This window comes from Mus musculus, chromosome 17 (genome assembly GCF_000001635.26).
Source record: "Mus musculus strain C57BL/6J chromosome 17, GRCm38.p6 C57BL/6J".
Taxonomy (NCBI): Eukaryota; Metazoa; Chordata; class Mammalia; order Rodentia; family Muridae; genus Mus; species Mus musculus.
The window spans coordinates 27,137,299-27,278,721 of record NC_000083.6 but is presented as its reverse complement, the minus strand read 5'-3'; the positions used below and the strand labels follow the sequence as shown (position 1 = coordinate 27,278,721).

Below are 141,423 nucleotides of genomic sequence, written 5' to 3'. Positions count from 1 at the left end.
GGCAGCTCCTCTTTCTGAGTGATCTTCTTTGTCTAAAATTAGCTCATCATCAGAGTCTCTATATCTATCAAATTTAGAGTTGAGAGGACCCTTTTCTGAGAAGACCCTCTCTGACAGGCGCTCTTCCTGAGATTGATCAAGCTCTGCCTGGGTACTATCTGACCCCTGCGAGATCACCCTTTCAATAGCATCTTTTACGAGCGCCCAGAGGCAAAGGGTGAAATTATCTGCCTGGGTGATTTTCAAGGCTTTTCCAGTTTTGTCCCAGGTTCTGATATCTAAAGTTTCTTCTTCCTTGAACCATGGGCAACAAGAATCTATCCTATATAAAAGATTTTCTAACAATTGTACTTCAAGCCCTACTCCTCTTGCCCGAAGCAACTCTTAAAAATTGCAGACAACCGCCTGATTCATTTCTTTTTTAAACCCTTTCCTCTCCCCTGAGGCAGCTTTTAAAAACTGCGGCCAACCGCCTGATCAGTTCCTAGTTCCGATAATTCCACTGCTGACCTAAGTGAATCCAGTGCTGGGTTAGCGCTGATTCCATACTTAGCCCGTATCCTCCCGCACCTCTAGCAACACTTTAAAAAATGAAGTTTTAAACTAGTGCTAGAATGTGTACCTGTTGCTTCGGTGTCCAATATGATCCTTTCTTTTTCTTCCTGTGGAGCTCCACACGAAACAGCGTTCCTTCAGCATCTTCCTGAACTTCTTCAGGTCCCGGTCCGGGCGCCAGATTGTTGCGAGCTGGCCAGCGGCTCACATGGACAGGGTACACCTGAGTGGCATGCAGGAGCCGAAAGAGAGGGAAACTAGGCAGATGAGAGAAAAATGGAGCTAAGTCAAGATTCCTGATCAAAGCTCAAATGTTTAATGGCAAATGCACTTATAAAGGGGGTGAGGGGAGGCCCATTCCCGCCAATTCATTCTTGGAGTCCAGCTGCAGGTGATGACGTGCAAGATAGGGTGTAGTCTCCAGAATAGCTCACGGCCTCCCAGCAGGTAGCAGTATCTTGAAGAGGAACAGCGACAGTGGCTAAACAATAGAGTGATCTAGGAAGGCTCCATCCTAGGTAATCTCCTTAGTGGCAGCAAAGTCAAGGTCTGGCTCAGTCTGCTTTAGGCTGGGGGAAAATTACACTCTTATTTTTTTTGTTCCCTATATTCGCCTAAACCCAAGCTCACCAGCAGTTCCTCTGCTCCTACTTTTAGCCAGCCAACCTACTAACAATACCACGTTATTCCCTTTGCCAGCCTCACAGCACAGGTAGATCCCCGAGTCTAGGTCGTCCAGAATCCCTCTGTTGCTAAACACCATTCTCCTGTTGTCATCCAATTATTGGACCCTACCAGGTACATCACCCAAGCTTAATATCCTCTCTCTCTCTCCTGAGCCTCAGGGGACTTAAGCTGATCATTTCTGACCACTTGAGGAAAAAAACTTCTTCACCCTACTTCTCCCTTTAACAACCCTATACTAGCAGTTAAGAAACCTAATGATACCTATCGCTTAGTTTAAGACCACAGGCATATTAATTCTGCAGTGGTACCTCTCCATCCTGTCATGGCTAACCCTTATACACTTCTTTCCACTATCCCCTTGGGGACTTCTCATTTCTCAGTCCTAGATATCAAGGATGAGTTTTTCTCTATCCCTCCAGATGCCCAGTCACAGAACATATTTGCCTTTACCTGGACAGGGGGAGGCCCATCCCCTACCAATCCATTCTTGGTGTCTGGAGTCAGCCCTTAGGCAACATGCAGGATAGAATATGTCTCCAGAATGTCTCAAGGGTCTCTCAGCAGGTAGCAGAGTCTCAGAGAAGAGCAGCGGTAGTTGACATAACAATATAGCCATCTAAATCAGAAGGCTACACCTCAGGTGATCTCATATTCAGTGGCAGCAAAGTCTGATTCAGCCTGCTTCAAGGCTGAGGGAGGCTACAATTCCTCCCTAAATATATACTAAAAATTAGCTGGACTGGGGCATAAAAATGTTTTATGCTCCATAGTCCTGCCTGGGAGTTATGGTGGCTGGCGGCTGCGCCTGGCTTGGGAAATCTCAGATTTTCCCAAACTATTCTTATCCGTCAAGGAGAATATATGCAGCTTGTTTGTGTTTGTTTTGCACAAACATGGCTCTGTGGTGTATTATTAATAAACCACAGCCTCTTGGCATATACCTCTGTCTTAGATTGATATAGTTCCAAAATCTGGTTGCCCGTCATTGACTGACCGGCCTCATAGCACACCTTATTCCCAAATCAGACCAAAACCACAATATATACTCAATATGCTTCTTCATATCAGTAAATTTCTGCCACCTGGGCTTGCTAGAGGAAGAGCTGCATGCTTGCTGAAAACAGGCTGTTGACTGACCTGCTTGAAAAAAACAAAGTTGAGACAGTTGAAAAACAACAGGATAAAAGCTTCTTTGGGGAAATCCAGGTACTCTATTCAGTTGCAAATTAGCAATGATCAAGCACAAATTTTGACCTCCCAGTGTGGGGAAGATGGCTTTGAGAATTGACAGAAAGGCCAAAAGTTATCTGAGAGTGGAGGCTGTGCTCCAAATTAACTTTTCTGGCTAAAAGATTTTTAGCCATCATCAAGGTTGGAATCATACTAGAACATTCAGGATCTGGGTCCACTTGATGAACCAGTCTTTCAGGCAGCCATTGTGCTCCATCTTCTTTTTGTGAAAAAACACAGACTGAACCTCTTCTCCAGATTAAAACAGGGTCTGGACCATTCCACACATTAGTCAATGAGTCCTACCATTTAACCATGGCATAAGAATTGGAAGTAACTGGATTCCATTGGCGATCTGCTGCAGACTGACCTTTAACATCAGTTTGCAAAAAATTTAAAATGAACAAGACAAAAGAAAGATGTGCTTTTGGTGACCTTAGGGAGTAAAACTGCCCCTGTTTTGTTTTTAAAAGCCAAATTTTCAGAGTGCAATGAGCACGTTCAACAATTCCTTGTCCCATGGGGTTATAAGGAATTCCAGTTTTATGTTTGATACCAAATTCCTTACAAAATGAAGTAAAATTGTTGCCAGTATAGGATGGCCCATTATCTATCTTAATGAGTTTAGGCAATCCCATAGCATTAAAGGTTTGTAAACAATGATCAATTACATTTCTAGAGGCCTCTCTGGTATGTAGAGAAGCAAAAAGAAATCCTGAACAAGTGTCAATACAAACATGTATATATTTTAATTTTCCAAATTCCGCATAATGAGTTACATTCATTTGCCAAATATGATTAGGTATAAGACCTCGTGGATTAACTCCTAAATGCGGCACTGGAGATAATGTAATACATTTAGGACATTGTTTTACAATCATTCTTGCCTGTTCTTTAGTGATCTTGTGTCGGAGCCTTAAGGTATGGCTAGAGAGATGAAATTTATCATGATCACGTCTAGCCAAAGCAGCAGGACCTGAAATTAAGGCCTCTCCTATCAGAGCCCTGTCAATGTAATCATTGCCTGCAGCTAATGGTCCAGGAAGACCAGAATGAGCTCGTATATGACCAATATAAAACAGATGTTTTCGGGCAAGAATGATGATCCTGCTGGCGTATTAAAGTTAAACATACCACAAGTCTCCAATAAGGGAACCGATTGTGCAACATATAAACTATCAGTAAAAATATTAAAAGCATCATTTACAGACTAAAAAACATTCAACACTGTTGTAAAGGAATAGTAAAGAAACAATCCTTCAGATCTACCACAATTTTATAATATCCTTTAGGAATGGCTACTGGAGACAGAAGCCCAGGTTGTAAAGTTCCCATAGGTTCCATGGTTTCATTAACCTTTCTTAGATATTGTAACAATCTCCATTTACCCGATTTTTTCTTGATAACAAAAATTGGAGTATTCCAAGGAGACTGAGATTCTACTAAATGTCTTGCCTCTAATTGCTCCTGTACTATCGAAGAGGCGGCTTCTATTTTCTCTTTAGGTAAAGACCACTGATCAACCCACAACGGAATATCATTAAACCATTGAATTTTATCAGCATGGGATGTAGGCAAGATAGTGGCCATTACTGAAAATACCCCAAACCTCTTTGTTGGGAGCTATTAAGACAACACAATTGTCCTGATCTCTGAATTGGACCTCTCCCCTCGAGAAGAAAAGGGGGTCAAAAGCGGACCACCAAAAAACCGCTCCGAGAACTACCACAGAATATTCCAGCCCTAAGTCAGTGCTGGATGTCCTGACTACAAGATGTACCTTGATACCACCAAGTTCCTGCTTCCCCGTGTAGTTGCCAAAAGAAAAATTTCTGCTGCCCCATCCCTCCTGCTGAGAAGTACTTCCTCTTTTTCAGCTGCCCCATTCCTCCTGCTGAGAAGTACTTCCCCCTTTTGCTTGTGCATTTAAGCCTTGAGCCTTGCTGAATACAGTGAGACCTTGATGCTAATCAGACTGCTTCCATGTGTCGTTCATTGCACTTGGTTCTTGTCTCTCCCTCCCTCCATTTGTTTCTTAAGAGAAGGTCCCCTCGAGACCCTCAAATAACTGGACCTGCTGGACGGGTCACCTCTTGTGTTAGAGTGAGGTTTAGGACCTTCAAAAGTCTTAATACATTGTCCTTTCTTTCCTAGCCCATGACCAGGCAAAAATCCTTGTCTGAGCATCTGCTTGGTCACTGCCTCATTAGGACTGCACATTATAAACCCATGTGTGACAAGAGATCTCTTCCCCATAGGGTAACAGGCAAATTTGACATAACATACGGTTGAATTTGTCCTGAATTGCCTTCCTCATCTCTCCAGGTTAGCAATTTGGAGCTTTAGGTTATTGGCATAACCAGTTCCTTGAAGGTGAGTAAGCATATCAGACAAAGGCCAAGTTGAAGGCCAATCTTGTCCTCTAATAGTTGTTACATCAGCTCCAGTATCTAATAATCCTTAAAAGCCTTTTCCTTCAATTATCAATTTAAGGTTAGGTCTCTGATTAATAATAGATTGAACCCAAACTTCCACACTTAAACATGCATTATTCCCTTGTTTCTGTGCAAGCATTGCTTGAATGGTAGTTCCTTACAAAGCAGCTGCGAAAGCCAAACCCTGATTATATGACGGCCCAATCTCTGCATAAAGATGGATATATCCCACTAAATCTGTCTGTCCTTTGTGCGGTTGTATAGCGGCGCAGCACACTGCATTAGCATTCTCATAAGCCAATTGCATAATGAAAGGACTTCCCGTGTCTGAGTCTCCAAGAATTCTACTAGCTGCTATTAATAGCCTACCCACAAAGTTCTGGTAAAGCTCATCAGGATCTTGCCGAATGCTGACTAAACTTCCACCAGGATCCCCTTTAGCTGGTAACTGTTTCCAAGCATGGCGGACAGTCATAGCAACCTGCACGTACACTTGAACAGGAAAAGCAATCTGATTAGCATTGCCTTCATATCAACCTTCTCCTAAAAGCATGTTAATATCCCAGTCTGGATTACCTGTCTGAGCATTTAAAGTGGCAGTTTTCTTACTGGCTTCTCACCATTCAGAATCCCAAAGTAAGAAATCTCCTGACAGAGTAGCCTTACATAGTCTTCCAATCTTGGGGGGGTTAAATGTGACTCATGACAGTATCCAATAATGCTTGTGTAAAAGGAGCTGTAGGGCCATATTGTGCAACAGCTGTTTTTAACTCCTTTATCACCTTGAAATCCAAAGTCTGGTGTTGTCTGACTCTTTATTTTGCTGGTCAATTATCTCAACTACAGGAAAGGCTAGCACTTCAGATGAATCTTGCCCTTCCCCGCCAGCCTGACGCACAGCTCTTTCTAGGGGAGATTGGTACATCTCAGAAGAGTTGTTCTTCCCTGTATCTGACAGCCTTTTTAGCTCCCAAGGCTCATTAGTCAATTTTTGCAACTTAATTTCAAACTCTAATTTACTTAGTTGCATGTCCATTTGAGTAGCATCTCCTATAGTGGAGGCCATAGGTGGAGCAGGAGACTTGCAAGGAGGCCAATCCTCATTAAAATATTTGGCGGCTCCTTTTTCTGAATGATCTTCCTTGTCTAAAGTTAGCTCATCATCAGAGTCTCTATATCTTTCTAATTTAGGATTGAGAGGGCCCCTTTCTGAGAAAGTCCTCTCTGACTGGTGCTCTTCCTGAGATTCTTCAAGCTCTGTCTGGGTACTATCTGACGCCGCCGCCTAGGAGATCTCCTTTTCAATAGCATCTTTTACGAGCACCCAGAGGCAAAGGGTGAAATTATCTGCCTGGGTGTTTTTCAAAGCTTCTCCAACTCTCTCCCAGGTTCTTATCTAAAGTTTTTTTCTTCTCTGAACCAAGGGCAGCAAGAATCTATCTTATCTGAAAATTTTTCTAACAATTGTTCTTCAAACCCTACACCTCTCACCTGAAGCAGCTCTTGAAGGCTGTGGACAATCGCCTGTTTAGAATTTTCTAGTCCCATTTTTCGCTGACAAACCCTAAGTGGAATCAGCACCTTGTCAGCACTGTTCCAACTTAGCCCGTATCCTATCGCACCTCCAGCAACACTTTAAAAAATGAAGTTTAAAGCCAGCGCTAACATAAATACCTGTTGCTCACTGTGCCCGATACGATCTTCTTGTTCTTCCCTTCTTGTGGAGCTCCACATAAGACAGCGATCCCTCAGTTTACCCCACCATTTTCAGGTCCGTGTTCGTGGCACCAATCTGTAACAGTAAGCCGCCCGCTGCTTACATGAACCAGGTACTCCTGAAAGGCAGGCTGGGGCTGAAAGAGACTAGCCGGCGAGAAAAGAATGAGGCCAAGACAACTTTTTCTCTGATCAAGGCCCTCGAGTTTACTAAGAGACTGTGCTTATAAAGGGGGGAAGCCCATCCCCCGCCAATCCATTCTTGGTGCCTGGAGCCAGCCTGTAGGCAACATGCAGGATAGGATGTGTTTCCAGAATGTCTCAAGGGTCTCTCAGCAGGTAGCAGAGTCTCGAGAAGAGCAGCGGTAGTTGACAATATAGCCATCTAAATAGGAAGGCTACACCCCAGGTGATCTCATATTCAGTGGCAGCAAAGTCTGAATCAGCCTGCTTCAAGGCTGAGGGAGGCTACATCATCTCCCCTACCTGACTCATCCTTTTTCCATCTATGTAACTGAAAAGGAGGGATTTGCCCTTGGAGTCTTGGGTCACCAAATGGGACCTTCTTTTGAGCCAGTGACATACTTGTCAAAGAAACTAGATCTAACCATCCAGGGATGGTCATCTTGTATTCATACCCTAGCAGCCTCAACAACACCTAACCTTTGGGTTGCCTATAACTGTCTTCTCTTCTCATAACCTGTCACAGCTCCTAACTTATAAAGGCTTACAGACTCTACCTCCCTCCAGGATTCTTTCTCTTCAGGTAGCTCTAACAGAAGACCCCATACTCACCTTCCAATTATGCCCACCTCTCAGTATTTCCAATCTTCTTCCTCAACCAAATACTAACCTCTCCCTATCTCACTCCTACACTGAAACTTTAGAGGAACTATTACCTCATCCTTCACACATACAGGAGGGCACATTGCCTGAGGCCATCTATACTTGGTATACACATGGCAGCTCCTTTTTACATGAAGGATCCAGAAGAGCCGGCTATGCCATAGTATCGGACATCAAAGTGGTGGAGGCACAGGCCCTTCCTGCCCATACTACCAATCAGCAAGCAGAACTAATAGCACTTACCGGTGCTTTTTGACTGGAACAAGGACAACATCTACACAGATTCCAAATATGCTTTTCAAATCCTCCTGTCCCAAGCCGGGCGTGGTGGTGTACACCTTTAATCCCAGCACTCGGGAGGCAGAGGCAGGCGGATTTCTGAGTTCGAGGCCAGCCTGGTCTACAGAGTGAGTTCCAGGACAACCAGGGCTATACAGAGAAACCCTGTCTAAAAAAAAAAAAAAAAAATCCTCCTGTCCCCATGCTGCTATCTGGAAGGAGCACGGGTTACTTACCACAAAAGGAGGATCACTAATGCAAACCAAAGTATGGCCATGCTAAAAGCCTCCCATCTCCCCACAGCTATTGGGATCATCCACTACAGATCTCACCAGAGGGATGACTCTATTGTCTCTGAGGGAAACAATCAAGCCAATGAGGCAGCCAGAGCTGTGGCCCTTAGGGGCCTAGACTTGTCTCATCCTCCCCAGGACATTCTTACACTACAACCTACATCTCCACCTTCACCCCTGACACCCATCAAACTCTGCCCTATCTTCACCAACTCTTTCATCCTAACAGCCAAGCATTGGCTTCTTTTGTTAAGACACACCTACAGCCTACTCCTAAAGATTTACACTCCTTAAAATCAATCTATCACTGCTTCTTGCAAAATCTGTCAGACATCCGACTCCAACTCAAAGCATGGTAGCACCCCTTTTCCTACCCATCAGGCTAGAAGTTCCCTTCCTGGAACTAACTGACAACATGACTTTACCCACATGCCCACCATCAGATGTGCCAAGTACCTCCTGGTCTTGGTGGACACCTTCTCAGGGTGGGTAGAGGCATTTCCCACAACTAAGAGTCTCTGATCTTCTCTTCTGAGAGATCATCCCCCAGTTTGGTGTCCCAGTCTCTCTCCAATCAGACAATGGTCCTGAATTTACTTCCCAAGTTTCTCAAATCCTTTCCAAGGTCCTAAACATCCCCTGGCATTTTCATATTCCCTACCACCCTCAATCTTCAGGCAGGGTAGAAAGAACTAACCATTCTTTAAAAACCACTCTTGTTAAGCTGTCACAAGACCTTTGTTGGGAGCCGCGCCCACATTCGCCGTTACAAGATGGCGCTGACAGCTGTGTTCTAAGTGGTAAACAAATAATCTGCGCATGTGCCGAGGGTGGTTCTCCACTCCATGTGCTCTGCCTTCCCCGTGACGTCAACTCGGCCGATGGGCTGCAGCCAATCAGGGAGTGACACGTCCTAGGCGAAGGATAATTCTCCTAAAAAAGGGGACGGGGTTTCCGCCATTCTCTCTCGCTGGCATCTCTCTGGCTCTGCGCGCCCTGCGCTCTCTCGCTGCCTAAAGATGTAAACAATAGAGCACGCTCTGCGCTTTGGCGCGCCGGAGCTCTGGCTCCTAAAAATATAGAAGGGGCTTTCGTTTTTGGGGCTGGGCGCTGGGCGCTTGCCCTCCTGGCTCCCAAAGATGTAAGCAATAAAGTTTTGCCGCAGAAGATTCTGGTCTGTTGTGTTCTTCCTGGCCGGGCGTGAGAACGCTATTAAGAATTGGTGCTGAAATCCGGGACGAGAAAATCCGGGACGAGAAATTCCGGGACGAGAAAAAATCCGGGAAGAAAAAACCCGGGAGGAAACTCGGGACGGGAGTTTCACCGGCGCAAGGAAGATCCCTCATTCCAGAACCAGAACTGCGGGTCGCGGTAATAAAGGTTCCCGTAAAGCAGACTGTTAAGAAGGATTCAACTGCATGAATTCAGAACTTTTCAGCTGGGGAACGGCGGTAACCCGTAAGTATAGCTTTACGAGGTAAGCCTGGCCTTGAACTTTCTAAGGAAATTCAAGACAGTCTATCAGAAGTAAAGTGGAAAATAGCTTTATAAGGTATGTTTGGCCTTGAACTTTCTCTAGTGTTAGAAGCCCTTTTGTTCCTTTTCACATGTTATCAGGTGATTAAGATAGGGCTAAGGATTCTAGATGAAATTTAGGACAATCTATCAGAAGTAAAGCGGGGAGAGAGAGTAGGAGCAAAGAGAAAATATGGTTCACAAAATAAGTATACAGGCCTTTCCAAGGGTCTTGAACCCGAGGAAAAGTTTAGGTCAGGTAAGAATACCTGGGGAGAGATTAGAAGGAAGGAGAAGGAAAAAGAAAAGAAAAAAGATCAATCAGCAGAGGTTTCTAGGAGAAGGAGCCTATACTCATCACTAGGTGAGCTCAAGGAGCCAGTTCTTAATAGTTCTGAATCAGATGAAAAGGCTATTAGGGCCTGGAAGGCGCTCTCCCGAGCAGGTGAAGCCACTGGACAATAATGACAGAGGCAGGCTCTTACAGCCTACAAGGTCTTATTGTCCACCCTGGAGTTGTAGATCAGGATTGTAAAGGGGAACTTCAGGTTCTCTGTTCTTGTCCTCAAGTTGTCTTTTCTATATCACAAGGGGACAAAATAGCTCAACTAATAATTTTGCCAAGCCTACATGGCTGTTTTTTCTTCCTCTGGTATTCCTAGAGCTGCCAGAGGGATTGGTTCTACTAGAAATGATTCTGATTACTTAATAATGCCTTTAGATTGTTGTCAAATTTTATCTACTCACGTAGGGGTAAACCCTCGTGGCGTCAGGCCATTACAGGTCTGACAAATGGATGTCACGCATATTTCCTCCTTTGAGAGAAATCAATATTTACATGTTTAGATAAGAAGAGATCACCTCCATACCTTAAATGATTTTCAAAAGCTGTTGGGAGATATTAATTGGCTCAGACCTTTTTTAAAGATTCCTTCCGCTGAGTTAAGGCCTTTGTTTGGTATTTTAGAAGGAGATCCTCATATCTCCTCCCCTAGGACTCTTACTCTAGCTGCTAACCAGGCCTTACAAAAAGTGGAAAAAGCCTTACAGAATGCACAATTACAACGTATTGAGGATTCGCAGCCTTTCAGTTTGTGTGTCTTTAAGACAGCACAATTGCCAACTGCAGTTTTGTGGCAGAATGGGCCATTGTTGTGGATCCATCCAAACGTATCCCCAGCTAAAATAATAGATTGGTATCCTGATGCAATTGCACAGCTTGCCCTTAAAGGTCTAAAAGCAGCAATCACCCACTTTGGGCGAAGTCCATATCTTTTAATTGTACCTTATACCGCTGCACAGGTTCAAACCTTGGCAGCCACATCTAATGATTGGGCAGTTTTAGTTACCTCCTTTTCAGGAAAAATAGATAACCATTATCCAAAACATCCAATCTTACAGTTTGCCCAAAATCAATCTGTTGTGTTTCCACAAATAACAGTAAGAAACCCACTTAAAAATGGGATTGTGGTATATACTGATGGATCAAAAACTGGCATAGGTGCCTATGTGGCTAATGGTAAAGTGGTATCCAAACAGTATAATGAAAATTCACCTCAAGTGGTAGAATGTTTAGTGGTCTTAGAAGTTTTAAAAACCTTTTTAGAACCCCTTAATATTGTGTCAGATTCCTGTTATGTGGTTAATGCAGTAAATCTTTTAGAAGTGGCTGGAGTGATTAAGCCTTCCAGTAGAGTTGCCAATATTTTTCAGCAGATACAATTAGTTTTGTTATCTAGAAGATCTCCTGTTTATATTACTCATGTTAGAGCCCATTCAGGCCTACCTGGCCCCATGGCTCTGGGAAACGATTTGGCAGATAAGGCCACTAAAGTGGTGGCTGCTGCCCTATCATCCCCGGTAGAGGCTGCAAGAAATTTTCATAACAATTTTCATGTGACGGCTGAAACATTACGCAGTCGTTTCTCCTTGACAAGAAAAGAAGCCCGTGACATTGTTACTCAATGTCAAAGCTGCTGTGAGTTCTTGCCAGTTCCTCATGTGGGAATTAACCCACGCGGTATTCGACCTCTACAGGTCTGGCAAATGGATGTTACACATGTTTCTTCCTTTGGAAAACTTCAATATCTCCATGTGTCCATTGACACATGTTCTGGCATCATGTTTGCTTCTCCGTTAACCGGAGAAAAAGCCTCACATGTGATTCAACATTGTCTTGAGGCATGGAGTGCTTGGGGGAAACCCAGACTCCTTAAGACTGATAATGGACCAGCTTATACGTCTCAAAAATTCCAGCAGTTCTGCCGTCAGATGGACGTGACCCACCTGACTGGACTTCCATACAACCCTCAAGGACAGGGTATTGTTGAGCGTGCGCATCGCACCCTCAAAGCCTATCTTATAAAACAGAAGAGGGGAACTTTTGAAGAGATTTTACCCCAAGCACCAAGAGTGTCTGTGTCTATGGCACTCTTTACACTCAATTTTTTAAATATTGATGCTCATGGCCATACTGCGGCTGAACGTCATTGTTCAGAGCCAGATAGGCCCAATGAGATGGTTAAATGGAAAAATGTCCTTGATAATAAATGGTATGGCCCGGATCCTATTTTGATAAGATCCAGGGGAGCGGTCTGTGTTTTCCCACAGAATGAAGACAACCCATTTTGGATACCAGAAAGACTCACCCGAAAAATCCAGACTGACCAAGGGAATACTGATGTCCCTCGTCTTGGTGATGTCCAGGGCGTCAATAATAAAGAGAGAGCAGCGTTGGGGGATAATGTCGATATTTCCACTCCCAATGACGGTGATGTATAATGCTCAAGTATTCTCCTGCTTTTTTACCACTAACTGGGAACTGGGTTTGGCCTTAATTCAGACAGCCTTGGCTCTGTCTGGACAGGTCCAGACGACTGACACCATTAACACTTTGTCAGCCTCGGTGACTACAGTCATAGATAAACAGGCCTCAGCTAATGTCAAGATACAGAGAGGTCTCATGCTGGTTAATCAACTCATAGATCTTGTCCAGATACAACTAGATGTATTATGGCAAATAGCTCAGCTGAGATGTGAACAAAAGTTTCCGGGATTGTGTGTTACTTCCATTCAGTATGAGAAATTTACTAGGGCAGCTAATTTGTCAAAAAGTCTTTTTCAGTATATGTTACAGAATTGGACGGCTGAATTTGAACAGATCCTTCGGGAATTGAGACTTCAGGTCAACTCCACGCGCTTGGACCTGTCCCTGACCAAAGGATTACCCAATTGGATCTCCTCAGCATTTTCTTTCTTTAAAAAATGGGTGGGATTAATATTATTTGGAGATACACTTTGCTGTGGATTAGTGTTGCTTCTTTGATTGGTCTGTAAGCTTAAGGCCCAAACTAGGAGAGACAAGGTGGTTATTGCCCAGGCGCTTGCAGGACTAGAACATGGAGCTTCCCCTGATATATCTATGCTTAGGCAATAGGTCGCTGGCCACTCAGCTCTTATATCCCATGAGACTAGTCTCATTGCACGGGATAGAGTGAGTGTGCTTCAGCAGCCCGAGAGAGTTGCACGGCTAAGCACTGCAGTAGAAAGGCTCTGCGGCATATATGAGCCTATTCTAGGGAGACATGTCATCTTTCAAGAAGGTTGAGTGTCCAAGTGTCCTTCTCTCCAGGCAAAACGACACGGGAGCAGGTCAGGGTTGCTCTGGGTAAAAGCCTGTGAGCCTAAGAGCTAATCCTGTACATGGCTCCTTTACCTACACACTGGGGATTTGACCTCTATCTCCACTCTCATTAATATGGGTGGCCTATTTGCTCTTATTAAAAGGAAAGGGGGAGATGTTGGGAGCCGCGCCCACATTCGCCGTTACAAGATGGCGCTGACAGCTGTGTTCTAAGTGGTAAACAAATAATCTGCGCATGTGCCGAGGGTGGTTCTCCACTCCATGTGCTCTGCCTTCCCCGTGACGTCAACTCGGCCGATGGGCTGCAGCCAATCAGGGAGTGACACGTCCTAGGCGAAGGATAATTCTCCTAAAAAAGGGGACGGGGTTTCCGCCATTCTCTCTCGCTGGCATCTCTCTGGCTCTGCGCGCCCTGCGCTCTCTCGCTGCCTAAAGATGTAAACAATAGAGCACGCTCTGCGCTTTGGCGCGCCGGAGCTCTGGCTCCTAAAAATATAGAAGGGGCTTTCGTTTTTGGGGCTGGGCGCTGGGCGCTTGCCCTCCTGGCTCCCAAAGATGTAAGCAATAAAGTTTTGCCGCAGAAGATTCTGGTCTGTTGTGTTCTTCCTGGCCGGGCGTGAGAACGCTATTAAGAGACCTTCACCTTGATTGGGTGAAACTCCTGCCTCTGGCTCTTTTCAGGCTCTGGGCTCTCCCCAGGCGACCTCTCCTCATCTCGCCCTTTGCACTCATGTATGGACATCCAGTCCTAACTCCTGGTCTTTCACCTAAGTGCTCTCCCCTCCCAGACCATTCTCTTACCCCACTACTTTCCCATCTCCGTTCTCTCCTATGGAACTTTTCTGACTACCACCTACCTCAGCCACACTCTGTCTCCTGTCCACTGCTTGTCAACATTGGAGGCCAAGTTTTTTTATCTCCTCCAGATCATCGGCCCTTACTGCTTTCTCCCAAATGGCAGGGCCCTTTTAAGGTAATGCTTGTGACCCCTACAGCTGCTAAACTCGAGGGACTCTCTCATTGGGTCCATCTGTCTCACCTTAAATCTTTCATTCCTCCACCTAAAGATGACCCTTTTTTCATACACATCGACCCTAACAAAAACCGTGCTCTGTTAAGTTCTAGAAGATGCCAAGGCCACCCATCTGGTCCCCTATCCCAGTTTAAAAGCAACCTTCAGGAAATGACTAAAACTCTTACTATCTGTACTATCTGCACTGGCTGGGTTTGTGTCAACTTGACACAGCTGGAGTTACCACAGAGAAAGGAGCTTCAGTTGAGGAAATGCCTCCATGAGATCCAGCTGTGGGGCATTTTCTCAATTAGTGATCTAGGGGGGAAGGACCCCTTGTGGGTGGTACCATCCCTGGGCTGGTAGTCTTGGGTTCTTTAAGAAAGCAAGCTGAGCAAGCAAGTGGAAGCAAGCCAGTAAGGAACATCCCTCCATGGCCTCTGCATCAGCTCCTGCTTCCTGACCTGACCCGTCCAGCAGGTCCAGTTATTCAAGGATCTCGAGGGGACCTCCTCCTAATAACCAAATGGGGGGTAGAAAGAGACGAGGGTCTTGTACGAGTAACGACACGGAAACCGTTCTGAAGTATCAAGATCCCAATGTATTGAGAAAGGTCCAAGGCTTAAATGCACAAGCAAAAGGGGAATTACAGACACTTATCAGCGGGAGGGGTGGGGCAATACAAGCAAAAGGAGAAGTACTTATGGGAGGGGGGGGCAATAGAAATTCTTTCTTTTGGCAGCTACAGGGGGAAGCAGGAACTTGGTGGTATCAGGGTGTGGTCAGGACATCGGTGATGACCTAGGGCTGGAACATCCCGTGGTTCTCAGAATCCATGTGTCGGTGGCCCGCTTTTGACCCCCTTTTCTTCTCAGGGGGAGAGGCCCAATTCAGAGATCAAGAGTTGTCTTAATAGCTCCCAACACTGACCTGCTTGAGTTCCAGTCCTGACTTCCTTAAATGATGAACAGCAATGTGGAAGTGTAAGCTGAATGAACCCTCTCCTCTCCAAGTGCTTCTTGGTCGTGATGTTTGTGCAGGAATAGAAACCCTGACTAAGACACTATCCAGAAACAGATTGATTCTTTGGCAGCTGTGGTGCTTCAAAACCAATGGGGGCTAGATGTCCTGACAGCTAAAGAAGGTGGCCCTTGTCTGTTCCTCCAAGAAGAGTGCTGTTTCTACATCAACCAATTCAGGATAGTGAAAAAATAAAATCCAGTAGCTACAGGCAGACATCAAAAACTTCAGAGACTGTGAGACCTCTAGTTCTTGGATTTTTGAAAATCCTATATGGAAGTGGATACTCCCTTTGTGACACCTTTCCTAGTCATCTTCTTGGCATCTTTATTGGCTCCTTGCCTCATTAATCTTGTCTCTACATTCCTTCATCAACAGATACAAAAAAATTCTAACCAAACTATTAATCAGCTCCTGTTACAGGATTACCAGCTGCTGCCCACAGAAGAGCCGATGTCCATAGAGGAACCTGATTCAGACGATTATCAAGCAGATCTCAATGGTGAAAGCCCCGAAACTGACAATGCCCCTAGACAGCAGGAAACAGTTTAAGAGACACAATACCCTCGTTCCCTTTTCACCATCAGCTTCTCCTTCTCTTTTTCTTTGCTTCCTTTTATAATAACAAGAAGGGGGGAGGTATGTTAGTACCAGAACATTCCAAACCCAGGCTCTAACAACGTGACTCACAACCTGCAGGCCGGTTGCCAAGCCAATGACCACCATATCCCAGAACCCACTTGGCTCACCTCCCACCCTTACTTGTGTTACATCACTTTCCATATAAATAAGAACACACCTTCTCTCTCTCTCTCTCTCTCTCTCTCTCTCTCTCTCTCTCTACTCCCCTTCTGCTCACCCTGCCACCCCTTTGTCTCTCCCTCACAATAAACCTCTTTCACGTGGCACCACCTTGGCTTAGTGTGTTGTTTGGTGTTATCCACTATCTTAATACATCAGCTATAGTCAGGTAACTGTGGAGGTGGGGTGGAGTGTAGCCAGAATGCAGGAGCTTGGGACATTGTCTCTGTGACTTATAGTCACATACCTCTCCTGGCCTGGGGGGGGGGGCTGTGGGGGCAGTACCTTCAACAGAAGACATGATTGAACACCTTCTGTCCCATGTAGGTGGAAATCACCACCCATTGGGTCCCTCGGGGTTCAAGACCTATGCTTGACCGGAGACCAGTCTGTGCTCAGCCCACCGCCCCACAACCGGTGGACAGCCTGCTGTGCTGGGGGCGGCAGAGCCCCGGAGAGGATGGCAGAGCATCTTAAGGAGAACCACACAGAGACACAGTCCAGAGGTCAGGCTCAGACCCACCCATCACTGCTCCATGGGAGGGAAGGCGAGAGGCTGACCCCAGAGCATGCAGGACCATGAGCAGCAGAGCGAGGGCTGGAACCCAGAAAAGAACACAGATCTCAGCATGCTGTGTGCTGAATCTCCAACACCTCCAGCCTGGCCTGCTCAAGACAGTGCTTTCCATCTCCACCGTGAATAGGGAAGGAAAATGGAGGCCCAGAGTCACTTGGGACAGTGAATGGGGCCCTCTTGGTACCCTGCCCAGGGGGAACCATTTCTTATATCCAGCTTTGCACCAGTCTGCGACTGGCTCTTTGTTAGTGGAAGAGCCACAGACAGCTCCTGACGCCTGAACTTTCACCCCCCCACCCTTGCTCAGGACCCCTAACCATTCCTCCAGCACCAAAAAGGCAAGCTCTGGGCTCAGGACACCTGATCAGGACAGACAAGGTCCCACTGGGCCCAGGGAGTCTGCCCCAAGGCCTCCAGTTCAGGTTTTTGCAAATTATACATCTGTTCACACCAGAACCAAAAATAGAACTCACTTGTTTTAATCACTTTTTTTCTCCTGGCTTTTGAAAGAGAATCTTACTCTATACCCCTGGCTGTCCTGGGCCTCTCTCCAGCCTCCTGCCTCAGTCTACACATGCTGGGGTTATAGATAGGTTTGAGTTATGCATCATCATGCCTGGTCCTAAACTGAAAAGGCCTTCACAAGCTGTCCTGGCCCCACCCATCCTCAGCCCCACCCATCAGGCCACCATCCTGGTAGCCACCATGGTGCTTGCTCAGCCCTGTCCGTTTGGGAAGGCATGTGGGTAAAATTATAGACTTCTGGCACTCACCTGTACAGGTTCATTAATGGGCACGTGGGGGGGGGGGGGCTAGAATCATCCTGGAATTCTCATGTGTTGTTTTGTTGATAGGCAAGGGGTTGACTGCCTGGAGAGAAAAGGGGGGCTGCCAGGGGGATCCCAGTGTCTCTGTGGACATTTCTGTAGTGTGTGTGTGTGTGTGTGTGTGTGTGTGTGTGTGTGTGTGTGTTGTATGGTTGTGCACTGCATACCTGCAATGCTTGTGAAGGCCAGAAGAGGGCATTGGATCCCCTGGAACTGGAGTTTCAGGTGGTTGTGAGCTGCCCTGTGTATGGTGATTCACATCTGTGCTACTTGGAAAGTGGAGGCAGGAGGATCAGGAGTTCAGAGTCTGCTTTGGCTATATAGCAAGTTCAAGGCCATCCAGAGCTACAAGTGACCCTGACCAAAACAAAAACAAAAAAACAAAGATATTTGATTCCTGCCCTAGTGTGGGGTTCACTGCTCCAAACACATACAAATAGGACTAAAGTGGAAACGTAAGGGTTCTTTGGAAAGTCAGTTGTATTGGACGGAATTTTGCTGGGGCAAGCACATGAAGGACTGTTTTCCTGAAGTGAACACAGGTGAAAGACCAAAGCATAATCGTGAAGAGTCACTTTTTGATGGAGCAGACACAGGAGAGAGGATGTTCTGCTAAAGCAAGCATGTGAATGGACATGTGATGAAGGATTCTTTGCTAACAACACATGTGTATTGGTTCACCTTACATTGTGTAGTTGAGCTGTGTTTGTTGGGACTCCTTAGAATCATACAAAACTTCTGGTGGTGTGCTGCAGTTTGTTGTTGCTTCTGTGGACTCAGGCTGATTGGCAGAGTGATGTCAACTGAGACAGACACACGTACTGAGACAGACTCGTGTATAAAAGGAATATAAAACAAGACTCAACAGACAGACAGTGATGGGCTGAGCTTGGCTTGATCGCAGAAATGCTTCTTGGTCTCCTCTGATCGTCACTTCACTGAGCGAGGCACAGCCAAGGACTTCTGACATTTTTCCAGGTCCCTCCTGCTGTCTCTGCTAGGTACTGCCACCGCTGCTGATTCAAGCTATCCAGACTACCGAACTGGACTGCTGGTGAATCCATGAAGTGTTTGCGAATGGATAGAGATGCTGCTGCCTGCTAACCTGGGAAATGAACTGCCGATTTCCAGACAACAGAGATGAGATTTGCTCCAAAGAACAATTTCTAAACAGGTCCACCACCCTTTCCTGTATCCTTTCTCTCTCTCTCTTTCTCTTTCTTTCTTTTTTTTGGGGGGGGGGTGGGTTTCAAGACAGGGTTTCTCTGTGCAGTCCTGGCTGTCCTGAAACTCACTCTGTAGACCAGGCTGGCCTCGAACTCAGAAACCCGCCTGCCTCTGCCTCCCAAGTATTGGGAGTAAAGGCGTGTACCACCACTGCCCGGCTTCCTGTATCCTTTCTTTTCCACTAGGTCTGGTGGATGGTGGGCTAAAAGGGAGGTTAAAGCATTTAAGAACCACCTGTGCTACACAGAGAAACCTTGTGTGTGTGTGTTTGGGGGAGGGAGGGAGTAAGCATTGACAAAAATTAAGAGTTACATGCCGGGCATAGTGTCACATGCCTTTAATCCCAGAACTTAGGAGGAAAAGGCAGGTGGATTTCTGAGTTCGAGGCCAGCCTGGTCTACAAAGTGAGTTCCAGGACAGCCAGGGCTATACAGAGAAACCCTGTCTCAGAAAAAAAAAAAAGTTAAAAGTTACACAGGACACTCCTTAGTAAAAGGATTTCCAGAGGCTTTGACAGAACAGACCCTGGTGTGAACCTGAGCACACAGCTGCTTGTGGACACGCTGTGGGGCTCACACTTTCCCTCCCATCCCCAGGGTCTTCACAGAAGACTGTGCACCCAGAGCAGATTACTCAGAATGCCCAAGCCTCGGGCAAGGGCCGACTTGTCAGGCAAGGTACACAAATCTTTTTCCTGAGGGTTGGGCTAGCCTGAGGCAGCTCCCCTGGGCTGGTATGCCTGTGGTTGATTCTACAGTTTCTGAGAAAAACTCAGTTCCTGGGGTTCCAGCCCCCAGGGAGGCCATCACAACAGGAAGCCTCATGGTCCCTGATGAGCAGGCTCCCACTCAGGGAGATGAGGGCCCAGAAGAGACAAAGACAAAGGAACCTGGGCAGGAAAGGGGAGGGGAAAGGAAGCCTTGTAAGAAAGCAGAGGGTGGGTAGGGAGAGGGGACAGACAGCCCTGGTATGAAGGATATCTAGTGAAGGAACTCTGCCAAACATGTACACCGGACTCTGAAATGCCAGGAAGAGCCGTGGTGACCCAGAGCCAAGTGGGCACAGTGGGGACGAATGTGGCTAGGTTTTGATGGGAGGTCTGAACCAAGGGCACCCCACCCCACCATGGGTCTCCATAGGTCAGCCCCGTTTAGAGCAGTGTGGGGGTGCACAAGCACACGTTCAGCTGGGGGGGGGGGGGGGGCAAGGGACACAGTTCAGAGCTAGGAGGTTTCAGTCTGATCAAAAGGTGGCAGGAAGGGACCTTGAAATGTGAAGAGAGAGAAGGAAACCCATGGGGGTTCCACAGCTCCAACCAGAGGGACTCTGTCTAAAACTGGCCAGCCCTGGAGACAGCCCTGTGACGGCTGGGTAGGCAGTTCCCCAACCCCCCTTTGCCGGTGCCAGTCAGATGTTACCAGCTAAGCAGCCTTCCGATACACACAGCTTACACAAGCTTACACAAGCCCTTACACAAGCTGTGGACCCTGGTGGGGGTGAGGGTAGGGGTGGGGATCAATGCAGGCAGAGGAGCCTTTCTTGTGATTCACAGGAGACTGGGAGACCCTGCCAAGGGTCTTGGAGTTGACACCTCTCACAGACAGCACCCATCTGTCTAAAGGTAACATAGAGGTCTGGAGTGGGTGGGCCCTTAACCCTGGGCAGTAGAGCACACAGTCTACAGGAGTTCAAGGCCAGCCTCAGCTACACTCTGAGTGTTTAGCTAAGCTATATTAAAAAAACTAGGAGAGGAGGAGGCAGGAGAAATGATCAGGATGGCCTTAATCTAACCCAGGATTTCAAACCTTCCAGCGGGGCAGACTGGGGAGGTCCTGCCCAACCTGGGGAGACGGAGGGGTGGGGTGGGGTGTGTGTGTGTGTGTGTGTGTGTGATGGTATCTCTGCCTCCCAGGCCTGAAACTTAAGGATTCTTTGGAAAGTCAGTTGTGTTGGATGGTATTCTGCTAAGACAAACACATGAAGGGATGTTTCCCTGAAGAGACACAGGAGAAAGGATGTTCTGCTAAAGCAAGCACGTGAAAGGACTCGTGATGTAAGATTTCTCCGATAATGACACACAGGTATTGGTCCATCTTACACTGCGTAGTTGAGCTGCATCTCTTGGGACTCCATAGAGAGAAATACACCAAAAAATCTTTTAGTGGTGTGCTGCAGTTTCTTGTCGATTTCTCAAACTCGGGCCTGATTGGCAGAGTGATGTCAGCTGAGACAGACCCGTGGAGGACGTATCAAAAGGACTGGATGGACAGTGATGGTGGCTGAGCTAAGCTTGCTTACAGAGCGAGCTGTGCAAGGCTTGTTGACCTCAAGTCTGCTGGTCTTCACTTTGTTGAGAGAGGCACACAACAGTCAAGAACTTCTCCTGGTGTTCCTGGCGATCCAAATCCCTCCTGCTGACTCGTGCCAATTCAGCTGAGGCCTGGCTGTTGCTGCTGGGTTGAGCCACGCTGCTGCTATCCTGACAGTGCTGGTGGATCCATGAATTGCTTGAGAGTGGATCGAGCTGCTGCCGCCTGCTGACCTGTGAACTGAACTGCCTGTTTCCAGACAGCGCAGATGAGAGTTGCTCCAAAGAATCTTTCTACACAGGTCCACTTTCCCACACACACTCCACCCCCGTAGGTGGTAGGCTAGAAGGGAGGTTAGAACATTTAAGAAACCATCATTAGGCTTTGAAAAGTAGGCTTTGAAAAGAATTAAAGTTACACGGTCCAGAGAAAACTGCCAGAACTCCCCTTCCCCCTCTGCCGCCCTGGGAGGAGGGAAGTTGGGTGCCTTGGCCCATTCTGCACAGAGGTAAACTGAGGGTACTGGAGACTAGCCCCTCAGCAGAATGCAGGCCTAATGGGCACAGATCCCTAGTCTGACCTATGTATGAGTTAAATGCAAAATGACCGCACCAGCCAGCTGTCACCCCCGCCCTCCGCCCTCTGCTCTAGCTCTTCAGCTTTGCCCAACCCCAACCACTTTTCAAGGCCTTCCTTGACTGGGACCAAGAGAGAGAACACATCCTGGGGCACTGCTCCGAGGGACTGCAGCTTCTTCCAACCAGCTCAACCCAGTAGCATGGTTGCCAGGCAGGGAGAGTGACGCCTGCCCGCGGCCCGGTCATTCTTCACGGGCTGTGGCAGCTTGTGTAGATCTGTACTGCTCCCTCCTCCGTCACGATTAGCAGACAGTGGGCGACAAGGGTCGGTCACAGGAGCAGCTGTGGCGGCTGGGGAAGTGCTCATACCCCTAGACAAAAGTAAGGTGCCTGCTTGAGGTGAGTTGGGGAGGGGGAGGGAGGATGGGGGATGTATCACATCATGACACTGTGACCTCTGAACCCACGTGTGGGTGAGCAGGGAAAGGGACCCATGCTCCAGCCCTGGGCAGGGAAGGCTCCCAGAAAGGAAAAACACCTACCATTGGCACCCAGCCTTGCGCCAGGGACCCGACACCATGTGTCCACAGATGGGCTTTTATGAGAGGTGAGCCCTCACAGAGCTGTGAAGGACAGAAAAGAGGCTATCTCTGCCGCAGACCTCCTCTGCTCCTCCAGCTATCGTCCCTCTGGGTAGCTGTTCCTTGTGTGTCCTGTGACTCGTGTGTGCAGTGGTTTGATGCGCTATTGTTCCGAGTGTGGGGTGGTCAGCCCCAGGACATGGCAGGAAGTATGGACAAGCCTAAGGCTTTAGAAGTGCTGGTCAAAGGACCCCCTACTGGCTTCCGAGGAATGGAGGGTTCTAGGAGGGGGCAAGCCTGCCTGGGTAGAGTGTCATCTAGATCCTGGGCTGGCTAGGGCTAGCAGGAGGCAGGCCTGATAGGAGGGAGCACCTAGAAAGGAGTCCCTGTACCCTGCCTCTCCAGCCCCACAGGCCTGCTCCCCAGCCCAGGTCCTCCCCAGCCCAGGGCCCTTTTCTTCTGGGGTTTCTCTATTCCCTAAGCCTGGTTGTCCACAGTGATTTGTGGCCCTGACAAGGTGAATTGTGGGTAAAGCGGCTGTCCAAATGGGGAACAAATTGGAACAGCAGCTCTAGCTGCTGCCATCCATCACAGGGAGAACGGCGGGCCGTGTCGGCAGTGCCACCAGCCTTTGCTCGCCTGCCCCAGAGGCAAAGGAAACAGCCCTCTTCCCTCCTACAATGGGGTAGCCTTGGGGTGGCTGGGGGTTGGGGAGGCACAGGAGAGGCTGAGCTTCCTCAGTCTCAGCATTTCTTGGTCTGTCTGCCCTACTGACCTCACCGCACATTCAGGCATCTCCTGAGATGTTTGTGGCATCAGCAGAAATCAGACATAAACCTAGAATGTGTTATAATTATTATTACCATCGTCTGACTTGGTATCTCAGGCTGGCCTCAAACTCTGGATCCTCCTGCCTCAGCCCCCTGAGTACTTATATTTATATATTATTATATATAATTATATATGTGATATTATATATAATTATATATGTGAGCCGTCATGCCAGATGTCTTCATTTTCTCATTCTTATGAAATACTTAGAATGAAGTTTGTCTAAGCTCATCAGCAACAGCTACTCATCTGGACTTTGTGCCCACCTCTATAACCCCAACTCCGAGGAGACAGAGACAGGAGAATTGCTCAAAGTTCAAGGGCAGCCTGGGCTAAAAAAGACAGCTCTTGTCTCAATAAAAATAAACGAATCAATAGGCTGGAGAAAAGACCCACTGGGTAGAGTGTACAAGCTGTATGAGAATTAGAACCTGAGGTGAGATCCCCAACACACACACATAAAAGAGGTCGGGTGCAACCCCAGTGCTGAGGGGAAGACAGGCTGGGCAGTGGTTGCACACACTTGTATTCACAGCACTTAGGGGGCAGAGGCAGGCGGATCTCTGAGTTTGAGGCCGGCCTGGTCTACAGAGCAAGTTTCAGGACAGCCAGGGCTACACAGAGAAACCCCTGAAACAAAGCAAAAGGATCCCTGGGTTTACTGGCCAGCGAGTCTAGCCATCGGCACTCAAAGGTCCACATACCTGTACGCACACACAATAGAGTTCAATGTTACAAATCTACAACAGCAAATGCTGGACAGCAGACAGCTAGGAACATAGAAGATTCCATTGCCAAATCAATATTGCATGTGGCTCAAACCCCAGCTCCTGAGAGTGGTTCCTCAGAGGCCACCAGCAAGCACAGTGGTAGCCCTGGTCATTCTGTCACTTGTCCTTTGTCTAAGACTGAAGCCCTGGAACTGCAGACAGAGCACTGAGTCTGGGCGTGGGGGTGGGGCGCAGCGCAGCACGTGAGTTCTGCTACCCAGTAAGCCCCAGATGTGAAGCATCAGAGAGGAAGGCAGGACAGAAAGACAGGGAAAGGAGGTGGGAGACAGCTTGGTCTGGGAAGTGTTTCTGATGCGAGCAGAGGGGCCTGCATCTGACCCCTAAACCCAGGTGAAAAGCCAACCAGCCGCAGGGCTGGACAGACACCCGGCCATTGAGAGTACTTGTGGACTGGCTTGGTCCCCAGCAGACCCCAGGTGGCTCACAGCCATAGATGTCTCCAGTTCCACGGATCTCAGTGCCCTCCTCTGTCCTCCACAGGCACCTGCACGCACACAGTGTGCATACAAACAGACAGACAGACCTACAGACCAGGTGGGGGGTAGAGGGAAGAGGAAAACATTTTCAAAGAGAAGGGAAATTATCAGAGCATGGAGAGAAAGGCCCCACAGCCAGGAGTCTTGTCTGAGCCCCTTCTGAGAATCAACAATTCCAGCACAAACATTTGCTGGGTGCCCTATGCTATCTATCTCTTTGGTGCTAACCACCTTTGAGATGTAACAGACACTGGCTGTGTGCTTCTCTGAGAAGCCCTTGCCCAGGCTCTCTCTCCCTCCCCCTCCCCCTCCCCCTCTCCCTCCCCCTCCCCCTCTCCTTCCCCCTCCCCCTCCCCCAGTTTTTTTGTTTGTTTGTTTTTTCAAGACAGGGTTTCTCTGTATAGCCTTGATTGTCCTGGAACTCACTTTGTAGGCCAGGCTGGCCTCAAACTCAGAGACCTGCCTGCCTCTGCCTCCCAAGTGCTGGGATGAAAAGTGTGTGCCACCACCACCTGGCTCTAAGTACCTCTCTTTACTCTCATACTTAAATATGTCTTTAATAAACTCCAAATCTGCGTCACACTGGCTTATCCTGAAATCCTTTTCTGGAGTAATCTGAAGAGTCTGCTTTGGACTGCCATTGTAGTTCAGCAGGTGAAAGCTTGTTGCCAAACCTGGGAACCTAAGTTCAAGCCCAGGCAACCACGTGGAAGGAGAGAACTGAGCCCTGCACGCCATCCTCTGACTTCCACATACACAGTAAATAAGAGTAAAGGGTCTTAAAGATTAAGAAAACTCTTCGGGCTGGGGGCAGCAACATGGGTTCTCAGTTCCGGCTACAGTCGACCTCGGTGTGTGTTTGTGTGTCTCTGTGTGTGTATCTGTGTATCTGGGCTCTCCCTGCAGGCCTCTGTGATTCTCTGCAAAAGTCTCCCCTGAGCCAATCCTCTGGGGCTCTGAGCTGAAAAGATGGTTAAAATATATATAATAATAATAATAATAATAATAATAACTTCCCTCCCAAAGATGCATTCACTGCCTAAACCCAGACCCCATAAATACAACCTACTCAGATAAGGATCTTAAAAAGTCAAGTTCATACTGGATTTCACAAATCTGCCGTAAATGCTGTCAGACACCCTAATTAGAGCTCTGGCTGCCCAGAAATGCTGCTGTGAGTCTAGGCAGCAAGAGACATCACTGCAAGCCAGGAAATGCGGCTGGCTGTTAGCAGCTGAGGAGGCAAGGGGGGACAGCCCTCTAAAGTGTGTGAAGGAGTTCAGAGCCATGCTAACACCCTGATTGCACTTCTGGTCTCCTGAGTCATGAGAGGGTTTTTTTGGTGTTTGGAAACACCGAGGTGGCTATAATTTGTTATTACAGCACTGGGGAAGTAACACGGGCATGAGGGCTAACATCCGCGTCACACCGTGTGCAGAAAGTAGGGAGAAGTTGGGGGGTGCGGATGGGCAGTGCCCTGAAGACACTGGGTGCCTCTAGAGGCAGCCTCTCTACACAGGTCAGTGCTTTCCCCATCAGACCAAAGGGAACTCAGTTCCTGTCACAACTCAAAGTGTCCGACTGACAGCCTCACCTGACAGTGGTGAACATCTGTAATCCCAGCACTCAGAGAAGCTGAGGCAGGAGGATCTCCAGTTTGCAACCAAGCTGAATGCTGGCCAGCCCAGCTTTGAGGTTGATAGTTAATAGTTTGACTGTTTTGCTTTTTCATGTCAAAATCTTTTTTACTTTTCTGTTGTTGTTTGCTAATTTCATATTTATATACAATTAAATTTCCTATTATTAATCTTCTGTTTTGTTCTTGTTTTTATTTGGGGGTTGGGTTTATTTTAGGCAGGGTAGCTGGTCCTTAGGCTCCCTATGTAGCTGAGGATGTCCTTGAACTCCTGAGCCTTCTATCTCTACTTCTCAATCGCTGAGGATACAGGAGTGAGCAACCTCATCCAACGTATTAGGTGCTACAGATGAAAGCCAGGGTCTCAGGCCTGCTAAGCATGGCCTCTACCAACCGGGCCACCCCACCAGTCATGGTTAACCTTGATTGTCAACCTGACGGGATTTAGAATCATGGAAAAGGCGCATCTCTGCTCACATGTTTGAAGGTGTCCTAGAGTTTGCCTGAGGTTGGGAGACCCAACCTGACGGTGAGCTATTCTACCGGTGGGCTGTACTGGAAAAGAAACTGTATAATGGTATTTGTCTCTGTCTTCCTCCTAACAGCCATCCCTACCACAAAGGATGGACACTGTACACTGAAGCCATGGAGAAGATGAACCCCTCATGGCTTCAGCCACCTCTGTCAAGCACTTTGTCTCAGCAATAAGGAAAGTGGAGGAAACAGAGAGACAGCTCAGCGGCCAAGAGCATTTGCTGCTCTTGTAGAGGATGGACTGTGGTTCCCAGGACTTGGGTAGTTCACAGCTCCATAACTCCAGTCCCAGGGGACCCAACACCCTCTTCTGGCCTCTGTGGCCACCCACATATAAGTGAGTGACACACAGGGACATACCTAAAAAAGAAAATCCAGTGTTGTGGCGCAGGCCTTTAATCCCAGCACTCAAGAGGCAGAGGTAGGTGGATCCCTGAGTTCATGGCTAGCCTGGTCTACACAGTGAGTTCCAGGATAGTCAGGGTAATATGGAGGAGGGGATGGAGAGGCAGAGGTGGAGGAGGGGGCGGGGGAGGAGGAGAGGGAGGAGAATAAATCTTTGAAAGAAAAGAATCAGAAAAATCAGATCCCTGACCTCACAATTCAGCTTTCTGTGTCAAGAAAATAACCTGGATTTATACAGACAGTGAGAAAGGAGAGGAACAGTGAATGGGTGACAACAAGCAGTGCGCTCATAAATCATAGCACATCCATACTGGGGACACTGTCATCGTTGCAAGCCATGGTCCCACGCTCATTATAAAATAGTAAGTGAGGAGCTAGCCATTAAATAAATATGCATGCATACAATATGCATATATTTAGGAATGGGATCTCCAAGCTTTGTGCTCAGGAAGGCAAAGCCTCTGCCTCCTTTCCCAAGCAGGTAGCCCCCCCCACTCCGGTGGTAGCCACTCAGTATTATTCCCCTGTGTGCTTTTAAATATTTACTACCTATGTATGCATCCACAAGCACTGCCTAATGCTACGAGTACATTTTTACATCTTAATAAACAGGAGGCGGCTTGGTAGGACCCACGCCTTCTCAGCCAACACCGGTGTGAGCATTTAATCTATCTTGATAACTTGCGTTGTGAGTTCATTAATTTTAACTGCTGTCAAGAATTCCATTTCTGAGAGTGGCCCCCATTTTATTTCCTCTTCCTCTGGCTGGTAAAAGCTGAGATGACTGGCAGTGCTGTTGGCTCTGACATGCCAGATCCCTCGGTTTTCCTTGTGTGCACAAGTGAGGCTGACTCTGGGGATCTGAACCCCAGCACACAGCAGCCAGGGGCCCCTCCTTCCGGGATGACACTTTGGGTTCCTAAGTCAGGGTACTAGGGGAGTGTAGTCCTCTGCTTTGCTTCCCCAGCGGGGTTGACTCTCCAGGTGCTTTCCAGGCTGCTGGGAGGATGCTGTCTCCAGACAAGGATCTGTGGGCCATTCTCCCCCCTGTCCTGTGACAGTGCAGTGCCCTGCACTCTGTCAGGAGAAGCCACCACTAGATACTCAGACCCTGGACCTCACCTCTGATCTAAGCCCGGATGTTCATTGGGACTAAAGGAAGCCTCCTGCCTGGAACTCCCAGGGTGTAGTTCTTGCTCTTCACAGCAGAAGGCAGCAGAGCTGGCGGGGGGTGGGGGCTGGGGATGATGACAGCTCTGGACCCTGAGGTGAGATCGCAAGGCTAACATTGCAGACTGCAGCACATGCAAGCACCTCCAGGGACTCAGGGGAGGAGGATGGCTGACACTGTGTGGTGCAAGCCCAAGACTACAGGGCATCCTGGTTCTGACTCAGATGCAGGTCCGGGAGCTGCCCCTCTCTGATTTTTGGAATGGCAGTATACACTGATCTGTGGGAACTAGGAGGCCCCTAGCAGATTCCTGTCCCCTGGGGTCTGGCACCTCCCTGTCTCAGTGAGCGATGCGGGAGGGTTAAAATGAGAAGCCTGTTCCAGAACAGGTGGCTTATGGGAAAGCTTTGGCCAAATCAATTAATGCTAAAAACCCTTGAGCAAATACGGCCACTTTAATATTTTTTTAAATGTTCTGATTTGGATGGCAAAAGAAATTAAATTAAGAAATGAGACTCCAGGTCAGAGCCCGGCTGCTCTCACTGGTTTTTAATCTCCCATTAAATGATATTTCTTCTGATAGCTTTAGTCAGCTTGTTCAATGTTATGACCCAGGACATGCAACCTGCTGACCCCTCACTCATACACGAGTGTAAGGCATATGAACATGGGTGTAAGGCGTGTGTACATGAGTGTAAGGACATGTGCATGAGTGTAAGGTGTGTGCATGAGTGTAAGGTGTGTGTACTCTTTTTTTGTTTTTGTTTTTGTTTTTTTGTTTTTTTCGAGACAGGGTTTCTCTGTGTAGCCCTGGCTGTCCTGGAACTCACTTTGTAGACCAGGCCGGCCTCGAACTCAGAAATCCGCCTGCCTCTGCCTCCCAAGTGCTGGGATTAAAGACGTGCACCACCACCGCCCGGCGGTGTGTGTGTGTACTCTTATCGTGAGTAAGACATCAGGTTCCTCTGTTGCCCTCCAGCTTACTGCCTTGAGACGGGTTCTCTGGTGAACCGGAAACTCATCAGATGGCCTATGCTAGCTGTGCAGTGAGCTCTCAGAATTCTCCAGTCCTCACCTCGTCAATATCAGAGTTACAAGCACAGCCATGCCTGGCTCTTTGTGAGTATCTGAATCCACACTCAGGCCCTGGTGCATACAGAACAAGTGTCTTGCCCACTGTGCCATCTCCATCCTGTCTGGTGCTCCGTTGCCCCTTGCCTGTGTCTGACACATCACCACTGTCCACTGGGACTGATTTCAGCTCCAGGCACCAGCCTCAGTTTCCCTCTCTGAGAGCCAGGGGATAAGGGAGCCTCTTCTGCTGAGGTCTGGCATCATCTGTGAGCCTTGGGGAGTAGGGGGGACCAAGACTCTGCTTGCTGGTTCTTGGAGACTTGAATTAGTGGGACATTGGCTGGGGCTGAGACATGGCTTCAAGGCATCCATTTGCAGCATGGCTGGCAGCTGGTTACTCAGCAGGCTCTCTGGGCACAAGTGCCGGATCCCATCCCTGCCACCGACAGCTTCTGTGGACACACCACTGCTTGCTGGTGGTCCTCTAATTCATCCCTGGGGAGATGAGAGCCCTCGGCCTGTGGATCCTGAACAATCCCTGCATCCTTTCTGCTTCAGGAAACAAACCTGAGAGCCACAAAAGGATGGGTTCCAAAGGAAGGCTGCCACCGTACTCCTAGCTTCACACCCATGTCGCCCAGCTCTGCCTGGCTGCTGCCTCTCCTTCCCAGGTGAGTCCCAACATCCCCACCTGGCAGATACCTGAAAGAACAGCTTCTGCTTAAAGCCTTGCTACCTGCGATCTGGTTTGGACCCAGGGCTGCCCCCAGCATGTCCACCTCACATTCATTTGTACACCTTGGGTGTCCAAGCCTGCTGCAGAAAGACAAAGAGAAGGAGCTGTGTCCTGGAGCTAAACTGAGAATTATTTTTGGAGACTGGGGACCAAGGTTTACCTTTAGTGGCCCACAGACATGGGCGGCAGCCACAGCCTTCCTTCTGAAGCCTAAATCAAAGTGGTTGGAAGCTGGGCTAGCTCCCAGCAGGGATGCCAGTGGCGCAGCCTTGATGGGGAGAAAGGCATGAGGCTGTAGAGCCAGGGAACACATTTTAAAGTATTGTTGGAGGCTTGGGATGCGGCACAAAGCCTTGGGTTTCATCCCTAGCACTGTATGAACCAGGCATAATGGTACACGCCCACCATCCCAGAGCTCAGGAGGGGACGCAGGAACATTAGAAGTGCAAGAGCATCCTTTGCCCAGGATTCATAAATAGAACTGGGTATGGTGGTCCATGCCCTTAATTCCAACAGAAGTAGGCAGATCTCAGAGGTGGAGGCCAGTCAGGGCTACATAGTGATACCTTGTCTCAAACTAAGTGTTGTGAGAACTGCCAATGGGGTGGCCAAATGCAAGAAGCCTCAGAATTCAGGATGAATTGGGTACTGAGTGGGGGTGGGGCTCTGAGTTCCAAGTAGAGAATCCAGAGACCAGGCCTCACTTCCAAGGAGAGCTCAAGCCAGGTTACCTGGCACAGTATCCCTGCCCCAGCCACACTGGACATCAAAGCCTGCCCTCTCTGCTCCTAAGGGGACTTGGCAAGCTCAGGTGCCCATGTGTGCCCAGTCTGTGTGGAAGAAACAGGGAGGGGGGACACTGAACTCAGAGACTCTCCTAGCTGCAAGGGAGCATGGCAGGTATGTTGGAGGGAGATGGCCGATGCGTAGGACCTGGGAGCTGGGGACCACTGCAGCCTGTGCCCCACTGAGCTTATCACAGGCCCCAGCCTCAGACCTACCTCAAGAGACTGTGAGCATTCTAGTATGCAGGACAGCAAGCCAAACTTGGCAGCCATGCAAGATCCCAGCCAGCCCTGAACCGCCCCCATGCCTGCCTCCACTCCATCCTCGGCTCAGCCCACTTCAGGCCATGTGCTGAGTGTGATGCTTAGAACTTCCCAGCTAGGCAAGCACAAGAAACTCTCTCCTCCAGGTGCCTGACTTCTAGCTGGAAAAGCGCGTAAGTATATGTCTATCTGTGTGTGTGTGTGTGTGTGTGTGTGTGTGTGTGTGTGTGTGTGTGTGTGTGGTGTATGCGTGCATGTGTATATGTGTGTGTACATACAAGTGAGTATGTGCATGTGTATGTATGTGTAAAGGCCAGAGGACAATCGTAGGTGCCTAGCACACAAAAACCACATTAAAAATTGTTATCTTGCCGGGTGGTGGTGGCACACGCCTTTAATCCCAGCACTTGGGAAGCAGAGGCAGGCGGATTTCTGAGTTCGAGGCCAGCCTGGCCTACAGAGTGAGTTCCAGGACAGCCTGGGCTACACAGAGAAACCCTGTCTCGAGAAACCCTGTCTCGAAAAACCAAAAATAAATAAATAAATAAATAAATAAATAAATAAATAAATTGTAATCTTTGTGTGTATAAATGCTTACATGCGCGCAGATGCAGATGCCAGGGGAAGCCAGAAGAGAATGGGGAATCTCCTCTAGCCGGAGTTACAGATGATTTTGAGCGACTTGATGTCGGTGAAAGTTTACTTGATTGCTCTGCAGGAGCCACAAGCATTTTTAACCACTAAGCATCTTTTCAGCCCTCCATCATCTTTTGAAAACATGATTTTATGTGTATGAGTGTTTTGCCTGCACATGTGTATGTGCACCACATGAGTTCAAGAGCCTGCAAAGACCAGAAGAGGGTGTCAGATCCCCTGAAACTACAGTATAGATAGTTGAGTTGTGAGTTATCTTGTGAGTGCCAGGGAAACAAACCCAGTTCCTCTGAAAGAGCAGCAAGTGCTCTAGACAGCTGTGCACTCTCCACACACACACCCTTTTAAGACAAGTCCCCCACCCCCCACTCCCCTCACCCCTCACTGGCCCGGAGCTCACTAGATAGGCTAGGCTGACTGGTTAGCAAGTCTGTCTGCTCCCTGGGTTGGTTGTTTGGTTTTATGTCAGAACTGGGATTATAACACAGCCTGGATTCTCTTTCTATGAATCCTTCATGCACGTTGCATACATTTTACTACCTCCCCAGCCTGGAAATCTGTGTTGACAGAGAAAATATATACTATGAGAATAACTATCACTCTAGCTTTGGCATGATCAAGGGTAGAAAGACAAGCTAAATGCAACAGAGAAAACCACAGAACGAGGGAGGGAGTAGGGAGGAGAGCAGGCAGAAAGTCCTTCCAGGGAGATTTGACCAGGCCTGCATGAAGCCAGAAGCTTGCTATGGGCTCAGCCAGCAGTAGGCGCAAAGGCCTCTGGTCAGGAGTGACTGCGGGATGGTCCAGAGCTCAGCATGAGAGGCTGAGGGAGGGGCAGGGGACAAGGACTGGGAGGCAAGGACCTGGCCATGGTCACACAGCTAGAGTGAGGGGGAGCCGAGTGGACAGATGGGGTCTTCACAGGAGCAAATGGTCAGGCGAGGCACGGGTGCTGGCTAGGAGGCTGCTGGACTCTCACAGCGGGTGCGGGCAGTTGGGTGGGAAGGGTAGTGATGGGAGTGCGGGTATATTTAGAAGGTGGAGCTGACAAGTTCTGTTGACAGTCTGGCTTTGCAAAGCGTCTGTTGCTACATAACAAACCACCCCCAGTCGTTGGTGGCTTAAAATGACCACAGTTCTGCCCAGGAATCTGCAGGTTCAGGCAGGCTCTGCTCCACTCCACGTGACATCAGGGGTCTCTCTGGAGGTAGCCACCCTTCCAGAGCTGGCTGCCCACATGCTGCAGGCATGGGCAGATGGTGCTTAGCCTGCCTGGGATCTGCCAGCCTGGTCCCTCGTCACTGGATGTGTTCCTTGAGTATTTCATGCCACAGTAGGTGACTTCCAACAAGTATCCCAGGAAACCAGGGGCAATGGCAAGGCTTCCTTCCTGTGGCCATGTTTTGAAACTCTGGGAACATGGCCCCCACCACCTCCTTTTGATGCAGAGATTCATCAAAATGTGCTGGGCTAGGGGCAGAGCCTATGTCCCACCATTCAGCAGGAAGGCTTGCCTTGGGTGTAAGGGGCGACACTAATGGCCAACTGTAGGACTCTCACCCAGTCACGTCACCTGCAGCTGTCACCGTAGCCTCCACAGACAGCTATGCAACTTGGTCCAATCCCATCTCCCTCTCTGGGAAGGGACCTGCCTGCTCTTCTTGTCGCTAATAGCTTTGTGTTAGAAGACAGTTGTTCCTTCTGGTCCTGAGTACTTCCTTCAGAGAGGCCAAGACCTCTGTCCTGCCTGTGGCTATTCTCACTCAGAACCTCCTGAGAGGCCCTTGGACGCCTGTGCTTGGAGGGCACCGCAGAGAGGGGTCCAGGCTGTCCCCGAGACCCTGACCTGTTCTCCTGCTACTCCTGGCCTGACACCAAGCCGGAGCTCCTCAGGGTGGCCTCACTCTGGAAAGGGGTGGCTGCTAGACCAGCCCACTAATGCCTGGGTATGTTTTCCAGATTTCTTTGAGCCTACATTTATCAGGGCATAATCAAACGTCAGCAAACCCCAGAGGCATCAGCCCGGCCCCACCCTGCCACCACCACAGCACTGTTGCTATGCCAAGCAGCTCTGGGAGGGGACTCTGACATGCCTGACACAGAAGAGGGCAGGGGTGGGGTTGCAGCTGGTGGCTCTGAGCACCTAGCTCCCACCGCAGTTAGACCAGTGTCCTGCACACACTCACCCAGGGATGACAGAAGTTATCCAACCCCCACAATATTAGGAAAACACACCTCTCTGGAGAAGATTCAAGAAAAATTCAACCGGCACAAACTCTCACCAGTGTCCATGGAAGGCCCATGTGGGACAGTTCTCAGGTAGAGTGGGAGGGGGGTGGTGCAGATCAAAGTTCTGGGGCTGACTAGACCTGGGGCTGGCTAGGTAACCAGGATGGTAAGATACCTGGCTGGAGGGTCACTATGTGGGGTCATAAGCAACAGTCATGTCACATGAATGCCTATGTCACCTTTAGGAGCTGGCCTCTGGGGCCAGAGTACTCCAGCGCAGGAGCCTGTGGCCTGGGGAAAGTTCCTTTACTTCTCTAGGTCTCTGCTTGCCCATCTATAAAACAGGGAGAGGACAGGAAAGCGGAAGGGGGAGGGTACCCTTACTCTAAGAGAGTCAGGGGAGGCATTCAAAAGAGAGCCCAGATTGGGCCTGGCTCAGTGGTAGAGCACTCTTCCAGAATCCACTAGCGAGGGGCTGGAGATGTGGCTCAGCAGTAGAGAGCTTGCCTTGCACACACAAGATCCTGATACGTTCAGTCCTCAGCCACACAAAAAGGGATGGGGGAGAAGAGCCAAAAGTGTCAATAAAGGAACTAGGAAGGTGAGAGATTTTAAAGGAACCCCAACGTGGAGGTGGCCAGGACATGGAAGCTATGAGGGGAGTCAGGGCTGAGGGCCAGGAGGGGATGGGTCAGGTGGCCCCCAGGAACTACAGCACCTCTCTGTTCATCCTCAGCTCCATGTCACTAGGGAGAAATGACATTCTGGCTGTAACCCTTCTGGGATGCATCTTGCCTTTCATTTATGGAGAATAAACAAAAAAGGGACTTGGAGAAGCACCATGAACACGGGGGATTTGGGTTTTGCTTTTGTTTCTTAAGTAATTGCAACAAAAATACCACCAGTGGGAATGTCAAGGCCATCAGGGTGTGTAAGTAATGGCCTAGCTGCTTCATCAGCCTCTTTGTCTCTCCAGGGCCCTGGGACGGTCCCCTGCTATGATCCACATGAACCCCAGGCTAGAACACGGGGTTATTTTCATCCCGTTCCAAGACCACTAGACCTGTTCATTGACCTGCACTTCCTCAGCTATTCATGCTGTTAAGGCGCCCAGAGCTGGTCGGGTGAGACCTGGAGATCTCTAGAAAGAAAGCCTGTCTGGACTGCTTTGCGGGGCTGGATGCTATCTGAGTTTAAAGCTTTCCTTTTTTATGATTAGTGACACAAGTATCTCCTGGTCAGGTAAGCCTGGCAGTAGGGAGGGGACAGGGGGCTTAGAACAGTGTACATGTACCAGGAAGGGCCAAGGTTGGCACCAGGGGCCCTCTGTGTAGCTTCAGCCTATGGTGCAATGAGCAGGGACTCAAATGGGGCAGCTCACTGGTAGAGCACTTGCCTCCCATGTTCAAAGCCCTGCATTTCACCCACAGCACTGCAAACAGGAAGTCTCTGACCCTTCAATGTCTGCTGAGTTCAGGCTAGACACTGGGCATGGGATGAGGGAGATGAGTCTGCCCTCCCCCCCAGGCCTAAACGCCCTCCTTCTCCCCGTCTCTCCCTCCCTCTCATGTGGCTATAGGTATCGTCACCAAAATGCAACACAGAGACCTCTTTTTTTAAAAAAATATTTATTTTATGTATATGGGTATACTGTAGCTGTCTTCAGACACACCAGAAGAGGGCATCAGACCCCATTACAGATGGTTGTGAGCCACCATGTGGCTGCTGGAAATTTAACTCAGGACCTCTGGAAGAGCAGCCAGTGCTCTTAACCACTGAGCCATCTCTCCAGCCCCCAGACAAGGAAGCCCCTTGTCTTAGCTGGTGTTCCTCGTGCTGTGATAAAAGACTGTGGCCAAAAGCAACTTGGGGACAAAGGAATGTATTTCAGCTGACACCACCCAGGTCACAGCCCATCAGGGAATGAAATTAGGGCAGGAACTGAAGCAGACACCAGAGAGAAACAGAGGACAGCTGCTCATTAGTTTGCTCTTCCTGGCTTGCCCAGTTTGCTTTCTTAGACATCCCAAGGCCACCTGCCCAGGGCTGCCACCACCCACAGTGTGCTGGGCCCTCCCACCGTCATTAATCAAGAAAATGCCCTCAGACAATGCCAATCTGATGTAGTCATTTTCTCATTGAGGAATCCCTTCCTAGATATCGCTAGGTCTGTGTCAAGTTGACAAAAGCCAGCCAACACACACTCCAAGTCCCTTATCCGCTGTCTTCCCCTGCCCCAGCCACCTGCAGCTCACACCCCCATCCATGGCACATCACGCCTGTGATTGGTCTGGTCTCTGTCTAGAAGTGGGAAGTACTTCAGCACCCAGCATTGGGCTGGACCTTGGGAAACGCCTGCTTCTGCTTCTCAGCAGGAGCCTGCAGGGCTCAGCCTAGAGAGCTCAGACCTCACCCTACTTCTCCTCACCAGGTACTTTAGTTGGTGTTCATGTGGTGTGTGTGCGTGTGTGCCTGTGCGTGCGTGTGTGTGTGTGTGTGTGTGTGTGTGTGTGTGTGTGTGTGTGTGTGTTGCGCATTTCCCCAGCAGAACGGAAACTCCAACAGGCTGGCTGTTTATGCCAGTTCTCTTGGCCGACGTACACCCAGCATCTGGAAGCATGCCCAGCAGAGAGAAGGCGCCTAATGGACGTTTGTTACAATTCTCTCCTGAGAGTGTAGTTCTGAGGTAGATTTTTGTTCCTCGGCCTTAATGCACAAAACGGGAAGCACTTGATGGGAAGTGGTTGGTTCTGCATGGCAAGCACGGGGCATGATGGCATACACAAGACTTGGCTCAGTCTCTCAGAACATCAAAAGAAAAAAAGCTTGAATGGTAGAATGAAAGTCTTTGATAATATTTGGGGGTCTCAGTCCTTCCTCTTTGAAAATTGATGCTGTCCCCCCTAAAGAGTCTCTTTGTCCACAACGTGAACTAAGGTAGCTCCAAACACAGCTGTAGGGAAGAATGCTGTTTTATTTTAGCTGGTGAGTCTTGCTTGAAAAATCAGAGATGACACCCCTCCCCGTCAAGCTAAAGTCTCCCTATGCACCTCCGGCTGGCCCGGAACTTGCTATGTCGAACAGGTAGGCCTTAAATTCACACAGCTCTGCCGCTTCTGACTTTTAATTTTGGGATTTAAAGGCAAGCATGTGCCATCAAACCAGGCTGAGAGGCTGGCCTCAAGCTCCCTGTGTGGCCAAGAATAATGCATCTTTGATCCTTCTCTGCCCAGCACCATCACGCCTGCTCTGTGTGTTCTGGGGGAACCCAGCATGCTAGGCAAGCATTCTACCCAAAAAAGCTACAACCCCAGCCTTCCAAATCAAGTCACTGTCTTCAAGAACCCTGCCCTCTACCCCGGGCAGAGGCAGCTTCCACCTCCCCACCCCACCCCCAACCCCTCGGCCAACCGAGAGCGGCAGGAAAGAGCCCAGGAAATTAGCTGACTTGGGGGCTCTGGTCTAATACATTATGTGGGGTCTATGACAGCACTCCTACTTTGGGGAAAGCCCTGGCTGAGCCCTTGAGATGGAGCTGGGTCTGTCTGGGGACCTCAAGTGGCCTCACCCTGAGCCTTGTTTGAAGACTAAACTGGAATCAGCCTGCGGGCTGTGGCTAGGAGCCTGCCTTGGTAAGGAGTGCAGATGCTGCTGGAGGGACAGGGCCTTCTTAGAAGAATCTGGCACCAAAGCGAAGCTCCTGGCCTTGCCCAGGCTCCAGCTGGGGAGCCAGTGGGTGGGGCTTCCACTCCGCTTATCCACTTAGGTCTTGTCAGGGACTTTATACAGCGGGGGAGGGGGGATATTCTCATAGTAATTTCTAACGTTTGAAAAGAAAGCCAGCACTTCATGCATGATGTGAATGGCAATTATCTATTCAACATAACAAGCATGCATTGTGTGCCTACTGTGTGCAGAGCAAAATTTTAAATGAATCAGATAGTCTCCATTGTCTGGGCACTTAAGAACCACCGTTGGGAAGCAGGACAGATAAAACAGCCTTAATAGATGGGTGGCCGAGCTGGCTCGGAAGTGTTTACAGGTACAATGGGAACACAGGTGGCGATTAATTCCACCTGAGGAATCGGGGAAAGGCAGCCAGAGGGAAGGCGGCATTTCCCATCAGCCTTGAAGGACCCCAGCCAAAGGAACAGTGGGAACAGAGCCTGAGGAAAAGCTGTGGGTGCGGTTTTTTGAGGAACTGGACCAAAAGCCTGGGGTGCTGTGGCCTTGAGGCTAGGAGAAAGAGATGGAAGGCCCTGGAGGCAAGCCAAGAAAGGCAGGTGGTGACTCTCTGAGCAACTGTGGCTGTGCACAGAGCCCTTCAAATCTTGAAGTGGAAATAGGAGCCCCGTGAGTGCATCAGGAGGACTGCTTGGACCCCGGCCAGTAGCACAAGCCTCTCATCACAGCATCCAGAGGGCAGACGTAGGAGGACCTTGAGCTAAGGCAGTTAGGGCTGCATAGCCAAGACCCTGTTTTAAAAACCAAATGGACCAGATGTGGTAACACACCCTGTAATCCCAGCGTTTGGGGGTGGAGGCAGGAGGATCAAGTGTTCAAAGCATCTTCTACTCTATGGTGAGTTTGAGGCTGTAGGCAACCACTGACTCACAAACAGTAAATAAGGCTGTGGAGGATGTACAAGCAAATGGGACCAGGAGGAGGAAGGGACAACTTTCCTCAGGTTATGTGGTCCTGGGTTAGGGACAGTGGGAAAGAGGAGAACAAGCTTGTATAAAGCTGGGCCTGGAGGGGAGGACCTAAAAGATCTGGTCCCTCTTTGTCCACAGGCTGTATCTCTGATCCTGCCTCTTGGCTGCAGCTGATTGGTCCACATCCAGACCAGAGATCCAGCCAGGTGGAGCTGCTGGGGTTCTGTTGGAAACATGCTCTGGCAGGCCTGCGCGATGTGCAGATAGTTAAAGCTTCCCCGGCCCGGCCTCTCGGGCTAGCACAGTCTGGATGCTCAATCCAGAAGATCTGGGAGGCCCAGAAGGGAAGAAGATGTAGTGTAATCTGTTAGGAATAAGTTTGGAGTTGCAAAGAAAGAGGCCACTACTTGTAGTTAGAATTCTGGGATTTTGGTTTCTTTAGAAAACACACATACAGGAGTATTATAGGAATGCGTTTTTGTTTTAATCGCAGGTATTTGGGGTCTGGGGCTGCTTCAGACTGTCTGCAGCAGCTGACTATGATTTGCCTCAGGCTCTAGCAGAGGCGTGGTTTTGCCAACTGCAGATAGTTTCTGCGTTTGTGTGACATTTGGAATTCTGGGAACTTTTCAGAGGGTATATAGATGCTAGAACCTGGAGAAGCAGGGTAGGTGGTGTTCAGGTGTTGGGGGGGGGGCGTGTAGTCATGCTCAAAAAAGAGACAAAAGGAAAGAATTCTCTCTCTCTCTCTCCCTCTCTCTCTCTCTCTCTCCCTCCTATCCTTCTTTCTCCCCTATCTAGTGATAGGGGGTCAAACTAGGGACATAAAAGGTGGAAAAAAGAAGAACCCACAAAGTAGCATAGGCCAGCTACAACTACTGCAACTGAAGTGTCCAGGCAAGGCACAGATTACTCTTGATCAGCAAGGTCCAATTGGAAGATGGAACACAGAGACTGGAAAGGCAGTAAGTTTTATTTTCCATTTGGCTGGTCTAAAAGGAATTGGCACACAGGAAGTGGAGGGGAGGAGGTCACTGCTCTGGGTCATCCGATCCCTGGAACGCAGCAGGAGCCTACATATAAACAGAGTTTGCTGCATGAGGGGTTTAAACATTGGCATAAAACAAAGAGATTTTAATTCTTTGTCCTAAACAAAAAGCGTACAGTATCTGATAGAAAAGCCTCATCCCACGTAATCCAAGGGGCTTCGCAGAAGAGAGAGGTGAATTTGAGGCAGAAGCCAAGGTGGGGACAGAGGACCAGGCAAGCCCAGAAATGCCTTTGAACCCTCAAAGAAGGAGTCACCTCAAGCAGTCCTGCCCTCACAGAAGGGGTTCTAACTCACCTTCTTGGGGCCAGGACTCGAGGCAGGGAGTGAGCTCTAAAGACTTTTTGTTTGTTTTACACCAGCTGCAAAATTAGTTTATAAAAGAAACCAGTTTGCAAAGAATTGGAACCTGCCCCCACCCCACACACGACACCCTGCAGTCACTCACCAAGGCCGAGGCTGGGAACAGAGCGAGCCGGCTCTGGAAAGCCAGCGCATGCAAATACATGCAAATGTGAAAGGAAGTCTGTGCATAATGCAAATGACCCATGAACTGTGTGGGAGCTGTGGGGCGGCTAACCGTGCTACTTTCAACCCACTTCCCTTGGAAGTGTACCTCCCCTCCCATGCCAACCCCACAATCACAGGGGTTCTCTGTGTAGCCCTGGCTGTTCTGGAACTTGCTCTGTAGACCAGGCTGGTCTTGAACTTAGAGATCCACCTGCTTTTGCCCTCCTAGTGCTGGGATTAAAGGTGGTGGTGCCTGGCTAAAGATTTATTTATGTATTTTCTGTACCTGGGTATTATGTACATGTTTATGTGTATACGTTTGCACACCGGAAGAGGGCATTGAATCCCATGGGACCACAATTATAGAGAGTTGTGAGTCGCCATGTAGGTGCTGGGAATTGAACTCAGGAGCCCTGGAAGAACAGCCAGTGCTCTAACCACTGAGCAATCCCTCCAGCCCCCTCTTTTTTCCTTCTCGTTATCCATTCAACTGCTTTCTCCAGGACATAAGAATTTGGAAATAATCCCAACCACACATTCCCCCCACCCCCAACCCCACTATCTATCTGTATCAACCTGGCCTAGGGGCCCAGCAAACAAATTAACCCAGAGAACCGAGCAACTCACCATGAGTCACACAGACAATATGTGGCTTTGCAGGAGCCCAATTCTAGGCCTGTTTCCCCAAGGGTGGTGGCCAGGGCTGGGCAGCTTCTCGTGGTGAAATCTCCTTGCCTTCTTGGGATCACAATAGTGACTGGGAGCCTTCAAGGACTCTGGACTCTGTAGGCCTAGTGAAGATGCTCCAGCAGGGGTGAGTGAGGAGGGGGCTGAGGTAGGGATGAGTAACGTGTGGCCTCTCCGTCTCGGGCCTTGGCTGCCAGCTATCTCCCCAATCTTCCCTGACTCACCCCCAGACCGTCAGCTTGTGTCACCCAGGCTAGCCTGAAGATATAGAGACCCTGTGGCTAGGCTGGGAAATAAATGTCAACCTCCTGGGATGGAGATCCAGTGGGAGCGGCCATAACGACCGCAGCACCCAGACCTGCAGACCACCCATGTGGTGTTAGGTGGGGGTAAGCACCTTGCAGAAGTGGGACTTGGTGCCTCAAGTTAAAAGTGACCCATTCTGTTGACAGCTCCTGGCTTCAGTAGCCAGTGCCCCAGATTGGTGACAGCCCTGGGCTTCAGTAGCCAGTGTCCCAGAGTGGTAACAGCCCCTGGCTTCAGGAACCACTGCCCCATTGTGGTGACAGCCCCTGGCTTCAGGAACCACTGCCCCATTGTGGTGACAGCCCCTGGCTTCAGGAGCCACAGCTACATTGCTCCTTGGCTTTGCACTCCCCTCTCCACCACACTGGATTCTCTGTCCTCTGAGTGTCCCACGCTCCCACCTCACAGCCTTCCCCTCCTTTCCACATCCTCTGCTCTCTTCTTTCTCTCTATGCTGCTCTTCATTAAACAGCTCTTCCTCCAGGCTCCTCTGTCTACACACACCTGGTGGCCCCTTCCTCCAGGCTCCTCTGTCTACACACACCTGGTGGCGTTCTCTACCTCCCTACCTCTCCTCTGGACCTCTTGAACTGTCTAGGAGATCAGTGACTCTGGGAGAAGAAAGGGGAGACCAACTGAAGGTGTCTGTGCCTCCCCACAGGAACCAAACCGTGATGAGCTGAAGCCTAGCGCCAGCAGTGCCCGTCCTGCATTGAAGGGACCCAAGAGAGCAGCCCTCCTCTCCTCCTTGTTCCCGAAGCCTGAAGAACGCGTGTCACCTGCTAATGGGACCCGGCAGGTGGAACTAGATCACAGGTTGAAATGAAGATGTCAGACTGCAAAGCAGGGGACAGTAACCAGACCTGGCAGGTGCTCAGCCAGCCGGTCCCCTTGACACCCCCACTCTACCACCCCACCACACACGCTAAGCTCCCGTCTCCCAGGAGCCTCTGCTCACTGCTCTGTTTCCCTCTATCTGAAGCTCCTAAAGGAATTCAGAATTGTCACAGATGCACTAACTAAACACCAGGCTGGAGCCACTGATCCATCTTGCCAAACCAGGCTTATGTTTTTCAAAATAGTTCTTAATGGAGAATTTCAAAAACAGAGGAATGGGGCTGGAGAAGTGACTTCTGGGTTAAAAGCAGACCCTGTTCTTGCAGAGGGCCTAAATTCAGTTCCTAGCACTTACCGTGTGTCTCACAAATGCATGAGCATGTCCAGGGGCATCTGACGCACAAGCCCATACCCACAAGTGTATACAGAATTAAAAATTGTAGTGGCGCACACCTTTAGTCCCAGCGTCCAAGAGACAGAAGCAGGCAGATCTCTGAGTTCAAAGCCAGCCTGGTCTATAGAATGAGTTCCAAGACAGCCAGAGCTACATGGTGAGATCCTGTCTTAAGTTGCCCCCACATTTTCTTAAAAAACATCTTAAAACAAACAACAGAACAGAACAGTACAGGAACTCACAATCTAATGAACCTGAAGGTGGTCACTGCCCGACACCTACAGCGTCTGCGTGGCCCCACCCTCCTGGTTATTCTGAAGCAGATTCCAGCAATGCACCATCTCTCCTACCGATGTTTCAGTGCTGTGTTTGTCACTGTGGCTGTGACAAACACCTGACAGAAGTTGCTCAAGAGCTACAGTGGGGAAGGCACAGCTCAGGAATGTTAAGCAGTTGGTCACATCACAACCACAGTCAGTAAGGGATGAAGAGAGGGATGAAGGCCAGGGCTCACCCACTTTCTCCTTTTTTTGTATTCAGTCAGCACCTCAGCCCATGGGGTGGCCACAAACACTTTCAGGTGGGTCTTCTCTGCTCAGTTAATGATCTCTGGAAGCAGCCTTAGAGACAAACCCAGGTGATATAAATCCAGTCAGGCTGACTGTGAAGATTAAACATCCACGATGTCTCTAAAAGATAAGAGCTCGGTTTAAAATGTATTACATCCATTTATCATGTGTATAAATGCATGCTGTACACTGCGGCCCTGTGAGACGCTGTCTCTCAGCACCCTGCTCTATGCCCTACCTGCCTCCTCCTCTAGGAACCCCTACCCCGACCCTGGAGCCACCTGCCCCTGAAGGCCCCTGACCTCTGTCCTCCAAACCCGATGCCAGTTGTTTGTCCTCCTTGCAAGGTAGCAGTAGGTTCAGAGCCATCCTCTTGCTGGGCTGCCCCCAGACTGACTCCCGTCTTCTTGTAGTGGGATTTTTTTTTTGTTACTTTAAAAACCCAAAAAATGTTATGTGAATATGTTTTTGTTTTAATCCCAGGTTTGGGATATGGGACTGCTTCCGTTTGTCTGCAACCGATGACTACGATTGTCTCGTGCTCTAGGAGGGGCGTGAATCTTGCCAGCTGCAGATAGTTTAATTCTGGGGACTCTGGAGAAGGACTAAATGTCAAAGTCTTGAGAGGGGTGGGAGGTGCTCCAAAAGGAGGAGAAGGAGGAGGAAGTGGTGGCGGAGGCTGCTGCTCCCTCATGCTGCTCCTGGTTGCTGTTGTTGCGGTTTGATGGGAAGAAGTTGGAAATAGCCTAAAGATAAAGACTGGACTGGCCCAAAGGAACTCTACACCCCTAACCAGCAGGAAGTGGCCTATAGAAGTCTGTGGCCCCTTTTCCCTCTAGTCTCCTCTCTCTCCTGTCTAGTGTTGGGAGTTTGGAAGGGAGGTACAGATGTAAGAACCGAGAAAAACAGTAAAACAAATATGCCAACATACTCCGACTTGGGTTTTTTTGTTTGTTAGCTTGCTTTGGTTTGATACAGGGTCTTATAATGTTTCTTGGCTAACTTGGAACTATGTAGACAAGTCCTGACTTTGAACTCACAGAGATCCTCCTGCCTCTGAAGGCTCTCTGCCCGGAGTGTGTACCACCACACACAACTTCTAACTTGTTTTTCTAAAACCACGAGCCACTCATCTCACAAGCTCTTGTAAAGCACCACCGTATGCAGGACACAGAGCTAAGCCTGGGAGACACAGCGAGGCTGATCCAGCAGGCACGGTGACAGAGCAAGGACACAGTCCCAGGCATGCACACGTGTCCCCGTGACTCCCCAGCGCCCACGAGCTCACCAGGCCCTGCTGCTCTGTGTTCCTTCCAACTGTTGGTAGCTCCATCCTGGGGAAAGATGATTCCCATTTGGAGAAAGTGTCACAGTCATTGCATCAGGTGTGGCCGACCAGGGGAGGCAGCAGTCTGGGCACATCTCTCATCTGCCCTCCGCAGTGAGGGAAACAAAGAGGTTGTGCCTTGGTGAAGGAACACACAGGACAGCCAGCAATATAGAGAGCTTGGACCTAAGCCCATCTTTCCTGGGTCTGAGAAGCTGACAGCCAAGGGCCTCCATCCTCCTTACACATTGCACTGTGCTGGGATTGGTCCCTCCTAAGCTCCTGATGTCACCAGGAGAAGAGTGGGGAGGGACCTCCAAAGCCCCCAGGATGATGAGGTCCCCAAACTTCTTATATAACAACTGAGCTACTGAGTCAGGGTAGGCCCACCATATATGGAGCACCTCAGTATATATACTACAGCATACATACCATATACACTATATGATACACTCAGTATACATACTATATTATACACATCATATACACTATAGAGTACAGACTGGGCAGGCTGCCTCTATCCTATTCATCATCTATTCAGTGTTCAAAGTGCCCTGGCTAGGCAGCCGGTCACCCCTAGTGTGGTGGTTGGAATGAGAAAGGCCTGCGCAGGCTCAGAGACTTGAACACTCGATCTCATTAGTTGGAACTGTTTGGGAAGGATTAGGAGGTGTGGCCTTGCTGGAATGGGTGTATCACTGCAGTGGGGGAAGGGCTTTGGGGTTTCAAAAGACTCTGCCATTTCCAGTCAGCTTCCTTTCTCTTTTGCTCCTGGTTATAGATCAAGATGTGAGTTCTCAGCTGCTCCTGCCACACCTTTGTTCAGCCACCATGGCCTGTATCTTTCTGGAACCAAAACTCTGATTAAACGCTTTCTTTTATAAGTTGCTTGGTCACTGTTTTATCTCAGCAAGTACCTAAGACGCCCCATATTCATGAGAAGGGGCTACAGTCAAGCTGAACCCCAATAATTTTCAACGGTAACAACCAGAAATGGTAAAGTGCTTTTTGAGTCATGTTTGTTTGGTTTTGTGGGATGGGGTATGGGAGGGAGTAGCTCTTTGCCCTGAGGACGGGAGAACAACTTGGCAGACTTTTGTGTGCCGGCTGAACCCTGTCTGGGCTGGCACGGGCAGCTTTGGTTGGGGCACATGGTTTTTGGAGGTGCCATGGCTTCGCTGGTATGTCCCCTTTCATTCAGCAGAAGGAAGGGTGGGGAAGGAGGGCACTGTACCCTGGCCAAAGTCACTCTCAGGGAAGTCAGCGGCCTGAGCATGAGCATCTAAGTGAGGGGACCCCAGCTGAGGCTGGAGCCACGTGGCAGGGGGCTAGGGAGTAACAGAGACCCAGGACACAGAGACTCCAGCACCTCAGCCATGTTTCTTTACGTTCTACTTAGTTTTGTTTTTTACATAGAACAAATCCTAAGGAAAGCTGGCTTAACCTCCCGGAAACTGGGAATAAAGCTTAGAGGGAGGGGATTGGGGGAGAAAGCCGTTGGCCTGAAAATGCCTCCCTTGAGAGTAGGAGGGGATGGCTGGGTGGATAAGGCACCTGCAGGCAGAGCCGGGATGGTTGTCACACTGGGTACCACACAGGCAGAGCCACTGCTGTGGCTGTGGAGAACGTGTGAGAATTCCTCAGGGATCCCCTGAACCATTTTGGCAGGGAACCCAGAAAAAACAAATGGTGGGTGAGGAAGGAAGCTGGGGACACTGGTGGCACCTGGGCTACCACGGAGGAGGAAATGGATGGGACAGAGTCCAAAGCCCCTGTCAACACCTTGCTCTGTGGGTGCAGCTCAGCACTGGAACCAGGGTCTCCTGGTTGGTTGAGTGACCAGTGAGCCTGTGCTCTTGCTGGCTGCCTTCCTGTGAGTGTGAGCATGCGTGAGCACGTGCACACACACACACACACACACACACACACTGTCTTCCTTCCAGTAGGCTCAGATTGACTGTTTACTTCCCTGCCTGTCCAAGCAGTCATTGGATCCCTTTTTCCATATTAAGCAGTTGCTGTCATAGCCACTTCACACCTGCTCACATCTTTCCTCTCTGTGTCCTACAAGCAGGTTTCTGACAAGTCCATTTCCCTACAAAGAGGAGAGGAGGGGTTTGGAGGTGAGGTGATGGGAGGGTCTGTCTAAAAACAGGAGTCCAGCAATTCTGAGCTCCAAGCCCCACCTAGCCAGGGCTCAACAGAGGCCACAGCCCATGGGGGAGCTGGAGAGACCTCCTTGGGGCTCCTCAGCACCAGATGTGCCTATACATCAAACATGTAGACCCATGTGTGATGGAGCTTTTAAGACCCAGGCATTCACGAAGAGAGGCTACTCAAGAGTTCTGGGGGCCAGGAATGTAGCCAAGTTGGTAGCACGCTTACCCAGCTGGGACTTGAACCCCCAGCACCAGGTAAACTGGAGATGGTGGTACCCGTCTAGTACTTAGAAGGTGGAGGCAGGGGGATTTGAAGCCTAAAGTCAAAAATCATTCTTAGGGGCTGGAGAGATGGCTCAGTAGTTAAGAGCACTGACTGCTCTTCCAGAGGTCCTGAGTTCAATGCAACCACATGGTGGCTCACAACCATCTGTAATGAGATCTTTTCTTTCTTTCTTTCTTTTTTTCTTTCTTTCTTTCTTTCTTTCTTTCTTTCTTTCTTTCTTTTTTTTTATAAAAACTGAAGGAACAGTTCCTAATTCTTTTTTTTTTTAAGATTTATTTATTTATTATACGTAAGTACACTGTAGCTGTCTTCAGACACACCAGAAGAGGGCATCAGATCAACCATTACAGATGGTTGTGAGCCACCATGTGGTTGCTGGGATTTGAACTCAGGACCTCTGGAAGAGCAGTCAGTGCTCTTAACCACTGAGGCATCTCGCCAGCCCCCCGTAATGAGATGCAATGCCCTCTTCTGGTGTGAAGACAGCTACAGTGTACTCGCATACATAAAATTAATCTTTAAAAAAGTCATTCTTAGCATGGAGTGTGTTTGAGGATAGTTACTTTTCACTTTGCTTTGCTTCTCCTCCTCCTCCTCCTCCTCCTCCTCCTCCTCCTCCTCCTCCTCCTCCTCCTCCTCCTCTTTCCCATTTCTGGGGACGTCTGCACTGACCCCAGTCCCACATTTGGGCTGACTGTCATTGGCTATCCCAGTAGTTTTAGGCTGTTTGTTATTTTCTATCCCACCGTTTAGCTTCCCAGGCACATTGCCTGCTGGCTTCCTGTCAGTCTCGCCCATAGAGGCTGCTGACTGGAGACTGGTGGGAGGGAGAAGAAACGCCACTGTGTTCTCCTCGATGGTTTGGGGTGTCTGCAAGCAGCTGCTTATCCTAGCATTGGTTGGCTTCCATGGCTTACACACACACACACACACACACACACACACACACACACACACACACACGCATACACACGCACTTGTAGCTCCAGCCTGGAAGGCTCCTGGCATAGCCCTTGTCTTGCAGCCCAGTGTCTCAGCATTTCTGAGTCACCATCCAAGGCAAACCAGGTCCCACACCCAGTCATCTGCTCATCTCCTGTCTCTTTTCAGCAGTTCCGGGGCCTCCTAATTCCTTCAGGGAGCCACCTGGAAGAGCTCGGCTCCAGCTGAGGGAGATGGTGAGATAGCTCATCCTGTAACCTCAGGATTTGGGAGGTAGAAGCAGGAGACTCAGCACAGAGCCATCCTTGCCTACATAGCAGGTTCAAGGCCAGCCTGGACTACCTGTCTCAAAACCGAACAATAGGCTGAGTGTGGTGCCACACACCTGTAGCCCCAGCACTTGGAAGCAGAGATAGATGGGTCTCTGTGAGTTCAAAGCCAGCCTGGTCTACATTGTAATTCCAGGCCAGCCAAAGAAACTCAGTGAGACCCAGACTCAGAATTAAAACAAAACAAAAACACCCACCCTTAAGCAAACAAACCCACCCTCGGGTCCCCTCTGGCCCTGTCTGACCTTCAACATCTTGGAGGTGGTCTGCTGCTTCCTTGCACCTGGCCCCAGGCGCCTCCTGGCACCTGAATCCTTGGTCCCCACCCATCCTCATCTCCCAGCCTGCTTCTGGCCTCCCGACTGATGTCTTTACCTCCCACAATCCACTTTACAGCACCCAGAATGACCCAGTCCTGCCCCCTTCCTGGCACCCACACTCAGCTTCTCCCTGCCTAGAAGGATGCTCTCGTGTTTGAAAGGTCTGTACGTGTTCTGCTGAAGGGCCTGGGTCCTCGGGTCTGATGGTAGGAGGCTTTAGGTTTGAACAATGGACGAGCAGCTGCTTTGGATAGAAACAGCCTGGACCGAACACACCAGGGAGCCCCAGCCCTGCCCAGAGGAAGCCAAGTCTCTCTGTCTTTAGCAACTGACACTCAAACTTCAGGGAGCCGAATCACATTGTCAGGTGGGGGTGAGGGCACAGTCCCTCAAGTCTCCTGATAGGAATGGGCCCGGTGGCCGAGGCTGGCAGAGCCCTCGGGCTCATGCTGACTGCTTTGCTGCAGGGAACTCCGTACCTCCTGGGGTCTGAGCCGTGACCCACGAACTGCAGGGGGGGGGGTGAGCATGGAGGTGACCTTGTGCTAACTTGCCCTCTGGGAGCAGAAATCCTGTCCCTCCCACCCTGTCCCCTCCCCACTCCCACACCTCTCTCCACCCACAGCAGCAAAGACTCTGCGTGAGCCTGAGAGACAGGTGCTGGTGTTGGCTCTTTTCTTTTAAGAAGAAAAACAATGAAGAAGCAAAACCCAGGAAATGGAGGAGGGAGGGGGAAGAGAAACCCACGTTCTGAAAGAAGGTTACCTCAGCCAATTGCACACACACCCCACACCCAGACTTGGCCAGAAGGGCACAGAACTGAGAGACACCCTGGCCTTCTGACCCCCTCCCTTCCTGGAGTTCCCCCTCGTACTCCTAGCTTCTGGACTCCAGATCACTCGCCTCCACCCACCATTCTGTAGGAGGAGATTCCCTGGTGGCAGCCTCAGGTAGCCTCTGCAAAGCTCCAGTGTTCTCCTCAGATCTCAAGGATCGGCTTTCAGTGGCTGCCTCTCTTATCCCCCTCCCTCAGAGAGAGTTTAGCTTTCGTGGAGTCTGGACGGTCTTCCTGCCATCCTCACTGACCGTGGACCAGCTGGACGGACTCTCTCTCTCTCTCTCTCTCTCTCTCTCTCTCTCTCTCTCTCTCTCGTGTGTGTGTGTGTGTGTGTGTGTGTGTTTATGTCTGTCCTCATCTAAGGAGGCCAGAGATATTGCACCCCCTGGGACTGGAGTTACAAACATTTGTGAGCCTTCATGAGGATGGTGGAAATCAAACCCAGATCCTCTAGAAGAGCAGCCAGTGCTCAACTGCCAAGCTATCTCTTTAGCCCTTACTCTACCAGGCTAACCCTGTCCAGCCCTGCCCACCCCAGCCTATCTAACCCCATAAGGAGCTATCTTCTCACTGTGCACAGCATCTATCAGTGAGGTCCCAAGCCAGTTCCATGCAGATCTGGACCCCCTCTGCAGATGGAGACTCTCAGAGGAAGAGCCTCTTCCTTGGTCTGGCAGAGAGGGCCAGGCTGCCACCACGGGCTTTGACAAATTGGCCCAGTGTGGATCTGACATGCTCGTGGCTGAGGGAAGGAGGGCTAGGATCATCTTCTCAGGGAACCCCTCCCGTGAGAACTAAGGAGCAGGCCCACCTACAGCAGTAGTGCTGCAGCAGAGCCAGCCCACGCTCTCCCTCCATCTTCCTGATCTCTCCTTTTCCTGAGTACCCTTGAATGAGGGGCAATTATTCCAGAGACTCAGCAGGGGATGTTTTCCTGCCCTGAGGGAAAGGGGAAATATGTCCAAGTCTATTTGTTTAAATTATTCAGCCACCGGAGCACCAAAAGGCATGACAAGAGAGCCAGGGTTTGCCAGAGCTCAGCCCGTCAGCACCGCGGACAGCGCCAGTCCAGGCTAGGGCCCCAGGTGGCTGTAGGCTCAAAGCCGAGAAGAAGGAGGGGAAGAGGGGGTCTTTCTCTCTCTTCCCTTCCTTTCACTGCAGCTTGAGGGGACATTGGATGAGGAATGTCACTGCCCAGCCCAGTTGTCTGGTAATCAGCCATTCTCAGTGCCCTGCATGAAAAGGCAATTAGAGCAAGAATTAAAAAGCCATTGCATCATTTAAAATCCAATAACACGGCTGGCCTGAAATGTGTCCTCAGTCCCTCGGGAGGGTGGAGGTGGGACATGGGGAGGTACAGAGGGCAGAAGGCTGGCACACGGAGGGATGGATGACTCAGGAAGGGAAGCCAGGGTTAATCCGGAAAGATTGAGACTCCAGGCCTTCCAGCCATACAGATGATCTTTGCTGCCCAGCCACGGCTCTGTGACACACCCCACACCTGCCTTAGCAAGGTCCTCCTCTCTGACTCATCCAGCATTGATTGCTATCAATTTACTTTTCTTACACTGGGCAGAGTAAGGGGGCTGGGCAGTGTCCCCTCAGCGACGCAGACACCTCAGTGCCTAGTGCCGCACTGACTGGGGAAGGGGAAGGTGATCTAGGTGGCCTGAATTACTCAGAGCTGGTTTACTGACAGCAGAATTAATCACCCCCTCAGATAACATGGCCACATGGCCAGCCCCATCAGCCTCCCCACAACCCAGTAAGACCATCTCAGAGAAAAAAAAAAAACCAAAACCCGAAACCAAACCAAACCAAAAACCAACCTTCATAATTCTTACAAAAGACAGTCTGGCCATTTCTGCCTTTGGCTGGCCAGGTCTAGAGAATCCACAAATACTCCTTAAGGTCTAAACTCTGAATCTGTTTTTCACTCCTGAGAGAGACAGAAAATTCCTAATCTGCTGAGAGGATGTTAACCCTTTTGGCGTGGAGAAGCCTCCTGCAGAAATCTCCCTGTCACCAGCTGACTGCCTTGATGTGGCAGCAAGGGGGGAGACGCTTCTCTTTCATTTCCCATCCTCTTTAAGCAGCAGCTAAAGCAGGGGATTGCAGTTTGATGGGAGCTGTTCTTGCAACCCGTGCCTCCGGTCCCTCGGGGGGGCTTACATGTGTCTATTTAAAACAAACCTCCCTTTTCCTCTCCTTTGCACAAAGACAGCCATGGACATGTGAGGGAAGCCTTTCTTTGGGTAGAATTCAGCCCTGACAGCCCAACTTTCATGAGCCAAGGCCCCGTGTGACTAGTGCTTAAACGGACAAGCTAGGTGATGGGGGTGGATGCCTGAGAACTGGGGTGTGCTCTAAATTCCTGCGGGATTTCTGACTGCAGTTTCTGACTCAGAGTTTGTTTGCACTTTCAGGAAAAACCTTATTCTAGAAAGTGCAGAAGGGGAAAAAAATGGACACAGTTTGGGGAGAAAGATGCTGTCTGTGGGTGCTGCACAGAAGAGGACTGTCGTTATGTAAAGATGTCCCCAAAGCCACCCTGTCTGTGTCTGTCCGACGTCTAGGACCTTTTGGTGTGGGCTTCGGCCAGATGTGACACTTGGCTGTTACAGTTGCTGAATATTGTATTTTAGAGGCTCAGCCTCCACATCTCTAAAGAGGTTGGTCCCTGAGCTCTACGGGGACTTGGGGCTGTGAGTGTTACCCACCAACAAACCACCTCAGCACCAGATCTGACCAGCAGACTCCTGTGTGGGCTGATTTACCCTCCTCCACCAGTCCTTCCCCCTCCCCCATGCAGTCACCCATCCCTGATCCACAAAAGTGGAGTTTTCTCAGTGCAAGGTCCTCCCTCTGACAGCCCTTCACAACCGTCAGCTGCAGGGCTTGCACAGTCCTGCCGCTGCCATTCACAGCTGTTGGGAGTACCCCTGTCCCATGGCCATCGGCCCAGCAGATGTGGGGAAGGGAAAGACTAAGGTTGGCTGATGTGATAGGGCTGAGCAGTTTGGCCAGCCTGGCACTTGTCTGCCTGCATCAGGCTGACATCTGAGGCAACTCTGGCTCCCAGCTGTGCAGCATATAAAACCTCCGCCAAGACTTGTCTCCTCCTTAAACATGAAAGTGCAAACTTTCCCGCACCGTGGACTTCCTTAATCATTTATGAAAACGTGTCAGCTGTCGATGCATTCTTGTTCTGGTGCCTGGTGCCCTGGATTAGGGAGGCAGGGAGCTGCCTGGCCAGAGGGTTGAAGAGAAAAAGAGAGGTCAGCCCTTCCTTGTAATTAATGCATCACACTTCCAAAGACATCCGCTGTCTCTTCAAACATATCCATCATCTCTAAAAAAAAATCTAAATATGTGCACTTAAAATTCAATCTCAAAAGAGATCTGATACCCTCAACTTGACTCACGGTCAGAGCAGAAAGAACACACTCCACTCCATAGATATCCTGTCATGAGGCCTGCTCTCAAAACTCTGTCCCTAGAACCAAAGTCATCTGTCACCTCCTAAAGTTTTATAATGGCAGCATTTGCGATAAACTTCCATAAATAGAAAGGGAACCCAGAAAACAAGCTAGGGACTGAGACATTTCTAGAAGTATTTCAACCACCCAGGGACATATTGAACAGGGAGTCAGCAGGGGTGCTGTGTAAATCTGTGCTGAGGCTCAGGTGGCTCGCACCCAGAGTCAATAGTCTGCGATGCCGAACCCAAGAGGAATGCCTTTTATCCGATTGTTTAGGGTCCAGGCTTCCCGTGCGTGTTCTGTGGACTCCACGGGAAATTGGCGATGCCGAGATGTTAATGCCAGCAGCAGATGTCACACTCAAACAAGCCACTCCGCAAATTGGAAATTAGTGCAAGATGGATCCTCTCTTTGGCTGTGTCCTTCCCTCTCTCCCTCCCTCCCTCCCTCCCTCCCTGTCTCCTGCCATGGGGTTCTGGTGGTGGTGGCTGTACTCTGAATCATTTGTGAGCTCTGGAAATAACAAGAGAAGAGAAGATCTAGAGTCACACAGGTCACCATAGACAGTGTCCCCTGGGGCACAAGAGAATTCTTGCTCCACTTGACCTAGATTAGAATGTGGTTGCTCCCAACTCCAGGTGTCTACTTCCAGCTCTGCAAGGAATATTGAGGAATCTGAGTGCGCAGCTTGGCAGTCCCTTGCAGGAGGCTTGCACATTTAGTTCTCACCAGCTTTCTGAGAACCCCACCTTTAAGGACTGGTCATTTTTCATTTTTATGCCTTCAGCTCAGACGTGTCTAGAAATCCTGGGTTCTTTTAAGCTCCACTTCTCTCTAGCCATGGTCCTCTGCGTCTTTGAGGGAAACATCCAGAAAATGAGGCAGTATTTGAGCAGTCTCTTCTCCCGTCAGCTCTCAGAGGTATCTCCTGGCCTTTCCATCCTCTCCCATGTCCTGTGTCCTGGGGGCCTGGGTGACCTAAGTCCAGCCATTCACTGAGAAGGTTTTCAGATCATAGCTCTAACCCCTTGACACCTCCCTGTGTTCGGTGTCTGCCCTCCCCGATTTAGTATCATTTGCAAATTTAATTAACTTGTCTTTGCCGCCTCATTCCAGGCCCCTAATGAAGATGTTCTGGAAGTGTGTGGCAAACAATATTTCCAAGGTCACTAGGTTAAGAGCATTAAGTGGCTAATAGTTCTGCCCATTATGGGGAGAGAGAGGCCATCAAGTGCCCACATGTGATCTGAGCCGTTTCCTTGAGCTCTGTGGCTTCCTCTCGAAGGCCGGAGCCAGGTTTTCAGTCGCTCGCCCTCGCCCCGGGTATCCGTGACAGTTCCCATTTGGAAAATGTAGAGCACAGATTATCCCTTCCCTATTTTTGTCCAGTGTCTAGCAGATAAAGCAGCCACTAATTGAGCATTTGTGGGGAGAGATGAGGTACACGGCCAAGACAAAGTAACCATTATTGGGCTTGTTATCCGGCCTTTTCTCCATTTCTAATGCAGAAACCACGACAGGAAAACACAAAACCAGCCACCCCTGATGCCCCAATGCCTGTCGGCCCAGCATCCAGAGGCAGGAGGATCACTGAAAGTTTGAGGCCAGGCCTGATCTATGGAGATGCCAAGAAAGGACAGGAGGGAAGGCCACTTAGTCCAGCAGTTTGTGCCAGTCCCCCTACCCCCACCCCCTTGCTTTTTGTGGACTTCCTCCTTCTTGTATGTGCCCTCCCCTCCTCTCACACTGCAGCTGCAGTGCTAAAGTTCAGCACTCACCCTGAATCAGCTGAGATCCAGGAACACTCCCAGAACTCTTTCTCTACCCCTCACTGAGGGGAGTCCCAATCCAGCTCTCTCTCAGACAGAGACACCTCTGGACCAGACTCCTTGGAAGGGGCCTCATTGGTGGCCATAACTCTCTCCTGGGCCCCGTGGAAAGGCCTGAACCCCTGAACCACTGTCTCTGTCCTCCCGGTTTATGTTCTACCCCAGCAAGCTTGGGACTGTGGCATGCTGGGATGGCTCATCGAGACAGCTCACAGGATGGGTCTCTTGGACAGCCAAAAGAACACAGCACTCAGTCTCCAGGTATATGTGCCCCACTGCAGACAGACAGTACTCGGTACCTGTGCCCCACTGCAGTCATATGTTTACTCACCGATGCAGAGAAGCCAGAGGGCACTGTCTAAAATGTAGGCTGAGGCTGCTGCCCCAGATCTGAGTCCTGGCCTTGCTGGGTCCATAGCTGAGTGGGTTGGGGCCAGCTGCTTCATCTTGGTTTTCCCACATGTAAAACAAGGGCTGATAGCTAACGCTCTCATGCACAGTCAGCCAAGCGCAATGAGATGTCAGAGAGCAATCTGCGAGGCCCGGTTAGTGTTTGTCACTGCTGTAGATGCTGCAGACAGGCAAGCATTTTCTATGATGGTTATAAACTATCTGTGACTCTAGTCCTAGGAGAACTGACACTGTTTTCTGACCTCTGAGGGCACCAGCCATGTACACACAGTACAGGCAAAACACTCATGCACATAAAATAAAAAGGAGAAGAAGAAGAGGAAGAAGAGGAGGAGGAAGGGGAGGAGGAGGGAAAGGAGGAGGAGGAGAAGGAGGAAGAAAAAGAAGAAGAGGAAGAAGAAGGAGAAGAAGAAGGAGAAGAAGAAGAAGAAGAAGAAGAAGAAGAAGAAGAAGAAGAAGAAGAAGAAGAAGAAGAAGAAGAAGAAGACAAAAGTGGTCCATGAGGTGGCTGCCATATTACCTGATTCTGATGTGTAGTTGCTTGGCATGACTGCTTTGAATCTCACTGCCTTGGGTTCAAGAGGGGTTCCTAAAACAAGGTCTGTTCACCTTCCCAGAAGGCTCCATGTGCCCCATGGCTTCCATGAAAGGGAACTGTAGCCTTCCATCTCCAGACCTGCATTGGGCACCTGTCAGTTGCTGTGACAAACACAACCCAAAACAACTCCTAGAGAAGAAGAGTTTATTTTGCTAATGATTCCAGACGGTTGAGTCCACCATAGAGAGGTGTAGCCGACAGTGGCCACAGAGAACTGGGTTCCTGAAAGGAAAGCTGGGGCTGTGTGGGAGGGATGGACGAGAGAAATAACGAGCCAAGACAAAGTTTCTCTGATCAAGGCTCAATGTTTTAATTCTTAAGTCTGAATATAAAGAGGGGGAACCCATCTCCCACTTTGCCAGGATCTCCTCAGGAAAACAAGCTCAGCTGCTCAGCTGGTACTGGCTTCTTGCAGGAAGCTGCAGACGTGGCAGGACAATAGACTTCACATAGGTTGGAAGACTCCACCCTAAGTGGGCTAGCTGTGGCAGACAAGGTCTGATTTAGCCTGCTCAAGGCTGGGGGAAGGGCACAGCGAGGCAGGGGCATGACAGCAAGAAGCAGTACAAAGAGATCACATCTATAACCACAAGCTCAAAGCAGCATGGACTGAAAACAGAGAGAGGCTGTGAGCTCTCAGAGTGCACCCCCAAGGCTGCTCCTCCCCCAGCAAGGCCACACCTCCTCCAAGGATGCTCCTCCCCCAGCAAGGCCACACCTCCTAACCTCCCCAAACAGTGCCACCAACAGAGACCAAAGGAACGGATGTCTTAGTACACTGCAACACTTGACCCAGAGCTTGCCACCTGCTGTTTATCTATTTTCTTTCTTTCTTTTTTTTTCTTGATGATAGTGAAGATTAAACCTCTGGCCTCATGGGTCCTGGATGAGTGCTCACCACCTACCTTTATCCCCGGCTTTGGGCATAGAGTGGAGGTCTCAAGTTTGGGCTGACCTCAAACTTCCTATGTAGCTGAAGCTAACCTTGAACTCCCAAAGATCTCCTTGCCTTTCCCTTCCCAAGCATATGTCACCATGTGTGGCTGGGTTTGTTGTTGTTGTTTTTGAAACAGGGTCTTACTTACTAGGTTGACCTTGAACTCAAAATCCTCCTGCCTCAATCCCTTGGGTATTGAAATCCAGGTAGCTCTTGTAAGATGGCATGTGCTTCCGATTTCTGTGTCCATAAGTAAAGTTCCATTAAGACATAGCCACGCTCACTTAATTGCCAACCTGTGCTTCTAGCTCTGACTCTTCAGGCAACTGTAAAAGCCTGTTAGCTTTCACTTACATTCCCAGCACTTGGAAGGCTGAGGCAGGAGAATTAACTATGGGGCCAGGCATTTCCAGAACTTTCCTCAGTGCCTCTTTCAAGGGCAGAGTAAGCCCCACACAGGTACTACTCTCCAGGCCACTGAACACTCAGTGTGTCACTAGTACGGTAGATTGGCCAGGCCTGCTATCACAACACTTGGGCAGTGGAGGAATTCAAAGTTATCCTTGCCTACATGGCGCATCCAAAGCTAGCCTGGCCTACATGGCAAGACCCTGCCTCCACGTAGACAAACAAAAACTGAACAGACGCTATGAACGGCCACAGGCTTCCTAATCCGTTGACGGTCGCTATGAGCGCCACAACCAGCAGAATGTCGATCTGCAAGAGGCAAGAAGGAGTTCCTGTTCAGCCCAGCTGCCGGGTTGGTTTCAACTTCGGGAGTCTGACACCAGGCGGTTTATTTCAGGCATATTTAAGCACAGCACAAGTTGGGAACCGTTTCCTGGTGATAATTAACTCAATCCCATGTGCGCAGCAAAGCTTAAGACGTGACTGCGTCAAAACTCTCATAAAGTACAAGTAACATCTTCCATAAAGACGGCTTCTGCAGATTAGCCAGGAAAGCAGGCTCTAGGTAAACAGCGCATGCTTAGGGGCTGGGGAGCCAGTGTGGCCTAGCCCTATAGACAGCTCAGAGGTCAACAGATATTAGCCACATCCGCCCCAGCCTTCGGGTGGAAAACAGGTCATGCATCTCTCTCTTTGAAGGAACGACACTGTGTGTTTAACATCCCTGGTTCCTCTAGCGCTTGTCTGTGAGCACAGGGTCTCCATGCCGCCTACAAAACACAAAGTCTAGATCCTACAGGGTCTGCTCCCTGGACCTGTGTGTGCTCCCTAGGTCCCCAGAGGCCCCACCTCAGCCCCACCCTCCAGCCTAGTCACTTCCGGCCTTAAACCTTGAATTGTGCCTCAGTTTCCTGTTCTTTAGATTGGGGGGATGCTCAGCCTATGGAGTGGCTGCTTTACCTGGAACACACCTGCGGTGCATGTTGTAGAAATGGCACCGTCAGCAGTGGCAAGTGGGCATGACTCTGGTCACAGTCACGGTGCCACAAATTTCCTGGGCAGACAGCGGTGGGGTTGTCTCATTTAGATGACAAACCTCTAGCCCTTCCTTGGCCTCCTGGCTGCATTGGGGACCCTGTTGTTGATGGAGATGCTGCCACGTGAACCTGAACTCTTTCTCTCTCTTGAAGGGCTTCTGGGGAGACAGGCAGAGAATGAGATGGCTGAGGTGCTGGCCTGAGGAGGCTCAGCAGGGTCCTGCAAGGACAGACAGGAAAGGCGGTCAGGGAGATGGCTTTGCCATGTTTGTAATCTGTGCGTGCATATGTGCTCCTATGGGTACATAACTGGGTACACGGGTACACATGCATGTATATGGGCATGCGTGCAGAGGTCAGAGGTCAGTCTTAGGTGTGGTTTCCCAGGCGCTGTTCTTGTTTGAAACAGGGTCTCTCACAGGTCCAGAGCTTGCAGATTAGACTAGAGTAGCTGGCTAAGCTGGCTAGCAAGCCCCAGGGATCCCCTGACTCTGCCTCCCTGATGGTTGCTGGGGTTACAAATGGGTTCTACCACACCAGCTTTTTTATTTTTTAATTAATTAATTTATTTATAAGCCAGACAGTGGTGGCGCATGTCTTTAATCCCAGCACTTGGGAGGCTGAGATAGGCGGATTTCTGAGTTCGAGGCCAGCCTGGTCTACAGAGTGAGTTCCAGAACAGCCAGAGCTACACAGAGAAACCCTGACTCAAAAAACCAAACAAAAACAAAACCAAACAAAAAAAGATTTATTTATTTATTTTATGTATGTGTAGCTGCCGTCAGACACATCAGAAGAGGGCATCAGATCCCATTACAGATGGTTGTGAGCCACCATGTGGTTGCTGGGAATTGAACCCAGGACCTCTGGAAGAGCAGCCAGTGCTCTAATTGCTGAGCCATCTCTCCAGCCGCCCATGCCAGCTTTGTTATGTAGGTTCAAGTGTTCACATCTGCAAGGCCAGCACTGAGAACTTTCTTCTTTGTTTTTTTTGTTTGGTTCTAATTTTTATTTTTGAGACAAGGTCTATGTAGACTTGATTGTGTAGACTTTGAGACTATGTAGCCCTGGCTATCCTGGAGCTCACAAGGTAGACCAGGCTGGCTTCAAACTCACAGAGGTCCTCCTGCCTCTGCCTCCAACTGCTAGGATTAAAGGCGTGCACTACCACTATCACCATCACCCAGCCTCCTCCTCTTCCTCCTCCTCTTTCTTCTCTTCTTCTTCTCCTCCTCCTTCTTCTTTTTAAAAAAAGTAGTAGTCTCAAGTAGCCCAGGCCAACCTCAAATTCACACACATAGCTGAAGCTGGTGCGAGCTCCTGAACGCCCTGCCTCTAGCACCAAGTGCTGGAACGGCAGTCCTGTCTACCATACTGAACTGGTGGCACTGAGTTTTCAGTGGACAGGAGATGGGAGAGCTAGGCCTCACACACAGAAGAGACATCTGGGAAATCTCTGGGAGCCCCTGTTATCATGGCCCCACCCATAGCGGCTCCGTGCCCGGTGCTCCATCTGTGTGGACAAAGGTCAATAGGCTCTGCAGGGAAGAAGATGGACATAAGGACTCAGCAGGCCAGCGGCTAGCACAAGTCAACTAGGGAGCATCCTCCAGGCTGTGAGGGCCCCACGCAGGTGCAGGTGACTATGGCGAAGGTGGGAGCAGGGCAGTGGGCCCACACCACCACCCCCATTTCCTTCTTCCTCCAGCAGCTCCAGGAGCTAGGGGGACCGAGCTCTCCAGTGAGTTGTCCCCTCCTGCCCTTGTGCCATCTGATCACGCCTGAACTGGGCTTCAGATCTGGTTCCCCAGCTGCCTCTCAGAACCCTAGAAGGCTCGTGGTGCATAAGCAGCCAAGAGAAGCAGGGGAGATGTAAGGAGCAGTTTTGTCCAATCAGAGGCTGTTCGGGTGGTGCCTGGCAGGGAACCCAGCCGAGTTCAGCAGATACATAGCCCTGCTTACCACGGTGGCTTTGCTGTGGTCTTATGAATAATCTGGTCCCAAGGGGGACCCCACAGAGAGTTTCAGCCAGCCAGGCACTAGTACTGGAGGGGAGGGACTCACCCCTCAGAGCTGAACTGGAGTCCCCAGTGATGAAGAGGGCAGTCCGCCTGGTCACAACACTAAACCCCATACATCCTGCTCACTAAAGCACAGATAAATGTGGGTGACACGCAGGCTGCCAGTTGGATCAGGAAAATGAACAACAATTGGATTTTGCCTTTTTTTATTTAAAGTTTTTATCGATTCCTATGGAGTGGATTAAGTGTGAACAGCGGACTGAGATGGCGTCCGAGCATCTCTGTGGGGGAAACGGGACACATCAGTCTCAGCAGAGACGGACCGTGGCTCAGGGGCTCTGCCCACGAAGGTGCCCTTTGACTGCCTGGGAATTAAATGCAGTTGAAGTGGAAACTTAGGCCATCCTTGCTCCCTGATGCTCACAGTCTGAACAAAATGCAGAGAAAGTGAGGTGAGGAAGGCGAGGGGGGATGGTGAGGGCACAGAAGGCAGGCTGTGTGGTAGAGACTGGCAGCTGAAGAGACAGGCCCTGGCAGAAGGGGGCGGGGACAGGACGGGGGGGGGGGGAGGGGGACTGGGTGGGGATGGGACGGGGGCGGGGCTAAGCTGGATGTGGAGAAGCTTGCAGACCATCTTCTGTCACAGGGGATCCAGGCTAAGCACTGGACCACAGAGCCTGCCTTCCCCCTCCCCCTCCAGAAGTCCCACCCCTGTGCTCAGCAGTCCCTGAGGCAGGTGTCACCTTGACTACATCAGGTACCCTGCACCTGACCCCCCTTCTTCCTCCACAGACTGCCATGCTCTGGATGGGGGCAAACACCAGGCCTCAGAAGACCAGCATTCCAGCCCTGCTTTTTGAAGGAGCCACCAGAGGCTGTCGCCCAGCCTGGCTCTTCCACCAGCCCAGGGTCACCCAGAGCCTCTTCCTTAAGTCACCCTACATTCTCCATCCCCACCTCTCCCTGTTCACTTATGACCTGAGTCCTGAGGGACACCCCTGCCAACACATACGTCCTACCTTCCTGCCTGTCGTTCCATCACCTAAATGTGAGTGGCAGCCTGTTCACGCTCTCTCTGCCCAGGGGTTATCAGCAGCAGAAGGCACGGGCAAGAGGCAGAGAGGACTGATGGAGCTGAGGGAGCCTGGCTGAGCTGGAGCTCGCCCAGTGAGGGAGGACCCTACTCTCAGCCCTTGGGTGATGACGTTTTCAATCTGTCCTCTTCCCCATGTGAGCCAATGGACCCAGAGCTATCCCTTCCATCACCCTAAAGAAGCTAGGGCTCTCTGGGCTCTGTTGGTAATTTACGAGTTCTCTTTCTGAGCAATGAGGGCACCATCTGACCTCAGCTAACAAAGAGCCCATAAGTGGGTGAGCAGGCTGGGCAGCCCTCCGCAGATCTTTATCAGGGGCCACCACTCTGGGGCAGAGAGCTCAGAGTTCATTAGGGGATCCAGATGCTGCAGCTGGCCCAGAGAAGCCAAGCACTGGCTCAGAATAGCACAGCTAGAAGCCAGGCTTGCCCCAGCGTGGGGCAAAGCCGTCCATCACTGGGCTATAACCTTCTGTCAATGTTCCCCTCCAAGATTCCAGGATGGCGACCCGGCAAGGCTGCGGTCTTCTTGCTAGTGGTATACGCAGCTGCCATGCTTACCTCCCAGACTGAAGCCTTCATTACTATCTTCACGCACGGTGAGCTCCAGAGAATGTAGATAAGACGCAAGCGCGTGCGCCCGCCTGTCCGCACCCATGCACCCACACTCGCCCATGCCCACACATGTACGAATGCAATCCCCGAGGAATGCTGAGCTCTGTGAAGCCAGGCATCTTTGGTAAGCCCCTAGCTGCAGTTCCAGGAACAAGAGCTCCTAGACAGCCTCCATCCTTCCGTAACCTTCACCAGTATCACTCAGAGCTGTGGGCAGCTCACCCCTCACACTCCTTCAGAGGGAGATGTATATCCCAGGCTTCTCTGTGGTACCAAGGACGGCCCTGAGCCTATGCCTGTAGATCTGTCCAAGGAGCAGGCTGTCCCACGCAAGAGGATGAAAAACTAACATTTTTAAACAAAAGAAAAGTCTCAAGCGGGCTCATCCCAGCACTGAGGCAGTAGAGGTGGGGAGCTCAGGAGGTCAAGGTCAGCCTTGACTACATATCGAGTTTGACACTAAACCACATGAGATCCTGTCTCCAGAATCCCCCTGTGCCGATGCCACAGGAGATCTCTACCTCTAAGTGACCCTGGGACTAAGCATTGGGGTTCAGGGGTAGAAATCCTGGGCTGCCATGAAAGGTGGGGCCTGGATCCTTGGGGGATTAGAGGACTAGAATGCTGAGAGTCATAGCCAGGGTGAGCTATACAACCTTCCTTCCCTAGAGACTCCAAACAAAATCAGGGCCAATGGCAACTCCAGGGGGTGTGGCTATGGAGAAGCAGGACCACCATCCTGGCTCACACTTCAAGGGGAGTCTGGAGGCTGAGCAGGCATTTGGGTTCCTTGAATCCACAGAGAATGAAATGGGGGTCTCCTGCCTCATCCAGCCAGAGTTTGAGTCGCTGTCCAGAGGCCGGGCAGCTTGCTCTATCCAAGCCTGTCCCTGAATGTACCCCTCCCTATATGGGACAGGCCACGCTGAATCCAGATGACACTTTGGGACATGCTGTCTGTGCACCTTCTCCTGAGTCTGCCTAAAGCTCACCAGATGGCTCTAGGGTCTGCAGGGCAGGGCACAGGACCGTCCCAAGCATCACCAGAGATGACAACGGGCTTATCTGACTGGAGGGCTGGCATGTTGCAGGCTGGGCGGGGCTAGAGTCAAGCAGTATGACTCATAGGTGCACCAGCTCCCCTAGGCACCCTTGAAATGGGTTGCATTACCGTGGGCACCCCCCCAAACGGGCTACGTTATTGTGCACACACACCCCAAATGGGCTGTATTAATGTGCTCAGTGGTTTTCCTCGTAATTGCAGGAAGCCGAGATTTTTATGAAGAAACTGCCTATTCCTTCACCCATAACTCATCTCCCTGCCTCGACTCTAATCAATCACCTCCCAGGGACTGGGAGTTCTGGGCCACCCCATGGCGCCCTCTCAGGCTAGGCTTTCTACTACCTTCTTTATAGGCTCTCTGCTAAGAAAGACGCATCTGCACACTTAAATATGCATGAAGGACAGTCATTACTCTCTCGGTTTAAGTTAATTAACAGTAACTGTCTGGGTGCTATTTTTTCTTAAGCACCAAGAACCGATGCATGGTGGACAGCCCCCAGCCTGACTTCAAGCCCTGAGAGGCTTTGAGGGACCTGAGAGGCGTCATGCAGGAGACACTGGAAATAAAGGCTCTTTCAGAGTTAGTGCGTTTGGAGTCTTGGGAGTTTGGCCCAGGTGGTCAGAGACAGGTGAGTGTGGTTGTGGTGGCTGAAGAAGGCAGGGTTATCCGTGTGATTTACTGCTGTGGGAAAGAGAATGGTGCCAGGTCCAGAGCCAGTGAGGCTCCTGCAGGAGACCAAGGAGGCGGGACTTATGGGCTTCTGGGAACTTATTACCAAAGAAGAAACCAGACACGATGAGGGCCGTGGAAAGAGACAGCGTGGTGTGGTGAAAGTTTTGGAATTTTGATTTCTTTTAAAGACACAGAAATATTATGAGAATGTTTTACCCCTGGGTGTGGGGCTGCTTCAGACTGTCTGCAGCAGCTGACTATGATTTGCCTCATGCTCTAGCAGAGGTGTGGTTTTGCCAGCTGCAGATAGTTTCTGTGATTGTGTGACATTTGGAATTCTGGGAAGTTTTCAGAGAGGAGGGGTTGGTGATTGGTAGCCACTGAGGGAAGTTGGTTCGGGTTGTTAGGAGCCATGATCAAAGAAGGAAAAAGAGGAAAGAATTATATTCAGGGGTCTCTCTCTTTCTTTCTTTCTTTCTCCCCCTCCTCTCCCCTCTCTCCTCTCCTCCTTTCTCTCCTATCTCGGCATAGGAGGTGAAACCAGAGGGGTAAAGGGTGGGGAAATAAAGAACCCACGAAGTAGCAAAGGCTACAGTGCAGGATGTGTTTCTCCAGCCGGGCAAGGACAGCCAGAGGTGGATGTTACAGTAAACAGGGCATGACAGCATGAGCTGTCACAGGACGGAAAGACGGACCCAGCAATGAGGCAAAGTGAGGCAGGCATCTGAGAATGGCAGACAGTGACCAGAGCACTGTGTGCAGGGGAGGTTGAGAGTATCTCTCAGAGAACCCAGATGGAGAGCTGGAGACCCCTGGTGGGGCTGCCACTGAGGAGGCAGGAGATAGTATCCCCAGGAGGGAGATAGTCGAGATAACGAACAAACAAATGCTCTCTCCATCTGTCCTCAGCAGGAACAGAGTAGGGCCCGCAGAACCAGGCCTGGTCCCTTGGCACTGGGTCAGGATAGACCGGCTGCATGGTTTGGACTTTATTAAATACAAGACCCAAATGTCAGTCGTGCAAAGGTCCTGGGGCAGAGAAGAGCCTGGTGCATTCACAGATAATGAGAAAAAGGCCAGAGCTGAGAAAGGAGGGTGAGAGTGGGGTCAGTATAGACCGGCTGTATGGTTTGGACTTGGGGTTCACTCTGCTGAGGCAGGAGCCTTGGGGGATTTGATCAACGGAGGAACATGGTCTGATTTTCATTTTAAAGGGAGCTGCCCAACTGTTGTATTTGAGCATGGGCCACGGGGGTGTGGGACTGGAAGACGACAAAGATGGTAGAGAGGGGAAAGTGGAAGTTGGGGGTCAGGACCCAGAGTGGCTTGAGATGGAACCCCACAGGATTTCCTATCTGATGCAGAAACTGAGGAAAGAGATCACAGAAATGGAGGGGCAGAGGGGGTGGCACCTCAGGATTGTAGCTATAGCTGGAGTAGCCAGTGGGACTCCAGCTGAGGCAGGGCCTCTGTTTTAGGATTACTACTGCCAAAGATGAAACACCGTAACCAAGCAACGTAGGGTGGGAAGGGTTTATTTGGCTTACACTGCCACATTGCTGTTCATCATCAAAGTCAAGGCAGGAACCTGGAGGCAGGAGGCCACGGAGGGGCACTGCTTACTGCTCCTCATGGCTTGCTCAGCCTGCTTTCTTACAGAACCCAGGACCACCAGCCTAGGGATGGCGCCACCCACAGTGGGTGGGCCCTCCCCCATCAATCACTAATTAGGAAAATGCCCTACAGGCTTGCCTGCAGCCTGATTTTATGGAGACATATTTTTTTTAATTGAGGTTCTCTTCTCTCTGACAACTCTTATGTCAAGTTGACATAAAATTAGCCAGTACAGCCTCTGAACTGCAAGGTGCCATTGGCACCCAGTTAAAGAAGCCACCCAATCAGGAAAAGAGTCTTAGGAGAGGGGGGAGGCAACAGTAAGAATGTGGCTATCAGTGGAAGAAATGGATGGGGTTTGAAATCAGGTCTAGGAGAATCCCCATCGGGCCTCAGCTGTACAGTCCCACAAAGAGCCTGGGTGTGACATCAAGGAGAAGGCGGCTTGCTGAAATCACACTGGAGTCACAGTAGACAGAGGCCAGCTTCTGGGTGCCACTGCTTACTCAAGCCTGTGGGTGACATCTCAGCATGGGGCCTTCCTCCTGGGACTCTGGAAGAGGGCACTGAGAGTGAGTTCTACCCTTAGTGCCAAGGTGCACAGGGGACAGGAGGACAAGGGCACATCCTTCCCAGGATACTCAGAGACACATCACATCTCCCCAGGGGCCCATGCATGGTTGGAGGTCCTGCAGGCAGGGGTGAAGCCAGCCTTCACTTACACTGGAGCCTCCCCTCCCCCCACTTCCTCAAAGTGCAAACACTAAGTTCTCCCCTTCCTGGGATCACTTGGGACAAACCTGGTACTGGGGGAGCTTCCAGTGTTGGCAGAATCCTGTTCAGGTGGGGTAGCACTCACTCCCCATATCCCCTTCAGCCCCAGCCCCCCCCCCCCCCCCAGCAGGACTCTGGCACTGTGCAAAGTGGAGAAGGCTCCAGAATTCCTGGGGAATGGGGCAGAGCAGAGTGACTCACTATGGTAGGTCCCTCCTGCCACCTGTAGGGCGCCTGGGGGGTAGCAACCCTGCGCCTCATTCACAGGCTAACGACTTATTTCATAGCTGACTGCTCCGGCGCAAATGAGATTTCGAATGACCGCCAGGCAGCTGGAAAAGTACTAGGCCGCCCCAGAAGGGCTGCCGAGGGGGGGGTCATATCGCTGGAGCCCTTTGGTAAGCACCAGAGGGTGGTATCTCCGTGGCTTAAGCCAGGCAGACCTCCATCCACCCTGCCACTAAAATTCTAGGAGGCACCCAGTAGGGGCCGAGTTTTGTTTCTCTTTGCCCTTGAGAGTGAGATGTCTCTTCCCAGTGCAGAGGAGGCTGCTCTGCTGTACACTGGTGGCCCCAGCTCCCAGCCTGGGTCCTTTCCAGGTGCCCTTCTGACCTGCCAGAGCTGCCCCCCTCCCACATACTGTCAATCTTCCCAGATACCAGAGTCGGAGGGAGGAAAGTGCAAACACTAACCGTTTCTCCTGCTTTCTGATTGATTTCTTTTTCTTCCCTATTCAATTTTGCACATTGAAATCTTGCATCCTTTCGGCCTTGCCTGGTTCAAGGTCTGCTCCTGTTAGTTTTGCAAAGCTGGATCTTGTCTGACAAACCACTACTAATTATTTCTCCTGGTCCCTGGGAGGAGAGGAGAGAGGGGAGGAGGTGCTGGAGATGGAGCAGCACTGAGGTTAAATGACTCGCCCCAGGCTACAGAGAGCAGCGGGTGCTGCCAGAGCCTCCCACCTCTCTGCCCTCCTCCCTGGACCTGGGGTCCCAGTGAGAAGACTGGTTCCTACTCAGGCACTTGCTCCTGAAAGCCCTGTGATGGCCCTGCAGAGAGCAGGCGGGGACCTGCTCGATCCGGCAAGGCTCAGGAGCCTGTGTGCACTCCGTAGTGTGAAACAAAGTCCCTCCCTCTCAGCAAATAAAGCTTCCACTCCCATGAGATGCCTCTTTTATTTAATGGCCTAATTTCCAAAGGGCAAATGGGCTGTGGGAAAGTTCAGGGCAGGGGGAGTTAACCCTCAGTCAGAACTGTGCGCACGTTAGCAAGATGATCTCGCAGATGGGAAGCTGTGCTGTCACCCCACTCCTGGCACTGGAGGGAAACTGAGGCCCAGAGGGGTGGCAGTTTTGCCCATACATGACACAGTTATCAACACAAAGACCAAGGCTGTCATCCAGGTCCCCTGAATCCTGGTCTGCTTTCTGTCTGGGATCACGGGACCTCCTCACTCACCTGTGCTGGGTAACTTTCAAGGGACCCTTTACCATCCCTGAAGCTCTGAATGTTAATCCTGATGGAGCGCTGGCCCAGCGGCCCAGCAAAGAGCAGATGGCTGTCGTCTGAAGTGGAAACTAAGCGTTCTTTGGAAAGTCAGTTGTGTGTGATGGTGTTTTGCTGGGGCAAACACACAAAGGACTTTTTCATTAAAGTGGACACAGGTGTGGAAGGCTAAGGCAGACTCTTGAAGGAACGTTTCCCTGAAGCAGACACAGGAGATAGGATGCTCTGCTAAAGCTGGCACGTGAAAGGACACACATGTATTGGTCTGTCTTACATTGATTGCATAGTTGAGCTGCATTTGTCAGGACTCCATAGAGAAAAATCTTCTGGTGACGTGCTGCGATTTGTTGCTGCTTCCTCGGACACAGGGTGATTGAACGCAGGTGCTGAGGGGAGGCATGTGGAGAGCACGTGATGTTTGGATGGTATAAATAGGACTCCATGGAGTGACGGAGACAGAGCTTGGCTTGCTGGTACAGCTAGTTGTGCAATGCTTGTGGGTCTTGAGTCTTCGCTGATCTTCACTTCCCTGAGAGAAGCACAGCTGAGAACTGCTGCTGTTCCTGCTGACTGGAGCCGAGGCTGAGGCCTGGCTGTCTCTGCTGGGTCGTGTCACCGCTGTTGCTAAATGGACTGCTGGTGTATCCGTGAAGTATGAAATTTGTGAGTGGGCTGAGCTGCCGCTGCCTGCTGACCTATGAACTGAACTGACAATTTCCAGACAACACAGACAGGAGATGCTCCAAAAATCCTTTCTAAACAGGTCCACTTCCCCTGTATCCTTTCTTTCCCACTACCTCTGGTGGATGGCGGGCTACAAGGGAAGTTAAAGTGTTTAAGAACCACCATTAAAAACAAGGTTTGAAAAAATTACAGTTGTGTCACCTGGTGGCAAAAATCACATGGCCAGCCCACTTATGTCTGCTTCTTCTACAAACTGAATGGAAATTTTCATTCTAACGTTATACTAACAAAAGTTCATTTATTTATAAACTGGAGCTGTAGGGGCAGTTCTGATTCTAAGGTCCTGTTCCCCAATTGGTCCTTGATCTGTCAGTAAAGAAAGCCACAGGAAAGTTGCTGGGCAGATGGGATAGGCGGGACTTCCAGGTCCCTGGAGGCAAGCAGAGAGATGCAAAGAGGGAGAGACAGAGTTTCCAGGGCCATATGAGATCTCAAAACTGAGTGGCCACACAGGCCACACCTACAGGCGGTGGTCAGGGGCATCTAGCAGGAGCTAGATGGGACTTGTCACTAAAGTTTAGGGCAGGTGGGAGGTGCAGAGCCAAGAGTGATTTTAAGGCCACGTTTTCCAGGCGAAAGATAGTACCACCCAGCCATTGTGCCAAGAAGGCAAATTGAAAACAAACAACTGTGTGTTTCTGTGTCTTTTATCCCTGGATTCAAGGGAAGTTGGGCGGGGGCTGGTAGCATGGCCCAATCCCGGAGCTTAGGTGGGGTAGCAAAAAGCTCTCACCAACATAGGTTACTAGCAGTTAGCCACTGTGCCAGCCTCCATTGCTACCTCCCTTTCTGCTGGCAGAGAGAGTTTTGGAGAGTGGTTACCAGTACAAGAACCCCCTACCCTACCTCCCTTGCTAGGGACATTGAGTTCCCTGGGTGCTTCTGTGGGAACAGACCCTGCCCTGCCAGATGACTCCACACATCCCCAAAATACACACCACATGCCTCAGAGCAGTCGTGAGTGTCTGGGGACCGATGTCAAGATTTGACCTGTAGGTGAGGAAGTCTGCATCCAGACTCAACCTCCCCCATACCAGCTCCCTCTCTGATCACCATTATCTGCCACATTCTTCCAAACACTGAAGAACAGGAGGCTCTGGTGTTCTTCTATGCAAGAAACCTCATTTCCTACAGTTTCCCTCTCCCTCTGCCCTATGGTGAGACCACTTCCCTGTCCCCAGAAGGAAACTTCCATCCCCTGGGTGTTAGGAGGGGGACTGGTATCCTGTAGTGTTGTCCTAAGCTCCTGGGATCTGGAGAGCAGGCTGGCTCTGGGACCAGGACCACAATTCTCTGGGTGGCTTTGCCACATGAAGTCTTTTTAGAACTCTTATTTGTATTTTTTAAGCTGGGAATTGGTGGAGTACGGTCCCAGGGGATGCGGTGCTGTTGTCTCTGCAGAAGAGCAGGGGTTGGTTCAGAACAAGCAGGCGGCCAGTGCCTGCTGTCCCCATGCTACAGCCATCCCTTGGGAGTTCTTGGTAATCAGCCCCACTGGGGACTCAAGAGGCCACCAACACCTGTCTGCACCTTGCCCCATGTGTGTGAGGCCTGTCAGCTCTGGTTTCCCTGCCTCTCCTGGTACTCTTTTGTTGTTCACAGTCTGACTCAATAAGTGGGTTTTTGTTTGTTTGTTTGTTTTGTCTTGTTTTGTGAACAAGCTCTCCCAGTGTCTTGGCTGTGGACTTGACTGCCTGCTGTATGCTCATGGACCCTGGGAGTAATGAAAATTGGGGGAAGGGCGGGAAGGATCCAAGCTGAACGGAGATGAAGTGATCACGTTTTCAGAGAACAAGAAAAGTGAGACTCAGTCCTGGTTTTAAAAAAAAGAAAAAGAAAAAAGAAAATGAAGGCCTTTAGTGTTGAGACTGGAGAGATGGCTCATCAGTTAAAAACCTGCATTGCCCTCAAAGGACCCCAAGTTTGGTTCCCAACACCCACAATGGGCAGTTCATAACTACCTGTCACTCCAGCTCTAGGAGTATCTGAGCTGTCCTCTTCTGGCCTCTGTTAGCAACTACACACACACACTCTTAAAAAATCAGGGGCTGAGCAGTGGTGGCATACGCCTTTAATCCCAGCACTAGGGAGGCAAAGGCAGGCGGATTTCTAAGTTCAAGGCCAGCCTAGTCTACAGAGTGAGTTCCAGGACAGCCAGATGTCTTAGTCAGGGTTTCTATTCCTGCACAAACATCATGACCAAGATGCAGGTTGGGAAGGAATGGGTTTATTCAGCTTACACTTCGACATTGCTGTTCATCACTTAAGGAAGTCAGGACTGGAACTCAAGTAGGTCAGGAAGCAGGAGCTGATGCAGAGGCCATGGAAGGATGTTACTTACTGGCTTGCTTCCCCTGGCTTGCTCAGCTTGCTTTCTTATAGAACCCAAGACTACCAGCCCAGGGACGGCACCATCCACAAGGGGCCCTTCCCCACTTGATCACTAATTGAGAAAAGCCTTACAGTTGGATCGTCATGGAGGCATTTCCCTAACTGAAGCTCCTTTCTCTGTGATAACTCCAGCCTGTGTCAAGTTGACACAAAACCAGCCAGCAGACCAGGGCTCTTACACAGTGAAACCCTGTCTTGAAGAATAAAGCAAAACAAAACAAAACAAAATCTCTAGCAGGCAGGCAGAGGAGACGGCTCAGTCAGCACCCTGTGTTGCTACAGAAGAAGACGAGCAGCTCAGGCCCCAGCCCCACACACAAGCTGGGCACAGCCGTGTTCACCTGTCATCCTGTGCTGGGGAGATGGAGGCAGGAGGCTCCCTGGAGCTCAGTGGGTAGCCGGATGAGTCAGACTGGTAAGCTCCGGGTTCAGCAAGGAGAGCTATTGGGGAAGACATCTAACGTTGCCGCTGTCTTCTGCACTCATACATGCACAAACTCCACAATGTGTGAACAGGGAACCAACCAGGGGAAAGAACCAAAGAGCCCAGAGCACCCAGGGCCCTGACCTTCGGGCCTTCCTTCCCTTATAGAGATTTATAAAGCAGGATGATTTAAGGTGGCTGAGAGGAGATTAGCCCCTGGTAGGCAGGCTTGTTCTTGACACAGGACCCAGATAATAGCTGGGTGACCTGAGCCTGGCCCCACAAGATGGAGATGATGCACTGCTTTCTCCCTAACCACACTGGTGGGATTCCGTAATTACTGAGGTGCACAGATTAACCATAAGACTGAATAGTTAAAAGCAGAGCGTAATTGCCTGGTATCCGTCCTCTGTAATTTAGTATAATCTAATCATGGACAAAGCCCCAAAGAAAGCAATCTGAAAGCACGCGCTTTCCTCATGCGCAATGTGTTAGCACACTGGTGATACAGTCTGTGCCTCAGAAGAAGGCTCAGCCTCAGACACCTATGTGTGGTCCAGAGGGGGAGCTGTGCAAGGCAAGGGGCACAGCAGCCTGTAGAGCCTGTTCCGGCATTTCCCTCTCACTCCATTTACCTCCTCCCTTGACCCGCAGGCTGGGAGAGAGCTGGTGGGCGGCCCCTCTTGCACGAGGCACTGAGATGAGGTAGCAAGCAGGGTCCACTTGAAGCCACACCAGTGGAATCTGAGCCCCACTTTTGACTGCATTCTCCCCAGGACCCCCACACACCCTCTGTGTGATGCCACTATCGTGTGAATCAAAGGAAGCCTGGGTCAGCTGAGGTTCTCAACAGTGTGAGTCAAGAACACACTCGGCATGACGAGGACTGAACGTGTGTACTGTTTCCTGGCCGGGAGTGGGGGAGGGAAAAATGGAGCCATGAAAGATTTATGGCCACTGTTATTACAGGGCTCTGTTGAAACAGGAAGAGGCTAGCAAGAGAGGAGCGGCATGATGTGATGGCCTTCTGGGGACCCAGAGGGTTCCAGCAACTCATCACCTCTGCTGCTGCTGTGGATGTGGTTATAAACAGCCACAGGCTCAACATTTTGTCTTTTCTGTCTGCCTTTAATAAGTCAAAAAGACTGGCATAGCAAGGGCTATACACTTTACACACACATAGCACACACACTTATATAATACACACTTACACGTGCACTCAGTTACACACACACACCCACACACTTATACAATTACACTTACACACTCAGTTATACACATGATGAGGACGTATGTGCACACACACACACACATACACACACACGGTAATGACAAAGTAGAGCTAGCTCTCAGTTAGCGACCCTGAGCCATTTCCATTTTGTTACATACGCCTTCCATGCCAGGCAGACCCCTTAGGAAGGCTCTGACAGGACAGGGGCAGAGGTGGCTAGACAGAGGTGAGCTCCTTCAGGAGCTTCGTGGACACCGCCCAGCAAATCTACCAACAGAATAAGAGTCCTGGGGACGGAGTACCATGGAGGACCACAGTGGTCTAACCCCCAGAAAGAACAGACAGGGCCGGGAACTCAGAGAAGCAGATGCACCCCCCAAGGCTCTTTTTCAGGGGCAGAGAAGGGGACCTGAGGGGCAGATCCCCTGTAAGTGGCTGGGGCTGGAGGCTGCTGATACACAATGCCTAGGACCAAGAGGCCCAGAAGACAAAGCCAGAAGCCACCCATGAGCCACAGGGCAAGCCAAGGTAGCTAAAGGCTAACACTGAGTTCTAGGCTAGAGGGAGGTCAATACAGCTTGCTATGGATCATTTGGTCCTAGGTGTGTGAGAGGATGCCTGAATGGTGTGCCACCATTAGGGGTGGCCCCGGAACCGTCCATGATTTCTATGCCTCCTTAGATTCACTGGGATGAAACAGACCACAGGTCTGTGAGACACCACAATGCTCACTTTGAACATCCATTCAGACACTCTGAGAATGCACTCGGCCAGTACCGACGCTGACAGGCTTGTGCTTCGGATACTGAGCCATACATACAGCTGCAAGGAGTTGCTCAAATGTTACCAACTCATTTGTCATGCAAACAGTGCTTTGGAAGAAATAAAATACTATTATGTGGTATATGTGTTAGGCAATCACTATATCAAATCCGTGGCACTCCGCGAAAACACAGGCAGAGAAAAGGAAAACAACACTTGGTGAGAGAAATCACACCACATGGGAGCAGCTAAGTCAGGGAGAAGGGGAGGCAAACGACAGAAGCCCAGCGGAGCTGAGGCTGTAATTTTCCCAGCTGTGTGGCCGGCACTGAATACTCCTGGGGTTTAACAAGCGACAGAGCGATGAAACTCTGACAGAGGAGCACGGCCCAGGGTCTCAGGGAAGGCAGGGAGGGTGGCAGGTAGAGCTGCAGGGAGATCTCGAGGGCTGGGAAGCTGGAGCTGCAATATTGCCAGGAAAAGGGAGGTGATGGGTGAAGGATGTGGAAGGAACAGCAAGGGGAGAGGGTGAGGCCATGAACTGTGTTTGTTAGATGGTGGGGGGACGGGTAAGGGTAACCACATCACTGCCCCCACCCCCTCAAGGCTCCCAACTCCAACACTGCACAGATTTGTCTAAGGGAGGAGTGCGCTCCAGGCCCTGTCCTGAAGGTCTCTTCTAATCCTTATAGCAGCCCTCTAGGGAGTTATGGGAAGCTGGCTAGAAATGTTAATTGGAAATTACCACACACTAAATGGTTGCAGATTGGAGATCAAACTGCAAGACTCTGCAGATCATCCCCTAAACCGTAAGACACGGGTCTCCCGATCCCATCACCCAAGAGAATTCCAACATTTACGGGAACCTAGGGCATAGGTATTTGCCCCTAAGAGTTCAGAGTATAGGGATCCACCTATGAGGACATTTTGGGTCACCCGTGGCCACAGAGGATCAATCTGTCTCAGAGTTGCACCTTAAAAAAATATATTTATTTTATGTGCGAGTGTTTTACCCACTTGTATGTGCACCAGGTTCATACCATGCCAGCAGAGACCGGAAGAGAAAGATACCAGATCTTCTGGAATTGGAATTGTCCATGACGTGACCAGCCACTGATGTCCAAACCCTAGCTCCTCTGTAAGTGTTGTTACGCCCAGAGTCTTCTATCTCTCCAGTCCCAAGGGTGCACACTCCTGAAGTTTCAGTGTCGACCAAGTGCATGCCTGAAGCTGGCCTGAAGCAGCAGTCAAGATAAGGTCTTGGAGAGCATGCCGGGCGGTTACTCCACCACCCAAATCCGACACACAGCCTCGACGCCCATCCGGAGACTGGCAAGTGGGCCGGATCTCTATTAATGGCGGTGGTTTTCTTACACCATTGAGCTCATCCATTAAGTAAATCAACATTCCATTGAACGTTTACCACGTGCTAACGCTGCGTTAGGATAAACACTGCTAGGTCTGACAGATAAAGATAAGCTAGAGGGCGGGGGGAAGAGATGAAAGCACCTGCACACACAAGTAAAACAAAACAAAACAGTAACCAAACCAACCCTTTGACCTCACCAACATGGCGGCGCCAGGCCGACACAGACGCCTTTCATCATGGCGGACATAGCCTCCATGCGCCGCCCTTCCCAATATGGCGTCCGTGGTCGCCCTTCCCATCATGGCGCGCGGCCCCGCCCGCTCCGCCGCGGCTGCCGGCGGGAGCAGTTCCGGGTGCGGTGCGCGCCGGGGGCGGGCGAGGGGGCGGTGTCCTGGCCATGGCCGGCCTGTCGGACCTGGAGTTGCGGCGAGAGCTGCAGGCCCTGGGCTTCCAGCCAGGCCCCATCACCGACACCACGCGGAACGTCTACCGCAACAAGCTGCGCCGCCTGCGGGGCGAGGCCCGGCTGCGCGACGACGAGCGGCTGCGGGAGGACGCCGGGCCGCGGGAGGACGCCGGGCCGCGGGGCCCCGAGCGGCAGCGGGAGGAGGCCCGGCTACGCGAGGAAGCGCCGCTGCGCGCGCGGCCCGCCGCCAGCGTCCTGCGCTCGGAGCCCTGGCCGCTGTCGCCTTCCCCGCCGGCGCCTAGCGCGGCCTCCGACGCCTCGGGGCCGTACGGCAACTTCGGGGCCTCCGCCTCTCCCTGGGCCGCGAGCCGCGGCCTCTCCTACCCGCCCCACGCCGGGCCCGGGCCGCTGCGACGCCGCGCCTCGGTCCGGGGCAGCTCGGAGGATGACGAGGATACACGAACGCCGGACAGGCACGCCCCGGGCCGGGGCCGCCACTGGTGGGCCCCGCCGTCGGCCTCTGCGCGGCCGCACTCGGCGCTCCTCGGCGCCGACGCTCGCCCCGGCCTGAAGGGCTCGCGCACCGGCTCGGCGGGCGCCGGGCGGACCCGACCCGAGGTGGGCCGGTGGCTGGAGCGCTGCCTGTCTCGGCTCCTGCTCTGGGCCAGCCTGGGGCTGCTGCTCGGCTTCTTGGCCATCCTGTGGGTGAAGATGGGCAAGCCCTCGGCGCCGCAGGAGGCGGAGGACAACAGTACGTCCCGGGCCGGCGCAGGGGAGGGCCCGGGGCACGGGGTTCGCCCACCCAGACCGGCTTGTGAGCCGCGACCGACTGCAGACCCTCACTTTCTGCCTCCACTTTCTGCTCTTTTCTGTTTCCCCGTCTTTCTAGAGTCTCCCTTTCAGCCACAGCCAGGTCCTTCCAAGGGAAAGCCACACGCACACTCTTGACAGTCAGCCCACCCCTGCCCCTCTTGTCTTCCCTGCCTTCGGGGAATGCCTGCCGTGGTCTCAGCTTTGTAGCAGCAAAACTGGCACCACCGGGCCTTCATTTGTCAAAAGGAGTCTGACCCTGCCTGTGGCTCAGGTGTGGGAGAGTTGTTCTAAGCCGAAGCTGGTACCACAGGGGTGCATGTGAGGCACAGCCTCCCCCCCCCCCCCCCGCAGGCTGTGTTGGGAGAGAGCCTGTGAGTCAGGCGACTTCCTAGACGTCTTTGCCCACACTCAGTTACGTGACTCCGCACCCCTTGAGGGGTGCAAGAGAGCGAGCCTCCCGAATAGCTGAGGACTGATGTCTTTTTTTTTTTTTTTTTTTTTTTTTTTGCCTATTACTCAAAAGAAGAAACGCGGCTTTATTTTCTTTATTTTCATGAAAATCTCCCCCTCTGGTATAAGGGGTTATAGTTAGGGTCCGTCTCACATACGTTAGACAAGCATGTTTCCACTGAGCTACACTCTCGCTAGCTGGCTTTTGAAAACGACTTTGAAGCAGGGTCTCCTTAAGCTGTCTAGGTTCACCTAGAACTCACTCTAGTTCAGGATGGCTTCAAACCTATGATCTTGCCTTACCTCCCCCGAAGCTGGAAAGTATAGACCCGAATCACCAGACCCAGATTGTTTTGGGTACAAATTTAGGTATAAAATGACAGTTCGTTTTCTTTCCGAAGCGTGCTCGAGGTTAACACTGTTGCCAGCCTTGAGTCAGGGTCACATTTCCCACAATTAGGAGTAGCTGAAATACAGGGAGAGCCCAACCACTGTCTTCAGTGTTGTGAGGAATGGATGTCTGGGCGTGTGTGAGTCTGTTTGCCACACTGATGCCCAAGGGTCCGTTATCCACCCTGGGAATAGTTTCTGGGTCAGCTAGAGGCTAACAGAGGTGAGTGCCAGCAAATTGTACAGGTGCTGTAAGCGCTCAGGGGATGATGTCACATAGTGTTGGGTGCTACGCTCTGCTTAAGATAATTTAAGACAGGCTTGGGGTCCCTAGAGTTCCCTCCTGTGATAGCATTTATTTTTACTTGACATACTGTCGTTTGTAGTTCATAAAAGACTTTTCCCTATGTTGTCTTGTTTGAGCCTAACTCTCTGAGTTAAGCAACAAAGGCCATTTGGTTTTTATCTTGTTTGTGGGTTTGTTTTGTTTTGTTTTTTTTATGTGTATGGGTGACTTGCCTATGTGTGTGTCTGCACCACATGCATACAGTACCTATGGAGGCCAGAAGAGGGCAATGGAGACTCCAGAACCAGAGTGACACATGGCTGTAAGCAGCCACATGGATGCTGGGATTCAAACTCAGGCCCTCTGCAAGAGCAGCTGAGCCACCTCTCCAGCCCCTTGTTTTGTTTCTTGAGACAACATCCTCTCTGCACCCCAGGCCTGCCTCAAACGTGTGGCAGTCCTGTGTTCATCTTCTGAGTGCTGGGTTTCCAGCAGTGTGCATTCTGAGGAAGGCCCATGCAGTCCTATTTTACAGGAGCAGACACAGATGTTAAGGAGCCCAGGAATCTGTGGCTGCTGGTTCATGTACAGCTGGAAAGAGGCCCCAGCTACCAAAGTCCTTACCCAACATGGGGGAACCCGTGGGCCTTAGAGCCCACACTACACAGGGGCCCCTGAGAGCTGGCTGGTCTCCACCTTTGTGTCAGCTGAGTCCTGCTCCCCCTGGGTCCTGAGAGCTCTCTCCGCTGCCCAGGCGCACTTCTAACCTTCCTCTTTCTTTTCTCCGTCTCAGTGAAATTGTTGCCGGTCGACTGTGAGAGAAAAACAGATGAGGTAAGTTCGATCTGCCTTCTATGAGTCTTCCTGAGGACTCAGAGCTCTGCCAAGAGAGAAACTCGCCCAGATCATGAAAGGATCATGTAAGGGGATCGCTTCCAGAACGTTCCATGAACGTACCGGAATCACATCATGTTCTGTGACGATGTTTGTGTCAGATTCAGTTCTGGGAGCACAGTGGTACTTGAAATATGGAAGGGTGAGCTCCCTGGGTCCAGCCCCGGGCTCCTACCCCTATCAGTGAGAGCATCTGAGGCCCTCGATCTGCCACAGTCAGTCCAGGGAGATGGGCATGGGTGTCCGGCTGGCACTGTGGGGGGCGAGGCTGCCAGCATCTGACCCTGAGAGACTACACTCAGTCTTACCTTCTCTCTGGTGTGCATCCATCTCTTGATAATGTTCAGGTTCCTGCTCTGACACATCAGGGGCCAGTTTGAAGCACGTGGTAAGGGGAATTAGCCCTCTTAGCCAATGTGTTCAGTTTGTTTTATGAAGCCCTCACATCCCCCATAACTAATGTTTGGGGAAGGTGACTGCTCCTCAGCCTACGGATCATGTGAGCAGCGTTAACTCGCAGCTGGGCAGCCGGTTCTGAGGAAGACACGAGGCAGTAAATTTTCAGGTCATAAATCCTACCAGGAGGAGGCGTGTGCTGCCAGAGGGCATGACTTAGCGCTCTAATTATTAAGTGTGGGTGCCAGGCCTCTGCAGCCCAGGGGCTGGCCAAGAAACAGCACTCCTGCGTTGACTGTACCCCTTGTTAATGAAGGACAGCCTGCTGCAGACACCGTTTTATTTCCTTGGCTGCTGCTGTGTCCTGTTTGCGGGTGTTTTATGACACTCCCTTATTGCTCTCATCCACAAAGCAGTTTTGCTTCCCCATTGTTCTGCAGAACCAGGCTCATAATAAGTTTAATCTGCTTTCTATCATAAAACTGGGCTGATGGTTAGACAGTGTGCTCCAGAAACAGGCAGCCAAAGAGACGAACAAATGCAGAAACAAGAACTATAGAACTTTTCACGCAACCCCTCTGATGGTCTTCTGTTTGCCCTTTTAGTTAGACAAGGTTCCTAGTTCTAGTTCTGGGTCCTGCACAGTCTGTAGAGTGGTGGAGCCCACTTGAAGGAAGCGCAGGCTTGCTCCTGGCCTTCCTGTGAGCTACTCAGACAGACACCCTGCAGGTCCCTATTGCACTGTGCAGAGCTAGCAAGCTGTACCCATCAACTGCCTGGGGCCTTGGGCTCCAGACATTCTAGATTTTTAACCAATCCTGCACTGTGATAGGAGGGCAGAGGCTGGGCCTTATCCAGGCAAGATGCATTTTCTGGCTGCTCTGGGCATCCTTGGTCGTCGTGGAGGGCGGGTCCAGGAGCCCACAGGCAGGAACATACTTTCTGGTCCCAGTGAGGTTCTTGCTGAGTTTCCTTTGGGTGGCCTTACTTCACCCAAAATCCAGATAAGCATTTACATATCAGAGAAGTCTTCTTAATCGTGTCTGCAGCCCAGGGTTCCGGCACTGTTTTCTTTCTCCCTCCCACTGTGGGGGATGCAGGGACAGGCTGGGAGTGGGTGTGTTGTCTTAATCAGGCCGTCCTCCCGGCTGGTACTGGATGGCTGGCCTGCTTCCTCAGGCTGCTGTCAGCCAGTGCAAGTGGCTGATATGTGAGCTCCATCGAGTCCTGCTGCAGCTCTTCCTCAGGCAGGGCTCAGACCCGCAGTCCCTGATACTCTGTGGGCTCCTCTGACCTCTGCAAGCCCTGGTGCCGTTGCTTGCTCCTCTCTCAAGAAGTCGGGCCAGAGCCATGGTGGTCGTCTCATTGTGACTCTGCTGTGTCTGCTCCACAGCCAGTCGCTCCGCGCCCCTTGCCCTGCCAGTTGTCCTAGACAACTATGTGTGGGGCTGGGCACATGGCTTAGTCCGCACAGTGAGTGCCTGGCGATGTGCATGAGGCCCTGGGCTCTGTTTCCAGCACTGCGTAAAGCAGGCATAGAGCCACACGCCTGTGGTGGGGACAGGAGGGTCGGAATTAAAGATAATTCTTAACTGGGTCTTGGCCAGCCTTGTCTACATAAGACTGCCTTAAAAACAAAAAGGCCCCTAAAGTTTAGAGGTGTTCCTTGCTGTCCAGGCGGACGTGGCAGTTTGGCTGCAGACGCAGACAGACCCTTGACCAGTGTCTCCCCTGCCTTTCAGTTCTGCCAGGCCAAGCAGAAGGCGGCCCTGTTGGAGCTGCTGCACGAACTGTACAACTTCCTGGCCATCCAGGCAGGTGAGTGGCCACCGCGCCCCTGGCTACAGCCACCACGCAGACATGTCCCTTCAAGCCCTGTGGGCATTCAGTATGGGCCTGGATCTTGCGTCTCAAACTCTTCTCTGGGTCTACAAAAACATGGGCCTCTTGGCAGGTAGGAGATTCTGTCCCTTCATGCTTTGGGGCCTTGTGTTGGTTGGAAGGCCCAGGCCTTGGAAATCCCCTGGACCTGAGGCACTGGTCCCAGGTCCCGTCCTTGCTTGTGGGCAGCCTGAGGTAGAGGTGGTATGCTCCCCAGTAGGTCTGAGTAGCTGTCATCCCTCTACCTTCCAGAGCTGGTCCTGGCTTAAGCCATCAAGGGCCCCTGCTGGAGTCTCACTGCGGCTGACCAGGAATGTGAAGCGCCTCCTTCATCCTGTTAGAGGTGTCCTGGCCCTGGGGGTGTGTGAGGTGACTGCCAGGGTCCTGCCCACAGGCTGCTTGGAGCCTCCTAGGACTGTGCTGAGAATGATGGTTCTTTGAAAAACACAGAAATACTATAGGAATATGTTTTCATTTTTAAAAAAGATTTATGTATATGAGTACACTGTAGCTGTATAGATGGTTGTGAGCCTTCATGTGGTATTGGGAATTGAAGTTTTGTTTTGTTTTGTTTTTTTAAGATTTATTTATTTTATGTATGTACACTGTAGCTGTCTTCAGACACACCAGAAGAGGGCATTGGATCCCCATTACAGATGGTTGTGAGCCACCATGTGGTTGCTGGGAATTGAACTCAGGACCTCTGGAAGAGCAATCAGTGCTCTTAACCGCCGAGCCATTTCTCCAGCCCAGGAATTGAAGTTTTTAGGACCTCTGCTCACCCTGATCAGCCCTGCTTGCTCTGGTCAACTCTGTTCTCTCAGTCCATGCTTATTCCGTTCCAAAGATTTACTATTATACATAAGTACACTGTCGCTGTCTTCAGACTCACCAGAAGAGGGCGTCAGATCTCATTACAGGTGGTTGTGAGCCACTGTGTGGTTGCTGGGAATTGAACTCAGGACCTTCGGAAGAGCAGTCAGTGTCTTACCCGCTGAGCCACCTCTCCAGCCCTGTGTTTTCATTTGAATCCCAGGTATGGGATCTGGGGCTGCGTCACATTGTCCATAGCTGCAGACCTTGATTTGCCTCCTGCTCTGGCAGGGGCGTGGGTTTGCCAGCGGCAGATAGTTTGGAATTCTGGGTCCTTTTCAGAGGGTATATAAATGCCAGGGCCTAGAGAGAGAGAATGGGTTGTTGGTTGCTGCTGGGTGTTGCTGTTGGCTGTGGTTTGTTAAGTAGTGGCCTGCAAAGAACAAATTAGCTATCCTGAGGGCAAAGTTCAAACTCCTACTAAGCAAGAAGTCACCCCCTTCTCTATCCTTTTCTCTACTGTCTAGTGTTAGGGGTTAAAAGGTTAGAAGGAAAGGGTGGGAGAAAGAAGAGCTCACAAAGTAGCAAGGAGCAGCCATAGGGGACAGTGGGTCACACTGCACGAGGACAGTGGGGTCACATTGCAGGAGGACAGTGGGCCACACTGCAGGAGGACAGTGGGTCACACTGCAGGACGACAGTGGGTCTTACTGCAGGAGGACAGTGGGCCACACTGCAGGAGGACAGAGGGTCACACTGCAGGAGGACAGAGGGTCACGCTGCAGGAGGTACGGTGGGCCACACTGCAGGAGGACAGTGGGCCACACTGCAGGAGGACAGTGGGCCACACTGCAGGAGGACAGAGAGTCACAATGCAGGAGGACAGAGGGTCACACTGCAGGAGGACAGTGGGCCACACTGCAGGAGGACAGTGGGCCACACTGCAGGAGGACAGAGAGTCACAATGCAGGAAGACAGTGGGTCACACTGCAGGAGGACAGAGGGTCACACTGCAGGAGGACAGTGGGCCACACTGCAGGAGGACAGAGAGTCACACTGCAGGAGGACAGTGGGCCACACTGCAGGAGGACAGAGGGTCACACTGCAGGAGGACAGTGGGTCACACTGCAGGAGGTCAGTGGGGTCACACTGCAGGAGGGCAGTGGCATAGCAGTGTAGTCTAGAAAGTACTAGGCTAGGACAGACGGGCCTGGGTGTGTGCACCCAGGAAGGGTCAGGCAGGAGGGAAGGAGCCATGGTGGGAGGTATGATGCCAGGTCACAGGAGCCTGCCCAGCAGCAGGCAGCACTAGGGAGTGACAGGCTGAGTGTGAGCCAGAAGGCTGACCCAGCAGCCGAGCAGTGCTGTGTCATCGAAGCAGAGTCATCGATAAGCCTCATTGACAAAGCTCTGGGTGGGAAAGGGGACAGAGAAACCAATCAGGAGGTCATCTAGGTACCATGGCGGGCAAGGCTAGTCCAGGTATGGCGGGAGTTCAGAGAAGCTGCCCCGGCCTGAGAGAGCACTGAGCCAGGAGCAGTGTTGAGGTAGGAGGATTCGGCTGTGTCAGAGTCTCTGTCCAGTCCACGCATGGACACATGCCCGGCCAGGCTGAGCCCCACGGTGGGCTGTGCACAAGTGTCAGATACCTGCTGCATGTTTCATTCTATGCAGGAAGCCCTATGGAGGGGGCAGCAGCTGTGGTAGTCCTGAGGTCTGCGGTGGGCTTCTCAAGAGGTGGTCCTTAGCCCAGGCCTCCCAGAGCTTACAGGAGCTGCTGTGTCTGTCAGCTTACCCCACAGATGTCTCCTTGTCCCTGGGTTCCTTCTGAACATCCCTCCCAGGGATCCACTAACAATGGCCTTGGCTTGCAGGTTCCAGCATGTGTCCAGATGAGAGTGTCTGTGTGGCCGGCCTCCTGCCTTTCTTCTTCCCAGGCTGTGTATATTTACAGAGCCGTTCTGGTACCGGTCCGCAGCTCTGTCTGATCCTTTAGGGATCAGACACAAGCAGACTCTGGCATTGGGCAGCTTTTCCGTCATTTAATGCAAATCGCTGCCCTGCTTTGCAGGTCAGGTTTTAATGATCTGGAATCGATCCAAGCTTAAGTGGCTTTTGATCTTGCTGCAGAGTGAAGATGCCCCAGAAGCCGGGTGCCACTGGGCCACATGCTCCTGATTAGAGCTGATGACTTGATTCTCGCTGTATTTTTAGGTCATTTCTGAGTAATTTCTTCACCTCTTCTGTGGTTGAGTGTGTCTTTCCCCCTCCTAGGTAATTTTGAATGTGGCAACCCGGAGAAGCTGAAGAGCAAGTGCATCCCAGTCCTGGAGGCGCAGGAGTACATAGCTGTGAGTCGGCTGCAGGCTGCTCCCCTGGACTGCAGCCGCCGCCGCCGCTGCAGCTTCCTATTGATCCCCGCACCCAGGCCTTTGCTCCCCTCCCGTTTTGTTTCGGGCTTGCTTTCTGTCTTTGGTTTTCTTCCTGTTAAATTTAGTGGAGAGTTGAGCTACTGTGGAGGGGGCCATGCCCCAGAGCTGGCCCTACTAAGTATGTGCAGACACCTGGTCCTACCTGAGGCCCTCACCAGCTGAACTGCCATGGCCATGGCAGGCAGCCCCTTCATCAGGGAACCTCAAGGGTCGTAAGGGCTGCCCCCTCTGACACTTTCCCACTTCCCCAAGCAGTGGGAGGCACATCCTCTCCTGTCCACTTTGGCTCCTGGAATCCTGTAGCTTCAGGGCTGCAGGGGCCTAAGGGGGATGTAGTTCAGTTTCATTTCATAGATGAGGAAACCGAGGTCTGGAGGCCGGGGCGTGCCTGTGGCTGGCTGCTGCTCCAGCCTCTGTGCAGAGCCTCTCCCTCTCTCAGATACCTCAGCCCTGCATTGCTTTCCTGCTGGGCTTCCCTCCCACGGTCCTCTCCTAACTTCCTCAGCCCAGCTTGCCCTCCCTGCCTGTTTGCCATGCATCGTGTGCTGATGTGCATGCATGGGAGACACAGGAGAAGGCTTTCAAGACCCAGAGTGATGTCCTGGCAGCAGCCCCTGGGCAGAGCTCACCCCCCATATTCCACCCCACAGAATGTGACCAGCAGTCCCTCTTCGAGGTTTAAGGCTGCGCTGACCTGGATCCTGAGCAGCAACAAGGACGTGGGCATCTGGTGAGTATGCCATTGTCCCAGGGGGCTAGGCTGCCACTATCCCACCCTGTGCTGACGCCCTCCCTCACTGACAGCGGGGCAGGCACCGGCAGCTGCAGACTGGAGAGCAGCACTGCCTGGGTCAGGTGTTGGGGTCGGAGCCTTGCTGGCCAACCCTGCTAACTCCTGCTCATGTGCTGCTGGGACAGAGATGCCCTGGGCTCCCTCCTGGGCTGCAGCGTGTCCTATGTAGATGAAGCCCTTCGGGCCATTGGCTTCATTCAGTCTGGAAAGGACTTGGGAGGTGCTGGGATCTGATCTGACCTGGCAGGTCCCTGAGTTTCCATTGCTGGCAAGGCCTGCTAGCACAGATAGCAACCTTCTTGGGGACTGGGGTGTGCCCAGCAGCCTTGTGGAAGAGGCGGGGCCACACAGCCCTTCCTTTGCTCCTTGTCGAGTCTGTGTTCCGGTTCCAGCTCCTGATATTAACACACACTCTGGGGTTTTGTTCTCTTCTTCTCTAATCCACCCAAATTACTAATTCCATCACAGTGCATCCAGCGCGGCCCCTTGGGCAGCTCGGCCTAAAGCTCGGTAACTGGATGCATGGCACGATTAAGATCCGAAGGCTTAAAAACAGCTGCCCTGAGCGGCTCGGGGAAAGGCAGAGGAGTATGTGGATTGCTCCTCCACACGGGCTCCTTGCACACTGGAGCTGCCAGCGTGGGAGAGAAGGACACTTGCCTTTTCCTGCTGGGCAGGCAGCTGGGAGGGCAGTGAGCAAGCTCAGACAGCCTGGGTTGAAACCGGGGAGCAAGGGATGGGGCTCCACATAGCAGCAATTCCAGAGAGAGTGTGGCATCACCAGCCGCTCAGCTGGGGACACGGTGGCCAGGGCTCTGGCCTCTTGCCACCTGGCGTTTCCTGTTGCCATGGGCCTAATGGGTGCTCCCAGATCTTTACACATAAGCAGTTTGTGCCTGCTTCTCATGGACAAGACACAGCCTCCTGGGCTCTGTCTTTCAGTTCTTGCCACTCTCGCAAAACCAGGAATTCAGTAAACATTTCCATTCCTCTATGCTGGGAGGTGGGAATCCAATTTACAGCTTAATCTTCTGCATGCTGAGAGAGGCTGTCAAAGACCCAGCAGAGGGGGATGCCACTTCAGCGGCAGGGGTTCAAGCCTGCTGCCATCTTTAAAGCTTCCTTCTTTCTAAGTAGCCAGTGTGGGAAATTGCAAGCAAGAGCACAGCCAGGACAGCGGGCTGATCTGTGAGCAGTGGAGACCTCCTTCTGTGCCCTCGCTGCTGGCAGGAGTGGGGCTCACACTGCAGTGTGTTTACAGCCTGTGTCCTGTTTTAGGCTGAAAGGGGAAGACCCATCTGAGCTGGCGACTACAGTGGACAAAGTGGTCTGCCTGGAGTCCGCCCGGCCCCGGATGGGCATAGGCTGCCGCCTCAGCCGCGCCCTGCTCACCGCTGTCACCCACGTGCTCATCTTCTTCTGGTGTAAGTCCTCAGTCGGGGACACTGAAGGGGTCATCTCGTGCAGTGCACCTGGAGGCTGACTCACAAAACAGGAGATAACAGACTGGCCTCTGCCCTGAACTGTCTTTACCCTTGGGGCTTGGTGGCTGGATCTGTATTATAAGTAGATATATATGTCCTTGGGTGGGGCAGGAGCTTGTTAGAGATGCTGGGCCCTGTGGAAATCTTTGCTGCTTCCCGAGGCCCAGTCAGGGTCCCAGTACACAGACCGGCTCCACTCAGGAGGTGCTGTGGGACCTTGGCCTAATTTTACTGCAGAAAGCTGCAAACCTCTGCAGAGGTGGGTACAGGCAGGGAGGATGTGGAGTTCGGGAGGGAGGGAGAGCCTGAGATGTGTCTTAAAGGGAAAGGCTGGGGAGTGGAGACAGGAGCCTTCAAGGTAGCCTGGAACAGACTGTGGGCTGCCCTGTGCAGGGCGTCCCCCACACTGAGCTGGCCGGATCTCAGATGTGCAGACACTTGGTGTACAACACAGGCTCTGGCCCATAAGGGAGAGGATGGTGTGAGGCTAAGCTGGGCTGGGGTGGGGACCTGGACACCTAGGTGACAGCAGCCTGTCCCTGCTCAGTAGGGATGGTGTTCCTTGTGTTCCAGGCCTGGCCTTCCTGTGGGGGCTGCTGATCCTCCTGAAGTACCGCTGGCGGAAGCTGGAGGAGGAGGAGCAGGCCATGTATGAGATGGTGAAGAAGATCATAGGTGCGTGTCCCCCAGGGGAGGACCCCAGACCCACTAGGCCAGTGCTAACTGCTTCGCTCTCTCTCCAGATGTGGTTCAGGACCACTATGTGGACTGGGAACAGGACATGGAGCGCTACCCCTACGTGGGCATCCTCCACGTGCGGGACAGTCTAATCCCCCCACAGAGCCGGTGAGTCCTGCCGGGGGCGGGGCAGGGGGGGCTGAGACGTGGGAGGGCGCCCAGGCCGTAGCATCAGCAGCCCCAGAGGATCAGTTTGCCTCACCTCCTGTGAGTGACTGCCTGCCCCATGCTGCTGGCTTGGCTTTGTGGCAGAAGAGCCAAGCAGGAGGACCAGGCCATCAGCAGACCTCCACAGACTGTGCCAGTTTGAGGCCCAGTCCCCTCAGTGGTGCTAGCTGTAGACACTCTCGTTCCCAGCCAAGTCCCGTGCTACCAGGCACTGTCTCCCAAGCAAGAGAAACCCTCCCAGCAGCCTTTGAGAACAGCCTTAGGGTCCCGTGGACCAGCATCAGTTTCTCTGAGTCAGTCACTGGCAAGGAAAGGGAGGGAACTTTTGACACTTTGCAGCCATGACCCTGAAGCTATACACTGGACAGTGGGGATGGCGCCTCGGCAGGGTCCTCCCTGGTGTCAGTACAGACTGGGCTATTCTCCAGCTGAGTGTCCCCTGCCACGTGCCATGTGCCACGTCCCACAGGTTACACATTCTCCTGGTCCTCACGTGGCTCACAGACATGAGAATAGTGGCGGGCCCATGTATGGGTGAGACTGCTGTGGTAGCATTCTGTGTAGCTGCCACCAGGCCCTGTCCCCTGCACTACCCTTCTGTGTAGCCAGGGAATCAGATGAGAAGAGCATTTGCAGGTCTGGGATTTTGTCTGTTTTGTTTCATTGAAACAGAATCTTATTTTGTAGCCCAGGCAGGCCCTGAACTGACAATCCCTGTGGGGTAGCTTCCTGAGTGCTGGGGTCCCTGTCTCTGCCCTGCCCCTGGGTCATTTTCAGCTGACACCTTGTCAGGGCCGAGGCCACTAGTAGCAGTTATCCCGTGAACAAAAGTCCTGGCTGCTCTCCAGCAACATGCATTGGACAGCTGCTGGGTTCCATCTTCCCACAGGCTGCAGGCAGGGCTTTCTGCCCACAGTGGGCCGCTGTGTCTCTGAGAGGTCAGCCTGTGGGTCCTCAGGTGATCCTCAGCTCTCCATCTCCCCGGGGAAGCCATTTGCTGCACCCAGACTCCTGTCCTGTCCTGGCCCTGCTGCACGCTGTTTAGCCAGCCTCTGTGAGCCTCTTTCTCATACAGTGGGCTCACACTGCCTCGCAGAGGGCTGCCCTGAACAGCGAGGCACTCAGGCCACACCGCTCCACTCATTGTGTGCGGCGCAAGTGGAGACCCAGAGTCCACACCTTGGTGGACATGAGAGCAGGAGGAGGAAGCATAGGAAACCATGTGACACGGGGCAGTGGCTGGTCCCACAGGTGCTGAGGAGGTGGCCTTGGAGTTTGGCATGCTAGTTCCAGGCACACAAGCACTGCACAGTGCTGTTGGCCCTTTGATTTGCCTGATATCAACACATTTCCCCGTGAGAACATAGCCAGAGCTGGCTTGGCACCCTGACTGCAGCCATGTCACCTAGACCTCACATGCTGGTACAGTGGTGCAGAGCTGACCTGTAGTGGGTCTGAGCCCCCGTCTGCCAGGTAAGGGCACACTTGGGGCCTCAAAGGAGACACGAGTGAGGGAGCTGATTGAAGCCACTGGTGGGTCAGGCCCTCCTGCCGACGAGGTGCTGTTTCCTGCCTCCTGGGGACCTGGCCTGAGGCTGGCACCCCATCCTCCGAGCTCTGTGTCTGTAGCATGTTGGGTAATCAGAGCATCCAAATTCCCAGCATTGTGAGGACAGGGACAAGTGATGCCTGTGAGCAGAGACACATCTTTAGGAGTCAGCCGGAGCCAATCACTGTTTTGTGGGTCCCCTTCCCAACAAAAAAGATTTCAGGACCGTGTTGGGGGTGGCTTTCCCATCTTGGTTCATCTTCACACCCGCATGTCCTCTATGCTACAAGGGGTGCATCTGAGCTAAGCACAGTCCCCACGTGGTCCTGGGTACCCATCACCGCCAGCCCCTTAGCTCTGTACCAAGGCTTGTGGCGCACAGGAGGTGAGGAAATCCCCAGTGCCTCACTTTGCCCTATCAACATGTCCACTGCTGGCTTATCCAAGTGTGGTAGAGCTTAGGAATGCCCGCCCCTCTGTGGGAATGGAGTGGTTCAGCCTGACCCAGCTGAGCGCTACCTTCTCCTTTCAGGCGGCGCATGAAGCGAGTATGGGACCGTGCTGTGGAATTCCTGGCTTCCAATGAATCTCGGATCCAGACTGAGTCCCACCGAGTGGCCGGGGAGGACATGCTGGTGTGGAGATGGACTAAGCCTTCCTCTTTCTCTGATTCAGAGCGATAGGGCAGGGCCTGTTACCGCCAGCCTGACCCAGCCACCCAGCTGGGGCAAGGACACAGACCTTTGGTGCTCATTCACACCTGCCTTGATTGCCCTCCGGGTCTCAGGTCTGGAACATGTGGGCTTACTTAGGGTAGCCGGGAGAACAGGGGAGCCCTTCCTCTATGTCAGTATTACTGACTGACAGGGGAGAGTGGCTTGTTCTCCCTGGATAAAAAGATGGGCAGTGGTTGGAACCCTGGAGGTCCTGCACACAGCTAGACAGCACGGTGATCCTGAAGCCCCTCGCTTGGAAGGTGGGTTGGGTGGTGGGGCAAAGCTTGGTCCATGTGCCTTTTCGCTTCCAGGGAGCTTAAGGGGAGGGGAGGAACCCAGCCCACTCCTGCATGGGCCTCTGTCCAGAAGGGGACGATGTTATAGAAGGTAGGAGCAGCTGGAGGGGACCAAGCAGAGGTGGCTGGGGTCTGGAAGGCGTGGGGAGTCCAGCCACAGCTGCCTGTGCCTCAGAGCTGCTCACAGGTCAGCAGTGCCACCTGAGCCAGGGTGGAGCTCAGCCTCCTCACCTACTTACTGTGCACAGGCTTCCTGGCTGCTTAGCCACACAGGTAGGGTGCAGCATCGTGGCTGCACACTGCCCTCTGCAGGCCACATGGAGTAGTGTGGGCCATTAGCCCTCGGCTATGGAGGACCTGCTCTAAATACACCCAGTGGGGGGCCTCATTAGCTGAGAGGGAGGCTTTCGAGCAACTCTTCAGGCGGGTCTCACCTACAGCAGCAGGAGGACAGCCCCTGGAGGTGACGTGCAGCTGCCTCCAGAAGACACAAGACACCCCCTTTTGGACCTATTGCTGGTCTCTGTTTCTTAATAAAGTGTGGTCTCCATGTAGCAGTATGCTCATTTCGGTCTCCGTGTAGCAGTATGCTCATTGCCGTGTGTCTGGGTGGTCAGCAGGACCGGGACTGAGCAGGCCCCAGCCAGAAGACAATGGCTTTTGTATTGGGGGTGGAACTGTTGGAAAAATAAAATATTTATTGAGAACGGATGTGGTTTTATTTGTGGTGCTTCCTCTGTCTCCCTACAGCGGAGGGCTGGACAGGGCCAGGCTGCCCTGGCCCTGGGAGTTAGGTAAGCTGCTTACAGCCACTTGAGTTGCAGGGTAGCCATGTGGACTCAGCACTGAGCCCCTGGTCCCAAGGCTCCCAGGGCTTCTGAGGGAAGCTGCACGGAGCTGGTAAGCCCTTGAAGGAGGCAGCTTCCTGTCTCTGGGCCCAGCATTGGTGATGGGCTGTGACAGAGTTGGGGTGCTTTCAGAAAGCTGCAAAACAAGCTATAGGCATTCACCTCTTAGTCCGAAAGGCTAGTGGCCCAGAAACAAGGTAACCTAGCTATGTACTGTGGTCATAGCCAGTCCTGGCCTCCTTCCTGTCCACACTTGGCCCCATCTGTGTGGACACGGGCTTGTCAGACTCCTGCCACACACACCTGCTTGGTGAGCTGTAGCGGGGCCCAGTGCACAACTCAGGAAGAAACCAGCCTGTGTGTCCCTCTTCTGTCTCCGTGGAAAGTTTTCCCTTGGCAGGTTTTGTCTGAAGTGGGAAAACTAACCTATGGCTGTGCCTGGGAAGGAGAGCAGAAGCCAGCTCAACGGGAAGCAATTCTCGGCCTGAGAGCCAGCGCTCAGAGCAGCTCGCAGGCTACACTTTGGGAGCTCATCAGCTATGCTCAGCCGTGCCAGCGGGCTTGCTTTTTTTTTTTTTTTTTTTCCTCGAGACAGTTTCTCTGTATAGCCCTGGCTGTCCTGGAACCTGGAACTCACTCTGTAGACCAGGATGGCCTCGAACTCAGAAATCTGCCTGCCTCTGCCTCCCAAGTGCTGGGATTCCAGGTGTGCACTGCCATGCTGGGTTGTGCAGTGTGAGGGAATTGATTGGTGGGCTTTGTGCATATTGGGCCAGCACTCACCCTGGGTGGTTCTACTGCTCTGTCCAACATGATCCCAGGCTGCAGACCTGGGTGATAAGCAGCTCTCCTGGGCTCCGCATGCCGCTGAAGAAGCATCAGGAAGGCGAGGGAGACTGTTCCCCACAAATCTCAGCGTGGACACACACCCAGGAGCTCTGAGCTGCCTCCCAGAGGCTCTCTACTCACGACAAAGGTGAACACAGCCATCCGTCACTCTTTTATCAGACAACTTGGGTAGCAGCTGTTCCCCTTAATTAATGCACCACTGACTTTGAGCTTAGACAGTCCCCACGCTGAGGTACACACGCACACTCAAATCCATTATCCTTCCTCTCCCAGACAGAAGGGACAGGAGAGCAGACATGTCACCCAATTGTCCCAGAAAGTTCTCCTTGGGACATTAGGCAGTTTCTTCAACTGTGTCCCCCGAAGAGGGTCCCTCGGACACAGGAGGGACAACAGAGGCAGGCAGCTGGATGGACATGGTGCTATCTATGCGCATGTTTGCCCAGATGGGGAAAGCATGGCGCCAGCATCCGCAGGACAGCTGTGCCCTGCTGTGGCCAGCTGGAGACCCTGAGCAGCCTCTCTGGGCTGTAGCAAGGGGGCAGGGCGGGGGATCAGTCTCTCCTCTACACTCCCTGGACCCGAACAACTCCTGCCTGTGGGTCTCTGCAGTCACTACTCACTTGCTCCATGTCCCCCTGACTACCCTGCCCGTGGGCTTCTGCCCCCTCTTTCAGTCCTGTTCCCGCTCACCTTCCCTATCTGAGGTTACACCTATACCCCACGCCTCTCTTCTTTCAGGTTTACCCCTCCTTTCCCTCTGTTGTAGCATCTGGCTTGCTACCTTTTTTTAAAAATCATTTTTAATGTATTTAATTGTGTGGGCATTTGCTTGTGAATATGGGTACAGGTGGTCGTGAGCTGCACAGCCTGGGTCTGGGCACCTGAACCCAGGTCCTCGGCAGGAGCAGTCAGTGCTCCTAACCACTGAGCCATCTCTCCAGCCCCTGGCTTGCTACAAATTTCACTTAGTGTCATCTGGCCACAACTGCACCAGTCTCTGCTTCTCATGGCCATGTGTGTCTTTGATCCTCTCCCCTGAAGTGTGCCCACGTCTGCCACGCTATAAATATTCAGCCAATAAACAGGAACCTCCGTCCCAGAAGAAGAGCTGGACTCCGAACCCCTAAGGCCTTAATCCTTCAGCTTCTGCTCAGGCTGACTGGACTTTGTTTTCTGTTTTCCTTTCTAACCTGAGGGATTAAGCCCTTCTCTCTTACCTGCTGAGATCCTAGCGCTACCCATTGCCTGGCAGAGGTACTGTTCCTGCTGCCTGCCTCACTGAAGAGTTGGTCCATCCTGACATCCCAAGGAGAAAATTTCCATTGCCTGCAAGACCAGGCTGGGTCGGCCAAGGTCAGGAGTAGATGTGTCACTGCGTTTTAAGGGGAATGTGGGTAGGGCCCTCACCTCACAGCGTGCATAGAGCACTGCAAGCATGAGCAACTGTTGTACATCAGGAGAGCACTGGCCACTGAGTGCCCCCAAGCCAGGTTGTCCAGGCTGGGAAGATGAGCAATCCCAGTCTCCTGTAAGGAGAGAGGACCTGAACGTGCAGAATGACAAATGGACACTGAGAAGCAAGACCGGGAGATGCTTCGCTGTTGATGGCAGCCCAGCTTCCGGGCTGCTTCTGTCTCGTAAGGAGACAGGGGAAAGTACGGTAATTTTCTTCAATGAAAACAGGCAACAGAATTCCCTTTGCCTCGTTCTCCTGGCAATTAAGCCCTTCTCCGTAAATGAAATGATTTGGTTTTCATGGGACTAATTTAAGCACACTGGAAGGACCACTGAACTTTCTGATTGCAAATACTAGCATGTGCAAACAGAGCTGGCATTGGAGCCTGCCTGGCGAGGGAGCCCCGCCCAGGAGCCAGCAGCCTTGGAAATGGGCCTGCTCTGTTCCTCTAAGCCCCTTTGTGAGGCTGACCCTCCACCCTTTGCCAACCCCATCTCCTCACCCTGAGTGGAGGAGGCTGGGCTAGCTCCATGGGACACTCAGGGTGCTGACTACTGAAGACCTCACTCTTGGCCACCCCTACTCTTCTGTGACAGCCGAAGGCTCTTCCCTCTGCCTTGAACCTGGGCTTTGAGCTTCCCTGTGACTGCTTTGATCAGTGTGATATGGCCAGAAGGACACTGGCTGGTTCCCATCTAAGATCCCAAGAAGCCCTGTGTCTTTAGTAATTTTGCTCATGAGCCTGAACCCTATAGAAAGACATCATTGACTTTCTAGGACAGAGCTGAAGGCAGAGATCCGCCACCTGTCTCCGTGAGCCCAGGCGTCCCAGCTGACACACAGGAGTGTGCCAGTTTCTTTCAGTGTGAACAGGTGAGTCAACTCTGAAGGCTGGGCCAGAATGGAGCCACCTGGAGATGACTGAGTTCATCTTAAGTCCCTTGGGGCCTGTTTTTGTTACAACATTTCAATTTGAATTGAAGACCACTGGGGATGTAGTGCAGTTGGAGGTTGGAGAATGCCTGAGCCCTCACTAATCTGAGTCCCATCCCCAGCACCATGTGATTGGTCATGGAGCTGCAGGCCTGTAGTTACTCCATTTAGGAGGTGGAGAGAGGAGGATCAGAAGTTCAAGGTCGGGGCTGGAGAGATGGCTCAGCGGTTAAGAGCACTGACTGCTCTTCCAAAGGTCCTGAGTTCAAATCCCAGCAACCACATGGTGGTTCACAACCATCTGTAATGAGATCTGACTCCCTCTTCTGGTGTGTCTGAAGATAGCTAAAAAAAAAAAGTTCAAGATCATCCTTGACTAGCGAGTTTGAACTCAACATGGACTGTGTGAGACATTGTTTCAAGAGAAGAAAGAAAGAAAAGCGTTTATCTTGCAAGCTGTAGCTAAAAGGCTTTCCCAGCAGGAGATGTAAGAAACAGCCACTCCTTCTCCTAAGGTCCCAGTGACAAACCAAGGCAGGATTCCACTGAAATGATGGGTACTCTTGCTTGTCGACTACATCTGAAAGTAACAAACCCCCAGATGGGACACCCCTGTGAGGTAGGTTTGCTTAATTTGAAGTGGGGAAGATCCACTTCTGATCCAGATCTTTGAGGTGGGAAGACACACCTCTAACCTGGGCCACACCTCCTGCTGGCAGCCTACTTGGTTTTGCTCTTTGCCTGCTTGTTCTCACCTTGCTAGCAAGTGCATTCTTTCACTGGCCTCAGAGCCTTCTTCTTTGGCATTCCAGCGTATACTGAAGACAGGCTGAGACATCCAGCCTCGTGGACTGAGCAACTACTGGATCCTTGAGCCTTCTGTTCATAGACAGCCATTGTTGGATTCGCTGGACCACAGCCTGCAATTCATCTTAATAAATCCCCTTTATACATTCTGTTACTCTAGAAAACCTGGCTAATAGAGGAACCAATACGTTTATTTGGCTTCCCTACAGAGCATAGGTAAGGGGTTATTTACAAGGGCGTGGGTGCTCCTCCCCCGAAGACTGCACCGGGAAAACCTTCACCCAGCGGGGATAAGGGCTCCCCCATAACTGCACAGATGGAGTTTCCTCCTCTATTCTTCCTTGGTCTGCATACTCAAGCTCTTCCCTGCAGCCATGTGCGGTTAGGGGTGCCATTGTATATGACAGGTGGTAGGGAATGGGCTAGATACTCGGCCTAGGTAGGATCTCTTTACTCTTTCCACCATTCCAATGTGGGTAGGGATGGTGGTGGTGGTGGTCATGGTCAGCAAGCCTGGCTGCAGGAATCCTTTTGGGGAGAGGAACCAGCTGAACTCCCCTGTATTGGCAGTTGCTTGGCTCTGAGGACAGTCACCCTCAGAGGTAGTACATAGTCCCCATCTTGCAAGACCCCCCCCCCCCCACCTACTTCCCTTGGTGATTTCCAGTGTCCACATCAGTGTGGACAGTGAGCTTAGAAACAGGCCCTACTCAGGCCTGGCTAACCCTCTGTACACCTATTCTGTTGGGAGGATTCAGGGGACTCATCCCTCAAAGCTACCAGGTTTCCAGGGGATCAGGGGTTGGGTGGGCACATGATGCCTAGGTCACATGTGGCAACTTAGTTCAGTTCCTAGGACCTAGATCAGGCAGCTCCAGCTCCAGGGGAAACCCAACGCCCTCTGCTGGCTTCCATGAGTACTCACACTCATGTGCACAGATCCAGACAGACAGACAGACAATTAAAAATAAAATGTTGAGCTGGAGAAATGGCTTAGCATTTAAGGGCACTGACTGCACTTCGAGAGGTCCTGAGTTCAATTCCCAGCAACCACATGGTGGCTCACAGCCATCTGTAATGGGATCCGATGCCCTCTTCTGGTGTGTCTGAAGACAGCCACAATGTACTCAGATATAATTAATTAATTAATAAAATGTTTATAAAACAAAGAGACGACGAGGGTGATGACTGTCTCCTTAGGAGCTTACAGAGAACCCCAGCTTGGCTCCCAGCACTCACACTGGGTAGCTCACAATCACAGAACCTCAGCTCCCAGGGGCCTGATGTCATTTCTAGCCTCTACAGGCCGTTCTTTTTTTTTTTTTTTCCTTCTCTTTTCTTCCACAGAGCCACGGTGAGCTCGGTAGTGAGGGCTGCAGCTGGAGCTTCCCAGGTTAGTCACACCAGATATAGTCACCACCAAGCCGGGCCAGCATCCCCTGCAGAGAGGCAGCAGGTTTGCAGGCAAGGAGGCTGCCTTGCCTGTGCAGCTCTGCCAAAGCAGCCACTGTCACAGCCACATACCTACCTGGGTGTGGGTGTGGGTGTGGGTGTGGGCGTGGGCGTGGGCGTGGGCGTGGGTGTGGGTAAGCATATGCAGTCCCAGCAAAGCTAAGGCATTAAGGTGGCTGATCACTTTGGCCATAGTTTAGACAGCAAGACACAGCAGGTCACAGGCTGTAGAGGCAGCCAGCTCTGACACGGGCCTATATGTGTGCACAGTTCCTACGGGCCCAGCCTTCATGGGAACAGGCACCCTGGATCCCTGATGGGCTCTTGATGGTAACCGAATAAGAGCGATGAGCCCAGCTGGCAAGAGGGAAGTATGAGCGTGTGTGTGTGTGTGTGTGTGTGTGTGTGTATGCATAGGTATACAGGCCTATGCTGGCAAGAGGGAAGTGTGTGTGTGTGTGTGTGTGTGTGTGTGTGTGTGTGTGTGTGTATGCATAGGTATACAGGCCTATGCTGGCAAGAGGGAAGTGTGTGTGTGTGTATGCATATGTGTACAGGCCTATGCTGGCAAGAGGGAAGTATGTGTGTATGTGTGTGTGTGTGTGTGTGTGTATGCATATGTGTACAGGCCTATGCTGGCAAGAGGGAAGTGTGTGTGTGTGTGTGTGTGTGTGTGTGTGTGTGTATGCATATGTATACAGGCCTATGCTGGCAAGAGGGAAGTGTGTGTGTGTGTGTGTGTGTGTATGCATATGTATACAGGCCTATGCTGGCAAGAGGGAAGTGTGTGTGTGTGTGTGTGTGTGTATACATATGTATACAGGCCTATGCTGGCAAGCAGGAAGTGTGAGCATGTGTGTGTGTGTGTGTGTGCGTGTGTGTGTGTGTGTGTGCATGTGCGCATGCGCACATGTACATTCAGGCCTATGTGCAGGTCTATGCTTCAGGAGGGAGGAGGGCTTCCTTGGAGACAAACGCGCATCAGGTACTTTATCAAATTTGCAGATGCCACAGATCGGGTTGGGAGTGGGGGTGGCCAATGATAGAGCTGGAATCTAAAGAGGAGTTGACAGGCTGGAGAGATGGGGTACATCTAACAGGATGGAGCGTAACAGGGACAAACGTGTTTATTTCATCTTATTGATTTGCACCCAGCCTCCATAGGCAGAGAGAGGAACCTAGCAGCTCTCAGAAGGAGGGGAAAGGCCCTTTCTCGGGCGACAGCTCTCTCTTCTCATCCCTGCTGGGACACTGAGGAACCAGGGGTCCAACAGGCAAGGCAGGCAGAGGCTCAATAGGAAAATGTCATTTCCCTGGCCTGTGCCAGTCTCTGAGTGGAGGTTTGGGTCCTGGCCAAAGTTGGTACGCACAGGACTGCCTGGACCCACCTACATTGTTGGCATGGCTCTGTGCTCCCCGCCAGCCCACCCCATCTACCCTTTATAAGGCCCGAGAGGAGTGACAGCCCCTGGTCCATGGAATGGCTGCCCCCAGGCCTCCTGGAGAGGAGGAAGGCACTGGAGCATGAAGTCAAAGATGTGTGTCTACAAAGATCCAGGTCCTGGTGGGAGGGGAGACCCAACCTGCGGGGACATGAGGCCAGTGTGATGTTATAGCATGCTGTCCCCAGCACAGGTGACAGGGTCAGGGACTCTGATCTCTATCCCAGCCCCTGTGATTCTCTGGCTTCCTAACTACGTGACTTTGGGTGACTCATGTCCAGACCTCATGCTTCCTGTCTGTAGAATGGGAACATTGCTCGTGACCACCTTGCAATGGGTTTAAAAAAAAATGGAATAAGCTGGTTATGGAGGTACACACTGCACCCAGGAGGCTAAGCAGAGGACACGAGTTCAAAGCCAGCCTGGGATTCAGAGTGAGTTTCAGGCCACACCGAACTTCAAAGTGACATGGCACCCCAACTGATGACTAGGTCACACAGGCCTTATCTCCTAGGTCACTCATGAGGCTGGGACTACAGGGCAGCTGCTAGGTTGTCACTGACCAGGGCAGGCTGCGTTGTAAAGTAGTGAGCCTCCCTGTGCAGGAAGTCTGCAGGCACCACACTGCCCTATGGGAGGCCAGTGGACAGAGGACAGCCAGCAGGGGTCAGCAGGAGGGAGGAAGCTGCAGCTTGCCTCTGCCTCCAGCTCTGGGGAAGGGAGTGGCAGCTCATGCTGGCTGCTTCGGGAAGACAGAGTTCAGAATGGGCAGCCTCAGAGCAGGGCCCAGGCCAAGGGCTTGACGGGCACCCTACAGTACACTCTGAGGTATCCAGTGAGGGGCTTAGGAAGTATCTCTAGCTAGGAGGGGCGGGCAGAGGAGGGGCGAGCAGAGGAGGGACGGGCAGAGAAGGGGTGTTGGCTTCTGAAAAAGAAAATCTAGGACCCCAAAACAGCCATTCTGGTGGCTGAGACGGGACCCACTGATCCAAAGGGTGAGGCCTTGGACCCTTTTCCACTGTTACATTTGGGGCCGATAGGATCCACGGCCCTCCATGGCAGCACTCCCCCTTCTCAGGCCCACACCCAGCTGGATGAAAACTCCAGGCTGGACTGAGGATGGAGGAGGCTGCTCCCCTCCTGAAAGGCCAGGAGCTGAGCACAGGCAGACCAACACTGATGGTCTGAGCCAGTCCCTTCCTCAGGAGACTGTGGTCACTTCTGGCCTCTGTAACCCACCCATGTTCCTTTGGGAGTGTGCCGCGAGACAAGCAGGAGCAAACGGAGTGGGCTTAAGGGACAGAGAAGCAGTGGGGGATACCTGTCCTCAAGAGGTAGGCCTCAGTGGAGTAAGGAAAGCCAGCCTCTGACTTTCAGCTCCATCCCAGGAAGGCTCTGACAACACAAGGGACAGTGACTCAGTCAGCGGTGTGTGTGTGTGTAGGGATTGGGGTGAAATGGTTCAATTGTGGCTCTAGGGACACAGACGCTGTTCCACACCCAAACATGCCAAAGCCCAATGGAACCTGAAATCCCCTTACAAATGCCTTCTTTTCACTTAACCTTTGCCATGTGTGTGTGTGTGTGTGTGTGTGTGTGTGTGTGTGTGTGTGTGTGTTTTATGTACATGTGTCGGTGTGCCACATGTATGCCTGGTGCCCACAGAAGCCAGAGTGGGCACTGGATTCCCTGGAACCGAATTTACAAATAGCTGAGCCTCCACGTAGTTATCTTCAAGAGCAGCAAGTGAAGTCAGGTGGTGGTGGCGCACACCTTTAATTCCAGTACTCAGGAGGCAGAGGCTGGTGGATCTGTGTTCCAGGCCAACCTGGTCTACAAAGCAAAGTCTAGGACAGTCAGGGCTGCACAGAGAAACCCTGTCCCCCCCCAAAAAAAAAAATCAAAAGGGAAACAAAAGAAAGTGCCTTTAATCCCTGAGCCAGCACCTTGGGATTTTTGTTGTTGTTGTTTTGGTTTGGTTTTTGGTTTTTGTTTGTTTGTTTGATTTTGTTGGGTTTGTTTGTTTGTTTGTTTGTTTGAGATAGTGCCTTGCTATGTAGCCCAAGCTCACCTCAAACGTTCTGTGCCTTTGCCTCAAGGTCCCCAATGCTGGGATTACAGGAATGTGTCACTATGTCTGGTGGGTTTTTGTTGTTGTTGTTATATTGTTTTAGTAAAAGTCCACAAGGGTCTCACCTTCAAAAAATGTCTGTCACAGAGGAGAGCCCCTGAGGGAGCTATCATCCACAGCCGGGGACTATTTTGAGGCAATGAGGCTTTGGCCAAGGCTGGTTCTAAAATCCCCTACAGAAGGGGGAATTCCAGAGGCTTCCATTGCCACCCTGGGGGAGGGGGGTGCTGAAGGACCCAACAGCCAGCCTCACGCACTACCACCCTGTGTGTAAGCATGTGCACATGCATGTGAGACACTACACACACACCAGACCCTGCTTCCTCACTACCATCCAGGTAGAACACGCCATGCGCGAGCACTGGTAGACAGAAGATTCTGGGCCCAGAGGACCCCAGGGGAAGCCTGGTGCCAAAACCTCTAGCCCCTCCCAGCGCTTCTCCGGGACTTTGCCAGGAGCCACAAACCACATGCTGGCTTCAGACGTCCTGGAGGTTTCCGGTGCTCCTGTTGAGTCTGTGGGAAACTGCTGGTTGGTGAGACAGCCATTAACGCATCAGCCCCATTAGCAGAATTGGTTTCTCTGTTTAACATGCCTTTAGAGATCTGATGAGCCAGCTCAGGCTCTCCAGCCACAGTACCCTCCACTGGCCACGCCCACCTGGTGTCCCCCACCCCCACCCCGTCACCTCTGTGGTTCTCAGGGTAAGGCCTGGGAACGGGGTCTGATGCACGGGACACATACTGTGGGGTCTTTTCCTTTCTTTTCTCATCTCTTCCTTTAAAAAAAAGTTGTTTGAGAACTTTAGACATAAATAAGACATGTTTTGATGAGATCCACCCTAACCCTGCTTCCCCTTCAACTCTCCCTACCTCCCTTCCGGCTTCCCCTCGGCTCACCGAGTGTTGAATCCACTTAATGCTGGCGGTGTGCGGTGTGCGGTATGCGTGTGGATGGAGAGCCAGCCACTGGAATATGGGATGCCCCTCTCAGGGGCCGCACCTGAAGGAAACCAGTTCTCCCCTGCCCGGCAGCAACATTGGTGAGCTTCTTGTCCACGCTAGACAGTCACAGCAGCTCTGAGTTCACGTGGGTAACAGCCTTGTCATATTCAGAGAATCCTGTATCGCCTCTGCCTCTCTGAGTCCTTCTGCCCCTCCGTGCTGCCACAGTGATCCTTGGACTCGACGAGGGCGGCCCATTTAGGCCTGAGCCCTCTGTCTCGGATTCTCTGCGCTGTTACGAGCTGTCAATCAACATCTACTTCAGAAAGCTCTGCAGATAGATGTTGAATTACACTGTTCTGGGGGCAGAAAGGGAATTCTCTAGGGAACCGTTTAACACAAGAATTGTCCGTTTAGCACAATAAAGTCGTAAGTTCTCTCCTAGCGCCTCTCCCTAGCCAGCTACTAGTTCTTGGCCTGGTGAGGAGTGGGCGGGGAATCCAATCAGGAGGTGGTTGGTCACTCCCAAAATACTCATGCCACTATTGTACCAGTGGGAGTAACCAACCAACTCGTCCCTGTCCGTCCGTAGTCACCGAGAGTTCCAGGCAGCCTGAGCTGCATGGGGTCCTGCCTCTAAATAGCCCAGACCAGTTGACTCCTGATGAGTGGGATGGATGGACAAAGAGAATGGTGTCCTTGCTACTTTTCTGTTGCAGCGATAAGGCACCATGACTGAGGAAAGCTATAGAAGAGTTTATCTAGGGGCTTGCAGTTTCAGAGAGTGAGTCCAGAAGGCGGAGCAAAGACATGGTGGCGGGAACAGTGGAGCGTTCACATCTTTATCTGAAAGTAGCAGGCAGAGCGAGCTAGCTGGCAGTGGGGTGGGCCTTTGAGACCTTTGGGAACCACTCTTAATCAAATCACCACAAATAGTAAGTGTAACTTCTTTCCTTTGTGATTTTTTTTTTTTTTTCCTGAGAAGGCTGGGCACTTCTAAGCCTCTCACAGCTACTGAGCCCTTCCCTCCAGTACTCCTGGCTAACACCTCTAAATCTGCCCTCAGCTTAGTTGCCCAGTTGCCGCTTCCCTTTCCGTCTACATTTTGGGAGATCTCCCCTGTCGCTCTCAGTCTGTCCGGTCTCTCTCCCCCAAGTATCTGGATTCTCTTCCTTTCTCCTCGCCTGTAGGAACCAGGAAGTCCCGCCTCTTCCAGCCAGCCATTGGTCACTGGCATCTTTATTGATTGATCAAGAGCCAATTGGAGACCTACAGCAAGCACATGCAGATTTGTGATCAAAGGGTCAGAACCGCTCCCTGCAGAGACGCACCTGCCTCTGCCTCCAGAGTGCTGGGATTAAAGGTGTGTGCCACAACCACCCAGTGGTAAATGTAACTTTTAAATTTATTATTATTATTAGCCGGGAGTGGTGGCGCACGCCTTTAATCCCAGCACTCAGGAGGCAGAGGCAGGCGGATTTCTGAGTTGGAGGCCAGCCTGTTCTACAGAGTGAGTTCCAGGACAGCCAGGGCTACACAGAGAAACCCTGTCTCAAAAACAAACAAACAAACAAACAAACAAACAAACAAATAAATAAATAAATAAATAAATATTATTATTATTATTACTATTGCTATTGCTATTAGGATGCTGCAGCTGACGTTGACAACGTACGTGTATGCATGTGTGCATACCATGGTATACAGGTATACGGATAACTTTATGGAGTTAGTTCTCTCCGTACCTCTTCACTTGGGTCCCAGTAGTTGAACTTGGGTCATTGGCTAGTGTGGTGGGCGCTGTACCAGCCAGGAAGTGTAACTTTTATAATATGTGGACAAAAAAAAAAAGGGGGGGGGGAAGGCTGGCGAGATGGCTCAGTGGTTAAGAGCACTGACTGTTCTTCCGAAGGTTCCGAGTTCAAATCCCAGCAACCACATGGTGGCTCACAACCATCTGTAACGAAATCTGATGGCCCTCTTCTGGAGTATCTGAGGACAGCTACAGTGTACTTACATATAATAAATAAATAAATCTTTAAAAAATAAATAAATAAGCCGGGCATGGTGCTGCACGCCTTTAATCCCAGCACTCGGGAGGCAGAGGCAGGTGGATTTCTGAGTTCGAGGCCAGCCTGGTCTACAAAGTGAGCTCCAGGACAGCCAGGGCTATACAGAGAAACCCTGTCTCGAAAACTCCCCAAAATAAATAAATAAATAAATAAATAAATAAATAAATCTTTAAAAAAAGAATTTTAAAAAAAGTCAAAAACGAAATAAAACATTCTTTAGTGGAACATGAAGGAAGATTGGTTGCTCTCTGCCCCATTCCCAGTCCCTGCCATGTCTACAGACCATTTTGGATCCGCATGTCCAACCTATGTAACACGGTCACAGGGGTCAACTTTCATAAGGCTTGTGTGTTAGCTCCCCACACCTGTCTCTGTGCATATCTTAGCATTTTGTTAGACCAGCACTCACGTTTACTGCCACGGGAAAGCATGACTCCACTGGGGTCCTGTGGGAATCAGGACAGAGTTTTGTCTCACTTTATTTTTTCCATGTAAAACCTGTAGTCCCTTAAATTGAATAGATTTGCTTTTGTGGGGAGGGGTTGCCTTTTCTTTGGAGTTTCTATCTGTCTTCAGTTCATCCTCAGACTCTCTGATCAGACTTTAGGCCTCCTCTCTTGGGTTACAGACCTCAAGGTTCTGACCACCATCCTGGCTCTCTCTGGTGTCATCCTTCGAAGTGGGTGCTTTCCCTGTCAGAATCTCCAAGCCTGTGAGACCCCGAGGTCCTGAGGACAGGAGGAGGGCTGTCTTTGCTATCTTCTTTCAAGCCTCGCCTCGCCTCCAAGGACTAAAGGACTATTTTGATTTGCTAAATTGTCACCTCAGCTCCAGGGACTCCCCTGAGGTCCCATGGGATTAGGGTTTGCACCCAGCCCCCTTCCCATCAGCCCCAGGCTGCCTTCCCCAGCTTCACACTGAAGATGTGGTGGCCTTTTGGTTCAGGAAGATGCCCAGGCTTAGGGTGTTCCAAGCCTGTCCCTCCTCAGAAGGTTTAGAAAGAAGGCCAGAGTTTGGGAGGTCAAGAAAGCCCTCATTTTGCCTCAGACACAGAGTCTAGGCTTGTATCCTGGAGGACCAGGCAGCAGGTGAGTAGCTAGTGTGGAATCAGAACAGAGGGATCTTTAGGGCTCAGGATGGCTCCTCTGGATCCCCATTTCATTAACTCTCAGCTGAACTCCCGCTGAAGCCCTTCAAGGGCCCCCAGAACCCCAGAGCCTCCCAAGAGTGAGCAATGAGGAGCCTGGGCCTCAGTTTCTCCACCTTCGAAATGGGATAAACTAGCACTCCCCACAGGGGTAGCAGAGGATCAGTGGTAGGTCCTTTAGTGCCTAGTACAGGAAAGTGCTTCAACGTGTCTGATGATAATGCTGTCATACATATCGTGATTTGAGTCTCTGCCAGGGCTGCTAGCACCCATCCAACTCCCCGTCTTCCTGAGTTCCCCTCATCCCCTTCACTGTCTACAGAGCCCCTCCCCCCCCACATACACACCTCCCCCAGAGCAGAGATGAGGCCTTTAGAGTGGTGCTTCCAAAGAACAAATTCCCTGACCACTAGTGCACCCAGGCATGGGCTCAGCTAGCAGCCTAGGGATGGGGCGGGGGCGGGCCAAGGATGGATGGCTACTGCAGCCCCACTTGCTCAGCTCAGCAGAAACGAGGGCTGGCAGCCCCCAGCTGCAACCAACTTCATTTTCTGCCACAATTAAATGATCGCCGGCATGTGCTCATGTTCGCTTACTCAATTACCTGAGCGGTCCTGAAGGACTCTCAAAGAAATAGCCATAAATAATGGGCCAGCTGCCCCCAGGCTGTCATCCAGCCAGCTGCTCCTCTCTCCCACAGCCCCCCGCAGCCCCAGCTGACCCTCCTCCCAGCGGCAGAGTTCCCCAGAAAGCCACACCCCCTCCGAGTCCTCCCCCCTCCCCTGCCACGCCTGAGGGTGGGCAGATAGGGGTGAACACTGCCTGGCTGGGAACCTCTGGGGGTCCCCCTGGGTCTCCTCATCTGTCTAATGAGCCGACTGTGGGAACTGTATCGTGTTGTTCTCAAAAAACTGTGGTCCTGACTTTACCACTTATATGTGGGCACCCCAGGAGGGAGGAAGAAGGGATCCCACACACTCAGCAGCCACCCCGTAGTCTTCCAGAAATATCTTGCTCTTCTAGGTCTCTCTGGCTTTATGGGTGCTGACTGTCTTGCTGTTGTTCCCCCTACTTGATTCTCCTCTCTCTCTCTCTCTCTCTCTCTCTCACACACACACACACACACACACACACACACACACTGCATATATGCTGTGCATGCTGCAATGCAAAGAGGTCAGAGGTTGGCTTTCGGGATTCTGGTCTTCTTCCACGTGGCACTTGGAAGCTAAACCTAGGATATGAGGCTTGAAGGCAAGTGCCTTTATCTCCTGAGCCGTCCTGCCAGCCCTATACACATATTGGAGGCAGGGGCTGTGTGGTCAAGCTGGGAGTCTTTTTGCCAGTTTGTTGGTGCCAAGAACTGATCTCAGTGTTTTGTTCATGGAAGCTGAGCTACATCCCCACACTCACTCACTTCTGGTCTGGTTTGGTTTTTCAAGATAGGGTCTCTCTGTGTACCCCTGGCTATCCTAGAACTCACTCTGTAGACCAGGCTGGCTCTGAATCAGATCTGCCTGCCTCTGCCTCCCAAGTGCTGGCTCGCTTCACTCCTTGTCTGGGGACTCCTATGCAAACTGCAAGGCCCTGCTGCCTATATGCTGCAGCTCCTGGGAAGCCTGCACCCCATCCCCACAGCCTGTCCCACAGCTCCTCATATGTCTTGAATTTGAGAGATAACCCTAGCTTCAATTATGTACTGTGACCAAATGTACCATTCACGGACTGAATACAGGGTTGGAATGTGTGACCGCCATATTTCCACTGCTTCCGACTCCCATAAGGCCCGGATCAACACTTTCTGGTCACAGTAAAAAATAGGTCAAGTGTGGGGATCCCCTGTCAGCCTGCACCATGTGGGGGGCCCATGTCAGCCGGCACCAAATGTTCTCTCCTTGAGTTGGCATGGCACAGTATTGCTAAGAAAAACCATCCCTGCTTTGCAGATCAGAAACTGGGGCTTGGTGAGAGTGAGGTGCCTGCCTGTGGTGGGTCTCGCGGTCAGTGAAGGTCAGAGCCAGGGATTTGTACCCGGAGAGTCTGCACACACAGTCTAACCCACCAGGCAGTAAGAGGCTGGCCGTGGGTGGAACTTGGGACTAGTTCAATTCTTCTTCTGGCCACCAAGAAGCCCAGAGTGTCCTTTCATCTTCCAGCAGCGTTGCTTTGTCTCTCCTCCCCTGTGAAATGAAAGGACCAGAGCAGGTGGCTCCATGGCCCTGCAGCTCTGATATTCTGGGACTTTCTCTCTGCAGAGCTAGCTCAGGCTGTTAGCCAACAACGCTATTTAAAAAAAAAAAATCAAGGCGGGAAGACACCCTGGGGCAGGGCCCCCTACTTCCTGTATGGCCCAAAGGATGGCAGCCTTTGGGGCAGCCCTGGACTCTGGAAAGAGGAACCAAAAAGAGCCCAAAGTGGTGGTGAATCTCAGCACTCAGGAGGCCCAGCCTGAGGCTCAGGAAACTATGGCTCCTGGAGTTCCACAAACCCAAGCTGTGTGGGGAAGAGACTGGCAAGATCCACCAGCTGGTACTGTACTCAAAGATGATGACCCAAGTTCAATACCAAGCCTCAGGTTAAAAAAAAAAACAAAAAACAAAAAAACAAAAGCCGGGTGTGGTGGCACACACTTGTAATCCCAACTCTGGAGAGGTGGAGCCAAGCAAGATCCCCGGGGCCCACTGCTCAGGCAGCCTAGCCTACTTAGAGATGACCAGGCTATGGAGAGATCCTGTCTCAAAACACAGTGTTGGTGGCACCTGAGGAAGAAGAGCCCCTGTGTTTGTCCTCTGGCCTTCCCTCCACACTCACCCACATGCATACACCACACACACACACACACACACACACACACACACACACGCATCCCCCCCCATCCCCCACACAAGCACAAACTTAAACACATGGAGAGAAAGGAGAAAAAGAAAAAAGTTCTCAGAGATTAGCCGCCTGCTGAGGCTAGGTTCTGGGGCTGGCTGGCCTCTGCCTCGGATGGTGTTGGGAGCTGAGCAACCGCCATCTTGGGGAGTTCACCTGTGCTCCCTTGTTAATCAAGCAGGGCCTGAGGGCTGTTAACAGCCCTCGTGGCAGGTGGGGACCTACACCTGGGTGCACAGTGGATTCCTACCCCCAGTTGTAAAGTCTCAGGGAGCCTAGGGGAGGGGCTCTATGAGACAGCCCTCATGCCTGCTGGGTAAAAGCCTCCCAGATGTTTGTGGAGGAGCACCCACAGCCTGTAACCTTCAACTACACTCTGTCAGAAAGCCCAGTCACTGGTCCACCAGGGTAAACTAGCAGATTCCTGCCTCGGTTTATCACTGGGACTTAAGGCTTAGGCAAAGAGATGAAGATGGCTTAAGCCCCACAACCCACCGAAGGAAAATTAGCGACAGATGCTCTTGGCTTTTGGCCACCACAGAAGACTCACAAATACTCCTCATGGGACGCTTAAGAGCCAAGGGACAACATGGCAATGTGGCCAGCTGTTACGTCCTTGGGGACGATTGCTGACTCTTCCCTGGGTTAAAGATCTACAGAGAGCTCTCTTGAGAGCTGTCTCAGCTTCAAGATCACAGACCCAGGTGTTCTGTGTCGCCCTCAGTCAGAGGTCCTTTACCCTAGTTGTGAGTTTAGAGAAGCAAATTGTCACCTGCTATTACTGGCAAGACCCAGTTTCCTCTGCAGCCGCATGCGGTGTGTTGGGCATTTCTGCTGACAGCCCTCCCAGGACAGAGGTGACTGCTTGAAGCCCGGACAGTTCATTACTGGTTGTCTGACATTGGGGTGTGGAGCGGTGGTGATTGACAGGCTAGGTTTTATAGTTTTGTTTGGGTTTCATTGGCCTTGAACTCATTCATGGCAATCCTCTTGCACCAGCCTCCCAAATTCTGGGATTACAGGGATGAGCCACCACACTCGGTTGAAGATGTATCCCTGTAACGCTGAGATTATGACAGGAAGATAGGGCATGGGGGGTGGGATTTGGAGCCTGGCTCAGCCACTGCCCAGCCAGGTGAAGTGGTCTCTGCCTGATGCCTCACGGGGTTGTGGGAATGAAAGAGGCCCAGAGTAACCAACTCTCCAGCTGTTCCCACTAAATGATGGCTGCACAGATGTAGATGTGAATGCAAATGTCCTCAGTACCTCTCTCCTTGTCCCAGAGCCACCCCCGCCCATGTGCATACTCAGCCTGCCAAAGGTGCCATGATATCACCCATCCAGGCATCCAAGTGCTGAGACCACCACAGCCTCCCAGGCAGACCCTCAATCTGACGGTTCAGTCCCCCTGATCCTGCAGTTTGGACACCTGGGTTTGTTGGAGCAGGTGGAGGCAAGGCTGGAGCAGCTACAACCATCTAGATCCCAGTGGATCTTAGGGATGCAACTGTTAGAACCCAGCAGGAGCCCAGGTAAATGCTGGGGCAGAGTCTAGTACCCAGACGGGATGTTTCCACCTGAGACTGGGCACCAGATTGGCCGGGCCTGCAGAGAGACCCTGGTGGGAAAAGCTGCATATTTCTGGCCTTCAGGCCTTGCCTCTCAAGACTCGAGTGTACTTCATGCTGGCTTCCTAAAGATCCTGGTGGTTTGATAAAAAATGATGGGGCATGCCGTGCTGGGCAACCCGTGCTGGGGTGAGGTGTGGTATTTGTTTGCTTTTGGTGCCAGGTCTCATGTATCCCAGGCTGGCCTTATGTAGCCAGAGATGGCCGTGAATTCCAATGCTCCCACCTCCACCTCCCAGATGCCTGGGTTGCAGACATGCACCAATTCACGTGGCTGGAGAAGGGGCGTCACTGGAACTCCTGCTGGTCAGCAGCCACCCGTGTTTACCAGGCAGGACAGGATGATGACACATCCTGGAGACTGTTGTCACTGACTGAGAGCTGGAATACTGAGTCATGGGGACAGGGACCAGTATGGAGGGACACCTCAGGGCCATGGTGACCTAGTCTGGAGCCTGAACTATGAGAAGCCAAGAAGAGAAGTACTCCCTCACTCTGTAGGCCAGACATTGCGAAGCCAGAATCAGAACAAGCCAGATATTCACTCATTCAGAAAAGAGCTATAAAACATGCTGCAGTGCTGATCAGCAGGCCAGGCCCCATCCTGGAGGAGCAGGGACAAGCAGGGAGCCACCACATGCAGGCCAGTCTGAATGTTCAAGAGCAGCTGAGGTGTGTCAGGAGGTGAGGGTTTCCCAGCTGTGATTCTCAAGCTGGAATCTACTACACGAGGAGAAGGCAACCAGGCAGAGGGGAGAAGGAGAGACATTGGGCTTAGATGGAGCAGCGGGGGATGGGACTGGGCCAGGGCCATGGCCAGTGAGGAGGTACCACTGAAGGCAGGATGGAGACCTTAGTCTGAGAAAAGGGAGAGGCTGTGGATGGCTTATAGGCGTAGGGCTGAAGCAGAGCGAGGTCACTCTGAGAAGCAGGAGACTGGTGAGCAGGGCAAGGGTATAGCCATCGGAGAAATGTTTGGGGTTAATGAGAGACAGTGTGTGTGAGCCTCAGCACCACCAAAGGTGTCGGTCAGACACAGTGGTTCCAGGAGACAGCCATGTTCATCAGGGCAGACATCAGTCCTGGAGCAGAAGACCTGGGGATGGCTGGGGGAGGGGACTGTGGGAGGACATAGGTCCTGGGGAGCGGCTGAACAAAGGCATCTGAGAAGCTTTGGAAAAATGGCACAGAGAGAGGCTGGCCAGGGCCAAGGACAGAAATAAAGTGCCCTACTTGATTACGTAATAGAAAGAGCTCCCACAGCCTCTCTGGTGTTTGGTAATAGCTGTGTCTCTCTGATGCACAGTAGGGCCCGACGAGCTTAATGAGATGAGAAAGAAGGCACAGGTGACCTGGCTCTTTATAACAATAGCAGGAAGCAGACAGTGGCCCTCCTCGAGACCTGGGTTCAAGTCCAGGCTCAGCCACTCACTGGCACTTGGCTTGGGTGGGAAGCATCACACCTTTTAGACCCTCAAGGGATTGCTCAACCCCTGTGGCTCTAAGTTTCCCAGATCAGGCATGTGAGGGCAGCTGAGGGTGGGGGAAGGAGATGGAAAAGCTGAAGAAACCAGGACGGTAATCAGAGCTGTGCCGTGGGTGGAGCTGAGCTCAAGCCGGCTCACTTCCCTGGAAACTGGGGTCACCCCTGGCTGGGGAGAGACTGGCACACATGGAATTGATTGTACTTTTTTGTTCTTGTAGTTTTAAGTGCTAAGGAGAAAGGATAGGCCGAGACCCACACGCAAGCCTTTTAGTTTCAGATGATCCCGTAATTTGCCGCACCCCACGTTCAACCAGAGTTCACTGATGGCACTGGGGAACGTTTGTGGTGGGGCCCCACTCTGTCCTGTCCCGTGTGGGGAAGGCCACAGAAGGGGACCTGGGCAGAGATGGGAAAGGAGCCCAGTGTGAAGGTTCCCTCAGCTGGCCCAGCTCCTCTGTACACTTAGGCCTTTGTGGCCACAGTCAGATGTTTCTCTTGCCAGCCAGGCTTTGAGAGGGACACAGCTTGGTCAACCTAAAGGATAGAAGGGAAGGCTGACCCGGGGCAGTCTAGACCTGATGTATGCCCTTTACCCCACACCATCTCTCCCTGGCCAGATGTTCATATACCTACCCCCCAGCTCATCTTCCCTCCCACCAGCATCCGAAGGCCCCCTGGGAGGGTGACACCGGTGGCCTCTGTCTTTGATCCGCCTTCCCCTGTGTGCTCCCTTTGGGGCACAGCCTGCCTGTAACTGCAAACCCAAGGCTGACTTCCAGTGTACTGTGTTCTAGTCCCTTGGTTCCTCTGAGAAGCTCCAGGCTTGGGCTCCTGCCCAGTTCCCATCACTTCTGATCCTCTTGGCTTCCCCGTGCCCTAGCTGGACCTTCAGTCTTCCTCCCCTCGGCTGCCGCCGCCATCTTCCCACTGTTTCTTTCCTCCTTCTGGTGTCAGGAGATCACTTCCCAGGTCCAATCTGAGCTCCCTCCATTTGACTGAGCCTCTCTCTGTTCTGACAGGGTCCTCTGTTGGGAGAGTCTGGTACCCCCGGGCCTCCAACAGTGCTTACCGGGAAGCACTTTTGGATTGACAGAGGGATGGATGGCCTTACTCTGGACCTGAGATCTTCTGAGCATCCACAACTCGTGGCGAGCCACCTGAGGTAGCTGGGAGTGGGTGGGGGTGCCAGGTGAAAGAGAGGACATGGCCTAGCCCAGCCTTGTCCTTCCTTCTGAGCAGGGATAGAAAAGAAAACAGAGAAGGTTGAGGTGGGATCAGTAGGTCTGCAAGTGCTTAGTAGGGCTGTGTATTAGCCAGGATTCTCTAGAGTCCCAGAACTTATGGAATGACTTCTATATTGAGGGAATTTGTTATGATGACCTACAGTCTGTAGTCTAACTCCCCAACAATGGGCAGCTGTGGGTGGGAAGTCCAAGAATCTAGTGGTTGCTCAGTCCCATGAGGCTAGTTGTTTCCGATGGTCTTCTGTAGATGTAGGTTCCGACAGATGTGCTGGCAAGTAAGTGCAGGTGAAAAAGAGAGTCTTCCTTCTTCCCATGTCCTTATTAGACTTCCCGCAGAAGGCGTGGCCCAGATCTGGGATTTGATTTGTCCCAGGCTGACCTTGAACTCAGAGAACTCTTTGCCTTAATCTCCTGGGATTAAAGGAATGTATTACCTTGCCTAGGCCTAAACTTTTCATAGCCACTATGCCTCACGATCTCCATGCTAAGATCCAGGTCAGAAGCCTGTGTCTTCCAGCTTCAAGATCTGGATCATAGGTGAGCCCTCCATTTCTGGATTGTAGTTCATTCTAGATATGGTCAAGTTGACGACCAGGAATAGCCACTACAGACTGCAGACTCTCTCTGTGTGAGACCTTGGGTCCTACCCTAGCATTACATAAAGGACAAGTGATGAGAGGATTTCATCAGGTAAGGGCACACGTCGTCAGGCCTGACCCTGGACTTCAATTCCTGAAACCCACATGGGGAAGAGAACCCATGCCTACAAGTTATACTCTAACCTCCACAGGAATGGCATGGCATGTGTGTGCCCTTACACATGCATGCACACAGATATGTATGTATGTATGTATGTATGTATTTATCTATCTATCTATCTATATGTGTGTATCTATACACACACACACACATATAAAATGATTTTTTAAATAAATAATTGGGGACTCTGTAGCAATTAGTACCTAGACTTCAGAACCAGTCACACTTCAAGATAGCTGAGCTGAATTCTCTTTCCTACCTTCTCCTACTCCCCCAAATTTTCCCCTTCTTCCTAGTCCCTGCCCACCTTCCTCGTCTTTCCTCTCTCCTCTTTCCCCTCCCTCCCAGACCCCTGGCCCCACTCCAGAGCTGTGGATACCAGCTGACAGCTGGGCATTCAGGCCTAGAGGGTCAGGTGGTTTCCCTTACCCAGGCCACTGACAGCCTAGATCTGGACGGGAAACTCCACCCGGGCCCCAGCGGGAGAACTGAGCTGGGCCAGACCTTTTCCTGTGCTTGCAGACAGAGGAGGGCACTGAGAGACAAGAGCCCCTACTGCACACTCCCTGATACCCCCCAGAAAGAGGCTCTGGTGAGTGCAACCTTGATGTAGGATGGGGAAGAACCATCTTACTGAGCCCTGGATGGTTCCAGGGTGAGGGACAGAGGGTGTCAAGGCCATAGGCCAGCTCCCATGGTGGGGTAGCTTCCCTACAGACTGGTTGGGAGTCATAGGGGATATAGGCCTGTTGGAGGTGCCTGTGACTTGGAATTTACCTGTGCGTGCGTGTGTGTGTGTGTGTGTGTGTGTGTGTGCATGCTTGTGCAGGCTGGGGTGTGCAGGGGCTGGGACAGGCAGCAATTTAGAGATATGGGCATATGTCCATGTCCCATTTCTTCCTGTCCCCTTAGCATGACCCCCTCTCCCTCTTTCAGCCTGCACTAATGTGCTCCCCCTGACCCACAAGTGGGCAAGCCAGGTCTACAGCAGTGGCTATGGATTATGGGTGAAGGGCTGGAGGCAGCCACGTTCCTTCAGACTGGGTTAAACCTTCCCAGAGGCAGGCATCCGAGGAGAGTCCTCCCTCCACACTTTGGAGCCAGGGATCAGCATGTCCTGTCCCATCAGCCCCACCCTTCCTCCTGATGAGACCACGGGGTCGGGTGACATCAGTACCTGTGGGTGGTATCTTAGGGCCTGGGTGCAGGGACACCCTGGAGAAGGTTAGGTGGCCGAGGGAAGTCACTGAGAGACATTCATAGGAGACATGAACCAAGGCTAATGACCTCTGCTGCCCTAGACAGAGGCAGAATCTTGGAGACCCCACGCCTGCAGGGTCTTCAGTGGCCCCCGAGACCTGAATCTGAGCCATTTCTATGATCTCAGGATTATACATGGAGGTATGGGAGGGGGACGCAGCCCCACTCCTTTGAAATAAGGTCTCATGTAATCCAGGCTGGCCTTGAATTTGCCATTATAGCCAAGTCTAGCCTTGAATCCTACATGTTCGCGCCTCTGCTTCCAAGCTCCAGGGCTATGTGTGTGCACCGCCATGCCTAGCTTAGCTCTGCGGTTTAATTTTTCCTCTTGAAAGACCTTATGGGAAAATGGAGAGGATGCTGCCAGGCATGCTCGTGTAGCCCATACCGGACTCCATGCATTCTTTCTGTGTCTTGCCACACTTCCTTCAGAAACTACCCATGAGACATCAGGAATCCGAAGTCATTTATGAGAGGCTCAGGTCTCACAGCACACCTCACTCAGTCCTGACAGAACCCCAGGGTCATGATCCTTCTGACATGGGCCACATCTGCCCCTGGATCAGGAGGGATTCATCTGATTAAAGCTGTGTTAGACCAAGAGCCAGTCCTACTTTTAAGATTCCTCTCAGTTTCCAGAGACCCTGCCTCCACCCTCTGGTTCTCTCTCCAGAGGCCCTACCTCCACCCTCTGATTCTCTCTCCAGAGGCCCTGCCTCTACCCTCTGGTTCTCTCTCCAGAGGTCCTGCCTCCACCCTCTGGTTCTCTCTCCAGAGGCCCTGCCTCCACCCTCTGGTTCTCTCTCCAGAGGCCCTGCCTCCACCCTCTGGTTCTCTCTCCAGAGGCCCTGCCTCCACCCTCTGGTTCTCTCTCCAGAGGCCCTGCCTCCACCCTCTGGTTCTCTCTCCAGAGGCCCTGCCTCCACCCTCTGGTTCTCTCTCCAGAGGCCCTGCCTCCACCCTCTGGTTCTCTCTCCAGAGGCCCTGCCTCCACCCTCTGATTCTCTCTCCAGAGGCCCTGCCTCCATCCTCTGGTTCTCTGCCACATGCCCGTTGAATTGAAGGTACTTACAGATGGGGAGTCTGAGGCTGGAGTCCCTCCTGTGGGGGTTCCCTGAATCTAGGCCCACCATGCTCTCTCAGGAACCTAAGAAGCCCTCCTCTGCCCCTATGCATTCTGCCTCCTCTTGGCTGCATTCTGGGGCCAGCAGCAGCCCCTCCCCTCTGCACAGGCACTTGAATAAATCCTCACCAGGCAGAAATCCTTATGGTTGCTGTCTTGTTCACTATCAGCCGCGGGGAACAGCAATAAACTTTATGAACATTGGTTGTTACGGAAGGAAACCTGCAGGCTGCTGGGGGAAGTGAGAGTGTGAGGCATACGTCTGCAACAGTGTTGTGTTGGCCTGCGTTGCCCTGTGGCATTCTGCTCCTGTGCAATCCAGGGCACCTGCCTGTGTGCAGAGCCATTTCTCAGCCCCTGTCGGTCCCTGTCTCTACTGAGGCAGCCATAAGAGGAGACAGACCCAGTCTTGATGACTTCAGAGCTTTTTAAAGACATTCCTGATGGGGCAGGAGAACTTCAGCTGTGGGCTCTGCACTCTGGGACAGGTCTGGACAAACTCAGGGTGTCCCAAGAATATGCCCACTGACTGTTAGCTGTGGAGGGGCTACTGGCTTTAGTCTTCAGACAGTGTTAATCCCTCCTGGATATTCCTGGCATCCACACGTGTACTGCTGCCCTCTGCCGGGGAAGGGTGTGCTGGCAAGTCTCCCTAAGAGATTCACTCCAGAAATGGGCAGTGTAGGGTGCTCTGGTGGGAAGAGAACATAAGAACAGCAAGCATACACACATGCATGCAAACACACACACCACACACACATACATGCATACATATACATACACATAAACACACACCATCACACATACATAGATACATACACACACACATACACACACCACACACACACACATATATGCACCACATACAGACACATAACACACATGGACACACATACTACACACATACATATATACACACATACACACACATATACACATAAACACACACATATACACACACACATACACACAGCACATACATATAAACACATACACACATGGACACACACACTACACCACAAACACCATATACACATATACACACATACACACTCATAAACACACATACACAAATACCACATACACTCACCACACACGTGTACACACATGTATACATACATACACATATACCACACACATACGAACTACACACACATATACATACACGCACACACATACACATGTTCTGCATAATTCTTGTGCTCTTACCTTTAAAACTGTTGCTGGAGGCTGGGAAGTGTGGTTCAGTGGATAGAGAGCTTGTCTGATACTCAGAAAACCTAGGATCCTGTCCTCAGCACTGTATCACTTGGGCATGGTGGCACACTCTGTAATACAAGCATCTGAAACTCCCCAGCTGATTACCACCTACGCCGTCTGAAATGGGTTTGGGTCCTCTCATCTCTAACAGACTGAAAAGACATTCCCTCGGGCATCACAAGGACACTGAACAGTACCTGTCCCAAAAGCAGGAAAATGAAACAGAATCAGGAAGACTGTGGGTTCAAAACCAGCCTCGCCCGGAGACCCTGCCTCAAAAACAAAACCAAACAAACCCAAATAAGCAACAGCAGAAAGAAATCTGTTGCTATCTCTACCATAACACGCCATGCTAGCCTCTGGCAATCCCGTGTCTCCAGGACACAGACCTCTTGCCCACATTCAGGGATCAATCCTGTTATATAAAGAAAGGCAGCAGACATGGGGAATGGGCTGCAAGTCATGCCCAGAGGTCTTCGTTAACAATGTCCGAGGTCCTGGGTGCAGCTTAGAGGCCATGGGACAGCGAAGCCTGCTGGGCAGGAACCACTGAGGAACAGTGTCCCAACCTTGCTTCTGCAGAGCCCTTCTAGGGTGATAGTCTCTAGCAGTCAGCCTTCCCCATGCCCGCCCAGTCTCGGCAGCGAGCTCAGAACATTGCATGAGCTGCTGGGTACATTTGTCAGTGGCTGAAGGGCTTCCGAACTCATAATCATGGCATTAAAATTGTATTCGGTTCTCAAGCTGAGGGAATGTTGGGAGATTTTAAACATTAAGAGGGAAAGCGGGGGAGATCCCTTCTCAAAGAAAGAAATTGGTATGGAGATAAGTTTCTGGGCCGAGGGGTGTGGAGCGTGGCCCCAAGAGCCTGGAAATGGTGCCTTCCTGGGAAATAGATGTTCTCTGAAGACACATCTATCAGCCACGGCCAGGAAGGTGACGTGTGCAGCCCCCCAGAACTCACTCTGTATTGATCCCACCCAGCCAGAGAACCAGGCAGGCCAGGCAGGCCTAGGGCTCCTGGGTTGTTCTCGAATGGACTTACAAACGCCATTAACTCCTTCTGGAAACATAACCCTCCGCCTTTGCAGCCTGGATGGGCCCGGATAATGCACGGCCCTCAGCCACGTGGGGAACTCTGAAACTCCCCTGCCCATTACCACCTAAGTGGTTTTAAATGGGTTTCGGGTCCTCTCATCTCTAATAGATTAAAAAGATTTCCCCTCAGGCATCACAAGCACGTTGAATGGTACTTGTCCCCAATTGGTGGCTCGGAGAGGCCTATGAAATGTACCTGAGAGCTTTGGAGACGAGAGGGCAGACCATAAACCACTCGGCGTTTGAATTGTGTGGCCCTGCTGTGCCTTGCTGCAGTCTCTTTCTTAATAATGTCCTTCCCAGAATGCCCTTCCCGCGAACACCTGAGGTTTTTCAGGATATGTTCTCTCTGAAGGCTTCTGTACCTCTGTAATTTGAGTGGGGACTGTCCCCTCCCAGGCTCTTCTCTGAGGCCCAGCAAGCTTGTGTGTGTGTGTTGTGTGTGTTGTGTGTGTTGTCTGTGTGTGTGCGTGCATACAACACTCACACACACATGCTAAAGGTTGATGTAAAATGTCTTCCACAGTTATCTCTCCACCTTATTTTTTTATTTAAAATTATGAGTATGTCTCCAAACAAAAGACAAAAAAAATTAAGTATGTAGGTTTTACATGTATGTACCATGTATGTGTATATGTGTACTATGTATGTCCCTGATACCAGCAAAGTTCAGATCATCTGTTGATACCAGCAAAGTTCAGATCATCTGATCCTCAGAACCAGAGATATCGATTGTTGGAAGCCATCAGATAGGAGCTGGGAGCCGACCCCCAGTCCTCTACAAGAGCAACAAGTGCCCCTAACCACTGAACTCTCCTTCCAGCTTCTATTTCTTCATTTTTGAGACAGAATCTCTCTACAGCCCTGGCTGACCTAAAACTCGCTCTGTAGAACTAGAATTCACTGTGGCCTTGATCCACTGCCTCCACCTGCTCTGTGTTGGCACTAAAGGTGTGTGCTACGGTGCCTAGCAGCTACCTTATTTTTTGAGACAAGATCTCTCATGGGATCTCCAATTTGGCTAAGCCCCAGGAGCCCCCCCTGTCTCTGTGTCCTGGGGCTGGGGTTACAGGGGTGTACCACTGTAGCACATCTGTCCTTCCCATGGGGCTGGGGTTACAGGGGTGTACCACTGTAGCACATCTGTCCTTCCCATGGGGCTGGGGTTACAGGGGTGTACCACTGTAGCACATCTGTCCTTCCCATGGGGCTGGGGTTACAGGGGTGTACCACTGTAGCACATCTGTCCTTCCCATGGGGCTGGGGTTACAGGGGTGTACCACTGTAGCACATCTGTCCTTCCCATGGGGCTGGGGTTACAGGGGTGTACCACTGTAGCACATCTGTCCTTCCCATGGGGCTGGGGTTACAGGGGTGTACCACTGTAGCACATCTGTCCTTCTCATGGGTGCTGAGATCTAAAGTCAGATGCTCAAGCTTCTACAGCAAACACTTCAGTCACTGAGCCTTCCTGCCTCCCCCTTCCTCCGACCTGCCCCCCAGCAGGGCAGGCTGGGCTCCCCGTCCCCAGCCTCCCCGATTGTCCACCAGACTCAGCACACACACATAAACACACACACACACACACACACACACACACACACACACACACACACACACCACTCTAGTCACCTACTCCTGCCCTGTCTACTGCCTCTCTTTACATACCTGCCCTGAGCAGGTCTTCTTCAATCTCTCCGAGGCTAAGCCAGCCTCTCCCCTGCTCTTGGTCACTTCTTAGGCACCTTAACCTCAGCCCAATGCAGAACTCCCCAGCCCTTCCATAAGGACCCTGGTTACTAACTATGCAAATCAGTAGGATTCACTGTGGTATCCCGGTGTGTGCAGGTGGAGGACATGATTCATGCCCACCCTTTCTGGTCCCAGCCATTGCTCTTGTACTTTCCAGTCAACCTTTTAGGTTTCCATATGAGAGAACATGCTGTCTATTCGTGGTTCTGGGACTTGAACCCAGATCTCTGCTCTTATCATTCCTGGGCTATACCCCCTCCTCTATCCCAAAGGACTCATTTTTCAGCATAATTTCCCCCCTACCAGTAAGCCTACAGTACTTTTTTGACTATTAGAATTTGTTGATTGAGAGGGGGAAAAAAGAGAGAGAGAGAGAACAAAACTCTAGGAATCCCATAAATGTCTTTGAATGAATTCATGCACCGGTTATTACAATGCTCATACATGCTTGTGAAATGGCCGCTCCCCCTCCTTTCAGAACAGGGAGTATTCCCCAACCTAACAGAGCCAGGCTGGCTGCCACTCAGGCCTCAAAACTTCAGGAAAGGGCTTGTCCCGATGTGGCCTTACTCACTACTGGCCCTACAGCCGCACCCCAGAGGCCCAAGTTAGCCTGAGGCTTCTGGAGTGCAGCCCAGTGCTACTTCATTGAGGACATGACCCTGCCACAGGGCAGGAGGGGCCAGGGATGGGGCCTCCTGTGCACTTGCTGGGGCAAGGGACAGCCCTTTGCCGAGCCCCTTCTTGCTAAAAGCATTTCCACAACTGCTAGGGGTGTGAGGAAGAGGTGTGGGCTAGAAAAACCTAAGCAGGTAAAGGTCTCCTGTAAATGTGTCAGAATGGGGTGTCCCTTCAGGCAGGTGCCTCACTGGAGAGTCACCCATGCACTGACTGATGCCCATGTGGAGGAGTCTTGTGTGTGTACACTGTCCCCTGAACCTCGTGACAAGGCCACAGCAGTGGACAGTAGAACAAACTCTATCACCAGCTCAGCCTCAGCCTCTGTGAGCTGTGGTTGAGGGAGGGGAGATTGTGCCTCCTGACAAATCTGAGGAAGGACTCACAGGAAGAAGGGTAGGGACTTTGGGTCTGCTCAGAAGGCCCAGACAGGTAGGGCTGTTGATCTGGGACTTCTAGGAGAAGGGCTGGAGAATGGAAGCCACCGCCACCTCCACCTCCACCTCAGACCCACAGGGTCGTGGGCCACCATACAAAAAGGAGTGAAAGGAAAACAAACCTCAGACACCTCGGGCCAGTACAGAAAGCCACGGTCCCACATCTGAGCCCATTCTGCATCTGATCCATCCTCCCCAACTGCCTCACGACTGCAGACTGTGCATCCCAGGAACACAGAGACCCTCAGAGGCCTAAAACATAAAGCCTGCAAGAGCAAGTGCCTCAGTTGACCCAGCCATCAAGCCCAGTGTTCTTAAGGAAAGGCACTAGATCTCTGCCCTCAACCCCAGATTCAAGGATGGAGCTCTGCTCCAAAGTGCAGGATCTACTCTGGGAATGAACTCCCAGAGTAGGTGTAGCCAGGCCTGAGCATCTCACCTCTGAGAGGACAGGAAAGAAGGGCCAGGCTCTAGTCATCAGCAGGAAGGAAAGAGTCTCTACTGATGGGGACACTCTCCTCACATGGTGCTGGCAGCCTGGCCAGAAGCTCTTCACAGCCCCTTGTGGTTCTCCCCGTTCTTTTTCGTTTTCCTTTTTCTTTGTTGTTGGTTTTTCGAAACAGGGTTTCTCTGTGTAGCCCTGGCTGTCCTGGAACTCACTCTGTAGACCAGGCTGGCCTCGAACTCAGAAATCCGCCTGCCTCTGCCTCCCAAGTGCTGGGATTAAAGGTGAGTGCCACCACTGTCTGGCCTTCCCCTCTTTCCGAGCACCCCACCAGGACAGACACATTCACTCAGTGAGGTGCAGGGACCATCTAACATTGGGGGGACAGTAAAGCTTGTGTCTTAAAGGTAGGTTACTCTGACCAAATCCCAGTCTCTCTTTGGGGCTGTTTCCTGACTTTTAAGGTAGATAACAGACATCTGACGATAACCATCCTAGCCTCCTAGCAAGCTGGGAGCTACTGAGTGCAGACAAGCCTGGCAGGTCTTGGTTCAAATCTCGGTCCTTCTCATACCAGCTGGTGCACACAGGAAACCCTCTTGACCTTTCTGTTTCCTAAGCCAGAAAATGGACTGACAGCTCAATGACCTCATAGGGTCGTCGTAAAGGCTAGAAATTCCAGTGACCTTGGAGGGTCATCATAAGGCTAAAGCATCCAAACTACTATGTGACCTACAGCCAAGGCTACGTGTGTGGCAGTACGAGGGACTGCGTGGAACAAGGCAGTGTGTTTTGGCAGGCTTGAACTGGCATTTGAGAGCCATGCCTGGCAAGTATGGGGCTGTTCTCAGGGAGACCGGTGTGACACAGGAGCCTAGCTAGCCTCCTTCCAGGAGTGGCTATAAATGAACTTTACAGACTAGCCATTCCTCTAGTTACCATAAGTGACACTGCCTGGGGACAAGGTAAATCTCCACAGGCTGAACACCCTTGAGCCACGTGGTCTGGGTCCCATTTCCTTATCTGTCCACACATATCCCCAGATTCTCAAGGATCCTGAAAGCCACCCCACCCCCTGATCTGTCCCCCACAGACCCTCACACACCCCCTCACACACACGGGTGGCCTCACTCCACCTCAGGACAGAGGTTCAAAACGAGCCCTCTGGGTTTCCTGGCCCAGCCTCTCATCTCAGGCTTTTACCCTTGCCTTCCCCAATAACCTCACCAGCCACCCCAATATCCTAAGCAAATGTGTAGGTGCCAGGCAGGGCCTGTAGCCCTTCCCTCTCCAACAGGCGCACTCTGTGGCCTGAAGGACACGGGCTGGTTTGGAGACCCTGTGTGACAGGGAAAGGCCAGACTTGGACTTTTCATACCGTGGTACGCTCGCTGGCAGCCCAGGCAGCCGGGAGAGCCTCTGTAAGCCTAAGTCCAATGAAGTGATAGGCACTGCTGCTTGTGGAGCCAGCCAGCCATGCCCAGGGCCTGGAGTGAAGGTCAATTAGAGGGTTAATGATGCCCAGTGCTGCCCAGTCTCCAGCAGAGGGAGAGGTATTAATAACTTGTGGTGAGGGCCCTGCTGTGGGAATGTCCTCTCAGATGGGACAAACACTCGGGCAGAAGAGCCTCCCTCACGGACTCCTTGACACTCTTCTGAGAGAGTTAGAATGACTTTAGAAACTGGTTTTCCAGAGTTTCAGGGTTTGTTCTAGGTCAGGGAGGCCCACCTTAGGGAGCTCAGAGGAGGTGTTGGTGCCAGGCTCAGGGGACTTTCTGGACCCTTGTCTTAATTCTGTGCCTGACTCTGCATCCTTGTCTGCTGCATAAAGAAACTGAGGCCCAGGTGGCTTCAGTGACCTGCCCAAGGTCACACAGTGGCTGTATATGACAGTCATAAAAAATATCACAAATTGCTGGAGCATAGCTCTGCTCTACAGAAATAAAACAGCCCTGTCAGACAGCGGGGACCCAGCAGCTCTGTTGGCTTCTCCCTGGGTAGAGATGGATGTTTCCAGAAGGAGAAAGAGGCAATGTGGCAGGAGAAGTCAGGACTAGACCCTGAGCCTGGAAACTCACTCTCATGCAGGTTGTTTGTGAGTTTTAAGTTTCAGTGTTTAAATCCAGAAGACGCAGGGTGTTATGTAGTCTCACCCTTGAGTCATAGAAGCAGACCAAGGCCAGCTACTAATAAAAAATCATATCAAAAGCAAAACACAACACAAAGTCTAAGCAAAACTGAGTCCACAGGCAACACACTGGTACACACTGGCACACACCAGTACAAAGCCAACACACACCCAGCACACACCTAGAATACACCATATAATTTCTGTTTTTTTTTTACTTTTTTTGTTTTTTTACAGAGAAGTCAGCTGCCGGACAACCCACCTGGTGGGGACAGCAGCTTCTCCCTCTTGCCTTCCTTGGGAGGACTTGGTGCCATGGTGGTGCGGCACAGCTCGGACAAGGGGAAGATAGGGGTGGGTGTGCCACTGGAGCCCTTCCTGCACCAGGTCGGGGGCCACCTGAGTGTGCTGCAGTATGACGCCTACACAGTCTGCAAGCCCCTTGTCTCCCAGGAACAGAAATTCTATGAGTCCCTGCCACTGGCCATGAAGTGCTTCACTCCGAAGTACAAAGGTGAGTAAGGGATGGGGTCAGGGTGGGCTCAGCTGCTGCTGCTACTGTACTGTCACTGGGCATGGGGTGTAAAGGGCTGTGTGGAGACAGAGCCCTCATCCCTGCACCCAGTAGGGCTGTGCTGGTGCTTCTTCACTGAATCGCTCCAAGCTCCCATATTGTGAGTGTTTAATGGCTTTGGAGATAAGGTCAAGCCACTCAGCATCAAAGAATTGGCCATGGCGTCAAAGAATGCCCAGTCCTATGGGGTTCTGATGGGATGTGTGTTCTACTCTGTGCTTTGGGAGCAATCGTGGGTGTGGCTGTGGCTAAACATAGGACCAAGGGAGGCTTCCTGGGCCTCCCTCTGGAGAGCCAGGACAGACAGGACATGGGGAATCTGGGACAGGACTTGCTTAGGAGTCTAGAATACCTACTCTATACAGACAGGGCAAAGGCCAGGCTGCCTTTTGGTGTGTGCGTCTGAGAAAACTATAAGGTGGGCAGGGTGTGTTCTGGAGCCCAGGACAAGGTGGTGGTGGGAAGAGAGCTCTTCTTGGTTTTCTTATCTGATACCCCTCTCCAGATCCAAGGGTAAGAGTCTGGCCCACACCCAGGAGTTGGCAAATGAGGTCCTACAGAGTTGACTGCCAGGTGCCAGCCCAGAGCTGAGTGGGTTCCTAGAGGACAGGCCCTCCGTAAAGAACTTAGTGTTTCATGACTGAAGGCTGCTGCCCTATGCCAAAGGGTCTGCAGGGACAGCAATTATGACACTCAAGTAAGCCCATCAGAAACCATTGTGGGGAGCTAGGGATGTGCCTCCGTCCTCCGGAGAGCGTCTGCCTAGCATGCGTGAGGCCCTGGTTTCCATCCCCAGTTCATGCCTGGAATACTCTTTCTCAGGAGTAGAGACAGGAGGACCAGACGTTCAAGGTTGCCCTTGGCTACGTAGCAAATTCAAGGGTCAAAAAATAAAGAAACCGGCTGTGGTCAGCGGCAGGACAGCTGGGGAGGCTAGATGTGTCTGAGCTGGTGCTTCTGAGTGTGAAGTTTCACCAGGACTCCTGGACTCCATTCTGGACCTGTCAATCAGAACCCAGGGTCATGAGTCAAGTTCAGGTTTAACACTGACCATGGACAAGAATGATGGCTGCTGGGCACCACCACGCCCTGGGCCTGGATGTGACTTCTGAGTATTGTTTCACACTGGGCCTCTGTGACGTCCTGGGAGGTAGGAGAGTTGGCCGTCTGTGGGGCCCCACTCTTACATGCCCCAGCCTTTCCCCACGGTCTTCCGAGGTCACAGGCCAGTGCTGTCTGGCTGGTCATTGTTTATCTTCTCAGACAATTCACTGGAATTAATGTCTGTCCTTCTGTAACTGAACTCAGCATAGCAAAGGGTGGCAGGTCCTCGCGTGAGGCGGGCTGCTGCCTGCAGCAATTCACGCTTGCTTGGCGCAGCTCTGGAGCTAAAAAAAACTGTGGGGATCTGCCCTGGGCAAAGGGGAGAGGCTGCTTGGGTCTTTAGGAGACCCCCACCTCACTCATGCAGACTCAATGTCCTGTCTATGCAGGCCTACGGTCTGCTGGGGATGACAGGGCACCCTCGGGCACTGGACACCTGCCCAGACAGACCTCTGGTTCCTGGGGATGCCTCTTTGGGCTCTGCTAACTCCAATTAGAGACGCTCCCTTCTTAGAAAAAAAAAAAAAGGCTTACAGCCACAAATAAACATTGTAAGTTAAAAATATCATAAATTAAAAAAAAATGCACTTAACAGACAGAGTCTACCTCATGCCCCAGCTTAGCATGTGACCACATGAATCAACTGGGGGTGGCAGCCCCTGCCTGGTGTCCTGAGAGGCCTGTGTCTTGTATCACCAGTCCAGGAAAAGATCAAAACTGAGAAATCAAAAGATGTTTTCTCCTGGATACATTTTGCTCCCACCATCAAGAAGCAGGGAAGTCGTAGGTCAGACTCTCCTGCGCTGAGGGATGCCGCTGGTACCTTTGGCCGAAGGTTGTAGCTAAGTGGACATGCCACAGGGTCTAGGTCAGCCTTGCCTTTAGGATGTCTTACAAATGGTGTTTCTAAACACAGTGGGGAATGGCTGGAGCCAGGAACCTCCTGACTCCCTAGGATAATGGATGAGTACCAGCTAGCCTGAGAGGGCTTGGTGGCACCCCAAAGCCAGGCTTTGATGAAGCAGAGCCTGGAGCGTGATCCAGGCAATGTGAGGAGACCCTATAGGCTCAGAGTCCAGCAGGGCTCCCCCAGTCACTCTTAGATACTCGCAGTAGAGCCGGGGACCAGTAACGGAGGTGGCTGGTTTTAATCAGTAAGAAGCTGTAGTGGCCTGTCCCTGGTACTTGCTCTGGGCCATTGCAAGAGGCCCCAGTTTACATAAACCTCATAACTCCTCTCAGAAGCCAGCACTTTCATAACCCCAGAGACGCAGATAAAGAAAGCCAGCTTGCCTGGGGCTACACAGCCGAGAGAGGTGGGCCTGGGGTGTGAAGCCCTGATGTCTAGCTCTGTGGGTTCTTGGCTCTATTCACCCACTCCACTGAGATACCTGGCGTGTCCATTTCAGGGTCCATCTAGCCCCAGGAGGGAGGAGATGGACTCTCTCAGAAGTACTTAGGCAAAACATCATGCCAGCCAGTTAGATAACCTTCTGCTTCCGCATAGAAATAGCTTTCGCAGAGAGGTGGAGCCATTTCTAAAATGGCTACTGCGTGCCACGGAGCCCATCACAGTGCCTTCCCCGACAAAGACATCAGGGAGAATTTGGGCTAGGATGGCATTCTGAAGGAAAGTGCTGTGTCCCTGCAGCTTGCTCTAGACCTTAGCTGGACTCCTAGTATGGCCCTCTTGAGGCTGAGTTCCTTGCCTCTCAGTCAGCCTTGGGTGAATGAGCACAGGCACCCGGGCTCAGTTGGTAGAGGGTTTGGCCAGATTCATATTACAGATGGCGGCGGTGAATGTTCTCATAAGCTTAAAATAAGCACATGATACAATTTCTGCCAAGGCTCGGGAAGCTGTTTGGTCAAACCGAAATTGCTGAGATGCTCCGGGCATGCCAATCGTGGCAGTAAGCACTCTGTCTGCCCAGCTGGCACGCTCTCGGGCTGAGATGCATGGGACGGGCTATGGCAAGCCCCAAGGCTCCCAGTAGGGCCTCAGCAACAGATCCCAGGTCTCCAGGTCTCAGACCCACAGACACGAAGCCTCCTGACTGTATAGCGCAACCCAAGCACCGGAGAGTCTGCCTTCTCGTGGGTGAGGGCAGGCAGCTCAGCACAGTTTACAAGGGAGATCTCAATGGGCCGGCTCCAGGGGAGAGCTGTGCTGAGCCCCGGCTGGGTGAGAGAGGAGAGAAGGAGGTCACAGGAGCTAGAAGACAGCCGGACAAGATGATGAGCCCATCAGAAACAGAGAGAGAGCTGCAGGAATGCTGAGCTGGAAGCTCTGGCTGTATGAGAAATGGAAATGACTTTTGGGTTATATCAGTTGTGGGTTATTTGCACCCCCTCTCCCCGGCCTTTACGCAGGCACTCGACCCGATGAGCTCAGACAGGCGTGGGGCCTGGAGCAGCGGGGAAGGTCACATTTCTTGTCTCTCTGGGGAGGCCTCCTGGGCACAAGCTGCCAAGAACTGTGTTTTCTGGCAGCCGTGTCACCGTAGGCTCTCAAGTAGAAAAGGCCATGGGCTGCCAGATGGGAATGTGAAGTCTAAGAGACCCTAAAGGACATTGCTTTTAGCCAGTGGAGCTTCCTGGACCCACTAGGCAGCTGGAAGGGCACAGACTCACTCCAGGACAGGCACGGGGGCGGCTAGGGCTCTCCCTTTGTCATAGAGGACTCACGTTGAGAGCTAGAAAGGTCTCCTCCCTTAACAAACACCTCCTGCCCGAGGACTCCAAGCTAGAAACGCAGAGGCCATGCAGGGCTCGACTCATGACTTCTCTGTCCCCTCCACAGAACAGACCAGCCAGAACCAGTATTTCTGGGAACACAGCAGGAGTGTCCCATATGCACTTGTGGGTAAACAGAACCCAATTGTGTCAGACTTTCCATGGAATCTTGGGAAATGTGTTATAACATGCCCTTTCCTTAGCAGGCACGTGTTAGGTGGCTCTGTGGCACACTGGTCATGTGACCTTGGCTCAGACTCCACCCCCACCCCGACCCCCAGCCCTCTGCATCAACTTATGGATGTGCTGTAATTTCAAAACCACAAGGGGAAAGTGCCAGTCCTGGGCCACATAGTGTAGGAGAGATAAAGAAATGTCCCTATCTGGCCACCCCCAGGCACAGAATGAGGGAGCTTGACAGGAGTGGTTCAGGATGATGCTGGTGTCAGATAAGCACAAATATCAACAGCATTATTTACTACTCTGTGTCTTCAGGACATGGAGACCTGGGAGGGGTGGAGGAGAAGCAGATGTTTCAAGAGTCTGAGAGAACTGAATGTCCCTCCCCGCTGCAGAATGAGGCCACTAGGAATCTGAGATGACAGAACTTGCCTAGGGATTCCACTGGGCTGGGTATAGTGGACTCTGGAGAGCCACCCCAGGAGTGGGGGTCCACACTGACAGTCCCCAGGGACTGGGCCGGGATTCAGGAAAATAATTCAGCAGGCTTCCCTGTCTGCTCAGGGGAGTAGCCACTCATAGGGGGGAGGTAACCAAGGAGCCTGGGGAGAAACAAGTATAGAGCACATAAAACGTGTGACCCTACCTCCTCTCCATCTCTGTCAGTAGGACACAAACCATGTTCAAGAGAGTTTTTGTAAGGGGCTCTTTGCAGAAATCCATGCAGACTCGAGTGTGCACTGAAAACTGTAACCACTTCAAGCATGCAGGGCGGGAGGGAGGGAGAAGAGACTCCAGTGGAACGTTGCAGCACCTGACCTACCGACAGGGACACAGGGCAGGGACACAGACGCTGAGTACCTTCCTTTCCTGACCCCTCACCTCCACAAGAGCCCCACTGCCAGAGCCACTGGAAAGTAGAGAAAGCACAGGAAGGCATGGGGCACTGGATGGGGTCAGCTCCTCAGCACCAGGCAGGCAGACAAGCTGAGAAGAGGGTGAAACTAGGAAGGAAGGAAGGAAGGAAGGAAGGAAGGAAGGAAGGAAGGGAGGAAGGAAGGAAGGAAGGAAGGAGGACAGGACAACCAGATGCCCTGTTCTCAAAGAACGGAAGGCTGTCTGTGATGTGGGACTAGGACAAGGCCAGGAACCACAGAGGGAGGCCGGGGCTTCTCCGTTGTGACAAGGACTCCACAAGGTGACTGTGCAATGCTAACTGCCCCTCATCCATAGTTTTGTGTCCCACCAAAGTATCCGAGGAGACTGCAAAGCATTTCAGATGAGCTCAGGGGAGGTCCTTGCCTACACAGCCCGTGACATTCCTGCTTTGATTACCAGCTGTGGAGGTTAAAGGCACCCCGTGTTAGGGAAACCTTGAAGATTCTAGGGCAGTGGTGTCAAGCTCCCTAATGCTGAGACCCTTAAATACAGCTCCTCATGCTGTGGTGACCCCCCCCCCCACCCATAAACCTTTTGGTTGCTTCTTCATAACTGTAATTTTGCTACTGTTATGGATCGTAATATAAATATCTGATATGCAGGATATCTGATTTGTGACCCCCAAGGGTCATGACCCACAGGTTGAGAACCACTGATCTAGAATTTCCCCTAAGAACGACACATATCCCAAATCCCACATGCTATTATCTTCAGCCAGCGATGACGGCTGGGTACCGATGGGAAAGGCAGAAGGGAAGACTGTCTGAAGTAGGGCAGAACCTTGAATCCTGCAGCTGCCTCAGGAGGGCTTTCTAGAAGAAGCTGGCTGGATGAAGACAGATGAGAGGATAGAGATGGCTGAGCAGGCAGAGGGGAATGGAAAAGGGATGGGCCAGGCTTCTCTTCATTGGCGCCCCCTGGAGGCGGGGAAGTGGGAAGGCACCTTCATAGAGGACCAGCTCTAAGGGATCCCAGGTTGTATGTGGATGAATTGTTGGTCCTGGTGTGATGGGGAAGGCGTGAGCAACCTTGAAGTTGGGAATCTAATTCTAGAACAGTGTAGGAAGTGTGAGCGGTGCGGTGAAGAAACAATCCTAGGTCACCCCTAGCTACAGGGTAGGCACTGGGGACATATTCGGGTTCAGGCAGAGCCACCCTAGTCTTGACTCTTCCTTGAGAGAGCTTCGAGGGAGAGAAGGAAACTGCCTAGGGCCATCAAACTCAACAGTTATGACCCATGACCCAGTGTGTTCTCCCCTCCCTCCTGTGTCCTGCAGGTACCATCACAGTGCGTCTCCGGAGAGACAGCAGAGGCCACCTTGGCCTGGTTGCCAACCCACTGAAGGAGAACCTGGAGCCTTTCCAGGTCTCCCCAGAGTCCAGAGCGGTAGCTCTCTGGCAGACACTTCAGCAGACAACCGGCAGCGAGAGCAGCCCCTGCCCCCTCACCCAGCTGGCTCGCTCACTGAAGGAGAGGTAAGGACCACTGAGCAGGGAACAGGGAGCTGGGTGACTGTCCCTCAGCATGCACCACACTGTGCCCAAGGCCAGCCAGTCCACGTGGGGGTTAGCTTCTAGAAACTGAGACATTCAGATAAAGGCTGTTGCAAAAGAAAGGGCTGTCCCTTCTTGGGGAGGATGGTGTGTGTTCCAGAGCAGATCTCTGGTACCTGCTCGGTTTAATTAAATACCTGCTTCACTGAGACCATGCAGGTCTCAGGGGGAGAGTATGCAGGCGCAGATCTTGGAATAGTTTACAGAGAGGAAGTGTGCCTAATTTCTCTTGGAAGTCAGCTTTGAGCAGATCGCAGGGAAGAGTTAGGGAGAGTGAGAGCCCCTGGAGACAAAACAGCCCCAGGGGCCTGAGGACCTTAGAGAGATCTTAGGAGCCTCTGATAACTGTCTGCTGACCTTTCCCAGAGTCCCTTGGGGGCAGGAGCTGATACAGTAACGATGTTGCTCTTCCCCAAGGAGCTTCAGATCTAATTAAGTTTTTGGTTCAGCGCAGGGCTGTCCCTTCATAGCTGGGGCCAAGATGCAGAGCATACTCTAGAAGGCACTGTGAGGTCTCAAGGACCTCACACACCAGGGCATGAATCTAGACCCCTGACCCTGGAGGTTCCAGGTGGGGTCACATCCCTTCCCTTTATCACCTTGATAGCAAGAGTGGATCTAAATCACTCCAGCCCTTGGGGGTAGCACATCTAAAAAAAAAAACAAAACAAAAACAAAACAAAAAACACTGAAGAGACCTATACCTGGCATGATCTGGTGTCAGGACCCTGTGGTGTCTCTAGTGGCTTGGTGAGAGTCCTATGCAGTGGCTTTTGTCAGAGGCCATGCCAGGGAGCCCAAACGATGAGCCACAGCCATCCTTTTTCCTCTGGCAGCTGCTGAGCTATCTTCAAATGCTTCTCTCTACAGTGCAGCCAAGGTGCTCCTGAGGTCCGACTGCCACCTCAGTACCCAGGCCTCTCCGCTGGTGGAAAGTGAAGATGGGAGCCAGGTGGAGAGAAAGGGCTTTAACCCATGGGGCCTGCACTGTCACCAAGCCCACCTGACTCGTCTGTGCTCCCAGTACCCAGAGGACAAGAGACACCGTATCCTTACTACCCTGGAACCTAGGGTTGCTCACAACCCCTAGGGCAGGTATGAGCAGAGGAGGACAGAGAGGGAGAAACAGATGGACGGATGGTACACACGTGCGCACACACACAGGCACACACATGCACGAACACACACATACATGCACACACATGGACACACAGACACATGCACACATGCACTCACATATACATACAAATGCACAGGCACTCACAGGAGCAGTCACATACAAGCAAATACATACATGCACACACGGCCACACATACTCAGACTTATGCACATGTACACACATACACACACAGGAGAAACAGATCTAGGGAGATCTGAAGGTTTGAACCCACAAGCCCAGGGTCTTGAAGAAATCAGATTCCTTTCAAAGGAAAACTCAGAGGGCATGGGGACATCCCACTAGTGGCTAAGCTAGAGCCTGGCTTGCATGTCTCTGGCACTTCAACATATGGGAGAGATGGAACTGTGTGACTGGGGAGACAGGAGAATCTCTTGCTAGGACTAGGTAGGGACAGGAGGAAGTCTCTCTATGTCTCACTCCATTGCAACATCTCTTCCCTTCAGATTTTGCCTGCAGCCCATGAGCTGTGGAGAAACCCTAAGGGGAGGCAGACCTTTCCCTACAACAAAAACGCCCTCCATCCCTCCCCTACCTACCCACCCCTCCACTCTATCCTAACTCCCCTCCCATCCCCCACCCCCCTGGCCAGGTAGCTTAGGCCCCTCAACCCTCTGAGTTCTTCTGAGAAAAATAAAACAAAACCAAACCTGGTGGCTGCTCTTGCCGTATTTACCAGGACACATCTGCCGCCCTAATCCCTAAGAGGCTCCCGAAGGATAATTACTCTGCTGAAATTAATATTCCTACAACTTCCCTCCGAGGCGAGCATCAACCCCCTGTCCCAGAAGGTGCAGGCCCATTCAGTGTCACACAGCATCTGGAGGTCTCAACCCTGTGAATTCCCTGCCACAAATGTAAATTGGCCATGGCCTGCCAGGAATTTCATGCCTGCGTTTAAATTTCAACCTCAGAGCAAAAATGGAAAAGAGGAAAAAAAAATCTTCTCATAAACTCCCCTAAATAAATGGACTTATTAAAGCGGGCTGCCAGCGAATATCTTGCATCCTTAATAGCCAGGCTCATGGGTGAGGCGGGAAACAGGAGGGAAGAATGGGGGGGGGGGGGACCGACCCCTCCAGCAGCCTCAGCTGCCCTGACTGACGACCTCAGAGCGAGCGTTCCTTGACCTAGCGCATCCAGGGTTCTTGCTGTTGGAAAATGTGGTGTCACAGTACAAGCAGCCCTGCATCCTGGATCTGAAGATGGGGACCCGCCAGCATGGGGACGATGCATCCGAGGAGAAGAAGGCCCGTCACATGAAGAAGTGCGCACAGAGCACCTCGGCCTGTCTGGGTGTGCGCATCTGTGGCATGCAGGTAGGTGCTGAGGGCTGGCTGCAGGGGTCAGAGGCGGGCATCCCCGTAGGTCTACCACACTCTCACTCCACCCCCACCCCCGCCCTGTACCCTCCCTTCCCTGCAGAGCTCCTTGCCATAAGGGAGCAAGGGAGCAGCAGAGGAAGCTGATGGATGGATGCTTTCCTTTTTTTTTCCTTTTTCTTTTTCTTTTCTTTTTCTTTTTTTTTTTTTTTTTTTTTTGAGCCCTGGCTGTCCTGGAACTCACCTTGTAGACCAGGCTGGCCTCCAACTCAGAAATCCTCCTGTCTCTGCTCCCAAGTGCTGGAATTAAAGGTGTGCGCCACCACTTCCCGGCATGACGGATGGCAAGGAAATAGATATTCTTGGTCTGAGATGCCAGGTGGAGGTGGTTGGTTTTGTTTCTAAAGATTTATTTGTTTTATGTATACGAGTACACTGTCCGATGTCTTCAGACACACCAGAAGAGGGCATCAGACCTTATTACAGATGGTTGTGAGCCACCATGTGGTAGCTGGGAATTGAACTCAGGACCTCTGGAAGAACAGTCAGTGCTCTTAACCACTGAGCCATCTCTCCAGCCAAGAGTTTTGAGACAAAACTTCAAGTATCAGCCGGGCGTGGTAGCGCATGCCTTTGATCCCAGCACTCGGGAGGCAGAGGCAGGCAGATTTCTGAGTTCGAGGCCAGCCTGGTCTACAAAGTGAGTTCCAGGACAGTCAGGGCTATACAGAGAAACCCTGTCTCGGAAAAACCAAACCAAACCAAACCAAACCTTCAAGTATCCCAGGTTGTCTTCAAACTCCTTATATAGCCAGAGCTGACCTTGGATTCCTGATCTTCTGCGCCCACCCACTGAGGTTTGAGATTGCAGGCTTTGCTGTAATTCTTGTTGTGTTTTGTAGAGCTGGGATGGAACACAGAGCCTTGGCGGCAGACTTACCACTGAGCTGCATTCCCACCCCACAGGTGGTTTGTTTTTTGGTTTTTTGGTTTTTTTACAGAGCACCCATGAGGATAGTCCAAAACACCATTTTGGGGCAGTTAAAACTTTATGCAGTGGTCCTGAGGGTCCTCCCCTCTTTGGGAGGGACTTATTTTTTTAAAAATATTTATTTATTTATTATATGTAAGTACACTGTAGCTGTCTTCAGACACCCCAGAAGAGGAGATCAGATCTCATTACAGATGGTTGTGAGCCACCATGTGGTTGCTGAGATTTGAACTCAGGACCTTCAGAAGCACAGTCAGTGCTCTTAACCACTGAGTCATCTCTCCAGCCCCCGGGAAGGACTTTTAATGACGGTGGGGGGCCGGGGTTAGAGAAGAGCTGAGAAAATACACCTGATGGCTTACTTCTCCCATATGCGTGGCGGAGCTCAGCCCTGTCCCCTTCGGATGTGGTGTAGCAACTGACTCTTGAATTCCCGTTAGCTAATCTCTCTTCGACATTCAGCCTTGCTTCTTTTTGCTGCTTGATTGGGTTAACCAATGGGAAGGTCAGAAGCCACTGAACCCAGTCACAGGGGTGGCTTGTTCCCTTACTGCCTGGGTCCCACACCTCCCCTACCTCTGTTCTTATAAGATGATGGCAGGACTGTAGGGAAAAAGGCAGGACTCCAGCCCATCCCCCCAGCAGCCTGTCTACTCAATACAAAACCAGACTCTGCTTTGACGGTAAACATTATAGCTTTCCTTAATTGAAACTGCCACCCCTTGAAGCTGAAAGTTGAGTCCATAAATTCATTGCACAGATGTCCCTGGGAAGGCTTGGAATGCAATCCTCGAGAGAACAGAACGAGATGATTTGTGGAGTGAAAGGAATCTCTCTGCGGACCTCCAGCCTTCTGCAAGTGATCTGATTTATCTAAAAAGTGACGCTTGTCGTGTGTTTGCAGAGGCTAATTTAGCAGCCCATCTTCAGCCTTCCAAAAGCTTATCATCTCTTTCTGATTAAAAACAAAACAAACACATTATGTAATACGAAGGCAAGACAGGCATCAAACAGGGTTAGCCAGTTACAGGCAGCTCTGTCTCCCGGTGCCAAGTCCCCCCCCCCCCCCCTTGCTGTTGCAGCTGCAGGTTTTGACTCAGTCTCTATTGCCCCCTGGGCTGTCTGGACTGGGTGTGGCCACCATGGTATCCTCAGCAGCATCTCTCTTCTGCCTGCTCCCTTTGAACGGCATGCCAAGGGCAGGAAATAGAGGCAGTGAAGAAAGGACCACTTGCTGGACAGGGAGGGTGAGGACCTCTCTGACTCCCAGGCTCCCGGCAGCTGTGCTGGCTGCCTGCAGGTCCTATGTATATCTGAGCTAGCCTGTTTTCTTTACCTGGAGACAATTCACAGACATTCCAAGCAATGTCTGGAAGATCCGTCCCTGAATGCTTCAAAGCTGTGAGAAAAGACTCAGTAACTCTGTGGAAGGAGAACTTAATCGGAGTGGCTCTCCGAGTCTGCCAGCCTGATTTCAGATGCAGCTACCAGCTTGGGTTTGCTAATATCTGAACTGAAAGTGGCCAGAAGCCAAGATTTAAATCACGACTTGGAAAGTTGATATCGGAAATTCACTGGAGAGGAGATCCAAACCTCAGAGTGGTGCGCTGAGGGTCACCTCTGCAGGTGAAGGATCTTTGGGCCTCGGGTTGGGACTAGACCTGCAAAGAAAATAGTTGAAAATATACACATCACACTGGAGCATGATGAGAGACCATCTCCTGTGCATCTTGACTGCTGTTTCCCAAATCACCTGGAAATCACTTCATATAGGGGCTTGTCATGCTGCTCCTGTAGAACAGGCAAGTTTGGTTTGGTTTGAGATACAGTAGCACTGGCTGGCCTTGAACTCACTGCATAGCTGAGGATGACCTTGAACTTCTGATTCTCCTGCCTGTGCCTTTCATATGCTGGTTTTACAGGCTTGCCCCACAGTGCCCAGTTTATGCAGTACTGGGGATCGCACACAGAGATGTGACCTTGCTAGACAAGCTCTTTGTCAACTGAGCCATCTCCTACAGCACTTTTCTTCTTCTTCTTCTTCTTCTTCTTCTTCTTCTTCTTCTTCTTCTTCTTCTTCTTCTTCTTCTTCTTCTCAATCCTTTATAATCCTTCATATATATATTTTTCCCTCTCTCTCTTGTCCAACCTAAGGTTTATCAAACTGATCAGAAGAGCTTTCTCTGCAAAGATAAGTACTATGGAAGGAAGCTCTCGGTGGAGGGATTCAGGCAAGCCCTTTCTCAGTTCCTCCATGATGGAACCCGCCTCCGCGCCGAGCTCCTGGAGCCCATCCTGCGTAGGCTGCAGGCGCTGCTCACTGTCATCAGGAGCCAGAGTTCTTACCGCTTCTACTCCAGCTCCGTCCTCATAATCTATGATGGGGAGCCTCCCCAGACCACCCAAGGCAGCACTTCTGGCGGCGTCACTTCCGGAGACCCGGCCAAAGTTGATGTCCGGATGATTGACTTCGCTCACACGACATTCAAGGGCTCCTGGAACGAGCACACCACCTACGAGGGACCAGATCCTGGCTATATTTTTGGCCTGGAAAACCTCATTGGGATTCTGCGGGATATCCAGGAAGGAGAATGAAGCTTCTTGGAACTTTCTGGGATTTTTCTCTGGGCTGCAGAATTTTGCCAAGGGACCCAAGCTAGGGTAGTCTAGATTTCCCCTGTAGGTGTCTTTGTAATAACCATATCTACCTTCAAAAGCCATCTCTGCATGTGGCGGGCGGTGTTGACAATTGCTACAGAAATCTGCTCTGCAGGCAGCCACCCCCCACCGGGCAGCTTGCACAGTGCAGTTACAAAATGGGGTGTCATTGTCAAGTGCACAGGAGGGTGTAGCCTGGGTCAGAGGCTAGCACTGTGGTGCTGCAGGGTGCCTGCATTCCAGACTGCTTCTCTGTTGTCAGGCCATGGTCTTCAACCCCTAAAAAAAAACCCCAGGAGGGAGAAGACCCTGGAAGAAGCCTTGAAGAATATTCTGCTTGTGTGGATCAGCCCCTCCCCAGGTAGACAGAGCTGATGCCTCCCCCATGAGTCATAGGTGGGACAGGGATGAGTGATCCCCCCCCAACTAAATGTGAGGGGGAGGATCCCTGCAGCCTAGTGGAACTAGCAAGTTTTCCACACTGTGACCACGTGATGTCCCTGACCTGGAACCGCAGCTTCCAGAGGAAGCAGAGTGTACCCACAGAGGAGCCCACAGTGTTGGGCTGTATTCTCCATTTCTATTTATTTATTATTTTGGGTGCAGGTGGGGGGTGTGCGTTGGAAGCAGAGAACCTAGAAGACCAGGAACCCCAAGACGATGTTTACAAGCATGGTGGACACAAGTAAATGAGAAACCAGAGCAAACAGGTCTAATGAATTCCTTCTTCTGCAGCATTGAAGCTTACTACAATGCCCTGGAGCCCAGCGCTGCGCTATGCTCCCCAATTAGGGAAATAAATTTGTTAATAAAATTGCTGAGGTCACCAGTGATTACTGGTGCGCCTTAATATTCTTTCTGTTTGTTTATTCTGATCAGCGGGCTGCCCGGTACTTCCAATTTATGAGAAACTGGTGTGTGCGCAGCAAGAACAGCGCACCAGTTTCCTGTGGTCTCTCAGGAAACTCTGTAGCAATGGGCCTGGGAAAATATTTGCACGGGAATGAGGAGAGGGAGGGCCGAGAGCACAGCTTAGTTGGTAGCCTGCTTGCCCAGGTTACAGGTCACGAGTTCCATCCCCAGGCACTGCACAGCTGGTGGTACATGCTAGTAGTCCCGGCACTTGGGAGGTGGAGGCAGGAGGGTCCAGAGTTCAAGGTCATCTTTGACTACCAAGTGAGCTTCAGGCCAACTTGGGTTGCTTTTTCCTGTCTCAGCAAAATTGCACGTGTCTACAAGCAAGCCCGGGAAAGAAGAGGCCTAGCGTTTGAAACCCCTAGAGCACAGAACTTAGGCACCGGTGGCATCTAATGATAGTATGATATTTCTAAAAATCCACTATGACAGGAGAGAAGACAGAAATGTTTATATAGTGGGGCACACTGCAGTGGTATATCCCAGCACTGGGGAAGCAGAGACGGGTGCATCTTTGTGAAGTCGGGCCAGCCTGGTCTACACAGTGAGTTCCAGAGGCTACCTAGTGCGTCTATCTCAGAAGAAAGAAGAGGAGAGGACATGTATTTCAAAGCAGGTTAGCTTCCCAAATTATGCTTTGGCCAAGGTAATGATGTCATTAATTTGCATGTGCCGTGCCTGCAGCAGGAAAATGGGAACCATCCTGGAATGGCTCTGTTTGCCAATGACAATTAGATCCCTGAAGACTGCTTTCTCTGGTACCACGTCAGCTGCCCACAGCTCTCCCCTCCACCCTCTCTCAGCTGAGGGACTGACCTGCTGCTCTCTGGACCACTACCACACAGTACCCTCCTCTTTCAGCCTCCTACTGTGCCCTTCCTCCTCCCCCTCCTCTTCCTCTGCATATGTTCAAGGCCCTGACCAAGTTCCATTCCTGAGGGAAAGCAGTTCACAGTAAAAGAAAGGAACAGAATCAGGTTCGGTTTTAGAAACCCAGACAAGGGCTGGAGAGATGGTTCAGCGGTTAAAAACACTGACTGCTCTTCCAGAGGTCCTGAGTTCAAATCCCAGCCACCACATGGTGGCTCACAACCATCTGTAATGGGGTCCAATGCCCTCTTCTGGTGTGTCTGAAGACAGCTACAGTGTATTTACATATAATAAGTAAATAAATATTAAAAAAAAAAAAACCAGACAAGGGCATGTGGTCTCCCTAAGAACTTGATGAGGTCATAGGGCAGTTGAGATCCCACATAGAGATCTCACTCCTGTTTGGGGGTGGGGGGCGTGGCCGCCAGTTCACCTGTTACCAGGAATTGCAGGAGCAGTGAGACGTGCTGGTCCTGCAGGCAGCCGCTAAGGTGTGCCTGGGAAAGGGGTAGAGAAGGTGGTGAACAAGGTGGGTGTTCCATCCAGGTTGACTGACAAGCATTCAATGGGGAAACAAAAGCCAGGGATACCAAGAGCACTGGGGAGCACACGATGCCTGATTATGAGCCCAGCACTAGCTCCCAGCCCTGCACACACTAGCGGCTGTCCTCTCTCTGAGTTGAGAAGCACACAGGCTCTAGGCAGAGTAGATTGTGATACACCACACCAATCAGCAGAGTAACTTTCCAGCCAGGGCCGGTCAGCGGGGACCCAGGCTCCTCCCAACCTGAGGTGCCGTGGTCTTCCACATGCAGTCCAGACAGCTGCTGCTTGGTACAAGTGAGGCCGCAGCAGGAAGGACACACGGACACACCCACACCCCACGGGCAAGAACTAGTCATGAGGCCCTGCCTAGATGCCAAGGAGCTGACAGGAGCGGGACAGGAGGAGGGTGATTCACAGACTCTGCCCCTGACTTTCCCATCAAGACTTCCAGCTGGTACTTTTCCGTTCTTCCTCCTCTCCCCCTCCCTCTCCTCCCCCTCCTTTTTCTCCTCTCTCTCTCTTTTTTTTTCCTGGTCTATGAATCCTGCCTTTTCATTTCTTATTTATGTTCTTTCAATGGCTCCCTTGTGTCTTCTCTCCAAATTCATTGGTTGAAACACGATTCCCAGGGCAACGATTCTTAAGGGTGGGGCCTTTAGAGGGAGGGCTGTCTGTCACAGGGGTGTGATGGGATGGCTCAGTGGGTAAAGGTGTTTACTACGGCAAAGTCTGGTGACCCGAGTTCGATCCCCAGAACCTACATAAAGCTGGAAGGAGAAAACAGACTCTACAGAATAGTCCTTTGACCTCCAGGTGCATCATGGCAGACTCCCACACGGTCACACGGAAAGGCTGGTGGCCCGCCTCGAATCTCGGCATCTGGAGGGGAAAGGCAGGAAGAGCAGAAGTTTTAGGTCATCCTTGGCTACACAGTGTGGAGCCTGAGGTGGGGGCTTGCTCGGGCCCCCCCTCCATTGCATCATTTATGAAGAACTGGCCTTCACCAAACAGAATCTGATAGCACTTTGATCTTGGACTTCCAGTCTCTAGAGTTATGAGCAATAAATTTCTATCTACGAGAAAAAAATTATCCAAAGTAGGAATGGATTTGGCGAGAGCCATCTTTACAATAGCTTCTCCCTCAATCACCGTCATAGGATACCTGACGTGAGGAAGGAGGATGCAAGCAGGTGTGAGAGAAGGCAGGGCCCGCAGTACCTCCGAGACAGGTTCTGACCCTTCCTCTGTGAGGCCCCTCCTCTGTCTGAGTCCTCAGAGACTGGCAACATGTTGAAGACTACCCACTTCTGTAAGACCCTAACATGGTCCCAAAGGCAGGTGACACAGAAGAACATTGTAGGACCATCTCCTCTGGGAGCCACCAACATCTATCCCTCCTTGCAAGATCTCGACAACAAACCAAGTTCAGATTCCCCCGGAGTTCACCGAGGGCAAGTAGGAGTTTATTGGGCTTATTTACAGAGTGTGGATGAGGAGTTATATTCAGAAGTGTGGGGGACCTCCAAGCAGCCACGCTGAAAAGTGTTAACCCAGCGTGGATGACAGCTTTTTCCCCCTAGTTAACTTTCCCTAGCTCATACACACTAGCATCCTGAGACCCTGAGGCCATGTGTGATTAGGAAAGAATTATTTGCAAGTGACTGATGGGAGGAGGCCTTGGAAGCCTAGGTGAGGGCTCCCTGCCACTCCAGATGATCTCTTGTAAGCAGGCATGGCTGCTTAACATGAAGGATCAAACTGGGCCACAAAGAGCAAACCTAGGTCACGCCAACTCATGGAGCAACCTGCCTCCCACCTGGCTTCCCCCCTCCCTCTCCAGTTTTGCCAACAAGGGAGCAGGGCAGTCTCAGAGACAGCCATCCCTCGGCTCTGTCCCTCCCTCCAGTGTCCCCTGGGTGATTAAAGAGGAGGCTGAGGAGTGGAACATTATTACAGCTTTTTCATAATGCAATGTCATCAGCAAGCTCTGGGCCTCTGGGCAGCGCGCTGGCAGCCTCATCGCTCTCCCCGGCTGCCGAGGTTCCTGGGCTACTCAGGGAAGGGCAGGCTGCAGTCTGATGAAAGGAATGTCCGGGCGAGACATCTCATCAGCAGCTCTTCAGGGCGATCTAAACCTCTTACTTTGGGTTTAAATCTGTGTCCTCAGTGGCCAGAAACATAAAGCAGGAGGAGAGAGAGAGAGAGAGAGAGAGAGAGAGAGAGAGAGAGAGAGAGAGAGAGAGAGAGAGAGAAGTGCTGGAGTGCCAAGAAGAAGGAGAGAAGGGGAGACTGGAGGGATGTGTTGGGATTGTTGAAGGAGCTGCCAGGATGCTGGCTCCAGCCAGACCCCAGCCTCCCATTGCTCTGCAGTTCCCCCCCCCCCCATTCCCTGTGGCTAGGCTGCTCTGAAGTGAGGCTCTCCCAGCATCTTAGAGGGGGCGGGGATGGTGAGCCATGAGATGCAGACCCACAGTCTAGTTTCTCTTCAGTACCATTTATTCCACATACTTCATTACCAGAGTTATTAGGGGCAGAGCCCTCATCCTAGCAGCCCTTAGATCCCACATTGCGGCTCTCCCTCAGTAGGCCAATTAAACAGACCTGTAACAATGAGAAGCAGGAAAAAGAGATGTATTCAAAATGGCCCCATTGGGAAGCAGATCAAATAAAGAGACCCAGTGGCCTCCCCCACTCCTGTCACCTCTGGGGTCCTGGCACGAGGTTTAGGTTTAAACAGATCACAAGGAGAAGGTGCAGCCATGCAGTCCCGGCCATGGTGTGGTCCTGCCGGTCACCAAGCATCATGCCTCAGCTACAGTCTCTCCTACGAGGCGATCTGACAAGCTGTCAAGACTGCGTGGAATCTCTTTCCAGGACACTTGCTTCCCCCCTGAGTAGTGTCTGGGCTTCTGTCTCTTCTTCCTCCCAACATGAGACTCTGGGGGGAAATCTCCTGTTCCTTGGGGCAGATTGTCTGAATTGTCTGATTGCCAAAGGGAGGAGAGGAGTGTCAGTCTAGAATAACTCATCCCAGAAACTGGAGAGGCGGTTCAGCTGTGTGTGTGTGTGTGTGTGTGTGTGTGTGTGTGTGTGTGTGTGTGTGTGTGTGTGTGTACTGCTCATGCACGGCTTACAACAGCCTGCAGCTCCTGCTCTGGGGACTCCTCGGCCTCTGATCTGACAGGGGAACCTGCACTCAATTGTGCCAGCTCCAGTGAGGAACTATTTACTGTGGACTGGGCCTCCTGTCAGACAGTGACCCATTCTGTGAAGCCCAAGGGGACAAATGATGGTGTTGCTGGATAGACAGACACCATTAGGGGCTTAGGGCAGTAGATCTTTGGGGCAGCTGGTAAGATATCTGGGCAGAGTTTAGGAACCTCTGGAAGCCCAGCCTCTCAACCTACCTGGGCCACCCAAGTGTGTTTAAAGATGCCTGTCCCCTGGCAACCACATTTTCATGGGGACATGAGGTGACTATTCAGAGATCTATGCAGGGTGCGGGTAACACATCTGTGTGTTGGAGCTAACCCTCTCCTGCAGTGGGTTAGGCTGAAAAGAGGAAATCGCAGCTAAGCATTTAATTCCCTTTTAATGTTTACATTATTAACACCGGTGTTACAAAGCGATATTTTTACTTTCGCACGATTTAAATGTGCGATTCGATGACTAGATTACTGGGATCATTATAACTTGGAATCGCTCCCTTGCACGGCCCTCCTCCTTTGCTAATGCCCGGTTTCTATAAAGAGCGATTAGGGTTCCCCAAGTACCCATTCTGAAAGGCTGGGGAGGAGTGGCCCCAGTGGTGCTTTCCGCTGAGCCAGGAGGCTGCATTGGCTCTGAAATGAGTGACAGCCAGCAGGTGGGTGTTAAAATGGTCATCAACTCCCCATGAGGCTGGTGACACTGAGCTGCGCGCCAGGCAGTGCCCATTAATGTGCCCAGACTGGCGCTGGGTGATTGACAAGCTGCTGAGCTGGGAATCTGGTTCAAACCACCCACAGAGGGGAAGGGAAAGGGCCCTAGGTAAGACAAGGTTAAGAGGGTCTGGGGCCCTTTAATGTGATATATAAGAGCCAACTCCGTGCCTGTGCTGGCTAAAGCCCCTGACTTACACCCGCATGGCTGCAAAGATGGAGGGGCTCAAATCTGGACTCTGTCATTTCCCAGCTGGCAACCCTGGCCAATCTTAGCCTCTCTGCCTCAGTTTCTACCCCATAAATGGAGAAGGGCAATTGTGGCTCTTGATTAATAGCCCCCCCCCCTTTTAGTTTGTTTTGTTTTGTTTTGTTTTTTTGAGACAAGGTTTCTCGGTATAGCCTTGCTGTCCTGAAACTCTCTCTAGTGGCCAGGCTGGCCTCGAATTCACAGAGATCCTCTTGCTTCTGCCTTCCAAGTGCTGGGATTAAAGGCACGCGCTTAATTTACCACCCGGCTTACTTTACTTATTTTGAGCCAGGATGTTACTTACCTAGATGTGGCTGACTGGAAGTTACTATGTGAACCAGACTGGCCTTGAACTCACAGAGGTCAGCCTCCCTCTGCCTCCCAGATACTGGAATTAAAGGTATGAGTTTCCAGGCCTAGTTTATGCTCCTAAAGATGGAACTTAGGGCCTCAGACATGCTGATTAGCACTCTACTGACCTAGCTGCACTTCCAGCCCTATTTATTTATTTATTTATTTATTCATTCATTCATTCATTCATTCATTCATTGGCTCATGCTAATCTCAAACACTGTATAGCAATGATTTAGCCTTGAGCTTCTTCTTCCCAATATTTTATTTTTTTATTAATTGTACTTATTTATTTAATGTATGAGTGCTCTGCTGCATATACATCTCCCTGTTTGAAGAGGGCATCAGATCCCCCTATAGATGGTTGTGAGCCACCATGTGGTTGCTGGAAACTGAACTCAGGACCTCTGGAAGAGCAGTCAGTGCTCTTAACCACTGAGCCATCTCTCTGGCCCCCCAATTTTCATTTTAAAATGAGGAAACTAGATCTCAAGGGCTGGGGATGTTGCTCGGTTAGAAGAGGACCTGCCTGGTGTGATCCCCAGAATTATCTAAGCCAGGCACAGTGGTGTGTGTTGCAATCCTAGCACTGGGGAGGTAGAAGGAGAAGGGTCAGAACTTCAAGGTCATCCTGGGCTGCACAGTGATTTCCAGGCCCTCCTGGGCTG

General features: G+C 51.5%; 2 protein-coding genes and 2 long non-coding RNA genes across 7 annotated transcripts; 3 read left to right on the top strand and 1 right to left on the bottom strand.

The window, feature by feature from the left end:
• Positions 1 to 30,655: 30,655 nt before the first annotated feature.
• On the top strand, positions 30,656 to 43,647 carry 9630028I04Rik (RIKEN cDNA 9630028I04 gene). The gene is made up of 3 exons (NR_131118.1): positions 30,656 to 31,007; positions 39,174 to 39,337; positions 41,585 to 43,647. It is a non-coding gene; the product is annotated as an RIKEN cDNA 9630028I04 gene (long non-coding RNA).
• Positions 43,648 to 64,911: 21,264 nt separating this feature from the next.
• Positions 64,912 to 73,853, bottom strand: Gm34736. Of its 2 annotated transcripts, XR_385492.4 has the most exons (4): positions 73,555 to 73,853; positions 66,495 to 69,542; positions 66,172 to 66,333; positions 64,912 to 65,258 (listed from the first exon to the last, which is right to left on the bottom strand). It is a non-coding gene; the product is annotated as a predicted gene, 34736 (long non-coding RNA). The 2 variants fall into 2 exon arrangements; XR_001782219.2 differs by having other exon boundaries at positions 66,172 to 69,542.
• Positions 73,252 to 89,122, top strand: Lemd2 (LEM domain containing 2). Of its 3 annotated transcripts, none has more exons than XR_876473.3 (9): positions 73,252 to 75,063; positions 77,045 to 77,085; positions 79,284 to 79,359; positions 82,510 to 82,586; positions 83,318 to 83,397; positions 84,739 to 84,884; positions 85,495 to 85,619; positions 85,688 to 85,790; positions 87,932 to 89,122. XR_876473.3 is itself a non-coding variant. In NM_146075.2 (9 exons), the coding sequence occupies exons 1-9, from the start codon at positions 74,304 to 74,306 to the stop codon at positions 88,080 to 88,082; spliced, it is 1,536 nt and encodes a 511-aa protein (NP_666187.2). In that variant the 5' UTR covers positions 74,284 to 74,303; the 3' UTR covers positions 88,083 to 89,122. The 3 variants fall into 3 exon arrangements, 1 of the variants encoding a protein (NP_666187.2); XR_876472.3 differs by having other exon boundaries at positions 85,492 to 85,619; NM_146075.2 differs by having other exon boundaries at positions 74,284 to 75,063; positions 85,518 to 85,619.
• A 21,835-nt stretch (positions 89,123 to 110,957) lies between these two features.
• Ip6k3 (inositol hexaphosphate kinase 3) lies at positions 110,958 to 134,751 on the top strand. The gene is made up of 6 exons (NM_173027.2): positions 110,958 to 111,082; positions 120,909 to 121,185; positions 127,479 to 127,677; positions 128,626 to 128,801; positions 130,076 to 130,251; positions 133,400 to 134,751. Exons 2-6 carry the CDS (start codon positions 120,987 to 120,989, stop codon positions 133,838 to 133,840), a joined length of 1,191 nt encoding a protein of 396 aa, NP_766615.1. The 5' UTR covers positions 110,958 to 111,082; positions 120,909 to 120,986; the 3' UTR covers positions 133,841 to 134,751.
• Positions 134,752 to 141,423: the final 6,672 nt, after the last annotated feature.

Coding starts and splice junctions, on each gene's coding strand:
- Lemd2 (NM_146075.2), top strand. CDS start 74,304: ATGGCCGGCCTGTCGGACCTGGAGTTGCGGCGAGAGCTGCAGGCCCTG. Junction 83,398..84,738: donor AACAAGGACGTGGGCATCTG/GTGAGTATGCCA, acceptor GTCCTGTTTTAG/GCTGAAAGGGGAAGACCCAT. Junction 84,885..85,517: donor CGTGCTCATCTTCTTCTGGT/GTAAGTCCTCAG, acceptor CTTGTGTTCCAG/GCCTGGCCTTCCTGTGGGGG.
- Ip6k3 (NM_173027.2), top strand. CDS start 120,987: ATGGTGGTGCGGCACAGCTCGGACAAGGGGAAGATAGGGGTGGGTGTG. Junction 121,186..127,478: donor CTTCACTCCGAAGTACAAAG/GTGAGTAAGGGA, acceptor TGTGTCCTGCAG/GTACCATCACAGTGCGTCTC. Junction 130,252..133,399: donor TGCGCATCTGTGGCATGCAG/GTAGGTGCTGAG, acceptor GTCCAACCTAAG/GTTTATCAAACTGATCAGAA.